The 144,179-nt window shown below is 39.2% G+C and overlaps 3 protein-coding genes, 1 non-coding gene and 1 pseudogene across 18 annotated transcripts in view; 4 read left to right on the forward strand and 1 right to left on the reverse strand.

Moving 5' to 3' along the window:
• MOSPD1 (motile sperm domain containing 1) overlaps window positions 1-24,381 on the forward strand; it is a 25,109-nt gene extending 728 nt beyond the window's left edge. Inside the window, exons 1-6 of one of the 2 annotated variants that reach the window (XM_055393329.2) lie at window positions 7,753-9,903; window positions 13,196-13,451; window positions 13,563-13,638; window positions 15,070-15,287; window positions 19,772-19,933; window positions 22,168-24,381. In XM_055393329.2, coding sequence (XP_055249304.1) covers window positions 13,298-13,451; window positions 13,563-13,638; window positions 15,070-15,287; window positions 19,772-19,933; window positions 22,168-22,199 — 642 coding nt within the window. In that variant the 5' untranslated portion in view covers window positions 7,753-9,903; window positions 13,196-13,297 and the 3' untranslated portion in view covers window positions 22,200-24,381. Of the gene's footprint in view, window positions 1-7,752; window positions 9,904-13,195; window positions 13,452-13,562; window positions 13,639-15,069; window positions 15,288-19,771; window positions 19,934-22,167 lie in introns of those variants that run through there. The other variant, XM_055393330.2, reaches the window with a different exon arrangement.
• Window positions 24,382-34,701: 10,320 nt separating this feature from the next.
• Window positions 34,702-105,965, reverse strand: LOC129535026 (PABIR family member 1-like). Of its 5 annotated transcripts, none has more exons than XM_055393586.2 (7): window positions 103,511-103,657; window positions 103,027-103,204; window positions 96,240-96,318; window positions 79,960-80,016; window positions 69,470-69,562; window positions 66,014-66,111; window positions 34,702-34,981 (listed from the first exon to the last, which is right to left on the reverse strand). In XM_055393586.2, the coding sequence occupies exons 1-7, from the start codon at window positions 103,599-103,601 to the stop codon at window positions 34,954-34,956; spliced, it is 624 nt and encodes a 207-aa protein (XP_055249561.1). In that variant the 5' UTR covers window positions 103,602-103,657; the 3' UTR covers window positions 34,702-34,953. The 5 variants fall into 5 exon arrangements, with proteins under 5 accessions (XP_055249561.1, XP_088689948.1, XP_088689946.1 ...); XM_088833822.1 differs by having other exon boundaries at window positions 103,507-103,569; XM_088833820.1 differs by lacking the exon at window positions 103,511-103,657 and adding an exon at window positions 105,826-105,965 and having other exon boundaries at window positions 34,703-34,981.
• On the forward strand, window positions 81,737-84,166 carry LOC148773449 (annexin A2 pseudogene; annotated as a pseudogene).
• A 579-nt stretch (window positions 105,966-106,544) lies between the features above and the next one.
• LOC129535301 (U6 spliceosomal RNA) lies at window positions 106,545-106,654 on the forward strand. Its single transcript, XR_008681577.1, has one exon. It is a non-coding gene; the product is annotated as a U6 spliceosomal RNA (small nuclear RNA).
• Window positions 106,655-114,332: 7,678 nt separating this feature from the next.
• Window positions 114,333-139,116, forward strand: PABIR2 (PABIR family member 2). 10 transcript variants are annotated; one of them, XM_055393256.2, is made up of 11 exons: window positions 114,333-115,395; window positions 117,785-117,863; window positions 122,515-122,571; window positions 122,875-122,918; window positions 123,003-123,057; window positions 123,310-123,411; window positions 123,714-123,799; window positions 124,340-124,401; window positions 127,041-127,137; window positions 136,398-136,538; window positions 137,341-139,111. In XM_055393256.2, the coding sequence occupies exons 1-11, from the start codon at window positions 115,283-115,285 to the stop codon at window positions 137,408-137,410; spliced, it is 906 nt and encodes a 301-aa protein (XP_055249231.1). In that variant the 5' UTR covers window positions 114,333-115,282; the 3' UTR covers window positions 137,411-139,111. The 10 variants fall into 10 exon arrangements, with proteins under 10 accessions (XP_055249231.1, XP_055249234.1, XP_088689783.1 ...); XM_055393259.2 differs by having other exon boundaries at window positions 114,334-115,395; window positions 123,738-123,799; window positions 137,341-139,110; XM_055393257.2 differs by having other exon boundaries at window positions 114,337-115,395; window positions 123,738-123,799; window positions 124,337-124,401; window positions 137,341-139,109.
• Window positions 139,117-144,179: the final 5,063 nt, after the last annotated feature.

Below are 144,179 nucleotides of genomic sequence, written 5' to 3' on the forward strand. Positions count from 1 at the left end.
GGTGGTAAGGGGTACGTAGCCTGTATCTTTTCCTTTCCTGGACCTCCGCAAGGATCCTGATGGTTGCACCAGCTGCTCGGCTGTAAACAGGCTCACATGACCGGTTTCACATGGAGCCGGCCGGTGTGGGGACGAGGGCTGGAAAGGCAGGGCCCCAACCTGGTGGAGCTGAAGTCCTAGGATGGACCGTTTGATCTCCCTGCTCAGCCTTCCAACCCTTCGTCAATGCTCTGTGGTGTCCCCCCTGGATAAAGTAGCTGACATCTCTCCTCTCTGGACTGAAGTAGCATTTCTGTCCCAGTAGAATCGAGGAGACCTAACTTGATGGTGGTGGTGGGGGGAGTCCGGACTTTTTTTTTTTTTTTTTATCTTTGAGGGCGTTAAAGAGGACAGAAACCTGAAAAATCGGGTCCTTTGGATCTTGCCTAAAAAACAGTAGTGCACTTTCAGAATGCATTGTGTTAATGTGAATTCCAGACAGAAGGGGAAAATCTACTTCTTCAGGCAGGGCACACGCGGGAATAATATATTCTTGATGATTAAATTCTTGTCCACTTGTTTCCTCTAAGAGCTGGGTAATCTCTGCGGAGAAAATATCGTATGCAGGATATTGAATAGGGGATGGACACCAGCTTTTAGATTACACATATATTTGCTTATAAAGCAGTGGGAAGTTTGGAAAGCAGGAAACTGGGCCAAATGTTCCTTTCAAGTTGTTCACGTCTTATCCAAACAGGATTCAAGATTAAGCTAGTTTCTGAAGCATTTCTAGAACTCTCAGAATAAGACGTTTACTCACATACCAGGATCTTTGAAATTTTTGAATTCCTTTTATTTATAAAATATATGTAAATGTAATGGACAGTATTCAGTACAAAATTACCATGTTATAGGCAAAGATAGAAAATAGAACAAATAGCATTATAACATAATGCATGTTTCTCCCCTTAAATTGTTCTTGCACATTTTCTTCCTAAATTTTTTACTTTCAATTTTTTTTTTTCTCATGGATCTTTTACATTTAACTCCAATTTCTGAAAAGCAGAAAACAAGAAACTGCAAGAAAAGATTCCCATGTCTCTAATAGCTCAATAAAGTAATTCTTTTTTCTGATTTTAAAAAGTTTAAAATGAAAGAGAAATTTAAAATCTTGTCTGAAACAGATTATTAGTGTTCTGAATCTTGTTTTGCCACTTTGTAGCATTCTGGAGAACCTTGCCCTACAATAAATAGATTAAGTGATTTACTCTTTGAGGCCCTCCATTTCTTCATCTGTAATGTGAAAGCTTTGTTTTAATCTCCAGAGCCCCTTATAGCTCTCAAATTCCACAATATAGTGCAGTTTTTGATTGGGCACTGTTCTTGGATAAAATAAGCTGGTTAAATAAGCCAAGATATTGGAACATAACGTAAGTAACAAGAAGTACCTAGAGTCCTAATAGAAATAGGAATCCATTCTGCAAAATTCTCATTAGGTAATTAGGTAAGTTAACCATGTAGGTTGACCTGTACCTTTCCTCCCCTCCTCTCTGTCAGGAAATTGAAGATTGCTTCAGCTAAATCCTGCCTCCAAAATTAGAAATAACAGTTCCACCTGACTTTCTTGACCTTCAGGGCATAGTACAAAGTCTGATTCTTTCACTCATTTCAGCTTCTACCTGAATTAAATGGGCTATGTGATCAGTGATGAAATTAGAATAAAAAGGCTATAGCAGGTTTTCACCTTGGCAGTACCTTGATTAGATCATCAGAACAAGTATCAGGTTTTCAAAACTGCATTTTGCCAGCACATTCAGAAACTATCAGTCAGTCTCAGGGATTGATTCATACTAACCAAACTCACAAAAGATTTCTATGTTAATATGAATGCCAGTTTATTAACTTCAAGGGAGATGTAGAAACACCAAGCAGATCAGAAGATTCATGTACATGCCAGGGCACCCTTCGCTCTTGACCCTGTGGGAACACATAGAAATTGCTCTTGACCTTCCCTTTTTTCTAGAGTCTGTGTGGCTCGAAGTGAGCCACACACTCACTTAAAACACTCAGTAATTGATACAGTCGACAAGATTATAGCTTGCTTTTTATATCAAAACCATTTTGGTCACACTTGTATGGATATATCCTAGTCACCTGATTCAATGAGCCACCTGAAAAACATCTCTAAAATCTGTTTCTTCTCCATTGCTTCTGCCTTAGTGTAGCCCCTCACCTCTCCATGTCACATTCATTTAATATTTATTTATTTTTTATGGTAGCTACTTTGGAGTCAGGCCCTGTGCTTGAGTGGTGAGTGGCAACCAGTCTCCTACTTCTGATCATATCCAGTCAGTTCCCTGCTCTAAATCCTTCCAAGGTTCCCTTGGCCTGCAGCAGTGGTTCTCAAAGCATTGTGTGCATCAGAATCATTTGGAGGGCTTATTAAAAACCAGGTAGCTGGGCCCCAACCCCAGAATTTCTGATTCAGTAGGTCTAAGGTGGGACCCAAGTATTTTCATTTCTAGCAAGTTCCCAGGTGAAGCTGCTGCTGCTGGTCTGGTACCACATTTTGAGAAATGCTGGCAACCAGAATCAAGTCTAAACCTCTCAAACTTGGCTTTGAAGATTTTCACCATCTGCCTCCAGCTTACCTTTCCAGCCTTCTCTTTTGCTGCTCCCCCACACATGCTATTTTTTAACCATAGGCAATGCTAAAGCTCATTTTAAGAGTCCCTTTCATGCCTCCACAAATACTCTTCCTTGGAATTCACCCCCATCTCCCTCCACTCCTACTGCAAACGCCTATTTAAGGCAGACTGTCACTTTCTTTATGATCCCAGAGCATTTTGTATCTATCAGCATTTTAACTCTTCTCACATCTTATCCTAATTACTATGTATATCCATTTTTCCTACTCGACTGAGTTTTTGGAGGGCTGAGACCATGATTTCATCTTTTCTCCATATTCCTTAGCACAGTGCCTGGTATATAATAAGTGCTCAGTAAATGCTTGTTGAAATAATTTGTGATCCTCAAACGTCTAAGAGTGCTCTACATAGCAACATATGTATTTCATATAGTTAATTAATATGGACTTTGAGAATTGTACATACATCTTGAAATAACTGAAGACATATTGGGATTTTGTAAAACAAAGGTTGCAAATAACTAGTTAGAAAGAAATGTTTTTAAAAAGACATTATTAGAGGGCATCCTTATTTCTTTTATTTGTTTATTTATTGGCCATGCCACATAGCATATAGGATCTTAGTTCCCTGACAAGGGATCAAACCCATGCCCCCTGCACAGAGGCCTAATCCCTGGACCACCAGGGAATTCCCCATCCTTATTTCTTTTAAACCTTAAAACATACACTACTCAACTTTTACATCTTAAATATGTAATAGCCTAGCAATACATATCATTTATAGCAGTCAATCTTGTAAGATATCAAATTATACAAAAAAAAACTAGAAAGTATATAAAAACAAAATTGCCTAATATTGAGCAGTGAACCATCTAATATAGCATGAACATTAGAACATTGCTTGTGAAAGAGTCCATTTTAGGAACAGAACAGCCATTAAAAAGCCTAATAGATAATACTAGAAGCTCAGAGATGAGGAAAGCTGACTTTATGAATGGGAAGGAAAGAGAGGTTTTAATACCAGTGAGAGTAAAGCAAAAGAACATATTGCTGCTGCTGCTGCTAAGTCACGTCAATCGTGTCCGACTCTGTGCGACCCCATAGACAGCAGCCCAACAGGCTCCTCTGTCCCTGGGATTCTCCAGGCAAGAATACTGGAGTGGGTTGCCATTTCCTTCTCCAATGTGTGAAAGTGAAAAGTGAAAGAGAAGTTGCTCAGTCGTGTCCGACTCTTAGCGACCCCATGGACTGTAGCCTACCAGGCTCCTCCATCCATGGGATTCTCCAGGCAAGAGTACTGGAGTGGGGTGCCATTGCCTTCTCCGAAAGAACATATTGCTCTTCACTATATACTATTCAGTTGGCCATTGGCAGAGACTGCACCATGTATGGAAGAAAGAGATAGCCCCTATGCCCAGATAAAAAGGAACTGGCCTGAAGGTGGAGCTGGGTGCCCTAATCAGTAAATACAAGAGCCAGTGACAGGTAGTAAGCAGCTGGTGCACTGTAGCCACGCAGATGGGTCACTAGTTTCTGGGGCAGGCTGTGCTTCCAATCATCCTTGACTGTTTCAAACTTTGAACCACTTTGATACAAGAATCCCCAAGAATTACTTTTTTCATTTTTCTTGCAGCCTCCTATCCCCCACAAAAAGGGCAGGGGGTGGGGGAGCAAATGTCCCTGTGTATCTCAGAGCCTTGTTCCCCTTCCTCTGGTCCATCCTAAGTGAGGAGGACAGAAAATGGTCACACTTTACAGTATTGGTCTCCTCCCAGAACTGAGGGTAGAAAGTACAGGTGCCGATTTCAGATTTCAGTGTGTTGAGGCTTTCTTTTTTTTTTTTTTTTTTGGAGGGAGAGTAGTTTGCAAACTGGTCACAAGGTGGTGTGCACACATAAGGTTTTCTTTCAAATTTCATTCATGTTTGCATTTCTGTGCTTTGGGTACAGAGGACAAGGATGAGGCAGTTTCAGGTACCAGGACCTCCCAGTGGTATTGTCTTTCTGTAAGGTCGGGGGTATATCAGAGCCTTGGATTTCTAAACCCTGCTGGCCTAGTTGGGCACTGAGGAAGGAGGAAGGGATGATGAGGAATAGGAAGTGGGAGGGAGGGAGGAGGGGAGAGGCAACTGGGAGTGCTGATGATCTCTGTCCTTCTCTAACCCCAGCCTATGGCAAGTAGCCACCATAGATTTACTGTTCCTCTAATTGGGATCGGTTGCCTGTCTTTTGCGGATAAAGGGTGTTCAGCTATGGGGAAAGGGAGCTGATGGAAGAGCCAGTTATTAGTGGACACCTGTAGGTTAACTGCTGAGTTCAGTATCTTCTAATGCTTAACACTGATCTCTAGTCTTCAGATGCAAAAAACAAAACAAACACAACCCCAGAGAAAAACAGTATAGCGTTATGCCTGAAACCTGGAGAGTCATAATTACTCCACATAAAACAAATGTCAAATTATTCACTCTATGCAATAAGTACATTAAAAAATAATGTAATAAAATTACTGAGATCCTTGTAGATTAGAGCAGTAGATGAAGTCAACAAAGAGGGGACATTTGAAGTAGGCTTTGAAGAATGTATAAAATGTTGGTGTCCAGAGAGGAAGAATAAAGTAAAGTTTGGCTGTGCTGTGCTCAGTCGTGTCCAACTCAGACCCTATGGACTGTCGCTCACCAGGCTTCTCTGTCCATGGGGATTCTCCAGGCAAGAATACTGGAGTGGGTTGGCATGCCCTCCTCCAGGGGATCTTCCCAACCCAGGGACTGAACCCAGGTCTCCCGCATTGCAAACAGATTATTCACCATCTGAGCCACAAAGGAAGCTCAGACTTTGGTTACTGACAGTCATAGCTCTGCTTTCACAATCAGGAAAAGAAAGTATGTGCAACTTAGTAAGTGAAATTGTCTCTCTGGTTTTTTTTTTTCCTTGATAAAACTGAAAATGAAACACATGCATCAAGACTTGAATTTTGGATCATCCTTTGAGAATTCTTTTATGGAAAAGCAGGGGAATTTTCTAGAGATGAGGGCAGGAATGGCCATCAGCATCAGGGAAGCAGGATTTTTGAACTGAGACAGAGGAGATGATTATTGTATAGGGAAGTGTGAGTCTGAAGACCAGAGTTCTGCCACCAATATCCTGTGCAACCATGGGTAAGACCCTTAACCACTTTGGGCCTGCTTTTCTTATTGGTAAAAGGAGAAGGGTTAGGAGCTGACATTCTTTGACTCTGTGTGTACTTGACTTTCGGAAAGCAACCTTATTAACTGATTTGCCATGAGGTTTTACCAGCTTAATGTATAATCTGTCCCCAGAATTTTTGCATTTTATCATTTTGCAATGTTGACTAGAGCAAAAAGAAAGTGTTAGTCTCTGGAAAACCATTAATTAAAGGCAGGTGTCACACTCCATCATGCTTGTTGGCAGAGTCTATAATATTGCACTGGTGACCTGGTGCTAATTCCTCCCTAATATGTTTGGAGTTTGGGAGGCGATTTATATCTTAGCCAAGATAAGTGAAAAATGGCAACAGAAACCTGAAAAGAAATAGTAAACTGCTGAAAATGGTGACCAGGGGACAGACAGCCTATTCACGATTCATGGGAAAATATTTAACTCATAAAGAGAAAGCTTCAAAATTCAAAAATAAGAATTTCTACTAAGCCATCATTTAAAGCTAATAATCTACTCTGACCTGTGCCAACTAACTTCTTGAGGTTAGAAACAAGAGTTTAGCACTTGTTCTGTGTGTTTAATTTTGACTTCTCAGTCAGATTTATAAACCGCCTCATACTCCTTTGTGACAAAGTTTTACATTTTCCTAGGTTTGCAAGTCATTTTAAATAAATCTTACTTTTTCTCATTGTATTGAGTTTCTGTTGCATATAAACTTATCTTAAATAATTAAAATCATTCTATTTAACACACAGGTTAAGGTTTTCAATGTTATTAAAAGATCATAAATTGGAAAGCAGTTAACAGATTTTTCACACATGGTTTCTAAATTCCTTATGTTTCAAAACTGGCACCTTTCTCAAATTAGCCTCTAGTAGAGTTGTTGTTTGATTCAACTTTTTTTTTTTTACTTTTAAATTAGGTCTTCATGTGGTTCAGAATTCAAAAGATATAAAACAGTATTCAGAGAAAACTCCCTCTCACCCCTGTCCGAAGCCATTCAGTTTGTCTTTCCAGGGGCAGCCCTGGCTGTCCTTCCAAAGGTATTTTGCCCATATCCAAGGAAATAGGTTTACATAGTCTTTTATCTCCCTTTTCCACACAAATAGTAGCACACCCTACAGTCTGTATTGCACCCTGCCAAAGAGCTTCCCCTTTCTTCTTGATAGATAGCTGGTATCCCAACAAATGACTGTATCATACTTAATTTAATGGATCTCTTATTAATGACCAGTTGGGCTGTTTCCAGTCTTTTGCTGTTGCAACAACTAGCCTTCTTGCATGCCAAGCTTAATTCTATGTGGCTCACATAAATTATTTTATTAATACTCAGTGCTGCAAGAAAAAAAAAACCAATCCCCTCCAAAAAAAAAAAAAAATCCCTCAAACCTTTCTCAAACAGGATTTCACACAAGGGGAATATTTGGGAATATTTATGCCCAATACATTCCTAGAAGTAGAATCTCTAGATCTGAGGGTTATGTGCATTTAGTTTTAGCAGGTATAGTGGATGTGCCAATTTATATTTATATCCTTGCAAGCAATGTAAGAACATGCCTGATTGCTCCCACCATGTACTGTCAAACCTTTTTATTTTTGCCAATTTGACAGGTTAAAAACATGTATTTCGGTATAGATTTAGTTTGTATTTCTCTTGTGAGTGAAGTTACACATACTTTTGTAACTTTAAAAACAATTTGCATGTCCTTTTCTATAAAATATTACAGTGTTTTCTCATTTTTATATTGCATTATCTTTTTTTAATGATTTGTGGGTCCTCTATATATAGTAGGGGAATTACACATTGCCTGTGATATGAATTGAAAATGTTCTTTTGGCTTTCCTTGTAGAATTTATTTGCCATGCAGAACTTTAAAATTTTTTACACAGTTGAATTTATTATTTTTTGGTTTCTGGTTGTTAGAGAGCCTGCTGCTGCTGCTAAGTGGCTTCAGTCGTGTCCGACTCTGTGCGACCCCATAGACGACAGCCCACCAGGCTCCCCCGTCCCTGGGATTCTCCAGGCAAGAACACTGGAGTGGGTTAACATATCCTTCTCCAATGTGTGAAAGTGAAAAGTGAAAGTGAAGTCGCTCAGTCGTGTCCAACTCTTCGTGACCCCATGGACTGCAGCCCACCAGGCTCCTCCGTCCATGGGATTTTCCTGGCGGTAGTACTGGAGTAGGGTGCCATTGCCTTCTCCGGTTAGAGAGCCTAAGATTATATAAAAAACAGATTTCCCATGGTTTCTAGTGCTTTTATGTTTTTAAAAATACATTTAAAGCTTTGTTCCATTTGGGATTTATCACAATAAAGAATTTTATAAGGAGTGAGGCATAAAATCAACTTTTTTTTCTAGGTGGATACCTGATTTTGTCAACATTTGACTGAACTATGTTCCACAAATTAGAGATGCTACCTTTTATCATAAGCTAAATTCTCACCTTGAATTTTACAGTAAGATGTTGAATATTATTTAGTGATGCCAAATTTGGTTGTTCTATTCCTGATAGTTAAGCTTATTAAGAAAGTAATTGTAGGGCTTATCATTTTCTATTCAAAAAATATCCCAAACTTCCGGGAGTACATTATCCAAATAGAAATGTGTATAGCTCTTAACAAAGGAATGAAATTCATGGCAAATAAAAACTCAGAAGTAAAATAATTTTATCAGATGCTTTTCAGAATAACTTTAGTTTTCTTTTATTGACATGGACAGTTATTTTGGTATAGTGGAAAGAATACTGGACAAAGAGAGGCCTTCTGGCATTTTTTATCTGTCTGGTCTTTCCCTAATTTAGTAATAGCAACGAATACTTAGAGTACACCTTGCCTGCGGCTTTCAGTTCAGTTCAGTTCAGTCGCTCAGTTGTGTCCGACTCTTTGCGACCCCATGAATCACAGCACGCCAGGCCTCCCTGTCCATCACCAACTCCTAGAGTTCACCCAAACTCATGTCCATCGAGTCAGTGATGCCATCCAGCCATCTCATTCTCTGTTGTCCCCATCTCCTCCTGCCCCCAACCCCTCCCAGCATCAGAGTCTTTTCCAGTGAGTCAACTCATCGCATGAGGTGGCCAAAGTATTGGAGTTTCAGCTTTAGCATCAGTCCTTCCAATGAACACCCGGGATTGACCTCCTTTAGAATGGACTGGTTGGATCTCCTTGCAGTCCAAGGGACTCTCAAGAGTCTTCTCCAGCACCACAGTTCAAAAGCATCAATTCTTCGGCGATCAGCTTTCTTCACAGTCCAAGTCTCACATCCATACATGACCACGGGAAAAACCATAGCCTTGACTAGACGGACCTTTGTTAGTAATAGCAACGAATACTTAGAGTACACCTTGCCTGTAGCAAGTGCTAAAGGCTTTACATATATCAATTCATTCAGTATATACAATTAATAAGAAGTTTGTAATCTGTTGTAAATTAAACAGGTGTAAAATATTATTAATAAAAGTGAAGAGTGCTTTGAGCTTATTCAAAACAGTAACAAGAACCTAACACATACGAGCTATAGGCATGCTGTAAGTCTACAAATACAAAGTGGGGTCTGGGGCACCTGTGGATGCTGACCTTACCAAGGTTCTTCCTTGCTTTCACATTCTTGTGTCTTTGCTTATGCTGATCCCCAGGAATGAATGCCCTCCCTGCTTACTCCCCCCAACACAGAAGCCTTTCTTTTCTTTAAGGGCCACCCCAAATATTATCTCCTGGCTTCTCTTCCAGGTAGAATTATCTGGGCAGTCTTCTAATTCCCTAGCACGTTATATACAGCAGCATGCATTATAATAAAGGTAGCATAAATATTTGTCTTGTCTCTTCAGTTAGACTAGAGTCTCCGGAGAGCAAGGCCAGTGTATTATTCATTTTTGTATCTCTGTGCAGCTCTTGACATAGTTCTTCACCTGAAAGATCGAGGGCAGAAAGAGACAGGGGCGACAGAGGATGAGATGGTTTCATGGGATCGCCAACTCAATGGACATGAGTTTGAGCAAGCTCCGGGAGATGTTGAAGGACAGCCTGTGGGGTCACAAAGAGTCAGACATGAGTTAGCGACTGAACAACAACAATGTTCAGCTGGGAAAAAAGAATAAAAATGTGCGTACATGATTATACAGTATCCTATTTGATAAAAGTGGACAAAGCCCCAGTCAGAATCACAGCCCTGATAGCTGATAGAAACCAAACAATGTAATCATTTGTTAATATTTCTCTTTGAGTGTATGAGAACCTGAGTGCAAAGTATTAAATTGTTTGTGGCCTATTCTAAAACTGTGATCTACAGGGTGAAACTCAGACATTTTCTGTGATTGTATATCTTTGCTTTCACATTTTATTTTACAAAGCCATATTTGGCGTGCTAACTAAATAAGAATGTTGTTGATCAAAATTAGATTAGGAAATAAATGCAGAAACATTACTTATCAGACAGGCAGACTTCTGCCAGCTACAACTTTCTGGAACATGTTCAAGAGCCCCAGAAGGAATCCAAAAAGGTCTCTGAAGTTGGAAGAAAATAGCTCTCATAAAGCTTGTGTACTGATGTAGTAGGGGAGGCATGGTGCCACTTGCATGCCAAGGCTTGCTTACTGACTTGAATTTTCATAGAAAACTCAGCAAGTTTGGATATTTGGCTTCTTTTCAAGACATTTTGTTTGTGGGTTTCAATAGAAAAAAGATTAAGAGAACTGTCTCACCCATGCTGCCAGAAGGCACTAACTAAAGCATTGTTGTAATGATGAATTTTGGTTTTTTTTGCCTTTTCATGCTGTTCTTGGGATTCTTGAGGCAAGAATACTGGAGTGGCTTGCCATTCTCTTCTCCAGTGGACCACATTTTGTCAGAACTCTACACCATGACCTGTCCTTCTTGGTTGGCCCTGCACAGCATGGCTCATAGCTTCATTGAGTTACACAAGGCTGTGATCCATGTGATCATTTTGGTTACCTTTCTGTTATTGTGGTTTTTGCTCTGGAGGCTGTGGCATTGTAGTTCTTGACTCCTTTGTCTGCCCTCTGATGGATGAGGATGAAAGGCTTGTGGAAGCTTCCTGATGGGAAGGACTGGCTATGGGGAAAACTGGGTCTTCCTTTGGTGGGCAGAGCCAATGCTCAATAAATCTTTAATCCAATTGTCTGCTGATAGGTGGGGCTGTGCTCCCTCCCTATTACTTGTTTGACCTAAGGAGGCCCAGTCCTGGAGTCTACAGGCTCTGTGGTAAGGCTAAAGGCGACCTCCAAAAGGACTTATGCCAACACGCACCTCCCAGGACTGCTGCTGCCAGTGCCCTTGCCACTGCCAACCCACTCCTCTGCAGGAGACCTTCAAACACTCACAGACATGTCTGGCTCAGTCTTTTGTGGGGTCAGTGCTCCTTTCCCCTGCATCCTGGTGCACACAAGGTTTGTTTGTGCCCTCCAAGAGTCTCTGTTTCCCCAAGTCCTGTGGAAGCCCTGTAATCAAATCCCGCTGACCTCCAAACTCAGATTCCCTGGGGATTTCCAGTCCTTTTGCTGATTCCTAGGTTGGGAAATTAATATGAGGCCTGGAACATCCACAATAATGCGAGAACTTCTTTGGTATTACTGTTCTCCAGTACGTGAACTGAGAACTTCCAGATGTACAAACTGGATTTAGAAAACTTCACTTTCACTTTTCACTTCCACACATTGGAGAAGGAAATGGCAACCCACTCCAGTGTTCTTGCCTGGAGAATCCCAGGGACGGGGGAGCCTGGTGGGCTTCCATCTATGGGGTCACACAGAGTCGGACACGACTGAAGTGACTTTGCAGCAGCAGCAGCAGAGGAACCAGAGATCAAATTGCCATCTGTTGGATCATAGAAAAAACAAGAGAATTCCAGAAATACATCTACTTCTGCTTTATTGACTATGCTAAAGCCTTTGTGTGGATCACAATAAACTGTGGAAAATTCTTAAAGAGATGGGAATACCAGACCACCTTACCTGTCTCCTGAGAAACCTGTATGTACAATAAGAAGCAACAGTTAGAACCAGACATGGAACAATGGACTGGTTCAAAACTGGGAAAGGGGTACAGCAAGGCTGTATATTGCCACCCTGCTTATTTAACATATATGCAGAGTACATTATGTGAAATGCTGGACTGGATGAAGCACAAGCCAGAATCAAGATTGCGAAGAGAAAGATCAGCAGCCTCAGATATGCAGATGACACCACCCTTATGGCAGAAAGGGAAGAGGAACTAAAGAGCCTCTTGATGAAGGTGAAAGAGGAGAGTGAAAAAGCTGGCTTAAAACTCAACATTCAAAAAATTAAGATCATGGCATCCGGTCCCATCACTTCATGGCAAATAGGTGGGGAAAAAGTGGAAGCAGTGGCAGGTTTTATATTCTTGGGCTCCAAAATCACTGCAGACAGTGACTCCAGTCACGAAATTAAAAGAGCTTGCTCATTGGAAGAAAAACTATGAAAAACCTAGACAATATATTAAAAGGCAGAGAAATCACTTTGCTGACAAAGGCTCATATAGTCAAAGCTGTGGTTTTTCCAGTAGTCATGTATGGATGTGAGAGTTGACCCATAAAGAAGGCTGAGCGTCGAAGAATTGATGTTTTCAAATTGTGGTGCTGGAGAAGACTTTTGAGAGTCCCTTGGACAGCACGGAGATCAAACCAGTCAATCCTAAAGGAAATCAACCCTGAATATTCATTGAAAGGACTGATGCTGAAGCTCCAATGCTTTGGCCACCTGATTCGAAGAGTCGACTCACTGGAAAAGACCCTGATTCTGGGAAAGATTGAGGGCAGGAGAAGTAGGTGACAGAGGATGAGATGGTTGGATGGCATCACTGACTCAATGGACATGAATTTGAGCAGACTCCAGGAGATAGTGACAGGGAAGCTTTGCGTGCTGTAGTTCATGGGGTCACCAAGAGTCGAACATGACTTAGCGAGTGAATAATGAGTGTTAAAAAAGTGACTCTTGTGTTTTTCCCCTGTAAATCATGGAAGCTTACTTTATTTTATCTTTTTTTCTTCTTTAGGAATTCTGATTGGCTCACATAAAATATGTTGTAACAAAATGTATTTTTTTTTAATCTGAGGTTTTAAAATACTGACAACCCTTTGGTCACATCTCTTTGAGGGTGATTAAATAGGAAGCCTTCTTTATTCCTGTATTCAAGTTTGTAAGTAACTTATCATAGGTTGATATCCTGAATGTGAAAGGAGCATGTGTAAGTTTCTTTGCAGAGTTTAGTAGAATCTGTATAAGTAAGCCAAGAGGAAAAGTCAAAAGGCATGTTTAAATGATTTGGGGACTGTTTTAATGTCTGCTAACCATGCTAGTCACAGCTAGCTCGTGAAAAAGAGTTATCACTCAGCTTGCTTTCTCTCTTCTCTTTCCAGATTGCCAAAATGCTTTGGAGTTTCTAACTGATTTTTAAGAAAAACCCCAAATAGATTTGAGACTGTAAAAACTGACGCCTCAGCGAGGGGGATTTAGTGCCAATGCATCAACAAAAAAGACAGCCAGAGTTAGTGGAAGGAAATCTTCCTGTCTTTGTGTTTCCCACAGAGCTAATATTTTATGCAGATGACCAGTCAACACATAAGCAAGTGTTGACACTCTATAATCCCTATGAGTTTGCCTTGAAGTTCAAAGGTGAGTCTCCTAGGTCTATTGTATGGATTTGAACTACTCCCTACTAATTTTTGACTTGTAGAAACTAATTTTTTAAAAATCACTAATGGCCATTGTGACTTTTTCTTTCAGTTTTGTGTACTACTCCAAATAAGTATGTTGTCGTTGACGCTGCAGGTGCAGTAAAGCCTCAGTGTTGTATGGATATGTAAGTCAAAAGCACTTCCTGGTAACATGTTTTCAGTGTGTTGATATTTATGTGTTTAACTTGCAAAAGATCTTTTCTCAAAGCCGCTCCACCTTGGCACTCATTACATTTTGAATTTTTGCTGAGAGTTTGTCTATCAACATTCTTTTTAAGAAGTTTCTAAGAAATTCTGAACAGGTTGGCCACATAATAATTCATTATGTTGGAGCCAAGGTGTGTGTTAATATTTCCATGAACATTTCCTCATGGTTGTGCTTTTAGTCATAGCAGAGAGCTTTATGGAATTAAAGTTCTAACTTAATCCTGTACCTTTCTCTAGCTATAATAGGTAATTTAGCCTTCTTGGGAACATCTTGCTATTATAGTGACATTTGGGGGACTAATAATGCTACACTCTGAGAACAACAGTAATAGAAATTCATCTGAAATGATTCAGTCATAAAACTGAAAGTTAGTCTATACAAACAGGAAACAAGTGTATAGCTACTCATCTGGAAAAGGTTAGCTGAGCTCTTCCAGATAATTTGGTCTTAAAGTGTCAGATAAATGATTGTTTGTTCAAACTGTTCATATTTAACTTTCACTTTAAAACTATTGGTGACCAGATGGATCTAATGACCAGCCCTTAATTTAAGCTACCAAGTAAACTGTATTGCTTTAAATCTTCCATGAGAAGCAGCAGCAGAAGTTCTTTTTCTGGCATATATTTTCGTCATCTCAGAACCATAAAATGATGTATCTTTGATGATATGTTTTTTGCCTATTTCTTTGATTTTCATTGTGTACATGATAAGCAAGGACTATTCCAAAGAAATATAATATCTTGCCCCATAAATGTGTTACCTTTGACCTAATTGTTTTGTGTTATCTATTAAGAATAAAGTAAAAATCAATTGCACTGAAGATAACTTTCATAAAAAAATTACACTGCTTTATACTCTTTTCAGAGAAATACATAAATGTATTGTTAGCCTCTGTTGCATTGGTCTTACTGGATTGCCTACTGATTTGATTGCTTATTTTTGCCTTTGTTCATGGACTTCAATTTTAATTGAAGTCTAGGGTGAGGTTTGTTATTTTGTTATTTGAACAATAAATAAGTAGCAATAGGAATATTTGAGACTTTTATGGGGAAGAAACAATTTCATAAATATCCTCTTTAGTGAATATTGCTACACAGAGATATTCAGGAAAAAATGTCATTGTGAAAAGGAATTTCCTTTACCTATCCTTTTATTTTAGACTCTTATTCATCAAATATTTAAGAACTACTCATTTATTTTGGGGTTATACTGTGATTTATTTTAGAAAAAACATCATTAACAAGTTTCTGTATTTGAGTATTTTGTTACACTCAGTTAATATGTATGAAATCTCTTGCTGAATTCTGTTTGAAACCTAAATTGCATTTGTTCTTTTTCAATGTTTCAGTGTAATTCGTCATAGAGATGTCCGATCCTGCCACTATGGTGTAATAGACAAATTCCGTCTCCAAGTTTCTGAGCAAAGCCAGAGGAAGGCTTTAGGAAGGAAAGAGGTTGTGGCTACTCTTCTCCCGTCCGCAAAAGAACAACAAAAGGAAGAGGAGGAAAAAAGAATAAAAGAACATTTAACTGAAAGTTTATTTTTTGAGCAGTCGTTTCAACCAGGTACTTTGCGTTGTGTTGGCTTTTTTTTTTTTTTTTAACTTTGGGTTGTTTTTAAAGTCCTTTTGAGGTCTTACATGTTTCTCACTTTAAATGAGTCAAGGAGCAAAGAATAATTACTAGAACAATAACCTGCCACTCTAAACCTAGTTGACTACTTCAAAAGTGAATGTAGAGATCAGGTACCTAGAATTGAACAAGAGGCCTCGCGCAGGCCTTTTAGGGGAGAAAATAACTCCACTAGACGGGGCTGTAAGGCAGGGGCAGTCATTGCTAGAGCTTTTCATTCTATAAAACCTGAGACTGCAGGCACTGTACTTTACAATGCTAGCACAATTTGGCAATTCTTTACTTTTGTTTCTGTGACTTTCCTATATCCTTTCTCAATGAATTAATTTGAAGGAGAGAAATTGTGCTTGGCAGTAGGCCAAGCTTGGTGCACTTTTCATATTATTTTGGAAAAAAAACTCATTAAAGTTGAAGTTAATTAAACTAAATAGATTATAATATCCCCTTCCCCTGTGGGCTGTTAATTGAATCCCTCTCCATTCCTCATTTCCTTCCAGCTTAGATATTCAGGAGTGTTATGATATATTCTTTCACCATCGACACTATCCTCATATTCAACTTTTTGGACATCATTCCCCCATCTTTTGATCTTCTCATTATCTCCCTTCAACCCTATTATAAAGGGAGGAAGAGAAAATTTTCCATAGAAAAGCGTGGTGACTTTTTGATCGTGATATATGAATGTGATAGCACCTGTTCTTGAAATCGCAACATTATATATGAGGGAATAAAAACCATCTACTTGTCATTACATTAATTCATAAATCCCTATCAGTTTGTTCATCTTAGAATGTTTATTCTGACAAGACAGGCATTTGCTGGAGGCAAGTGTCTTCTCATTCCATGCAGGGAGTGTCCAGGTTCGCTGGTGATACCAAGACTAGGAATTAGGTAGTAGTTAGTAGATTGTTTTCTTCTCAGCAACTGTTATTAACTGACAGGACTAGTTTTTCACGTTTTGAAGCTGAAAGAGAATCTCTGTCAAATGTCACTTTGATGTCCAATCAATACTGTGAAGTTGACTTATAAATAGATGCGAAATGCAACATTCCTCTTTTAAAATGCCTTCTATAGAAGAAGAAAGGCCATCTGAGTGTTTGGTTTTGGGTGTTAATTTTGTAATTTAAAGTGGTCATTGGAGATCACTTTTGTATTTAACAGACTGGTGTGATGCCCAAGAGGGTTTAGTGTTTTACATATATTTTTTCTTAAATCATCCTAAAATACAAATGTGTGTTTATAACGAACCTTTGTATCTCAGGTACATTAGAGAATTATTCTAAATGTAAAATTGGAGTAAGTAGATGAATAGAATAGGTGATATTGGCATAGTATATGGTAGTCTCTGTTTTTTTTGGGGAAAACACCTCTCTAAGCCATTCTTGTCAGGAAGCTCAAGAAGGCAGGCACCTAATTTGTCTGGTTCATCATTATGTCCTTGGCATCTAGCACAGTGCCTGGCACAGAGTAGTTATACAGGAAATACATGCATGGGCCTCAGTAGAAAGGCTGGACTTCTCACCTGGTAGTCTGTTAGATTGTTTTTCTTTATCTTACAAAGTTTCCAAGGCTCCTGCTACTTTGTAGAGCAAGGCAATACCACAGTAGAGCTCCTCACTCCCCACAGTCTCGGCCAGCAAGTCCCATTTGTGGGTAGTTACCCCAATGCTTCTAATAATATGGCAGGAAATTGAGTAAAGTAATAGAGTGTAACAGTAACTTATTGAATCTAGGCTCACAAAGTGATATTTTTAGCTTCTCTTGTTTATGAAATTAATAGTAAATTATGTGTGGTTTCCAGTATATGGAATTCTAGGTTTTTCATTATGTTTCTCTGAATCAAAATGGTGAAACAAATTGTGATTGTTCTATGGGAGTCATTATTTTTGCATGTCTTTAGCTGTAGAAAATGTTTATTAGGTATGTTATAGGCAAAACAATATTGTGAGGTTCTTTCTTTGAGTTTTGCTGGAAAAATGGTTAGGGGCTATATCTCAAGATATTTGGATCTTAAAATGTAGTGAAAGGCAGTAAAAATGAGAAATTCTTCTCAAGTTTATGTACTGTATAAAAGACATCTTAGTAACAAATTAAAGGAAGGAAACAATACCTATAATCCCACACACTTAAAAAATCTGCCTTTATGTGTTCTGTGTAATTTTCTAGACCTTGTCTATGAGCATAAATATAATTATACATGTGTATGTATATATATTTCATTTAACAGAAATTGAAGAGAAACCCACAAAGGATACTTTTACAAAATACCAAAGCCCAGGTCATTAAAAAGGTGTTTTAAAAGGGTTCATCTGAATCTTAGTGGGTTTATCTTAATTATATTTCTAAAAAACTGCTGTATCTGATGCCAGGTTTGAGCTAGTGCTCTTTGGCTTAAGAAAACTACTTTCTTTATTACTGATTTTAATAATAAAGAATTGAAAATGACCTAAAAGTCTATAAATTGGGGATTGATTAAATTACAAATATTCAAAAGATGGAATGCCATGCAGACATTTACAAGGATTTATTAGAATGGGCTTCCCTGGTGGCTCAGTGTGGGGAAGATCCTGTGGAAAAGGAAATGGCAACCCACTCCAGTATTCTTGCCTGGGAAATCCCATGGACAGAGAAGCCTGGGGTTGCAAAGAATTGGACACAACTTAGTGACTAAACAACAACACATTAGAATGGTAGATGGTCCTATATTGACATAAAAAGAGATTCAGATATTTTTCCAAGTGAGAGGAAAAAGTTAAGAACATATGTATAATATGGTCTCATTTAAGTAAATCATTTTACATGTTTATATGGGCATTTATAAAATTTGCAAGGATCTATATACCAAGCTATTAACAGTGTTATCTCTAAGAGGATGGGATTACAGAAGAACCCTTATTTTTTTCTGTATCTGTAAAATTTTTACAACCTTGTAGTATCAGAAAAACTTTCCACTTTGAAAAATGTCAAGCATTTATGTGAATGTTTTTGAAATTTTTCTAAACAGTAAAAATTCCCTGAAATTCTCTTTCCTGTGGGTTTGCATTGAGTAGTGTAGTTGTCAGAAATATTTGCCTTGAAAACTTACCTTTGCAACAAGTACAAAAAGTACTATATTCATTAGCAAAAGACAGACTTGTTTTTTAGGCAATTATGCTATTGTTTTATCTCAAGCAATAATCACTGTAAACTTTGAATTTGTTTTCAGCTATCTGGCTTTGGTGAGGCTCAGTTAAGCTTCACACAACAGCTAAGGTATTAATAATTTAGAAAAGCTTCATTTAATAATAAAATGAACAGTGTTTTTCATTAATAAAACACAAAGATTGTGTTGCTGTTGGCTATTTCTTTTAATGAAAAGAAGGGTGGTGGGAAAAGCTGTAAGACAGAAAATGCTGGTGGGTTTCTTAAAAATAGGGTATGAATACTGTATAGTTCTGTGCAGCCAGATCTGTAGAAGGGCAGACCTGATAATAAATGTTTTTAAATTTTATATTATTATAGTAAGAACACAACATGATATTTACTCTTTAAACTACTTTTCGTGTACAATATAGTATTGTGGACTGTAGGTACAATGCTGTACAGCAGATCTCTAGAGCTTACTCATCTTGCATAACTGAGATTTTTATGCTCGTTGATTAGCAACCTGGCCCCTGGCAGCCAACATTCTACTCTCTGATTCTATGAGTTTGTCTATTTTAGATTTCTCATACAAATGGAATCGTGTAGTATTTGTCCTTTTGTAACTGAGTTATTTCATTTAGCAGGATATTTGTCAGATATTGTCTCTGCTGTTTTCTTCTATACTATAAATGCAGGTAGAGTGGAGGGCAAGAATTTTCATGGGCAGTTTTAGTAACATTAAAGTTGATCCTTTTCTGCTGCCTTAACATTTTCCAAAATGGTAGCAGGATGCTGCACTTGTTAGGACCAAACCTGTCTCAAGGTCTACCAAAGATACTCCCAGAAGGTACTGTAGCTCTATTGCAGTGGGCTCCAAGGTGGAGGACACACAAGTAGTGCATGAGGGGTACGGGAAGACAAAGCTAGAACTTCCATTTCTACCTGTTTTTAGCCCATTCTATTAAAATTCGGTTTGTATATTTTATATTAAGTATAATAGTACAGTACTTATGCCTATAATTTGTAAACATACACAGATGATACATGCTCAAACACTTTCTACAAATTCCAGTGGGGTGGTGGAGAAAGGAAGATGGCCACTAGAACATTCCATCCTGTAATGGGCTTCCAGATAAGTCCAACAGATAAGGTCCCATGGGATGGGAATGATGGAGAAAGTATCAGAGAAGTTAGACAAAACCAGAATCCTGGTGAGTGGTGGCCAGTCTATATGAATGAACTTTTATCTTAAGTTGTTTTTAGAAGAAATCTCAGGGATTCTTGTCTTTTTACAGAAAACAGAACTGTCTCCTCAGGACCTAGTTTACTGACTGTCTTCCTGGCAGTGGTGTGTATTACAGCTCTGATGCTTCCCACGCTGGGGGATGTGGAATCGCTGGTGCCTCTCTACCTCCACTTAAGTGTGAATCAAAAATTAGTGGCTGCTTATATCTTAGGTAAGTGTTTTAAAGATGCATTGGGGCAGAGCATAGGCAGTTTTTTTTTTCTTTAAAAGAATAATACATTATTCCTTTATTTATCTCATTATTTCTGTAAAAAAATCTATTTTGGACTAAATTGTATCCTAAACACTTAAAGTATACATTGTAGAAACATGAAAGCTATAGAAACACTAATATTAAACCTAAACCAAGCATTCCTAACATGAATCAAGGCCCAGAATCTTTAAATGGCTTGCCTAAGGTCTATTGATTATAATTGAGTCTTTTTAATTTTTAAAAATTTTAATACAATTTTAAAGATTACTTTCCACTTACAGTTATTACAAATATTGACTACATCCCCTGTGTTATACAATACATCCTTGAGCCTCATACGCACCAGTTTGTACTTCCTGGTCCTCTGCCCCTGTGTTGCCCCTCCCTATGTAGGCAATTTTTATGGCCTGGAGGTGGTAGTGGTGGTTTGTGTGTATATGGGGTGATGGTGGTAGCTTGATTTTTTTTTTTAAAGAAAAACAAACAAAAAAATTGCTTCAGAAACATGTTGAGGTAAAGTGTATTTTAAGATTTAATTGCTGGCTTACATTTGGTTCTTTTGAACTTATTTATCTAGTACCAAATACTATATTTATTCCATTATTGTCCTTTTGCTGATTTACAACTGTATGGGATTCCCAGGTGGCACTAGTGGTAAAGAACCCACCTGCTGAGGCAGGAGACACAAGAGACACAGGTTTGTCCCTGGGTCTGGAAAATCCCCTGGAGAAGGAAATGGCCACCCACTCCAGTATTCTTGCCTGGGAAATCCCATGGACAGCGGAGCCTGGCGGGCTACAGTCCATGGGGTCACAAAAAATCAGATACAACTGAAGTGACTTAGCGTGCATGCAAAACATGTATAAAATGTAAACTGCATACATTCCATTATACAGCATTTCCACTTCTAGGAATTGACCTTCGGGAAACACACAAAGTACATACAGTGATAAAGATGAACAAGGCAGCCTTGTTTAATATTGTGATCCTTTCTCTTTAAACTAGTTCCCTTGTCTGCTATTGAATCATTTCTTTCAGTCATCCTGGCTTGAAATCTTATAGTTAATTAGTTCAACTGAACAAACGTTTATTCAGTAACTACCATGTGTTAAAGATTAGGGTTCTGGTGATGCATGACTCTTTCCTCATTGTCTCACCTCTTTTGACATGCCAACTCTTTTCAGTTCCTTGGTGTGCTCGCTTTTTTTAAACTTCAAAATTGTCTTCTGGGTTGTCTCCCTGACTTCTATCTGTGTTTCTTCTCTTCCTATTCCTCCCCCTTTTATCCCCGTTATTTCCCCCTCAACCAAAATCACCCATCACATTACTGTCAGGTTGATTTCAATTCTGTGTTGGTTTCACCACCACCACTCTCTACTCAACAACTTTCAATGATTCCCCATAATCCATAGAATTAAGTATAACTCCATAGTTTGACACTGAAGACTCTCCATGCTGTGAGTCCTCTCTGAGTTAATCTTGTCTAGCTGCTTCCCTATATAAATCCTTGGTTAGAGCCCATTAGGTTATTTATTGATCTCCCAAAGCTCATCTGGAGCCCCAGTCCTACCTCCATGGCCCTGTTCTTGCCATTCACTCACCTGAAATGCCTGCCCATCTTACTGTTTTCTGTCTTTCCTGTTCATCTTTTAGGCTTACTTCAGCTTAACCTTTGGGAGCATCTTTGCCCCAAGTCCTATGTATGTGATTATTTTCCTTCTCTGTACTTGATCACTCACTTTTTAAGAACCGTTTAGGATCGAGTATATTCTTCTTATTAAAGTTCTTATGTATGGAGTCTCTTCAAAAGAAACAAGCTAAGCAGAAATACTATGCTTTTGTCTCTTTGTGGCTCTACTGGAATACAAATAGGCTTACATTGTTTTTGTTGATAAAGTTGGATGCGTTTACTGACACTTTAAACTGCCATGTCTGCTATTATTATAGCTAATGTGACTGGAAAATGTGAGAGATATTTAATGGTTAAAAAATTAGCTATGACCAGACATTAGTGATTTAATTAAATCTATCCAATGACTGCCAATTACTATATACTGGATATCTTCTGTTATAGTATCTGTATAGTATCACAATTCAAATTTATTTTGAGTTCTTGATAGTGTGCCTGGCTTGGTGCTGTAAAGATTTTGTAAAATGCATGTCTTTAACTGTGCTTCAATTTTTTCTTTCAGGTCTTATCACAATGGCTATATTTAGAACATGAACAAGGAGTTCAGTTGACTTCTGAAGTACATTTATCTTGAAAATATGAATGTGGACTGCCTTTTATCTCTGTTTCACCCCATTAACATGCTACAAACTATTGAATGATTTACAATCATTTCAAATGTATAATATATATTTTAAATTACTCTATAATTTTATTTCAAGGACTCCAGCACATTATGTTACAGATAGCAAGGAGGCTTCTGAGTGCCACTTAGGAAATTATTTTAAGAAATTCTTTTTATATCTAAGCCACCCATGCAAAAGACTTTAATTAAGACATTTGTTATTTACTCATCCTTTTTCTAATTCACTTTGATTGTTGCAGTCATGTGTCCTTCAAAGTTAAAGGCCTAAAAGAGCAAACTGACCAGCCTAAAAGTAAAAGTACATGTACTTCCTAGGTACGAACATCAATGTTCCTATGTAAACTATGCCTTGTCCTCTATCATTATAAACAGTTGCCATGGTGTTTCTAAAATATGAGTTTTACAGTTAATATGTAGAGAGTAATAAAAAGCATAAAGTACTGAGGGATCATGCTTATCTTAGTCTCTCACAGAAGACATATTTAATTCATCTGATGAACTGCAGAATAGGTTGTGGTCCAGCCACCAAGAAGTAGGGTGACCATTCTATTTGGTCTAAGAATTCTAAAGGAAGGTAGACATTTGTTTAGTTACTTGGTACACCCTAGCTTTACCTCTGGATAATGCTTTATGTTAATAGGAGGGAAAATCACTTATCTTTTCTCCATAGCCCTCTGCCTGACTGTAAGGTACTAGCCCAGACTGGGGCTACCAATGCCAGGTGGTTTATGTGGAGATGATTTTTCACCTTTAAACTCTAAGCCAAGTATCAATATAAAAAATCCTTGATATCTGTCTATTTTATACCAGTCACTGAGACATTTTTTAAGTTGTATTTATAAGTTTGTATTTATTATTAAAACAACTTTACCAAAAAAGTCCCCTGAAGCACAACTATTTACATTTCTTTATAGCCTCTTCTGATCTCTAACATATATATGCAGTTTTAACTGTTAGTATTGTAGTAATTGATCTCTTGACTTAGGATTTTTATCTGAGAACACAATGCATTGAGTCTCTTGAAAATCATGTTCCAGATATTTTTACAGAATGAATTTATGCACTGCTACTGTAGCATTCTCAAGGATAAACACAAGATATATACCTGATGTTGGTTTTTGCAGGAAACAGTACTTTGCTTCTGAAGTCAAAGCTTTTATGTATACTCTTTCATAGAAAATCTTCATTGTTTAACCATTTGGGAGCATAAATCATTAAATGGATCATGTCTGTACATTGTGTAATGACTAAAAAGCACATAAATGTAATCTATTTTGAACTTTGTAAAAAAAATTACCCTTGTGTTTGAAGTGAAGTTGTTCAGTTGTGTCCAACTCTTTGCTTCCCCATGGACTGTAGCCTGCCAGGCTCCTCTGTCCATGGAATTCTCCAGGCAAGAATACTGGAGTGGGTAGCCATTCCCTTCTGCAGGAGATCTTCCCGACCCAGGGACTGAACCTGGGTCTCCCGCATTGTCGGCAGACGCTTTACCATCTGAGCCACCAGGGAAGTCTGTGTTTGAAGGTTATCCTTCTTGTTTCTCTGTCCATCTCAAATCGTGTGTATGTGTATGTGTGCGAGTGCAGGCGCACGTGCGCACCTGTGTGTGTGTGATCACACATTGTAAAGAACAGAAATTACTTTAAAAAATAAAAGAAAATGGAGACCTGAAGTTTCACATTGATTTACACATTTTGTTTGGGTATGTTTCTGAGGAACTCAAAGTTTTTGTCTCCATGTTCAGTTCTTTGCAACTCTATGGACTGTAGCCTGCCAGACTTGTCTGTCCATGGGATTTTTCCAGGCAAGAATACTGGAGTGGGTAGCCATTTCCTTCTCCAGGGGATTTTCCCAACCCAGGGATCGAACCCAGGTCTCCTGTGTCTCCTGCATTGGCAGGCAGATTTTTTACTGCTTGAGCTATCAGGGAAGCCCTGTATCCTAAAACTGTCTCCTGTTTCTGTGAGTTAAATAAGCAAAAATGAGAAGTGAAATACATGAGCTAAAATGTCTTAAGTTTTTTAATTTACCAAGGGAGTTAATTTGTTACTAAAATTTTTGAATATGTAAGAGTTACATGCTTCAAAAATAAAAAACTAAAAAGGTATACAATGAAAACTCTCTGCTTACCATCCCTGCACACCCCATTGCCTATCCACTCAGCCCTGTACAAGTGACCACTTGTATTAGTTTAAATATACTTTGTTTCTCCAAATACAGATTCTTATTTTAGTGCTTTATATATAAATGGTAACATGGTCTATATATTGGATTGACCAAAAAGGTCGTTCAGATTTTCCATAAACTGTTACAGAAAAACCCAAATAAACTTTTTGGCCAACCCAATAGTATACTGCACCCAGCTATTTTTCCACTTAACACTATATCCTGGAAGAACTTTCTCTATCAGTAGTTAAAGTATCCTCATTCTTATTAATTTTTATTAACTTAAAAGTGAGTTTGACCATCTTTTTATAGAGCTATTTATTTACATTTTTGGTTCCCCATCCCCTGCTTTCTGGTGAGTGGGTGGTTTTTTTCCTTATTGGCTTGTAGGAGCTCTTTGTGATATGAGTTGCAAATATTTCCTTTCACTTTATCATTTTTCTTTGCTTATGGTGTCTTTACCATGTAAAACTTATTCTGGGGTAGTTGCATTTATGAATCTGTTATGACTTCTGGATTTTGAATCAGAAAACACTACCACACTCCAAGGTAACAAATCATAGATACACATATGCATACAAGCACCAGTTAGAATATATAATGAAGAGTCCATTTACAATAGCAAAAAAATTTTTAACTCTAGGTTTTAGAGGGGTGGGAAGGAGGTTTAAGAGGGAAGGGGCATATGTATACCTGTGGCTGATTCATGTTGATATATGGCAGAAACCAACACAATATTGTAAAGCAATTATGCTTCAACTAAGAAAAAAAGTATATCAGGAAAAAAAAAACCCTAGGTTTAAACTTAAAGTCCCAAAACCTTTATAAGGGAAAATAAAACAATCCAGGGAAACACAAAACTAGACCTGAACAAATGGGAATTGTAGTATTAACATCATAAACATTTCCTATCTTTCTAAGTTGTATAAATTTAACATGACCCCAAAAAGAATACCACAAAGTGTTGGTGTTTTTTTTTCCACCTAGATGGGTTGATTCTAGAGTTCATATGAACAAATGCTCATAACTAGGAAATCTTGAAGAGTAAAGGGAGAAATTCTTTCAGAAATTAAAACTTTTATATAACTCCAATAATTGTAATAATGTGCCATTGGTCCTAGAACAGACCAAAGGAAAAGAACTGAAAGTACAGAAATACACCCAAATATACCCAGGAATTTAGGTAGAGGTGTCATCTCCAAACAGTGGAGAAAAAAATATACTGGCCAATGCTGCTGCTGCTGCTGCTGCTAAGTCACTTCAGTCGTGTCCGACTCTGTGTGACCCCGTAGACGGAAGCCCACCAGGCTCCCCCGTCCCTGGGATTCTCCAGGCAAGGACACTGGAGTGGGTTGCCATTTCCTTCTCCAATGTGTGAAAATGAAAAGTGAAAGTGAAGTCGCTCAGTCGTGTCTGACCCCCAGCGACCCCACGGACTGCAGCCTACCAGGCTCCTCCATCCATGGGACTCTCCAGGCAAGAGTACTGGAGTGGCTTGCCATTGCCTTCTCTTCTAAATGGCATGAAAACTGGATAGCCAGCTAGGAAAAAAAAAATGAAATTGGATTGATGCATTCCAATGGGATAAACAAATGAATAGAAATTTTAAATGTAAAAAGATGAAACCATCAAGGTGCTAGGCAACAGTATGGAGAATTAATTTCTTTATAATCTTGGGGTTAATTCTTTATTATCATTTTTTTAAACTTTTTATTTTATATTGGAGTATAGCTGATGAATTATGTGATAGTTTCAGGTGGACAGCAGAGGGACTCAGAGATACATATACACGTATCCATTCTCCCCAAACTCAGAATGGGTTAATTCTTGATGATTCAGTAACAATATTTCATATCAAAGACTAAATTGGTAATCAGTGTCACCCCTTGACAGTAGTTATCCTTCCTTCTTCAGTGTGTAATTTCCCAGTTTTGTACAAACATCCCCCCCCAAACTAGTTTTCAAAGTTAGATCCCCAGAATCATAAAAATACTTGGATTTTTCCCTTTTAGAGATTACTTGATTCAATTTACTTAAGTTCTCCCTTTTAATTCAAATCTGCTGCATTTTGACAGGCTGTAATTAACAAAAACTGGGTGACTGGCAAGTGATCATACACTGTGTGTCTGCACTGTCTGGATTTATAGTCCATATTTGAGTGTGTGGTGGCATAGGAGGAAGGGTAGAAAAGAAAATGCGCCTCAAATAGCCTTTGATCCAATTCGGTGCTGAAATGCATGGCATATCTGACAAATGCTGCCGGAGCTGGAGAGGCCTGAACTGACCTTAAATGATGGGCTTGATTCATACACAGAAAGGACTTGGGTTCACGAGAAAAGGTAAGGATGAGTGTGCCATGAGATGAGCCGAGTTGTTTTGAAATAATTTTCATGGAGATATTTGAGACTGTGATGTGTGTGTCATTGCTTCCTGTCTACTATGAAGAAAACCTCTCTGCTGTGATTAAAGAGGCCGAACACAGACTAGAGAGGAAAGACCCAAGCTTGCCAAGGGGCCACTGGTATTACAAATTATAATCAGGAACAAGGTAAAGAAGTTGTCATAGTGAAAATGAGTATGATTCATCGTGAAGGCAGTTAGCAAACAGGAAATGCACAGCAATAGTTGGCAATAGTTGTAATTATCTGTCACCGTAGGTGTTTTGCCACCTTGAAATGGTTAGGCCTTCACAATTCTGCCACCTGAATTCACTTCAGAAGGAGTTAAGTTAAAAAGACTACATAACAGCTGTCAAGGAGACACCTACAGGGTTTTGACAAGAACATGGAAACAACTCTGAGGTTTCAAAGTTTTGCTATTATGAAGGATATACAAAATTTCAAGTTGCACCTAAAACCCTGACATTTGAGAGAACAGGCCTAAAAGGAACAGTTTAAAATAGACCTAAAGGAAATTGGAGGTGAGGACAGGCTTGAGACCATGCACATAGATTCTCCAGGCAAGAATACGGGAGTGGGTTGCCATTTCCTTCTCCAGGGGATCTTCATGACCCCGGGATAGAACCAGCGTCACTTATGTCTCCTGCATTGGCAGGTGGGTTCTTTACTACTAGCGCCACCTGGGAAGCTAGTAGCTATACTTGTATGCACGCAGAAGATTCAAATGAAGGGAAACTCACCGTATTGTCCTAGCACCAGAATGTCAAATTAGTGATTATTTCATTAGGAAAATATTTGCTACACCTATAATCTTGAAGTGATAAACAACATACCAGAGCAGAACATTACTCTCCGGGATTAAATACCAAACAAAATAACAAAGAGCTGACCCAGCTTCGGGCCATTGGGATGACACCTTGTCCAGTTACCACATCAAAGACCCTTGAAGTAAGCCATAGGCAGAAAAAAGAAGATTCAACTAGGTCATTGGTTTGGAGAGGCTTCATGTGACCAAGAGGACAAAGAAATGCAAATAGACTAAACTCAAGCTGGCTGGTTCCTTTATTTTGTTCATTTAGTTTCTAATTTGCCCCTGTCACCTGGTTATCAAAATATGTCTAAAAATCTAAAGTGGCACCTGCCCTGAGCTAAGTCAGCTCAGTACCTAATAAAAATTGGGCCCAGGTCAAGGAAGATGATGATGGGGAATGTCCAGCTCACTAAATGCATCTTACAATTAGCTGGGAGGTTGCTTTGTGAATCATCGACTTAATGAACACAAAAGCTGGGCAGGTTCAATAAAGTGATTGAATAAAGTAAAAAGAATAAATAAAATTATTTCCTGAGGATATAGTCAGATTTGGGGGCTTCCTAGGTGGCTTAATGGTGAAGAACCTGCCTGTTAATGCAGGAAATGCAGGAGGCTCAGGGGTTGGAAAGATCCCCTGGAGGAGGAAATGGCAACCCACTCCAGTACTCTTGCCTGGAAAATCCCATGGACAGAGAGCCTGGTGGGCTACAGTCCATAGGGTTGCAAAGAGTAGGACACAACTTAGCTACTGACCATGCATGCATCAGTCAGTTCAGTTCAGTTCAGTCTCTTAGTCGTGTCCGACTTTTGCAACCCCATGGACTGCAGCTTGCCAGGCTTCCTGTCCATCACCAACTACCAGAGTTTACTCAAACTCATGTTCATTGAGTCAGTGCTGCCATGCATGCATAGACAGATTTTAGTCCACCAACTTAGAGGAAAACAATTCAAAACCCATCTTGACAAAATAAAGTGTGAACTGTGATAATATTAAGGGGAAAACACATGTTAAACCCTGAGGTGGATGGGTAAATTACTTTTGCAAAATCCTAAGTCATAGCAGGCCAGGTTAGGAATGGGTTTATTTGGGGGAATTGAAACAAAAGCTCCCTTTCTCCCCTAGTGAATGCTTTTTTGTTTTGTTTTGTTTTGTTTTGTTTTTTAGCTAATGACTGTACTTCTACACCTGTATCTTCTACTGTTCACAGGTTGTTAGAAAACAGGTGTTCTTGTTTGTGGGGTTTTCTTAATAGACTTTATTATTTAGAGCAATTTTGGGTTCACAGCAAAATGGAACAAAAAGTACAGACTTCTCGTATATCCTTGTCCTAACCCCCAGCACATACATAGCCTCCCCCACCATCCACATCCCACAGAGGTGCATTTGTTATAATGGATCAATCTACACTGATAAATCATTATCAACCAAAGTCACTAGTTTACAATAGGATTCACTCTTGTTGTCAATTCTGTGGACTTGGACAAATTCATGCCATGTACCCACCATTATAATATCATATATATTTAGTATCATATAGAATGATATCACTACTCCTTGGAAGGAAAGTTATGACCAACCTAGATAGTATATTGGGAGAAGGAAATGGCAACCCACTCCAGTACTCTTGCCTGGAAAATCCCATGGACGGAGGAGCCTGGTAGGCTGCAGTCCATGGGGTCGCTAGGAGTCGGACACGACTGAGCGACTTCACTTTCACTTTCATGCATTGGAGAAGGAAATGGCAACCCATGCCAGTGTTCTTGCCTGGAGAATCCCAGGGACGGGGAAGCCTGGTGGGCTGCTGTCTATGGGGTCGCACAGAGTCGGACACGACTGAAGTGACTTAGCAGCAGCAGATAGTATATTAAAAACCAGAGACATTACTTTGCCAACAAAGGTCCGTCTAGTCAAGGCTATGGTTTTTCCAGTGGTCATGTATGGATGTGAGAGTTGGACTGTGAAGAAAGCTCATCGCCAAAGAATTGATGCTTTTGAACTGTGGTGCTGGAGAAGACTCTTGAGAGTCCCTTGGACTGCAAGGAGATCCAACCAGTCCATTCTGAAGGAGATCAATCCTGGGTGCTCACTGGAAGGACTGATGCTGAAGCTGAAACTGCAATACTTTGGCCACCTCATGTGACGAGTTGACTCACTGGAAAAGACTCTGATGCTGGGAAAGGTTGGGGGCGGGAGGAGAAGAGGACGACAGAGAATGAGATGGCTGGATGGCATCACCGACTCGATGGACATGAGTTTGAGTGAACTCCGGGAGTTGGTGATGGACACGGAGGCCTGGCATGCTGTGATTCATGGGGTCACAAAGAGTCGGACACGACTGAGCAACTGAACTGAACTGGAAAATATTTTAATTTAAAAAGTCTTATTATTGAACATGTTAAACATGTACAGAAGCAGAGAGAATAGTATAATGAACCTCTCCCATTTACCCATTATCTGCTTTCAGAAATTACCAACCATGGCCAATCCCAATGACGCACTTTTGCAAAGGCTATGAGAATGGAGCTATAGGCAGACTGGTATTACCTTTGTGGGAAAACAGTTTCTTCTCAGTGATTTTTAAGCAATTGATTGAATTATTTTGGCGTGACCATGTATTAAGCATTATCTGTGCTAGGAACTTTGCAAATATTATCTAGACCCTTGCTACTCCAAGTGTGGTCCATGAACCAGCCTCATGGGCATCTCCTGAAGCTTATTGGCAATGAAGATTCTTTGGCCCCACCTCAGACCTTCTGAATCAGGGTCAGCAGTTTAGTAAGACCCCCCCAGGTGATCTGTAGGTAACCAAAAAGTTAAGAAACACTGACTCCTTGGTCCAGGGTAGACATTTACAATAGCATCCTAAGAATCCTGCAACAACTCCACAAGGTAGATGCTATCATGCCCAATTTACAGATGAGATAACTAAAGCTTAGAGATATTATTCAGCCTTTTAAAGGTCTCCACAGCTAAACTTAGATCTGCTTGGCTTCAGAGTTTATAATTTTACTGCTCAAAGCAATGCTGTCTCCCGGCTAGGGGGCTTACTTTGTGGTAAACTCAGTGAAAAAGGAAAAGGAGGTGATAGTATGTGTTTACACAACAGGAACAACCATTCATCTTGGCAGATAACAGTGACAACAACAACAGAAAACAAAACTGTTTGCTATCATACAATCACTTGTTCCCTTTAAAGACTTTTTCACTTTTAGGCCACTTATTATGGTATCGTATAGACAGGTAAATATTTCAGAGTGGTCAGAGGTCAGAAAAAAAAGTTGGACCATTTTTCAAAATTAGTCCCCCTTGACAGTACCTGTTGGCCGAAGTATGAACCAAACCACAAACTCTCCCAGAACAGATTGAAGATGTGCTATAGACTCATATAACTGGTATGTGTATTTAAATAATCTGTCAGGCCAGTTTGACATCACACAGGCAGGAAAGGCAGGTTTCACTTTCCAACCAGATGAGCAGTTTTAGCCTATAGTTCTGCTTACACCAAGGAGGGAACCTTAAATGGCTGAGCACCGCTGGGCAATGCAATAGGCCCCTTTGTTTTCTGGGTAGCTTTTTGAAAGGAATATTACAGGAAAAAGTAGAGAAAAAACACAATTGGGGAGCACACCCCAAATTTAGCAGAAATTCATTAGATCTCAGGAACTTCTCTCCTAATCCTGGAAGGAGGTTAAGGCCATTTTCTTCTCTTTCTGTTGCCCTAATGACTCAAAGGATCAGCATGACCACTTGCTTTTGCAATGAGTTGATCTGATGATTAATTAGCCTCTAGCAGAAACCTGATGAAGTGCTCAGTTCAAAGCCCCAGGGATCTTCAGGGCAATCTGTCCTCACAAAGTAAGACTAGATGAAGAGGCATGCAAGCTGGCCTGGTGAGAGGGGGCCACAGGGGTTTTGACTGACATTCTCCTTTACACCCAACTGACCAGGACGCATCCTGCTGTTGTGAAACAGTGTTCCTACTGAAAAATAGTAAATCTACTGGCTCAACAAAGCTCATTGTCTACGTGCATGAAATCAAATTCCTAATGTGTCTTCTCTGTCTTATAAACACCTATTTGAATCACTTTATCCCACATTCTTTTTTTAAAAAATCCCACATTCCAATAGACTTCATCACATTTTATGACCAACTTTGCCCTCATGCTAAAAAATATATATTGAACAGTACTAAGAATTGAGTCAAAATAGGCTCCCCAAAGCCATGTAAGGTAAAATAGATGACTTATAAAAGTTATTTTAAGATTTTTTTTAAACATTGAAGATTTTAAATCGTATTTTTTATACTATATTTGAAGAGTTTTTAAAAGATCTATTTATTTATTTTCTTTTTTGGCTCTGGTAGGTTGTTGTTGCTGCACGTGGGCTTTCTCTACTGGTGGCAAACAGAGGCTACTCTTCATCGCAGTGTGTGGGCTTCTCATTGTGGTGGCTTCTCTTGTTGTGGAGCTCTAGGTGTGCCTGGGGTGCCTGGGCTTCAATAGTAACAGTGGGCTTAGTAGTTGTGACTCATGGGATTAATTGCCCTGTGCATGTGGGATCTTCCCAGATCAGCGGTTGAACTGGTGTCCCTTGCATTGCAAGGCAGATTCTTAACAACTGGACCACCACGGAAGCCCTGTATTTGAAGATTTTGATCACTATATTTTCCCCTCTGAAAATTTCACAAAGATGTTTCTAAGATCTGTTTATCTAAATGACCACCTTTGTAAGGTTAGGAGGGCAGTTATTTATCCCACTTTTGTGGATGAGGAAACTGAGGCTCTGGCAGTTGAAGTTAATTGCCTTCCACAAGCGGAGAAGGCAATGGCAAGCCACTCCAGTACTCTTGCTTAGAAAATCCCATGGATGGAGGAGCCTGGTAGGCTGCAGTCCGTGGGGTCGCTAAGGGTCGAACACGACTGAGCAAACTTCACTTTCACTTGTCACTTTCACACACTGGAGAAGGAAATGGCAACCCACTCCAGTGTTCTTGCCTGGAGAATCCCAGGGATGGGGGACCCTGGTGGGCTTCTGTCTATGGGGTCACACAGAGTCGGACACAACTGAAGTGATGCAGCAGCAGCAGCCTTCCACAAGAAGGCCTCCCAGGAAGGAAGTGAAGTCCCTCAATCATGTCTGACTCTTTGTGACCCCATGGACTGTAGCCTACCAGGTTCCTCTGTCCATGGGATTATCCAGGTAAGAATAATGGAGTGGGTTGCCATTTCCTTCTCCAGGAGATCTTCCTGACCCAGGGATTGAACCCAGGTCTCCCGCATTGTAGGCAGACACTTTACCGTCTGAGCCACCAGGGAGGAAGGGGCACTGCCAAAGTCAGCATCCTGGCCATGACCTAGCCTTGTCTTCTCTTCTCTTAACACAGGTTGAAGAAAAAGATAGCAGAAGAGTAGCCACAAAATTACCCCCCAAAGAGACTAAGGCAGCAGAGAACATGCCAGGATTATTAAGTTAGTTGGAAACATCTTTTCACTTTGGAAATTACAAGTTACCCCCATGGGTTATTTGATGACGGGAAAACACTAAGACATGAGTATTGAAGGTCTTTGGGTTGTAAGTTATGATGTGGACCCAGAGGAATGGCACTTGAGGTGGAGCACATAGCTAGCTGCATTCTCTCCTTTCTTTTCTTACTGTTTGTACTCTCCCCACCCAAGGGGAAGTCAGGAATGTTGTGGGAGGCAGGGGCCCCTATTAAGAAAGTAGGGAACTGGGCCACTGTTGTTCTAACTTCAAGAAGAGGGCATTCACTAGACTGTGGTGTCTCCTGGGCCCAAGTCAGATGCCCTCCCACCCCTGCCTCTGGGGCTGCTGTGGAGGGAACCATTAGTTTGAAGTCATTTATTCCCAAGGGCACATCCTAATGGGGCTGAGTCTAGATCTATATATGTGCTACCGTCCAGTTAAGGAGAGCACAGTGTTCTTTATAAGAACTAAGTTAAACTTGTGAAAAGATTTCAAAACTGTCCAGGGGAGAGGAGGTGGGGGATCCAAATTAAGTCTAACTGTGGAACCCCCGTGGCTTCACTTCTGCCAGCCCCTTCCGGTTTTACCATTACTTTGACTCATTAGTTTCTAATGTTCTTAAAACAGGCTATATGGTGCCCGGTAAAACTCTGTTCCCCACAAGGGAGTCCTGGGGAGTTGGGCTACAAGATTATGTCATAGAATGACACTTGTAGATACCATGTAGATAACACACAATCAGCCCAAGAAATAAATTCCACACATGAACCACATACATTTGAAAGGCCCCAATTGCTGGAAGCCAGGCTAACCTGTAGTTAAAGGATTTCTGGAATTTTCTGTAAGCCTTTCAGGCTTCCAATGTTTCATTCCTGTCAGTGTGTGATGGGAAAATTGGCAGGTGAGGGCATTTTGTAATATTTAACCGAAAGGTAAGAGTTTTGCTAACTACTGAATAAATGTATGGAAAGAAACAATATCCTTGCTCTAAATATTTATATGAAATACCTCAACATTCTAAAATCCTGGAGAAGGTTCTGGTTTGCATGTCATAGGGGCTGGCTGGACACTTAGAAGAGAGGTAGTAGACAAAATTTGGGCATGGGAAGGGAGGCTGGCCTGGAGAAGTTATTCCTTCAAACCTGAGATTCTGTGAAAACTAGAGTGCAAATCCATTTCCTAAAGGAAACTGTACTTTTAGAAGTACACAATTATAGAGATGGAGAACAAACTAATGGTTACCAGACATGAGGGATGGTGGAGGGTAACAGGGTAGGTGTGACTATAAAGGGGTACACCAGGGAGATCTTTGTCGTGACAGAATAGTTTTGTGTATTGATTGTGGTGGTGGTTCCATGAATCTATACATGTAATAAAAGAGCATAGACTTTTACACAGACATTGTACCTATGTCAATTTTCTGGCCTTTATATGAAACTATAATTATGTGCGATGTAATCATTGGGGGAGACTGGGTGAAGGGCAACTTCCTATAATTATTTCAAAATAAAAAAGTTAACAAACATCAAGCACAATCCTGCATTTCTTTTAAGTACCCTATAAAACCCTTCATTTATCCAATTTTTCTTATAAGAGAACCCCACCCCCACACACCATAATTCCTTGGTTGTTGAGGATTAAAACTACAGACTTAGGAACAAACTTTTCCTTTTCCATCTTAGTTTCTTCATTGGGGAAAAAATGTCAGAATGCATGTGTCCTTTATCAAATTTTTAATCTACAGAACTGATGTTTTGGACTAAGCTATTCAGTTGGTAATGCCTTAAGCAGACTGGGCGGTTCTACATCTGTCTAAGCCAGATCTTCTCCCTGTCATGGAAGAGAAAGCACAAACATGTTAAATTCCTGTCATGCCTTCCGTGCAAAAAGAAGCATAAGGGTAGGTGGGTGGAAGAGGACAGGTCAGGAGGGTGTGGGGTCCTGCGGTGAAGCAAGAGGCTCCTCTCAGCTCAGAGGGAGCTGTGCTTCAGATGTTGAGAAGTATAGAAAATTGCCCCCAGGAGGTCAAGGCACTTGGAAGATAAACAGTTCAACTAGCCTTGGAGAGGGGGCCATTGGAGTTGAATGTAGAAATGTGAACCAGCTTCCCCTCCCCATCTCCCGAAGGCCACCAGAAGCAGAGGTGGACAGAGCCTGAGCCCTTCAGTGAGAACAGGTAGTCGTAACAGGCAGGTTTTAGAGGGGTTTGGGATGGGAGCACCTGCTGCTGGCTGTCAGCATCCCAACATGCTCTATCTCCCAGAGAGTCCCCAGAGTGGCCTTTGTAGGTTCCAAGCATCTCACTGAGACTTATTTAATTCATCTCACCTGGCCCAGAGCACATGACTATAAGCTGCCTCATATTCTCTTATTTTGAGTCATAGGGGCCTGGGTTCATATCCTAATTCTACTGTTTACTAGTTTTGTGATCTTGGGCAAATGGGGATAATACCTGCATTACAGGGTTTCTGAAGTGTCTGGCAGCTAATAGGTGCCTAGCAAATGCTAGCCTTCTCTTTGCTCTGTTCATTGTTCCCTGTATGACTGCCACATTACTTCCTAGACTGGAAGGTCCTTGGGAGAGCTCCTTTATGTTCTCTCTCCCCTGTATCTGGCATAGGGTTGAACACACTGTTAATGAGTCCCTATTGCTGAATGGTGCCTTCCTGACTGCCTCAGTGATACTACTGATGGAGACCCAGAAATGGGCACAAGGGAACATTAACATTCCACTGCTGCTTTGTTTTTTTTTTTCACTTAAAAATTATTTTTAATTGAGGTATAGTTGATTTACATTTTTATAATTTCCAGGTGTAGCAACATTCCATTTCAATATGAAAGTAACATGCTGGATTCTTTACTTCTCTGATACATCGTTCTAGTAAAACAGGCCGACATTTAGTGCAAATACAATTTTAGATAAATATTATGTAGCTCAAGTAAAATTAAAGTCAGTGACTAAGTATCTTGACAAAGTGGCTTTTTGATCAGTTTATCAGGTGTGAAACATGAAAAATATCAATCTCAGACTTACAGGCTTATTACCACAGAATTCAAAAGGTTATCAAATATAGCAAAAAGAGCATTCTTGGGACAATTATCTGTAATAGTATACTGTATCACGGAGAAGGCAATGGCAAGCCACTCCAGTACTATTGCCTAGAAAATCCCATGGATGGAGGAGCCTGGTTGGCTGTAGTCCGTGGGGTCGCTAAGGGTCGGACACAACTGAGCAACTTCACTTTCACTTTTCACTTTCACACATTGGAGAAGGAAATGGCAACCCACTCCAGTGTTCTTGCCTAGAGAATCCCAGGGATGGGGGAGCCTGGCGGGCTTCCGTCTATGGGGTCGCACAGAGTCGGACACGACTGAAGTGACTTAGCAGCAGTAGCAGTAGCATACTGTATCAATGTTATATTTCTTGAATTTGCTAACTTAACTGTGTTTATATAAGAGATTGTTCTTAGGAAATACATTGAAGTATTAGGGGGTGATGGGACATATTGTCTGCAACTTTGAAGTGTTTCAGAAAAAAGTGTGTGTGTGTATAAAGAGAGAGAATGATAAATGTAACAAGATGCTAACAATAGATAAATCTTCATCAAGAGTATGTGAAATTTCTTTTTACTCTCTTTGCAGGCAATTTTCTTTAAGTTGAAAATATTTCACATTAAAATTAAAAAAATATTATTTCGAGCATTTAACCATTGTGTCTGATGCTGTGATAGGTATGATATTCAAGGGAGAACAAGACATAGTCTCCATCTTTAACCCAGAAATCCACAGTCTGGGGCTGGCAGGACAGAAAAAGAGGCCAGGACAATTCAGTGTGGTAAAGGGTGGCACAGAGGAGGTATGCTAAAACCAGACTTCCTAGGATGAGGTGGTCAGAGGAGGCTCTTTACAGAGGAGGTAAAGGAGAAGCTTAATGTTGGGGGAATTAATTAGGTTTGGGGATGGCAATGGAACACATAAGCAGAGTTGACCAGCAGACTGCGGGTTATAAAGAAAAGGTGCCTGTAGACAGTAAGGGAAAGCCACCTGCCTTCTGAGGACAGACAAAAAGGCCTGGATTAGCAGGTGTCAGTGGCCAGGCCCAAATCACCATAGCCTCTGAGGTAACATAAGAAGTGCAGGCATAAGCAAAAACACTAGAAGCTGAAAGCTTGAACACAAGTGGGCTTACTGATGGCTTAGGATGAACTTTATGGCGTGGTGTACTGAATGTCCTAGAGCATCAGCACCTAGGTTGATTAATGCAATTAGCCTGGATACATTCAGGCATGGCCCCAAATTAGTTAAGATTGCTCATAATAGACTGAGAGGCAGGAAGAGGAGGTTAAGTGATCTTAAGAAACTAAAGAAGTGATTTTTGAAGAACAGGATGAACTTTACCAGCAATAAGGATAAGGTAGTACCCAATTAACACACAACAGGATGGGGAGAGATTGTTGTTAATAGGAAAAATCCCGAGAACAGTACCAGGTTCCATAATTAAGGGAAATCAACAAGGCAGTACTGCTGTTTCAGATGTCAATGGGGGAATGGGTATTTCCACTCAATAATTAGATACAGGAGTCAGGATGAGAAAGTACCTGAATGTTCCTACCAAAGGACTGGTGGGAGTTCTTTTTTTTTTTCCTTTCGCTGAAAACTTTTATATTACGGAAAATTTATAAAAATAATGAGAACAGCATTAGCTTAATAATGAGAACATTTTATGGCTTTAACAGCACACAAAACTGTCAAAATGTGACAATTTTTGACCTACAAAAATGACAAGTTCATGTTTCAAAAGAAAATGAACCCTCATATACCCAACACCCAGCTTTAGCGATTATCAACACACAATTTAATTTCATTCAAATTCCCATCCATGACCTTGGCAAAGTGACTATTAGAAGCAAATCTCTAGTGGGAATTTTTTGTGCTTTAAAAAAAATGATTTAGTATCTATAAAAGAGATTCAAATTATATATATATATATATAATAATGTTTTTAGTTGATCTCAGTAATATATCCTTGTGATTCAAAATTCAAAAGGTACATACTGTCATATAATTTTAATATACACAATTTTTATTTTGTAATTACACTTCCATAAAGCAAAAAAAAAAAAGAGTACAAAACAAAAGGATAAGTGAAAAGTCGCCTTCCAAACCCTGTCACCTAGCCAACAGCTCCCCCTCCTCAGAGGCAACCAACATTAACAGTTTTTTATGTATCCTTCCTGGGATGTTTTACTCATGTTAGCAAAGAGATTGCGGAGAAGGCAATGACACCCCACTCCAGTGTTCTTGCCTGGAGAATCCCAGGGACAGGGGAGCCTGGTGGGCTGCCGTCTATGGGGTCGCACAGAGTCGGACACGACTGAAGCAACTTAGCGGCAGCAAAGAGATTGAGAACTATTCCCACTGATTTGTACCTTGCTTCTTTCAGCTAACAAAATATTTGAGATCATTCTATATCAGCACACAAAGAGCTTCCTCCCTTTCCCAGCTACCTAGCCTTCCATTGAAGAACTACAGTTTATTTAAGGAATCAAATCACTCTTGGTGGACTTTGAGGCTGTTTCCAATCCATTGAGGTTACATATAGTGTTGGAATGACTCAATCTTATGCATTCATCTTGTGCCAATGTAAGTAAGTGTATCTATCTGTAAGATAAATGCCTCAAAGCTGAATTGCTGGATGAAAAGGAAGGCACACACAATTTTGATAGATATTGCCAAATTGTCCTTCATCAGGTTGTAGTTATTTTAATGCTGTCTTCACCGTTGTATCATGTGCAGTTTACTTTCTGCTCCTTTCCACTTACTCCAAGTGGCACTATAGGGGACCATTTCAACATACAGTATCAAACTCAGAAACACCTCCTCTGATCTCAACCTCGTATGGGTCCCCTCTACCACTCTGCTGCCAGGACCACCAGCCTGTCCTTCCTTCCCACGCCTTGCCTCCTTCCCACTTCCTTCCCACTCCTTGCTCAGTAGCTTGCTGGCTTCCTTTCCTCCTTCCAAGCTGGTGCTGTGATCAGCCATCTTAGCCACGCTAGCGTTGATCTCTGGACTCATTCTCCCCACGACCTTCTGTAGCACCTGCTCTGCCAATCCTCAGCCCTATGAAAACCCCACCATCCATTCTCTCCACCCCCCACTCCCAGCCTGCTAACTATTGCTGGAGAAGGTCATGAGATTGGCTCTGTTACAAAGCCAGACCAGCCAGCCTCAGCAGGGCCCCAAGGGCTACAAGGTAGTCCTTTTAAATATCTGTATCAAATTTCTCTCAGCGATTGTTTAAAATCCTCTCCCTCTCCTCAGATTCCTTACCCTACCCTCACCCCAACCCCAACCCCTCAGTTGAAGGCCAAGCTTTGAGTTTCAATGACAGGACATAGGTCATCAAGCAGGAACTCCCTTGATTCTCTCGATTCTCTTGGTACTTGACCTTGTGTGTCCTTGGGTCACTGCATTTTCATATCTGTCTGTTCATCCCCCACTCCTCAGCCTCCAGAGAACAAGGGACTCCCTCCTCAAGTTTCCTCTTCCACCTGTGTCCTTGACACTAGGTTCTCTTGCCTTCTCCTACACTTGGCCATCCTCTTTCACTTTGGGCAAGCTCTCCCTCCTGGCTAGTTTTTCTCTCTCAGCCTAAAAACACTTCCCTCATATTAGTGTCACTATTCCACACTACCAACAAACTTTAAAAATTTAACCATCTTTAAAATTACACAAGTAATTCATGCCTCCTGGCTTCACTTCTTCCAAGTCAGCCCCAAAATTTAACAGAAAACTCAGAAAATAATGATAAGCAAAAAGAAGAAAATTAAAGCCACCCATAATTCACCATGTAACTGTTAATATTTTGGTGTGTTTCTTTCCAATCATTTTATATGCACATATATAAGTTTAGATATCTATATGTATTTCTTCTTACAAAAGTGGATCATCGTACACAAAGTGGATCATCGTACACAAAGTACTGTCATACTGTATTTCAGACATCATGGACTTCCCAGATGGTGCTGCCGCTGCTGCTGCTAAGTCACTTATCGTACACAAAGTGGATCATCGTACACAAAGTACTGTCATACTGTATTTCAGACATCATGGACTTCCCAGATGGTGCTGCCGCTGCTGCTGCTAAGTCACTTCAGTCGTGTCCGACTCTGTGTGACCCCATAGACGGAAGCCCACCAGGCTCCCCCGTCCCTGGGATTCTCCAGGCAAGAACACTGAAGTGGGTTGCCATTTCCTTCTCCAATGCGTGAAAGTGAAAAGCGAAAGTGAAGTCGCTCAGTCGTGTCCGACCCTTAGCGATCCCATGGACTACAGCCTACCAGGCTCCTCCATCCATGGGATTTTCTAGGCAAGAGTACTGGAGTGGCTTGCCATTGCCTTCTCCGCCAGATGGTGCTAGTGGTAAAGAATCTGCCTGCCAATGCAGGAGACACAAGAGACGCAGGTTCAGTCCCTGGGTTGGGAAGATCCCCTAGAGAAGGGAATGGCAACCCACTCCAGTATTCTTGCCTGAGAAACCCCATGGACAGAGGAGCCTGGCGGACTACAGTCCGTGGGGTCTCAGAGTCGCACACGACTGAGAACACAGGCACAGACATCTTAGGTTTGCTATTTCTTAGTTCGTCTGATCCTGGTAAAGTAAATTAACATCTCTGAGTCCATTTCCTCCTGTGTAATATGAGGACTATTATAGTAACTACCTCACAGGGCTGTTGTGAGGATTCAATGAGACAAAAATATATAAAACCCCTTATCACAGTGCCTGACACATAGCAAGTTGAATTAATGTTAGCTATTATAATCTTCCCACATCAATAAATATAGCTCTACATAATAATGTAATGAGTCTGTCAGTGCTATGTCTAACAGGAGTGACTAAAGCACTGCAGTGACTCACCAACACATATTTATTTGACATACAAGCAAGTGTATCTGTGGGATAAACTGCCTAAAGCACACATGCTGGTTCAGGGGCTCTGCACATTTGTAATTTTGATAGATATTGCCAAATTGGCCTTCCTCAAGTGGGAGTTACCGTAATTTCAATAAGTTATCCCTTATTGATGAACATGGAGGCTGTTTTCAAATTTTTCATTGATAGATGGTGAAGAACATTCTCATAACTAAATATCTGCTTGAATTCATGATTATTTATTCAGGCCAAAGGAGAGAGTATAAGTAAATGCATAGAGATGTGGGAGCAAACGGTGTGACTGGAGACTCCTAACATCAGTGACACTCAGAGGGCCGAAGGACAAGAGGTGAGCCTGTGAATAGATTGCGACCAGATTGGAGAAGACTGTGAATTTCACATTTACTCATCTAATCAGTCACAAAATATTTAGTGACTATCTGTTACAGGCAGTTTATTCAGTTAGTGAACAAAAACAGAACAAGATTCCTGCCCTGGGGGAGTTTACATTCTAGCGAAGAGATACAAACAATAAAAGTAATAAACAAACTACAGAGAATGTTAGAAAGCAATAAGAAAAAAGGAAAGATAGAGTAGGCTAAAGGGGATGAAGAGTGCTGGGAGTGAAATTATGATATTATAGTAATATAATAATATGTTGTTCTTAAATATCAATAATTAATATTGCACAGTGCAATGTTAAATAGAGTGACTGCAGCACTATAGAGCTTACATTTATTCTAGGAATGAGGAGTCGCTGAGGTAGGCATTCATATATTTGTCATCATCTGTGCCATATCCACATACTACCTGATACCTAGTCGCTTCTTTAAATAGACTTACCTTTCCCTACCTAAATTTATTTTAAATGAAGCTCTATAACACCAACATAAATGGAAACTCAGTATTACACACCACAAAAGTCTAGAAGGGGATACTGGATGATATCTCCGGCTGGCCTCTTCCCTTCATTACAGAGACTAGTTAGTATATAAGAAGAATAACAACCAGCACTTTTCAAACTGTGTGCTTATTATTTGACAGGTAACTTGGTATTTTTACATGCTGCAGATAATTAATTTTATCTTCACAGTAATTGTATGCCACAGGTACCATTATGGTACCTATTTCTTTAGGAGGAAATTTGGGTAAGTGATTAACTCTCCCAAGCCTCAGCTTCATCCTAAATAAATGGAGACAATAATGAGGTTATATACACAGAACTCAAACAATTCAACATCAAAAAAACAAACAACCTAATTTTAAAATGAGCAGAGGATCTGAATAGACATTTTTCAGAAGAAGACATACAGAAGGCCAACAAGTACATGAAAATTTGCTCAGCAGCACTAACTACCAGGGAAAATGCAAATCAAAACCACAATGGGATATCACCTCACACCTGTCAGAATGCTATTATCAAAAGAGACAACAAATAATAAGCATTGATGAGGATGTGGAGAAAATGGAACCTTCATGCACTGTTGTGGGAATCTAAATTGGTGCAGCCACTGTGGGAAACAGTATGGAGTTTCCTCAAAAAATTAAAAATAGAACTACCCTATAATTCAGCAATTCCACTTCTGGGTATTTTCCCCAAAGAAAACAAAAACACTAATTCAAAAATATGTGCATCTCCATGTTCAATGCAATGTTATTCACACAGCCAAGATACGGAGGCAACCTAAGTGTTCATCGATAGATGAGTTGATAAAGATGATGTGATATATGTACACAATGCAGTATTACTCAGCTATAAAAAAAAAGAATGAAATCTTGCCATTTACGAAAACATGCATGGACCAAGAGAGTATTGTACTAAGTGAAATAAGTCAGATAAGGACTACTGTATGATTTCACTTAGATGTGGAATCTCAAAAACAAATGAACAATCATAACAAAACAGGAAAGAGTCATAGATACAGAGCACAAACATGTGGTTGCCAGAGGGGAAGGTGGGTTGGGAGGATGAGTGAAATAGGTAAAGGAGACTAAGAGGCACAGACTGCCAGTTACAAATAACTGAGTCACAGAGAACTAACATAGTGTTCTAGGTCAATAACACTTCATTTTTTTAAAGGGAAAATAACCTAAATGCCCCCAAATAAGGATCTAATTGAAGAATCATAGTCAGGGTAAGACAGTAAGCAAACATACACATGTACTGGTCAGAATTTATATTGATATAAAAAACTGTTAAATTTTTAAATAAGTAAAACAAAAAATATGAAATTATATATATTGCATGATCACAAAAATATTTCAAAAATAGAAAAGGCTGGAAGTACATCAAAATATTATTGATCATCTTTGAGAGTTAAGACTATTAGTAAATGTTTAATCTTATAGTTCTTTGGATTTCCCAAGTTTTCTATGAGTATTTACCATTAAAAGGAAATTTTTAAAAATAAAAAAGGCAATATAGGACAGAAGGGCCCATGGCTTTTGCTTACTCCATGTCATGCTTGGGAGAGATGGGGAGAGGGGACAGGAATAGAAGGGAATAGAAGCTCCCAGCTACATCATCCCCTGACCACTAACCCCCAAAATCCAATGACTGAGGTTAGAGCTAAATTACTGCTTTAAAATACAAACACCTTCCCTCAGAGTTAAATTTATTGGTCGCTTTAATTTTCCTGTGAAGAACTTTAATCACAATTTCCAAATTGACTATAGACTTGCTAGGATGGGAGTTTTGATTAGAAGATGGTAAAAAAAATGAACCTCTGGGAGCACCGGGAGGGAAGGCTGGCACTTGGGCCGCTGGAGGGAAAGAGGCAACAGAAAGCAAGATAGGAGAAAACTAAAGACAAACTCTCAACTTCAGTTGTCTTTAATTCAAGTCCTTTGGGGGAAGAAACAGAATATAAATACGATAAATAATACATCAGCAGAGAGACAGTGCCTAGTCTCCGTTAACATGATTAGTCGCTGAAAGCATAGTACTGCCATTCAACTTCCTGAGAAATGAGTTTGTTTCTTAAAAAAGGCCATTTTCGGGACTTCTCTGGTAGTCCAGTGGCTAAGGCTCCACACTCCCAATGCAGGGGGCCCGGGGTTTGATCCCTGATCAGGGAAATAGATCCCATATGCTACAAGTAAGACCCAGTGCAACCAAAAAAAATAAAGAAAGGCCATTTTCACTCATGAAAAATAACATGTGACTTTGAACCACTCAGCCTAAGAATCTGAACCTGAGAGCTCTTTCCCTAGTTTCAGTTATCTTTTAATAGTGAGATTCTCATAAAATCACACAGATGAACCCAGGTTCTCTGAAAGGCTTACAAGCAAGAAAAGTTCAAGATAATGTACTAACATAGTCCTTCAGTATTGATTTATAAAGAGAAAGTAAGGCTTTGAATGGAATAAACAATATTTTTAAATAGTTTAGAGAAAATTAGAGACTGAAGAAAAGCTTGTCATGGAAAGGAAAAAAAAAAAAAAACAACCTAGGAGCAGAATGGTTTTATCTCTGACATCGAGCAAGCATTGCTTAATGACCCCCAAATGTGATATTAGCCCTCAAATGTGGTATTGTGTGAGTCCTGAGTCACAAAGAAAAACAATGTTGCATCTGCTTGCTGCAGAACACTACATCTACAATGGGATAGACATCCCTAAAGGTAAGTAAGTGCACTACCTCTGCTTTCACAATGTAGTAAAAGAGAGAACAAAATCCTTTAGTTTATGGCCAAATGTGGTACTACGTTTCTAGTACACAAATAGTTTCCTTCTCCTGCTCAACATTTGAGGAGTCCCAGACAAGACTCAGACAATCCTGGCACTTCTGCTGGAGTTCCTATTTGGTAAAGCGAAATTAGCAAAGCATGTTGCTTGGTAACATGTGCTCTATTAAACCCTTGGATCTTAGGTATGATGAAATAGACTAAGTACATCTCTTTGGTTTGCTTTTTTTTCTTTCTTTCTTTCACCAAGATCCAAAGGCTGATACCATGCTTCATAGCTTTCCCGGTACCCACAGCTCCCTGACCAACAGGACACTGGCAAATACCTATGAAAGTCAGACTCTTCTCCTGTCAGTAAGTGAGTGAGTTTGGGAGGCTACATACACATTAATATGTCACTGGGACTTTAGCAAGCCATAGCTTCTCTTTAACTGACTATGATTTATCTATGAATTTATATTTAAGTTAACTAAAAGGGAGAAGTCATATGAAGCTATTCCTAAAGAAACTTAGAAGCCTCTGGAGAAAGTTAAGTCAGTTTATTTTCTAAGTCAAATAGGATTATCTTTTGAAGGAAGTATTCCCTTCAGGTGATCATCTTAAACAGTAGTGAATAATTGTATTTGGCTAAATACCCAAGCCCAAGATAAACAAGGTAAATTCTTTGAAAGCAAATATAATCTGATGAGCATTTTTGATAAAATAAACATAGTTAAACCTATTTCCTCACTCTCATTGATGGCTTTCCTATCTCAAGCAACATTTAACACAACAAATCCTTTTGAAAATTAGGATTTCAAAATCAAACTATCATTTAAACAAACTACATACATGGGCCACATAAATGAACATGCATTGCTGGTGGGAATATAAAATGGTAACATTACTTTGGAAAACAGATCAGCAATTTCTTACAAAGTTTAACAGGTACTCACATAACATAGCAGTCCTACTAGGTATTTACTCAAGAGAAATTAAAATACACATCTACACAAAAGCTTAAACACAAATATTCATAGCAGCTTTATTTGTAATAACCCATAACTGGAAACAACCCAGATATCCATCAAAATGTGAATGGATAAGCAAATTGTGCCATATACATACAACGAAACACAACTCAGCAATAAAAGAGATGAAGTACTGATCCAGGAAACAACATGAATGGATTTTAAGGACATTCTAAGCAAAAGCAACTAGACACAAAAGAGTATATACTGTATGATTTTATACATATATATGAAATTCTATAAAAGAGAACTCTAATCTGTAGTAATGAAAAAAAGGAGATCAGTGGTAACCTGGAGCCAGTGGGAGGAATAGAGGAAGATTAATGACGAAAGGTCAGTGGATATTTCCATGGAAGTGGTCTATATCTTGACTGAAAGCTTAAAATAGGTGAAATTTATAGTAAGTGTGTAAATTATATCTCAACTGAGTTGATTTTTTTCTTTTTCAAATTCTTTTCCCATTTAGGTTATTACAGAATATTGACTAGAGTTCACTGTACCATACACTAGTTTAAATAAAAACTCTTCAAAAGTTGAAAACTTAAAGATACATCTGCTTAGCAAGTGTAAGTAATAAGTATCCTGTGTAAACTATGGACCAAGATTCAGTCTCTACAATTAGGAAACCACTCTCTTGAAAAAACTAAGCACACAGGAACATATGCATGGTAGAAGGCATTGAGCCAATGCTATTTAGAGCTGGTATATACAGTTTAACAGGTTCTTTTAAATAGTGCCTACCATATGGGAGAATGGCAAAAGGAATAGAAGGCAAAGGATTCACTAGGCTGGAAAGGAGACCAATATACACTAGGTTGGTTGGGAGGGCTCATGCACTCAGTGCTCAGTCCCTCAGTCATGTCAGACTCTTTGTGACCCTATAGACTATAGCCACTAGGCTCCTCTGTCCATTGGATTCTACAGGCAAGAATACTGGAGTGGGTTGTCATGGTTGGGAGATCTGGGATCAGATTAAGGACAAGATATGATGTTCTACATCACTGTGAACCCTGGCTTGTTACTGTCATTTTATGAAATGCATATCAATAGAGAGGCCAATTAATCTGGATGAAGCTTGACTAATCTAAAAGCTGATATCAAATGACTGAGACAAAGAGTAGAAAACGGTATAGGACAAGAGGTTCTTCAGATTCCTGGGCCAGACTACAGGGCACCTCTTGCCCTCACCATCAGTGTGAAAGCTCTCTTATTATCCTTTTGGTGTTTGGCAAACATTCTATTAAGGTTATAATAAATGCAAGAGATCTGATGAGGAACTGACCTGGAATATTTTATTCATTTATATAGCTTTAGAAATTAAAATATGGGGAAAATAGATAATCGAGTTTCTCTCATATACAGTCTTAGGATTCAGAGTACAGTCATATCACACGGTAAATAATCTGACATTTTTTTTTTTAATCAGAGGGATCTAATAATATCACAAGTTTTTAGGAACTGATAATGAAATGTGAAAAACAAGAGTGGACTGTTGTGGTCATTTCTGGATGCCACACTTGAAGGATATTGACAAATTGGAGGCTAATGGCCAGGATGGTAACAAGGCGTGGAAACCATCTCAGAGAAAAAAGACTAGAATGGAAACCTAGAGTAGAAAAGATCTGTCTGGACATGGTAGCTGTTGCCAGATATCTGAAAGTCTTCACCGATGCTTTTGAACTGTGGTGCTGGAGAAGACTCTTGAGAGTCCCTTGGACTGCAAGGAGATCCAACCAGTCCATTCTAAAGGAGATCAGTCCTGGGTGTTCATTGGAAGGACTGACGCTAAAGCTGAAACTCCAATACTTTGGCCACCTCACGCGATGAGTTGACTCACTGGAAAAGACTCTGATGCTGGGAGTGATTGGGGACGGGAGAAGGGGATGACAGAGAATGAGATGGCTAGATGACATCACCGACTCGATGGACATGAGTTTGAGTGAACTCTGGGAATTGGTGATGGACACGGAGGCCTGACGTACTGTGATTCATGGGGTCGCAAAGAGTCGGACACCACTGAGCAACTGAACTGAACTGAACTGAAGGGAGAGGTGATGCTGCTGCTAAGTCGCTCAGTCATGTCTGACTCTGTGCGATCCTATGGAACTGTAGCCCACCAGGCTCCTCTGTCCATGGGATTCTTCAGGCAAGAATACTGGAGTGGGTTGCCATGCCCTTCTTCAGGGGATCTTCCCAACCCAGGGGTTAAACCCAAGTCTCCTGCATTGCAGGCTGATTCTTTACCATCTGAGCCACTAGGGTAGAGGTAATAGATAGACTTTGCCTATTTTTGTGGCATTCCCTATGACAAATTAAGACCGAAGAATTGAAGATAGATTTCAGTTCAATATCTGGGGGAATTTTTTAATGAGCAGAACATTGAAACAGTTGAAAGACTCTTTGACTCTCCTTCAATGAAAATTAAAATAGAAGTAAGTGAAGAGTCCCAGGTAGTGCCAGTGGTAAAGAACCCTCCTGCCAATGCATGGGGGCTTCCCAGGTGGTGCTAGTGGTAAAGAACCTGCTTGCCAATGCAGGAGATGTAAGAGATGTGTGTTTGATCCCAGGGTTGGGAAGATCCCCTGGAGGAGGGCACAGCAACCCACTCCAGTATTCTTGCCTGGAGAATCCCATGGACAGAGGAGCCTGGCAGGTTATAGTCCATAGGGTCGCAAAGAGTTGACTGGACATGACTGAAGTGACTTAACACGCACACACGCAAGTGAAGAATCCAATAGTGGTAAGGGAGCACTGATGCTCTTATCCTTTCCCTCACATTAGTCAGAACTGCATATGAATTTCTAAAACATATTTATCTTCTATTATTTTTTCTTTTTTTTATTTTTTAATTTATTTTATTGGCGGCAAATTACCTTACATTAATATATTGCTTGGTTTTGCCATACATTGACACGAATCCGCCCCGGGTGTACATGTGTTCCCCCTCTTGAACCCCCCTCCCACCTCCCTCTTCCCCATATCCTCCCTCCGGGTCATCCCCGTGTACCAGCCCCAAGCATCCTGTATCATGCGTCGAACCTGGACTGGTCACATATGATAATATATGTGCTACAATGCCGTTCTCCCCAATCATCCCACCTTCACCCTCTCCCACAGAGTCCCAAAGACTGTTCTATACACCTATGTCTCTTTTGCAGTCTCGTATACAGGGTTAAGGTTACCATCTTTCTAAATTCCATATATATGCGTTAGTATACTGTATTGATGTTTTTCTTTCTGGCTTCACTCTGTATAATAGGCTCCAATTTCATCCACCTCATTAAAACTGATTCAAATGCATTCTTTTTGATGGCTGAAAAATACTCCATTGTGTATATGTACCAAAGCTTTCTTATCCATTCATCTGCAGATGGACATCTAGGTTGCTTCCATGTCCTGGCTATTATAAACAGTGCTGCAAAACATTGGAGTACATGTGTCTCTTTCAATTCTGGTTTCCTTGGTGTGTATGCCCAGGAGTGCGATTGCTGGATCATATGGCAGTTCTATTTCCAGTTTTTTGAGGAATCTCCACACTGTTCTCCATAGTGGCTGTACTAGTTTGCATTCCCACCAACAGTGTAAGAGGATTCCCTTCTCTCCACACCCTCTCCAGCATTTATTGCATGTGGACTTTTGGATAGCAGCCATTCTGACTGGTGTGAAATGGTATCTCATTGTGGTTTTGATTTGCATTTCTCTGATTATGAGGGATGTTGAGCATTTTTACATGTGTTTGTTAGCCATCTTTATGTCTTCTTTGGAGAAATGTCTGTTTAGTTCTTTGGCCCATTTTTTGATTGGGTCACTTAATTTTCTGGAATTGAGCTGCAGGAGCTGCTTGTATATTTTGGAGATTAATCCTTTATCAGTTGCTTCATTTGCTATTATTTTCTCCCATTCTGAAGGCTGTCTTTTCACCTTGCTTATAGTTTCCTTTGCTGTGCAGAAGCTTTTGATTTTAATTAGGTCCCATTTGTTTATTTTTGCTTTTATTTCCAATATTCTGGGAGGTGGGTCTTGGAGGAACCTGCTGTGATTTATGTGGGAGAGTGTTTTGCCTACGTTCTCCTCTAGGAGTTTTATAGAATCTGGTCTTACATTTAGCTCTCTAATCCATTTTGAGTTTATTTTGGTGTATGGTGTTAGGAAGTGTTCTACTTTCATTCTTTTACAAGTGGCTGACCAGTTTTCCCAGTACCACTTGTTAAAGAGACTATCTTTTGTCCATTTTATGTTCTTGCCTCCTTTGTCGAAGATAAGGGGTCCATAGGTGCATGGATTTATCTCTGGGCTTTCTATTTTGTTCCATTGATCTATATTTCTGTCTTTATGCCAGTACCATACTGTCTTGATGACTGTGGCTTTGTAGTAGAGCCTGAAGTCTGGCAGGTTAATTCCTCCAGTTCCATTCTTCTTCTTCAAGATTGCTTTGGCTATTCGAGGTTTTTTGTATTTCCATACAAATTGTGAGATTATTTGTTCTAGTTCTGTGAAAACGGAGAAGGCAATGGCAAGCCACTCCAGTACTATTGCCTAGAAAATCCCATGGATGGAGGAGCCTGGTAGGCTGCAGTCCATGGGGTCGCTAAGGGGCGGACACAACTGGGCAACTTCACATTCACTTTTCACTTTCACACATTGGAGAAGGAAATGGCAACCCACTCCAGTGTTCTTGCCTGGAGAATCCCAGGGACAGGGGAACCTGGTGGGCTTCCGTCTATGGGGTCACACAGAATCGGACACGACTGAAGTGTCTCAGCAGCAACAGTTCTGTGAAAAATATCGTTGGTAGCTTGATAGGGATTGCATTGAATGTATAAATTACTTTGGGTAGTATACTCATTTTCACAATATTTATTCTTCCAATCCACGAACATGGTATATTTCTCCATCTATTAGTGTCCTCTTTGATTACTTTCACTAGTGTTTTATAGTTTTCTATGTACAAGTCTTTTGTTTCCTTAGGTAGATATATTCCTAAGTATTTAATTCTTTTCATTGCAACAGTGATTGGAATAGTTTCCTTAATTTCTCTATTTTCTCATTATTAGTGTATAGGAATGCAAGTGATTTCTGTGTGTTGATTTTATATCCTGCAACTTTACTGTATTCATTGATTAGCTCTAGTAGCTTTAGGGTTTTCTGTGTAGAGGATCATGTCATCAGCGAACAGTGAAAGCTTTACTTCTTCTTTTCCAATTTGTATTCCTTTTATGTCTTTTTCTGCTCTGATTGCTGTAGCCAAAACTTCCAGAACTATGTTGACTAGTAGTGGTGAGAGTGGGCACCCTTGTCTTGTTCCTGACTTTAGGGGAAATGCTTTCAGTTTTTCACCATTGAGGATAATGTTTGCTGTGGGTTTGTCATATATAGCTTTTATTATGTTGAGATATGTCCCTTCTATTCCCACTTTCTGGAGAGTTTTTATCATAAATGGATGTTGTATTTTGTCAAAGGCTTTCTCTGCATCTATTGAGATAATCATATGATTTTTATTTTTCAGTTTGTTAATGTGGTATATTACGTTAATTGATTTGCGGATATTGAAGAATCCTTGCATTCCTGGGATAAAGCCCACTTGGTCATGATGTATGATCTTCTTAATGTGTTGTTGGATTCTGATTGCTAGAATTTTGTTAAGGATTTTTGCATCTATGTTCATCAGTGATATTGGCCTGTAGTTTTCTTTTTTTGTGGGATCTTTACCAGGTTTTGGGATTAGGGTGATAGTGGCCTCATAGAATGAGTTTGGAAGTTTTCCTTCCTCAGCAATTTTCTGGAAGAGTTTGAGTAGAATAGATGTTAGCTCTTCTCTAAATTTTTGGTAGAATTCGGCTGTGAAGCCGTCTGGACCTGGGCTTTTGTTTGCTGGAAGATTTCCGATTACTTCCTCTAGTTCCGTGCTTGTGATGGGTCTATTCAGATTTTCTATTTCTTCCTGGTTCAGTTTTGGCAAGGTGTACTTTTCTAGGAATTTGTCCATTTCTTCCAAGTTATTCATTTTATTGCCATATAATTGCTGATAGTATTCTCTAATAATCCTTTGTATTTCTGTGTTGTCAGTTGTGATCTCTCCATATTCGTTTCTAATTTTATTGATTTGGTTCTTCTCCCTTTGTTTCTTGATGAGTCTGGCTAGTGGTTTGTCAATTTTATTTACCTTCTCAAAGAACCAGCTTTTGGCTTTGTTGATTTTTGCTATGGTCTCTTTTGTTTCTTTTGCATTTATCTCTGCCCTAATTTTTACGATTTCTTTCCTTCTACTAACCCTGGGGTTCTTCATTTCTTCCTTTTCTAGTTTCTTTAGATGTAGAGTTAGGTTATTTAGTTGACTTTTTTCTTGTTTCTTGAGGTGTACCTGTATTGCTATGAACTTCCCCCTTAGCTATTATTTCTTGATTATACAAGTAACAGATTTGCTATGCGAAAAAAATGAAAATACAGACAAGCAAAGAGAAACACAAATGAAAACAAAATCATGCATCTTCCACCTCCTAGAAATGTAAACATTTTGGCATATAGCCTTATAGACTTTTTTGTTATAGATCCCTATAAAATATATACATATATTTTTAAAAAACATAAATGAAATACCATTAATAACATTACTTTTTTACTTTACAATACAGTATAAACATTCTTAACAGGTACATCATTCTTAACAGGTACAGAGATTTCCACGGAATAACTATACTGTAATTTGTTTACCTAAAGTTTCCCAGACGACATTCTATATAACATCAGTTCTGCAAGATAACCCTCAAAAAAATAGGACTTAGGTTAAATAGTTTAAAATGCCCCATACCATATTCCCTTTCTTGGGAATATTTTTCACATGTTAAAGAAATGAATTAACTGAGTTCCCCAAACTTACTTGACCAGAGATTGTCCATGGCCTCCCCCTTCTTTAATTCTTTAGGACACTTACTGATATTTTATAAAACACTCTGATAAGTGCTGGTTTAACTGATACTTTAGTGTTAGACATTAGGTTTCTAGTTTTTTACGTAAGACTTGCCATTTTAAGCATATTGAAGTACACAATTCAGCACATGCGTGCATGGGTGCTCAGTCATGTCCAATTCTTTGTGACCCCATGGACTGTAGCCTACCAGGCTCCTCTGTCCATGGAATTTTTCAGCAAGAATACTGAAGTGGGTTACCATTTCCTACTCCAGGGGATGTTCCCAGCCCAGGGATCGAACCCACATCTCTTGTGTTTCCTGCACTGGCAGGCAAGCAGATTCTTTACCAACAGTGCTACTTGGGAAGCTTATATTCACAATTACATTCCCACTCTATATTTCCAAAGATTTTTCCATCATCTCAAACAGATATTCTGTACCCATTAAGAATCCCCATTCCCCCTCCCACCAGCCCCTGGTAACCTGTAAACTACTTTCTGTTTCTACGAATTTGTGTAAGTAAGTGGTGACATGCAATATTTATCCTTTTGTGTCTGGCTTATTTCACTTATAATGTTTCCAAGGTTCACCCATGTTGTAGCATGTGTCAGAACTTCATTCCTTTTTGTGGCTGAATAATAGTTCATGGTATGGATATGCCACATTTTATCCATTCATCTGGTGATGGACGCAAGTTGTTTCAACCTTTTGGCTATTATGAATGAATAATGCTGCAAGGAACACTGGCATACAAGTACCTGTTCAAGGCTTTGTTTTCAAGGAGTGGAATTATTGGATCATTTAACTATGTGTTTAATATTTTGAGGAACCGATAAACTGTTTTCCACAGTTGCTGTGTCATTTTACATTCCAGTGAGAAAGGTACAAGGGTCCCATTTCTCTGCATCTCCACCAATACTTTCTACTTTCTTTTTTTATTAGAACAATCCTCATGTATGAAATGGAATCTCTTTGTGGTTTTGATTTGCATTTCCCTAATGACTAATAATGTTGAACATCTTTCATGTGCTTATTGACCATCTGTATATCTTCTTTGGAGAAATGTCTATTCATAAAGTCCTTTGCCCATATTTTAATTTGGCTTTTTGTTGTTGAGCTATCAGAATTGCTTACATATTCAGGATTAAACCCTTATCAGATATGATTTATAATATTTTTACACTACAGGTTGCCTTTTCACTGCCTTGATAATGTTCTTTGATTCACAAAAGTTCTCAATTTTTATAAAGTTCAATTTATTTATCCTTTTGGTACTATATCTAAGAATCCATTGCTAAATCCAGGGTCATAAATATTTACCCTCTTCTTTTTCTAAGAATTAAATGGTTTTGTTTTTGTTCAGTCACTAAGTTGTGTTTGACTGTTTATGACCCCATGGACTGCAGTCCTTCATCATCTCCTGGAGTTAGCTCAAACTCATGTCCATTGAGTCAGTGATGCCATCCAGCCATCTCATTCTCTGTTGCCCGCTTCTCCTCCTGCCCTCAATCTTTCCCAGCACCAAGGCCTTTTCCAACGAGTTAGCTCTTGGAATCAAGTGGCCAAAGTGTTGGAGCTTCAGCTTCAGCATCAGTCCTTCCAATGAATACTCAGGGTTGATTTCCTTTAGGATTTACTGGTTTGATCTCCTTGCTGTCTAAGGGACTTTCAAGAGTCTTCTCCAACACCACAGTTCAAAAGCAGCAATTCTTCAGTGCTCAGCCTTCTTTATGGTCCACCTCTCACATATGTACCTGACTACAAGAAAAACCATAGCTTTGACTATATGGATCTTTGTTGGTAAAGTGATGTCTCTGCTTTCTAATATGTTGTCTAGTTTTGTCATAGCTTTTCTTCCAAGGAACAAGCATCTTTTAATTTCATGGCTTGCAGTTGCCATCCACAGTGATTTTGGAGCCCAAGAAAATAAAATTTGCCACTGTTTCAATTTTTTCCTCTTCTATTTGCCATGAAGTGAGTGATGGGACCAGATGCTATGGTCTTCATTTTTTGAATATTGAGTTTTAAGCCAGCTTTTTCACTCTACTCTTTCACCCTCATTAAGAGGCTCTTGGATTCTCTTCACTTTCTGTCATTAGAGTGGTATCATCTGTGTATCTGAAGTTGTTGATATTTCTCCCGGCAATCTTGATTCCAGCTTATGTTTCATCCAGCCTGGCATTTCAAATGGTGTACTCTACATGTAAGTTAAATAAGCAGGGTGACAATATACAGCCTTGCTGTACGCCTTTCCCAATTTTGGAACCAGTCTGTTGTTCTGTGTCCTTTTCTTACTGTTGCTTCTAGACATGCATACAGGTTTCTCAGGAGGCAGGTAAGGTGGTCTGGTATTCCCATCTCTTTAATACTTTTGCAGTTTGTTGTCATCCACAGTCAAAGGCTTTAGCATAGTCAATAAAGCAGAAGCAGATGTTTTTCTGGAATTTCCTTGCTTTCTCCATGATACAATAGATGTTGGCAATTTGATCTCTGGTTCCTCTGCCTTTTCTAAATCCATGTGGAAGTTCTCAGTTTATGTACTGTTGAAGCCTAACTTGAAGGATTTTGAACAATATCTTGCTAGCATATGAAATTGTACAGTAGTTTAAACATTCTTTGACATTGCCCTAATTTGGGATTGGAATGAAAACTGATTTCCAATCCTGTGGCCACTGCTGAGTTTTCCAAATTTGCTGACATATTGAGTGCAACACTTTAACAGTATCATCTTTTAGGATTTTCAATTTCTCAGCTGGAATTCCATCACCTCCACTAGCTTTGTTCATAATATTGTTTCCTAAGGCCCTCCTGATTTCACACTCCAGGATGTCTTGCTCTAGGTCAGTGATCACATCTTCGTGGTTATCCAGGTCATGAAGACCTTTTTTGTACAGTTCTTCTGTGTATTCTTGCCACCTCTTCTTAACATCTTCTGCTTCTGTTAGGCCCATACCATTTCTGTCCTTTATTGTGCCCATCTTTGCATGAAATGTTCCCTTGGTATCTCCAATTTTCTTGAAAAGATCTTTAGGTCTTAATATTTAGGTCATTGATCCATTTTGAGTTAATTATTTTTGTATACAGTATAAGGTAGGAGTTGAATTTCCTTGTTTTGCACATGGATATTTAGTTGTCCCAGCCCAATTTGTTAAAAATGTTAGGTTTTCCAAAGTGACAAATAATGTTACAGTAAACATCTATTTCAACTTGTCCTATATTTTCTCCTAAGAAGAATTCCTAGAAGAGTTGCTATATCAAAAGATGTACACATTTTGGGGCTTCCCTGGTGGCTCAGTGGTAAACAATCTGCTTGCCAACGCAAGAGATACAGGTTCAATTTCTGGTCCGGGAATATCCCACATGCCACAGGACAACTCAGTCTGTGCACCACAAATACTGAGCCTGTACTATAGAGCCCAGGAGCTGCAACTACTGAGCCCACATACCACAACTACTGAAACCTGAATGCCCTAGAGCCTGTGCTCAGCAACAAGAGAAGTCACCACAACGAGAAGCCTGTGCACTGCAACTGGAGAACAGTCACCACTCACCACAACTAGAGAAAAGCCTGTGCAGCAACAAAGACCCAGCACAGGCAAATAAATACAAAATTTTTTAAGATGTACACATTTTGAAGGTTTTTGATACATACTAAACTTCCTCCAATACTTTGGCCACCTCATGCAACAAGTTGACTCACTGGAAAAGACTCTGATGCTGGGAAGGATTGGGGGCAGGAGGAGAAGGGGACGTCAAAGAATGAGATGGCTGGATGGCATCACCGACTTGATGGACATGAGTTTGAGTGAACTCCAGGAGTTGGTGATGGACAGGGAGGCCTGGCATGCTGTGATTCATGGGGTCGCAAAGAATTGGACACGACTGAGCGACTGAACTGAACTGAAGTGACTGAAACTTCCTCCAGAAAGAACATTAGGAATCCACCACAGTGAATTCATATACCACTTTCCTCATGCTCTCAACAGCTTTGTTTATTACACAAGTTTTTAAAACCTTGGATAATCAATGTGGCATGAGGATGTATTCTAAATCAAGTTTAAGGGAATTTTAGCTGAACGTCCCTTGACAGCGCTAACATGCTAGCCTTAGCAGTTTTCTCTCCAAAGACCTCACACTTATAAAAATACTATAGAAGAATATGACAATGTAAACCACTGCAGAGTTTAATATGTCTAGTTAAGAAAGCAAACTATTGATGGACACCTAGGGTAAATCAATTTTCCTCCACTAAATTAAAAAAAATAAAGAAAGCAAACTAAACCTTTCCTCAGAAAAGCGGGACTAGAAATGAAAAGTACAGTGAGGTTCCTCTGCTGGATAATGTGATTTCAAAATATTTCTTTCCTCAGCACAAAGTCATGGACCAGCTATTTGCGACTTTCAAGTATGTCCTGTTTCATTTGTGTTCAGTGGAGAGTTACCAGACATGAATCATGCTAAGAAATCAACTAAACTGCAAGAGGAAGAAATTTTTCTTATAGCCATACAATAATTATCAAGGAAAAATAAAAGGCTATTTTGCTGGTTATCTGCTTTTTAGTACTTGTTGAGCACTTCCAAATGTGTACTGGGATAGAATTTTTATAGTTGATGTTGCTTTTGGCCCTGTTTCCTTTGCTACTCTGAAACAAATATACAAACTATATCTCTTTTTTGTCTCAAGCTGTAGTTATAGTAGAAAGAAAACTTTATGGTGAGTGTTTTGTCAGTGGAACTTGTTATTAATATGGAACTCCTGAGAGGATCATTTTTCCACACAAAACAAGAAACCAGAGGGGAATTAGCTTTCCACATTTCATCATAAAGCATGCATAATTCATAGAAGGGAAGAAACTATTGATGAGGCTAAACAGAATGAATTTCTTATTGCCAGAAAGAATCAAAATATTAGGTAAAAAGCTGTCTAATTTCCTAACTATTTTCTTAAAGCCTTTTGGAGTTTAATGTCATCATGACTTTTGCTGTCATGCTGGCAAAGATGAAGGCAAATGTTTTTACAGAATCAGTAAAATTTTAAGAGGCAGAAGGGATCTTAGAAATATCTAGTCCAACTCTGTTTTACAGATTGGAAATATGAAACACAGAGAGGTGACGTGACCTGCCAAAAGTCATACAGTGCCAGTGACAGAGCTGGAGCTACAAGTCAGACTTTCTGACTCCTGTACTCACTAATAAGGTAGACTGGTCAGTCAACTAAAAGGTTGATGTGAACCAGTGTTATCAATTTACTTTTTTGTCAGTAATGCCACAGAGATCTCCAATTTCATACTATAGCTTATTGGTCAATTTATAGGATTCAGTTAATAACTGTATCAATTTAACACATTTCTTCTGAGAGACCATGTCTCCCACTATTAAGAAAGTTGAGCAAGTTTCCAACATTCTATATGATGTGTGACTCTTTTCACCTATACTTTATGGACATTTGTAAAAATTAATCTTATTTACTCTCAGGTTAAGAAGCACATTTTAAGAAATCTGTGAGATACCATGGAACTTAAGGGAAAGAAAGCTACCTTTTCACCAGAATAACTTACTATTCTCTTGCCTTTTTTAAATGCAGAATTTCAACTATCTGAGAGTGAAGTCTATGTATATGATAGATTTTTCAAGCTCAACTTTCTAAGATTTAAAATATTTAAAAACACTTCGGGCAAATTGTAATTAGTTTTCTCCATAGATATCCAAAGTACCATACATGCATTTTCATCATGGATATTTATATATAGTTGCTTCCAGGTGAATTTTAAAAATTCATTTAGACGATGAGATTAAATATGCTGTAGTGGGAGTACTAATAATTCAGGGAGCAGGAACAAAGATTAATGCAGAATTAGAATCTTAACTCATGTGCTTTTAATAGCTCATTTGATTTGCCTCAATTCTAAAGAGCCAGTGAAACAGGCCACCGAGATACAAATTCTAACCCCACACCCCTTTTTAATGTAAGAACTTTCTAATACTGAGAACTGTCCATCAATAGAATGAACTGGCTGGCCTGTGAGGGATTCAGTCAATCACTTTGAAATCACAAGATTTTAAACTAAAGCTAAAAGACAACCTGTCTGGAATCCTTAAAAGGATTCCTGCATTAAGAGGTAGATTAAAAGACTTCTAAACTCCTTGAAACCACTAGACCATTCAGGTATGACCTAAATCAAATCCCTTACAATTTTACAGTGGAAGTGACAAATAGATTCAAGGGATTAGTTCTGATAGGCAGAGTGCCTGAAGAACTATGGACAAAGTTCATAACACTGTACAGGAGGCTGTGATCAAAACCATCCCCAAGAAAAAGAAATTCAAAAAGGCAAAATGTTTGTCTGAGGAGGCCTTACAAATAGCTGAGAAGAGAACAGAAATTAAAGGCAAAAAAGAAAAGGAAAGATATATCCATCTGAATGCAGAGTTCCAAATAATAGCAAGGAGAGATAAGAAAGCCTTCCTCAGTGATCAGTGCAAAGAAATAGAGGAAAAGAATAGCTTGGGAAAGACTAGAGATCTCAAGAAAATTAGAGATAGCAAGGGAACATTTCATGCAAAGATGGGTTCAATAAAGGACAGAAACAGTATGGACCTAAAAGAAGCAGAAGATATTAAGAAGAGGTGGCAAGAATACATAGAAGAACTATACAAAAAAGATCTTAGTGACCCAGACAACCACGAGGGTGTGATCACTCACCTAGAGCCAGACATCCTGTAGTGCAAGGTCAAGTGGGCCTTAGGAAGCATCACTATGAGCAAAGTTAGTGGAGGTGATAGAATTCCAGTTAAGCTATTTCAAACCCTAAAAGATGATTTTGTGAAAGTGCTGCACTCAATATGCCAGCAAATTTGGAAAACTGGAAAACTCAGCAGTGGCCACAGGACTGGAAAAGGTCAGTTTTCATTCCAATCCCAAAGAAAGACAATGCCAAAGAACATTCAAACTACTGCACAGTTGCACTCATCTCACATGCTAGCAAAGTGATGCTCAAAATTCTTCAAGCTAGGCTTCAACAGTATGTGAACTGCGAAATTCCAGATGTTCAAGCTGGATTTAGAAAAGGCAGAGGAACCAGAGATCGAATTGCCAACATTCGTTGGATAATAGAGAAAAACAAAAGAATTCCAGAAAAACATCTACTTCTGCTTTATTGACTATGCCAAAGCCTTTGACTGTGTGGATCACAACAAACTATGGAAAATTCTTCAAGAGATAGGAAAAACAGACCACCTTACCTGCCTCCTGAGAAATCTGTATGCAGGTCAAGAAGCAATAGTTAGAACCAGACATGGAACAACAGACTGGTTCCAAATTGGGAAAGGAGTACAGCAAGGCTGTATATTGTCACCCTGCTTATTTAACTTATATGCAGCGAACATCATGTGAAATGCCGGGCTGGATGAAGCACAAGCTGGAATCAAGATTGCTGGGAGAAATATCAATAATCTCAGATATGCAGATGACACCACCCTTATGGTAGAAAGTGAAGAAGAACTAAAGTAAGAGCCTCTTGATGAAAGTGAAAGAGGAGAGTGAAAAAGTTGGCTTAACTCAACATTCAAAAAATGAAGATCCTGGCATCTGGTCCCATCATTTCATGGCAAATAAATGGGGAAACAATGGAAACAGTGACAGACGTTATTTTCTTAGGCTCCAAAATCACTGCAGATGATGACTGCAACCGTGAAATTAAAAGATGCTTGCTCCTTGGAAGAAAAGCTATGACCAACCTAGGTAGCATATTAAAAAGGAGAGACATTACTTTGCTGACAAAGGTCCATCTAGTCAAAGCTATGGTTTTTCCTGTAGTCACATATGGATGTGAGAGTTGGACTATAAAGAAAGCTGAGTGACAAAGAATTGATGATTTTGAATTGTGGTGTTGGAGAAGACTCTTGAGAGTCCCTTGGACTGCAAGGAGATCCAACCAGTCCATCCTAAAGGAAATCAGTCCTGAATATGCATTGGAAGGACTGATGCTGAAACTGAGACTCCAATTCTTTGGCCACCTGATGCTAAGTGCTGACTCATTGGAAAAGACCCTGATGCTGGGAAGGATGGAAGGCAGGAGAAGGGGATGACAGAGGATGAGATGGTTGGATGGCATTACCGACTCGATGGACATGAGTTTGAGCAAGCTCTGGGAGTTGGTGATGGACAGGAAAACTTTGCATGCTGCAGTTCGTGGGGTCACAAAGAGTTGGACATGACTGAGTGACTGAACTGAAACTGCTTTAAGTTCTAAGATTCTGTCATTTCACTATTGTCTTTCTCTCCTACTTTTATAGTACAGAGATCTTTTCATATGTGTATTTATGGTCATACTATCTTAGACTACCTTGTATCATTATTTTCACACTTATCCTGTTTTACAATAGGAAAGGTATCTCACTCATTTTCATATACAGTTTTAAGTATAGTTTGTGTACACAGAAAATATTCAATACTTATTGAATATACTTGATATTGCAAAATTAATTAGTTGATTTAGTCATTATAAATTTGAAGAACCATATCTTTTTCCTGATCTGAGAATCTAACTTATTACTGCAGTGATTTTTCATGTTAGGATAAATTTGAGTGCTGCTCTTTTAGAAGGTTATAAGTAAAATAGCAATATGTGATTGAACATGAAAACATATTTAAGGATTAAAAATGATGCTTTTAAAATATTTGAAAAACATATTTCCACTTTCATTTATTCTCTTACTGACAATGTGAAAACTAGCATATTTACATTTATAATATATATTTAAATAATATATATTATACGTAATATATTTTTAAATAATATATATTACGTATAATATATATAAACATTTTTATATATTTATAATTTATATATTATATAAATTATTTATAATTCATATATTATTTAAAAATTAAAATTAAAGCATTATTTATAAATTATATTAAATATTAAAATATCTATAAATTATAAATATATATGTAAATAATATTTATTTATTTACATATATATTTATAATTATATATGCTGCTAAGTCACTTCAGTCATGTCTGACTCTGTGTGACCCCATAGATGGAAGCCCACCAGGCTCCCCCATCCCTGGGATTCTCCAGGCAAAAACACTGGAGTGGGTTGCCATTTCCTTCTCCAATGTGTGAAAGTGAAAAGTGAAAGGGAAATCGCTCAGTCATGTCCGACCCTTAGCGACACCATGGACTACAGCCTACCAGGCTCCTCCATCCATGGGAGTTTCTAGGCAAGATTACTGGAGTGGGTTGCCATTGCCTTCTCCAATAATTATATATATTTATATATAAATATATATTTAAATGTATAGGAAGACATAAAAACACATGTACAATATGATCACCTCTTGTTCTCACATTTTTAAAGATGAGTTATAAGATAGGTGATTTTAAAAACTAATTTAAAAAATTGGAACAATCAAGCATTCCAAAACCATACTGTTGTGGGTTGAATTATGTCCACAGAAAGATAATGGTGAAGTTCTAACTCCCTGAACCTCTTAATGTGACCTTATTTGAAAATAGGGTCTCTACAGATATAATCCATTTCTATTATTTTGGGCTACCCAGTTTGTGGTACTGTGTTATTGTAGCCCTAAGAAACTAGTACATGTCCTTCACTGTGGAAAATTGGTATGGCAGTTCCTTGGCATGTTTAGAATTACAAAACACAGACTTATTATAATTTTTAAAACTTAACCACAAAATATCTCATGTAAAACTTAGAATTGCTTTGATCTGAAAATTAATAAATGGAAAATCATTTAAGAAATGGAGCCTCCCAATATACAAGTTCAAAAGATAATAGAATGGAAAACCAACCACAAGGTCCTCAATTCTGAGCATATTATAGTGAGTTGTGGCACCCTAGGATTCAACTAAAACAATAAAAACTAAGAAAATAGAGTGAAAGAAATTGTCTGAGTTAAAAAAAAAAAGTGTATTAGGATGAGATAGTCAAGATTACTAAGATTTCTGGATGAAAGTTCCTCACACACTGAGTTACAGTCTCACCCTCATTGCTTACTTTCTCCATCCCTAGTCTTGATCATTCTGAAAAACTTTTTTTTTTTTTTTGCTGAAGTGTCAAGTAATGCATGGGGACCTTTTTTTGTCAATAATATATAATTTTGGCAAGTAACATCACTGCAATCATACCTCATTCTGTGAGAGCCCCCTTATATATTCACAACTCATCAACTAAAGTCTGGCAAGAAGCTAAATAAGAAAGGCAATATTCATAGTTCATGTGTCCTAAATCTATTTGTAGAATCCTGTCCCAGTTTCAGGATGATCCCAGTTATCTCAGAAATATTCAGTTTCATTTATCCATAGGTGAATAGAATCTGCCCTCCCTCCCCCGACACACAATATATATATATATCCATTACCAGACCACCTGACCTGCCTCTTGAGAAATCTGTATGCAGGTCAGGAAGCAACAGTTAGAACTGGACATGGAACAACAGACTGGTTCCAAATAGGAAAAGGAGTACATTAAGGTTGTATATTGTCACCCTGCTTATTTAACTTATATGCAGAGTACATCATGAGGACCGCTGGGCTGGAAGAAGCACAGGCTGGAATCAAGATTGCTGGGAGAAATATCAATAACCTCAGATATGCAGATGACACCACCCTTATGGCAGAAAGTGAAGAGGAACTCAAAAGCCTCTTGATGAAAGTGAAAGAGGAGAGTGAAAAGGTTGGCTTGAAGCTCAACATTCAGAAAACAAAGATCATGGCATCTGGTCCCATCACTTCATGGGAAATAGATGGGGAAACAGTGGAAACAGTGTCAGACTTTATTGTTTTGGGCTCCAAAATCACTGCTGATTGCAGCCATGAAATTAAAAGACGCTTACTCCTTGGAAGGAAAGTTATGACCAACCTTGATAGTATATTAAAAAGCAGAGACATTACTTTGCCAACAAAGGTCCGTCTAGTCAAGGCTATGGTTTTTCCCGTGGTCATGTATGGATGTGAGAGTTGGACTGTGACGAAAGCTCATTGCCAGAGAATCGATGCTTTTGAACTGTGGTGCTGGAGAAGACTCTTGAGAGTCCCTTGGACTGCAAGGAGATCCAACCAGTCCATTCTGAAGGAGATCAATCCTGAGTGTTCATTGGAACGACCGATGCTAAAGCTGAAACTCCAATACTTTGGCCACCTCATGCGATGAGTTGACTCACTGGAAAAGACTCTGATGCTGGGAGGGATTGGGGGCAGAAGGAGAAGGGGACGACAGAGAATGAGATGGCTGGATGGCATCACCGACTCGATGGACATGAGTTTGAGTGAACTCCGGGTGTTGGTGATGGACAGGGAGGCCTGGCGTGCTGTGATTCATGGGGTCGCAAGGAGTCAGACACGACTGAGCGACTGAACTGAATCAATTCTATCAGGGCCATTGACAAAAGATTCTTGATTCCTATCTTTTTCCCAGGTGGGATACATGTACATCAGATTTCAATCATTCTGATTATTTCCAACGACAAAGAAAAACATTTAACAAATATTTCAGATAGCCATTTCTACCTTCATTAACTGAGGAAATTTAAACCAATTCTCCACTTCATTTCATGAAGATATAACACATTTCTATTTTTCAAAATGATAATAGTAGCCTCAATTACTTAGATCACTTACTTATATTTAAAATTTTTAACAGATGATTTTTCTTATTTAAAACAGCCTTAAGACTTTTGAAGAGAAAATTGGGTTTTAGACAAATCTTTATAACCCTTTGGGAACAAGTGGAAGCACATGATTCTTGCAGAAAAGCCCTAACATAATAAGCCTGTATTTAGTCAAATCAGTAGTCATGATGATGAATACAAGGTAATTCACAGAATTTAAAAGACCACAATTTATCCACATTGTCTTTTTTCACACTTAATTAGAATACAAAATTGATCAGGAGTAACCAGGTTAAGTACAAATTGAGTGAAGCCCTAATTACATGTTATTTTCTTGCTGTTCAATTAGCTTCCATTCATCTTGCCTCCCCTACATATTTCTTCCCAACAAATTAAACATCCAAGGATTCATTTGAAAAATTGACAGTCTTTGGATCAGTACAGTATAACTAGCTTAGTTTTTAAAACTGCTTTTGATAGATGATTTTTCTTTACAGAATGGAAACTAGCAATTACTGAAAATATTAAAAATCTAGCATAAATATTCAGCACATAATTTTCAAAATCATTTTACCTGTTGATTAATGGAACAATTATATTTCATTAGAATGTGAATTTTATTTATTTTTTATTCACATAAATAAATAGAGCTCTCAATTTTTTTTTTAAAGTCAAGGCACAGCATGTTTCTATATATTAGCAACCTGAAGATGTATGATTGTATCTTCAAGATACATCTTGTTTGGAAAATATCTTTGAAAGTATTACTACATTGCTTTTAAGAGCATACACAGTAATTAGACATGCAAGTTCTGTAGATAAACAGAATTTTAGGAAATTGAGAAAAAAGATAAATAAGAAATAGTCAATTATATCACAGACAATTCTGTTACTGATCCAACATGTGTGTGAGAGAGAGAGAGAGATCAAGCAAGTGAGTGCAGGTGTTTTTCTCCATTGGGGAGAAAGTCTTGGGATGAGTGAATCATTTAGTTGAAAGTTCATCAATTACAATAAATGGAGAACTAGAATCAAAAGGCAACACAGGAGAGTTTGTGATGGTACTGATTTTAGCTGGTGAATTGTGAGATGATCCTGCACTGCTGCTGTTTCTATCAAGAACATCTGAGGATAGATTAGGAAAAGAAAATGCCACTCACTGATAATAGAATTCAAGAGATCTCTGCGCTTTGTGTACAAATGAATGCAAAATGAACAAGGGACTGACACTGGTTACAGGAGCAGTTTCATAAGAGGAGTAAAACAAAACCAACAGTAATGATAATAAAAATCCATTCACTGTATTTTCCATTTTGATTATTAAAAGTTGCTTTCTTGGCACACTTTTAAATCATATGCTCAGCCTAACAAAGTACATTAAAAATCCAAGGTAGAAAAGATGGGCAGATGACTCTTTCCCAAGCTTGCATTTTTATGTATTAATATTTCTCTAATACTTCTTAATCTAATGCCAAAAGCCCACTTCTAGTAATGTGTCTACCATATACTAAGTGTTGGGTAGAAGAACTAAAGTTAATAATATCCATTTGGGATAGTCATTTTATAAAACTTACTAAAAATATTTCATAATATACCATACTTTTGAATATGTACAATAGCCAAAGTAGACTGAAAAACCAAAAGTGGTCAATGAATACTCAAAGTCTCATGTTAATACTTACCACACATTCCTATCAAATACTGGGATTAGTATCAGAAGAAAGCATGTTGGTTGTGTCTTGGAAAATTCTCTTTGGATGGTGTTCAGATGTCCTTTCACCTATGACAAAGAATGCATATCAAGGTAGATATATTTTATATAATGTGTTTATTATGCTTTCAACTGCAAAAATAAAACTTGTTCATTGCAATTAATTTATAAAAGAAAAACAAAAGGAAAAATTTTTACACTGCAATTATCCAGAGATCACTGTTTTCAGTAGTTCCTGAATATGTGTGTATACGTGATTTTTTTTAAACAAAATTGGATTTGTATTATAAATAATGTGATATGTAATCTACTTTTTTAATGATTATAATTTTTCTCATATTATTAACTAAATTCTACATGTGTTTATAAAGCTATGTATTAAGGATATAACGTAATTTAACCTCATTCCTTATTTTAAAACTTCAAGTTATTGCTATTCTTATTTTGCTAAACATACACAATGAACTAAGTAGATGGATTTTTTTGTAAAATACAATAAACAAATATATTTTTTCAATACTATGGAAAACAGTTAATCACAGAAAACTGCATTGTTAAAACCTTGACTTTGAAGGAAATGTTACACGTTAACATGATAACCAGATCTGAATGTGAGTAAAACTGATGATCAAGTTTATAACATTGCGTGTGTTTAGTTGCTAAGATGTGTCTGACCTTTTCGTGACCCCATGGACTGTAGCCTGCCAGGCTCCTCTGTCCATGGGATTTCCCAGGCAAGAATATTGGAGTGGGTTGCCACCTCCTTCTCCAGGGGAAATTCCTGACCCAGAGATCGAACACATGTCTCCTGTATTGGCCAGTGGATTCTTTACCACTGAGCCACCAGGGAAGCCATTCTCTTCTAAGTCTTAGAACATAATGAGAACACACTGAGTTTGTTATATTGTTAGGAAGACTGCCACTAATTTATGCCAAATGCATGGAACACTGCAGTCCATTTCAGTTTCCTTCTCTCTAGTTTTACATTCTTCCTTCTCCTTCCTTTACCTCTCCCCTTCCATTTCTTCTTTCTCCTTCTTCTTTCCCATCTTAACGGATTTTTCACAAATACACATTTTTAAGTTTACTGTCCTTTCCCATTTATCCATTTTCCCCTCCCTATTATAGTTACACTTTGTACTAAGCCTATAATTCAGTAGTTATATCAAGGGAAAAAAAGGAAATAAATAGCTTAGTGGGGCAGGGATGAGAAATGGGATCCAGGACTGTAGGAGTTTAAAAAAAAAAAACTGTTGTTCTTTCCCTATCCTTTTATTACTGAGCAGGTGGGTCATTTTCCATATATTTAACCAAAAATAGCCCACATAAACAAGTTAACCATCAAAGGACATATATGGATATATAGTATATATATTTTTAGTGTTGTAAGTGGATCTAATTTGTGTCATCTTATTCATATGATGGATGTGAGAGTTGGACTGTGAAGAAAGCTCATCGCCAAAGAATTGATGCTTTTGAACTGGTGCTGGAGAAGACTCTTGAGAGTCCCTGGGACTGCAAGGAGATCCAACCAGTCCATTCTAAAGGAGGTCAGTCCTGGGTGTTCATTGGAAGGACTGATGCTAAAACTGAAACTCCAATACTTTGGCCACCTCATGCGATGAGTTGACTCACCGGAAAAGACTCTGATGCTGGGAGGGATTGGGGGCAGGAGGAGAAGGGGACGACAGAGAATGAGATGGCTGGATGGCATCACCGACTCGATGGACAGGAGTTTGAGTGAACTCCTGGAGTTGGTGATGGACAGGGAGGCCTGGCGTGCTGTGGTTCATGGGGTTGCAAAGAGTCGGACACGACTGAGTGACTGAACTGAACTGAACTGATTCATATGATATTAATGTGTACGTGTGGTGGCAGGGCAGTGCAGGGGTTGAGATTCAGCAGAGTACTTGATGACTGACTCACTCTGTTTATTCATTCCCCACCTTGTTTCAGAAGGTATTTAAGGCAACTAGTTGGCTAAACTGGAATTGAATTTTTCAATTCACATTTATATGGCACTTGATAGCTCTCAAAATGTCTTTACATATAGTTTCATTTAAGTAAGACAAATGGCCTCTATTAATTTATCAAATATATTTCAAATAAATAAATGCTTTTAAATGAATTTATGTATAATACTTGATTTTATATGATATCTTACAAAAATAATAAGTTATACTTATTTCTGTTGGTAGATAAAAGTACCTTTTCTTTTTAATGGGCCAAGGACACTTGATCTAATAGTATTGGCGGCACTTTGACTTCTTCTAAAATAAAATTATCATAATCATTATGAGAAAACATTTAAATAAGATCAGCTATGGCTATTTCATTATAACAGATCTAAAGATATACACTAAAAGATAACTCTATGTAATATCCCACAATACATGATTTCATTGCTTGTCTCTAAATGTAGGTAAAAACGGGAAAGCCTCAGGACAGCAAACTGACTTGTAATTTATAAGGATTCAGGATTTTCCCAAGTTGTGGGGGGAAAAGCTAGAAGGACCCACAATCCTGACTCTGACCTGCCTTGAGTCCAGGTGAAAATCATGGACGAATGGGAGGGTATGGTTGTTAAAAGTTCATCTAAGAGTTAACTCTGATCCTTATGAACAAGCTGAGTCAGAGGAAAACTATGTCAGACAGTGTTAATTAATTACTGATTCTTCATATGTTCACATGTTCTCACACGTTCTTAGTCACTTGATTCTTTTCAATAATACAAAATGATAAACCAAAACAATGGCATTTTAATTTAGCTAAGAAGACATTCTTTTTCAGTTGTCATGGAACCTGGATCTATATATATATTTTTTGGCTGTACCTTGTGGCTTGCAGGATCTTAGTTTCCCAGCCAGGGATTGAACTCAGTGTAATTTCTTTTAAGTTTTCTCAAATTCTTGTTTTATAAGCAATTTGGTATTTTCATACAATAGAAACTTACATTGTAAATCACTGCATAGGACTAGGAATAGGACTTGGAGGCATGCCGGTGCATCTCACACAAGTTTGTAGTAATAGAGAAAAACAGTGCTAACACCGAATTGGAACAGAGGTTTTAAAATCACCAATTTTCTCAGAAAGCAGATCAGTGGTTTCCCAGAGTGGGTGGAGGTGGTGGGGAAGGAGATCAAGTGCAAAAGATCACGAGGAAACTGTTTAGAGTGTGAAAATTATTCTATATCTTGATTATGATTACAGTTACAGGGTTGTACAGAATTACCAAAATTAATCAAATCATGTACCTAAAATTTGGTGACTTTTGTAATATGTAGATAATAGTTTAAGAAACGAAAAGGAAGGGAAAACTGTCATTTAGAATCAGACATACTATAGCAAAATATATCCCTCAAAAGTGAAACATTTAAGTCTTACAAATATTTTAAGAGACACAGACTTTTAGACACTCCTTTCTTACCTTACCAGTCAGCTCGGTGAGAGAAGCTGCTGCAGATGCTGGAATTAAATCAGTGCAGTTTGCAGAAGATGGTTTCTCTACCTCATTGTTTTTCTGTATAAGCAGAAAGCAGTGAACAACTGTAGCACCTATTGCTTATTTACCAAATACTGAGGGTGACAGATATGGCATGGGGAAGGGAATCCTTACTGCATTAGTGGTTGTACCATGGAGCTCTCATCATCTTAAAGCAAGCAGGGAACCCAAGATTCACTTCAATAAGCAAAGGAAACTTTTGCCTTTTGGGAAACCTGATGAGGGGTTTCCTTCACACCTCCAAAAAGACCTAGAATGTGGGTACTCAACATTGAACAATACTTAATATATTCACAAATCCTAAATTTCAATCTTTCTCTTTGGATTTGACCTGTGCTTTATTATTGAAAACTACAGTACTTATCCAGGAAAGGATCAAAAAAGATTTGGTTAAAACTAAGATACAAATGGGACAGCAAAAATAAACAGCTATAAAAATGTTTATAGATTTATTTTTACATGGACAAAATCAGGACTGCACAATTCAGGACTTTAAAACATGCCCTTTTATTCTCCAAGACACAAGTAAAGTTATATTACATGTTTCTTTCTTCCTTCTAACACACTTGGAGATTTACTCACTCACTCATACCAATACCTAAAGTAATTAGAATTGAGTTAGTTAAAGGATTCTAACAGCCTCTAAAATTTGTTTTAGTACCAAAACATGAAAAATGGCAGCCTCCAGGGGTTATCTATTCATTCTTCAGGTGCTATGCTATGATAAGTTGCTTCAGTAGTGTCTCTGTGACCCTATGGAGCCCACCAGGCTCTTTTGTCCATAGGATTCTCCAGGCAAGAATGCTGGAGTGGGTTGCCATGGCCTCCTGCAGGGGGATATTACTGACCCAGGGACCAAACCCGCATCTCTTACATCTCCTGCATTGGCAGGTGGGTTCTTTACCACTAGCGCCACCTGGGAAGCACTCTTTCTTCAGGACTTATTCCTAAATCCGAGACAGATGCCCATCTAAGGCAGTCTGTGCTCAAAAGAAAATAAGATGTCACTGCTTCTGCTGATAATTCATTTCCCTACCTAATAATCCCCAAATCTAGAAACTGACATCTAAGCAGAATCTCTTCTACTCAAATTTCAGCTCAATTCTTACTCTGTCATTATCTGGGATACCCATGGAAAAGAACACTAAAGATGTTCATGGAAAAGAACTCACTCAACTATCACAACTGAGTAATTATAATATGTACAGGGACATTTAAAAATGTTAGCAAGGATTGTAACTACATTTAAAACATGCAACATGTTTAAATGAAAGGCTGTACATTAAAATGTTAGTAGGAGTATATGTGTTCAGTTCAGTTCAGTCGCTCAGTTGTGTCCGACTCTTTGCGACCCCATGAATCACAGCACGCCAGGCCTCCCTGTCCATCACCAACTCCCGGAGTTCACTCAAACTCATGTCCACAGAGTCGGTGATGCCATCCAGCCATCTCATTCTCGGTCATCCCCTTCTCCTCCTGCCCCCAACCTTTCCCAGCATCAGAGTCTTTTCCAGTGAGTCAACTCGTCACATGAGGTGGCCAAAGTATTGGAGTTTCAGCTTTAGCATCAGTCCTTCCAATGAACACCCAGGATTGATCTCCTTTAGAATGGACTGGTTGGATCTCCTTGCAGTACAAGGGACTCTCAAGAGTCTTCTCCAACACCACAGTTCAAAAGCATCAATTCTTCGGTGATCAGCTTTCTTCACAGTCCAACTCTCACATCCATACATGACCACGGGAAAAACCATAGCCTTGACTAGACGGACCTTTGTTGGCAAAGTAATAGCTCTGCTTTTTAATATGCTATCTAGGTTGGTCATAACTTTCCTTCCAAGGAGTAAGTGTCTTTTAATTTCATGGCTGCAGTCAGCATCCGCAGTGATTTTGGAGCCCCAAAAAATAAAGTCTGACACTGTTTCCACTGTTTTTCCATCTATTTCCCATGAAGTGATGGGACCAGATACCATGATCTTTGTTTTCTGAATGTTGAGCTTCAAGCCAACCTTTTCACTCTCCTCTTTCACTTTCATCAAGAGGCTTTTGAGTTCCTCTTCACTTTCTGCCATAAGGGTGGTGTCATCTGCATATCTGAGGTTATTGATATTGTGTTACAGGCATAAAAATGCAGTATTTTCCCAGTAAATCCATTGACTGTGGTTTAAAACTCAAACATATTGTTAATAAGTTACATAGAAGGGCAAAATCATTTATAACTTTTTCATCTAAGCATTCAATCAGCACAACTGAACTTTTTTTAGACTCACTAGGACAGAGAGGAAATTGGTCCACAGGAAGAATGGTTTTGTATAAGACAACCACTGATTTTGAACCCCACTCTCAAACAATTAGTTACTTTATGGGCAAATCATAAACTGTTTCTTAAGAGGAATAAAAATTATGCAGCACATATAATCTTAGTTTCAAATGAGAGTTTAAATTTCTAGAAATTACAGCAAAACCAGGTAGCACCAACATTAAAAATCAGTAAAAATTTCAAATTTTCTACGAAATTGAAGGGGTAATACCAGGCTCAAATTTTCTTTCCAAGATTGACCTAGCTGTATTGCACTTTGTACCTCCCTGCAAAAAAAAGACATTAGAACTGAAGCTTGCCTATCTAAAAAAAGATATAACTGAATATGAGCACAACAGTAATTCAATGTACACTAGTCACCGTTCATGCATTGCCCTATTCATTAAACTCATGCTTTCTTCCTGAAAGGGGAAAGGAGAATAAACTGAATACCCAGTTCCTATGGTTTTACAAAGTTTTATTTCGTTTGGTTATACATTTATTATTATTCATTGAGCTATATAGTAGAGCTAGAGCATAGTAGAGTTAAACAAATCTCTCAACAAGCATCTGGTTCTCTACTTTTCATTGTTGCACCTACTGCACCAGAGATCTATTACTTATGCTTTATATAGTACATTGGATATGCATGAGTTGATTAGATGAAAAACTAGTATCTCTCTTCATTCAAAAGAGAAAACATCAACCATCAAACTATTCTTCCAACCATTAATACTATGATATTAATTAATATTACTCAGAGCCCAACAAACTAAATATCTTTCAGCATGGGTTTGCTTAAGCAAATGATGGTACAAGCATGATTTAAATCTAGTCATTGACACTGAAAGACATGTATTACATATTAAGTGGGAAAAGGCCACAAATTATTTTTATGTAAAATTTTAAATGAGAGGTGCTCAGAAGGATGTTCCCTCAGAAGTTAGCAGTCCTTATCTATGTGTAGTGAGGTTTGTGGCAATTTGTTTTCTCTTTCTCTGTTGTTGTTGTTGTTCAGTCACTCAGTCATGTCCGACTCTTTGTGACCCCATGGACTGCAGCATGCCAGGCTTCCCTGTCCTTCACCATATCCCGGAGCTTGCTCAAAACCATGTCCATTGAGTCAGTGATGCCATCCAACCATCTCATCCTCTGTCGTCCCCTTCTCCTGCCTTCAATCTTCACCAACATCAGGGTCTTTTCTAGTGAGTCAGCTCTTTGCATCAGGTGGCCAAAGTACTGGAGCTTCAGCTTCAGCATCAGTCCTTCTAATGAATATTCAGGACTAATTTCCTTTAGGATTGACTGGTTTGATCTCCTTGCAGTCCAAAGGACTCTCAAGAGTTCTCCAACACCACAGCTCAAAAGCATCACTTCTTTGGCGATCAGCTTACTTCACAGTCCAACTCTCACATCCATACATGACTACTGGAAAAACCATAGCTTTGACTATATGGACCTTTGTTGGTAAAGTAACATCTCTACTTTTTAATATGCTGTCTAGGTTGGTCATAGCTTTTCTTCCAAGGAGCAAGTGTCTTTTAATTTCTTTCTCTGTACTTTACCGTTTGACCTTTTTATAGTGTGGGTTTTTCACATGAATAGTTACTTAAAAAATAACCCACATATGGAACGACATCCTATGTTTGTGGATTGAAAGACAATATTGTTAAAAAGGCAATACTACCCAAAGTGATCTACAGATGCAAGGTAATGCCTATCAAAACCTCAATAGCATTTTTTGCAGAAATATAAAAATGATCTTCAGAAAGAAGAATAAACTTTGGAGGACTCACATTACCTGATTTCAAAATCCACTACACAAAGCTACAGTAATCAAAACAGTGTGGTTCTGGCATAAGGAGAGGCATACAGACCAATGGAATAGAACAGAGAGAGCCTAAAAATAATCCCTTGGATATATGGTCAATTGATTTCCAACAAGGATGCCAACACCATTCAAAGGGGGAAAGAATGATCTTTTCAGCAAATAGTGCTTGGAAAACTGAACATTCACATACAAAAGAATGAAGTTGAACTCTTTCTTACACTATATACAAAAATTAACTCAAAATGGACCAAAGACCTAAATGTAAAACTATAAAATTCTGAAGAAAACATAGGGCAAAAGCTTCATGTCATTGGACTTGGCAATGATTTTTTGGATACAACATCAAAAGCATAGGTAACAAATGAGAAAAAATAGGGCAAAATCTCTGTGCCATTTGGCAATGTTTTTTTGGATATGATACCAAAAAGCAGAAGGAATCATATGAACAAAAGTTTAGAGGAGAGAAGGAATATGCAGGTTGGAGAATATTGAGACTAGCTTGGCTGGAAAAGAATTTGCACTATAAACAAGAAAGAAACCTGGAGTGGTAAGAGAGCATCAGATTTATAGAATCATAAATAATCGAAGATTTTGAATTTAAAGAGTTTGGGCAGAATAGCATAGTTGTTAGGACCACAGATTCTGGAGCCAAACAGAATTGAGTCAAATCCCAGCTCTATAACTTACTACCTGTGTGACCTTAGGCAAAGAGCTTAACCTGAGCCTCAGTTTCTTGATCCTATGAAGATGATAATAATAAGGATATGAGGTGGTTGTACAGTTCCTGTTAAAAGGTCTGGCACATAGTAAGTGCTCAATACAGCCTATCTCTTCTTATTAGTACTCAAAAGGTAATGGGAAGCCATTCTAACTTTTTACACAGGAGAGAAAAAGGTGAAAGTAATGTTGTTTTTCTAAAAACGCTACTTTGGTGTTGATTGTGGAAGTCAGATTAAACTAGCAGAGGCAGGAAATCTATTAGAATATAATTAGAATATTATTACTGTAATCTAGGCCCAAGGGACAGAAGAAAGTAGTAATGGGAACAGAAAAGATATTGTCAAGGAAGAATTAATAGGATTAGATGCTTAATAGGATTTTACAGTAGAAAAATAAGGAAGAACTAAAGATGAACCAATGTCAGACTTTATTCTTTTTGGGCTCCAAAATCACTGCAGATGGTGATTGCAGCCATGAAATTAAAAGACACTTACTCCTTGAAAGGAGAGTTATGACCAACCTAGATAGCATATTCGGAGAAGGCAATGGCAACCCACTCCAGTATTCTTGCCTGGGAAATCCCATGGACGGAGGAGCCTGGTAGGCTGCAGTCCATGGGGTCGCTATGAGTCGGACATGACTGAGCAACTTCACCTTCACTTTTCACTTTCATCCATTGGAGAAGGAAATGGCAACCCACTCCAGTGTTCTTGCCTAGAGAATCCCAGGGACGGGGAAGCCTGGTGGGCTGCCATCTATGGGGTCGCACAGAGTCAGACACGACTGAAGTGACTTAGCAGCAGCAGATAACATATTAAAAAGCAGAGACATTACTTTGCCAACAAAGGTCCGTCTAGTCAAGGCTATGGTTTTTCCAGTGGTCATGTATGGATGTGAGAGTTGGACTGTGAAGAAAGCTGATCGCCAAAGAATTGATGCTTTTGAACTGTGGTGTTGGAGAAGACTCTTGAGAGTCCCTTGTACTGCAAGGAGATCCAACCAGTCCATTCTAAAGGAGATCAATCCTGGGTGTTCATTGGAAGGACTGATGCTAAAGCTGAAACTCCAATACTTTGGCCACCTCATGCAAAGAATTGACTCACTGGAAAAGACTCTGATGCTGGGAGGGATTGGGGGCAGGAGGAGAAGGGCATGACAGATGATGAGATGGCTGGAGGCATCACTGACTCGATGGACATGAGTTTGAGTGAACTCCAGGAGTTGGTGATGGACAAGGAGGCCTGGCGTGCTGCGATTCATGGGGTCGAAAAGAGTCGGACACGACTGAGCAACTGAACTGAACTGAAGATGAACCTATAGCTCTGAGTCTTAAAACTGGGAGACTATTTTGATGCCATTATGGAAAATGAGGAAAATTGGGAAAGGAAGTTTAAGAAGTTAATCTTAAAACAATGGAATCACATTTTCAACAAAAATGTAATTGTTAGTATAGTTCTTCCACTTAACATTTATTTAGATGCTTTTGTATAGTGAGAAGCTCGAAGTATTTTGTAATTCACTCAATTCACAAGTAAAGAGCAAGTTTTCCCAGAAGTAGGACAGAATTTTGCTTATTGTTTCTCCCATTGAAAGTTGGAGCATTCCCCAACATCAACTATTTTAGGATCGTTAGTAAAAGTGGGTTGACACTTCTATTATTCATATCTTGCCTATTTCTGAAATGGATATGAGATAGTTTATAATAAAATAAGATTGTTAAAATAAGGATAAAAGGTCAAAAGCTATGTAACTGTCAAGGGCAAAGAGTACTGTATAGTAGAAACCTAGGTTAAGGAGAATTGCTGCACTTGAGCACTGAAGTTGGTTTTCAGTCCCTTAGTGTCTAAAATGGCAACCCACTCCAGTGTTCTTGCCTGGAGAATCCCAGGGACGGGGGAGCCTGGTGGGCTGCCCTCTATGGGGTCGCACAGAGTCGGACACGACTGAAGTGACTTAGCAGCAGCAGCAGCAGTGTCTAAAAAGAAAATAGTAAGTCACCCACTTTTGCTCTCTGAGAGTATGCCTGAGAGATTTTAGTTGCCCAAAGGCACATTGCTCAATGAATTCTTGTTGAAAGAATAAAACAATGTGCAAACTAAGACCAAATTAAGTTTCTTTAAAATAAGTTAAGCTATTCCCTTAGAGAAGTAAGAGACAGTAGGTACTTTGCAGGTTCCAAGGAAAACTCAAAACCAAATCACAGAAATCTAATGTTGATGCTTTGTTGTTGTTCAATCTCTAAGTCACGTCCAACTCTTTGTAACCCCATGGACTATACAGCATACCAGGCTTGTCTGTCCTCCGCTATCTCCTGGAATTTGCTCAAATTCATGTCCATTGAGTCAGTGGTGCTATCTAACCATCTCATCCCTCTGCCACCCACTTCTCCTTTTGCTTTCCATCTTTCCCAGTGTCAGGGTCTTTTCCAATGAGTCAGCTCTTCACATCAGGTGGCCAAAGTACCGGAGCTTCAGCTTCAGCATCGTCCTTCCAATGAATATTCAGGGTTGATTTCCTTTAAGACTGATAGGTTTGCAATATATATATATATATATATATAATTATTATATATTATTACATTATAGACCTTATGCTTACACAATATTATATGTCAATTATATCTCAGAGCTGAAAAAAAAATTAACTTCTCACTTGATGTTCTCAAGTTCTCTAATGCCTAAAAAACAACTAACAACTAGAGTCAAGGAGAAATTGTCCATTAACTGTCTAGTAGGAAAAGGGTAACGTAAACCATGCCCTTACTTAAATGTTGACCCAGAACCTAATATTACCTTAGGGCTGTGTGCCTATTTTAAAACAAATGCAAGTATAATCAAATCAGTTTGTAGGAAATACAAGGAATAAAAGAGTATATGAAACACTGTCACATGGAAGCAGAATCAAAATGTGGGGTTTTTCACAAGACAAATGGCCTGGTTTCTTCAGTAAGTAAGTGGCATGGAACAAAATCAGGAGAGGAAGGCTGTTTTAAATAAAAGTGACCTAAAAGATCATGGCTGGAACATGTTTGAATCAGTGAAAAAGGCATTTTTTTGAGAATCAGGAAAATTTAACATGGGCTTGTTATTCGATAAAATTAAAGAATAACTGTTAGATGTGATGATGGCATTGTGCTTATGTGAAATAAAACATCCTCAGATTCATAGAGAGTATTTAAGGTTAAAAAGATATCAGAGATATACTTTAAAGCACCCTCCTACCCCAAAAATAAAAGGGGATAGTTGAAAAATGATGTACAAAATAGTTAAAGCTGGATACTGAATACATGGAGGTTCTTTTTTGTGTGTTTTAAAATTTCCATTAAACAACTTTTAATGTAGTGTGCCAGGCACCACACATATATTAAATCTTTTCATCCTCACAATAATCCTATAACGTAGCTACTATTAGTTCCCCCATTTTACTAAAAAACTAAATGAAATTAAATAATTGCCTTTGTTAATGTCAGAGTGAAAGTTCAAAGTGTAATGAGGCAAGAAACACACATTTCTGTTTTGTACCTAAAAAGTTAAGTTTAATAGCTAAAAAGAAGTCATGGTTAAAGAATACATGTAAAGAAATATGCAACTTAAGATATTTATCAGACCAGTAAACTGCTGAAAATAAGCCTCAATTTTCCAAACTCAGTCAGCACCCAGACTGAAAGTTAATGTTGTGTCTATTTTCCCATTTCATTCATTTTCTACTTGTGCTTCATTTTATTTTAGTTTTAATTTTTGTTTTATAATTTTATTTAAATTTTAAAAGTTTTAATTTATTTTTTACTGAAGTATAGTTGACCTACAATGCTACGTTAGTTCCAGGTGTACAACACAGCAATTCAATACTTCCGTATATTACAAAAATGATCACCACTTGTGTTTCATTTTAAATGTTTATAATATATATTCTGCCACTATAGAAGTAAGTTGCTTTACAGTTTATATTTCTAACCAGTTAAATTAGTCCTGATTTTCAAGCTTCATAATCAGATAGAAACATATAATCAATTTTTAAACATTTGGTCTAATTTAGGGGAAGAAAAAAAAATTGCACAAATAAACCAGAGGTCACTTTAACTACTAGCTTTAGGTTCTTTCATTAGGAATGTCTTAAATGGCTACATACTCACAAACAGCAAAAGAATATTTTATTCATTAAAAACTAAAAGAATCCTTTAAACCATACTTTCTTGCTAGTGGATGATAAGTGGGGCCTAGGGAAGCCATCAGAGATGGCAATGGCAAGCCACTCCAGTACTATTGCCTAGAAAATCCCATGGATGGAGGAGCCTGGTAGGCTGCAGTCCATGGGGTCGCTAAGAGTTGGACACGACTGAGCGACTTCACTTTCCCTTTTCACTTTCACACATTGGAGAAGGAAATGGCAACCCACTCCAGTGTTCTTGCCTGGAGAATCCCAGGGATGGGGGAGCCTGGTGGGCTTCCATCTATGGGGTCACACAGAGTCGGACACTACTGAAGTGACTTAGCAGCAGCAGCAGGGAAGCCATGGTGCGGGAGAGAGAGGGAGAGGAAGCAGGAGCTGGAGGAATAAAACCTAGAGTTACAGGACAGTCTGGGTTTTGTGCCACTGGAACTTGGTGAGAGTAGCTGTAAAAGAATTCAGTAATTTGGGGCTAAGTCTTGGCTTGATAATTGTTAACGCTGAACATCTTTGGTTTCTGACCTTGTAAGTTTCTTGTAGGATGAAATGAGCCCACAGATGGGACCTATTATAGTGCTAAGTGAATAATAAGTGCTTAATAACAGTTAAGCTCCCCTACTTGAACAAAAGTTTGCTTGTAGTTGGGTGAAAAAAAAACCCAACCGCTCCTGGAGGAATGGTGATTTAATCTTTTGAATTCTGTGGCTAAGCCTTGGAAAAATCAAAGATTTAGTTCTATATTAGGCTTTTACTATTAAACACACACACATACAACATAAGACAGAATGTGTCCCTGAACTCAGATCACTGAGAAGTGAACACAAAATGATAGCATAAAGATCATTAAATGTGTCAAAAAATTTCTGCATCTGGGATTAAGAAAACCATGATAAACTATGATATTATGAACTTGAAAATTAATTTCCATATATAGCATTCATCATCTTTGAGATCCCTTGAAGAAGCTAGATTCAAGGTAAAAGGGTATGCAGTATTTCAGGAAACTATCAATTTATTACAATAGTTAATAACCCAAATAAATAGAGGTCTCCTTAGTTGTTTTGGATTTTGGTGTTTTTGCTTTTTTTAAAGAAACCATTCCTGGAATTAAAAATTTAATCACTTGTGACCTCACTTAGAATTATTTGACCATAGGTATTTTTAAAAGAAAAACAAAATTTACTTTTTTTAATGAATGGCTGCCAGAGGGAGGATAAAGGGAGGAGGGAGGTGGGAGGGGGGTTCAGGAGGGGGAACTTATGTAAACCCGGGGCGAATTCATGTCAATGTATGGCAAAACCAACCAATATAATATTGTAAAATAATTTGCCTCCAATAAAAAATAAATTAATTACAAAAAAACAAAAGAAAAAGTTCACAAAAAAAAAAAAAACTTCCTACCTGTTTGATTTGATGTAGGTGACTGACAGAAGCATGACTGGAAGAAGATGGCACAAGCTGAAATTTAAAAGATAAAAGTCAAGTTTTCTTTAATGTTTCTGATTATTTCTAAACATTAAGTCAATATTGAATGGCCTAAAGTATTTCTTGAGTGCCTGATGCATGCTATCAATAGCACTAATTAAATTTAAAGTTTTTAAAAATAAAAAGTCCAATTGAATCTTGTCTGAAAATTATACTAATTGAAAATCTCTATATATCATAACAGAACAAAATAACCATTAACATAAACTCAGGGCAGAGGAACATCAATAGAACATTTTATCTCTAGCTTTCCCTTCTCGAGGCTCGAAGATCTTAAAATCACTTCATTTTTCCTTGCCAGTTTTAGCTCATTATCAAAACTTAGTGATAGGCATTACCCAGAAAAAATTGAAATGGTCATTAAATCAGTAGCTAATTTAATAAGCATGAGCTTCCTTGGTGGCTCAGTGGTGAAGAATCCGCCTGCAATGCAGGAGACACGGGTTTGATTCCTGAGTCGGGAAGATCCCCTGGAGAAGGAAATGGCAACCCACTCCAGTATTCTTAAAGCCTGCCAGGCTCCTCTGTCCATGGGATTCTCCAGGCAAGAATACTGGAATGGGTTTCCACGCCCTCCTCCAGGGGATCTTCCCAACCCAGGGAATGAACCCACATCTGCTGCGTCTCCTGCTTTGCAGGCGATTCTTTACCTGCTGAGCCACCAGGGAAGCCCAAGAGTCAGACATGACTTGGCAACTAAACAACAACAACATTAATTTAATAAGCATACTAAAGAAACAAACAAAATAACTCCAAACATCTTGGAATCTAGCTGGGGAACCTGAACTTTCATAATAAAGAATGACTAAGGGCAATCACGTTCAAGGAATTCAGCACATTTTACTCTTGCTTGGTCTGATACTTGTCTAGGCCAGGGGTCCCCAACTGATAGTGGTCTGTAGCCTTTTAGGAAGTGGGCAGCACAGCAGGAGGTGTGTGAGTGAAGCTTCATCTTCTATTCCCCATCTCTTGCATTACAGCCTGAACCATTCACACCCCACTCCATCAGCCCCACCCATGTCCATGGAAAAATTGTTCTCTGAGAAATCTGTCCTTGGTGCCAAAAAGTTTGGAGACTGCTGGCCTTGGCCCCTTGTCTTTTGCAGGACTATTTTCTCCTTTTAGGTCTTTTCTCAAAGCTTATGAAGAACCATACAAGAGGGAGATGAAAGAATAGAGCGATGTAAAGCTGTGTGAAAATAAGGCTTGAGAATTATGTTTAGAATTCATTTATCCATTCCATCTATAGCCTGATTGGCTCTTGAAATGCTAGATGATGCTAGATAATGAATATAACATATCTTACATTCACATTATATCTTAAGATCACATTGAATTGTGCATTTAAACATGTTTAATGAGCACCTACCATATGCGAAAGCCCTGTGCTAGGCCCTGAGGATCCAAAGATAAATAAGACATTTTCCTGTCTTTGAGAAATTCAAAGTCCAGCTTGGAAGAACTAGGCCACAGGTAAGTGCCAGGACAAGTTAGGATTCGTAGGAGTTCAAAGGACAAAGAAAATAATTCTGCCTAGGGTGTTGGAGCTGGCTTCACAGAAGAGCGCAGGAGTTCATTAGATAGAGAAGAGAAAGGAGGCTATTTCTGGGAGTGGAAAGAGATGCTCAGGCAGAGAGACATGTTTGGGAAACAGAGAGGCTCAGGGTGGCTGAAACTTGGCATATGGTAGGGCATGATAGGACGCAAACTTGAGGGAGAAATTTGGTTGAAACCAGGTTGTTGTTTTTGGACTTTAGCCTTTGAGCCCAACAGGAAACCTAAAGAATAGGTTTCTCTGAGTTCTTAAACCTCAAGGGTATTTTAGACAAGAAGATTATATCTGTTTTAGAAAGGCAACCCTAGCAGTGAATGCAGAACAAATTGATGGTGGAGGGAAGTGGGACTAGAAGCAGGGTCATGGACCAGGTAAAAGATGACAAGGGTTTGACTGAAACAGGGAGGGATAAAGATAAGGAGGCAGATTGGAGAAATGATAAGAAAGTAAAAGGAACTAAAGACTGACCTGAGGGTTCCAGATGAAACTATAGATAGATAGTGGCCAAGAAAGGCAGTAAGAGGAGCAAGTTGCTGGTGGGGTGGGGAAAAGAATGAGTGCTCAGAAAATGTGTTTTGGATAAACAAGTGTTCTTATGAAGCAGATAGTCTGAATTTTTATTAGGTTTTAAAATTTATCATATGACTTTAAAGGAGATAATGTTCAGTTGCTCAGTTGTATCTGACTCTTTGCGACCCCATGGACTGCAGCATGCCAGGCTTCCCTGTCCATCGCCAACTCCCAGAGCTTGCTCAAATTCATATCCATTGACTCGAGGATGCCATCCACCCATCTCATCTTCTGTCACCCCCTTCTCCTCCTGCCCTACCTCACCAATTATATTTTGTTTAAGATAGTTCTGAAATCAGTTTTGTTTTCTTATTATTTTCTAGAAGGTGGAGGAAACAGCCGAGGTTCAATGACATTGACACATCATCAACCAAAGTTCATAACTTATATCAGAGTTCACACTCGGTGTTATACATCATGGGTTCAGATAAATGTATAGTAACACAAATCCATCATTACAACATCATACTAAGCAGATCCACAACCTATTAATCCTGATCTTTAATTTTTTTCAACAGAAATTAACTCACTTTTTTCTCATTATGAAACAATCAATACATGCTCAGTATGAAACAAAATTAATGAGGAAAAAAGCATCACCCACCATCTAGAAATGACCATAGTAAATATTTCAGTGTTTATTTTTCCAGATACTATTTTGCAATTTGAGTTTTTTATTTTTTCTAATAAGACATGCCAGCTCTGCATCTGGAGCACCTGAGCTCTTAGCTCCTGGTCCAAGTTCTATCAAAATGTCTGCTGCTGCTGCTAAGTCGCTTCAGTCGTGTCCGACTCTGTGCGACCCCATAGACGGCAGCCCACCAGGCTCCCCCGTCCCTGGGATTCTCCAGGCAAGAACACTGGAGTGGGTTGCCATTTCCTTCTCCAATGCATGAAAGTGAAAAGTGAAAGTGAAGTCGCTTAGTCATGTCCGACTCTTAGTGACCCCATGGACTACAGCCCACCAGGCTCTTCCGTCCATGGGATTTTCCAGGCAAGAGTACTGTTCATTAAATTCTGTGCAAGTGCAGTTTAGAAGGTGACCACTATACACCCTCAAATGCATACATGTTAGTCAAAGCATATACCAACTTTGATGCTGAGTGGGATGTTTTGAACACTGAAATGGCCATCAGGACTAAAGATGCGGTTGAAGTCATCATCAACAATTTGACCATCTACAGCAAAGAACAGAGGCATAATATTACTTTTGCCTGTCAGAGAAGGACCGAAAAGGGACTTGCATCAGCAGTGAAGTCAGACTTGTCCAGCCACCTGGAGAAGGTGATTTGGGGCCTTCTGAAAACACCTGCTCAGTACAAGGATTCCAAGCTCAATGGCTCCTCTGTGAAGGGGCTTGTGACTGAAGAAAACTCTCATTGAAATCACCTCCTCAAGGACCAACCAGGAGCTGCAGCAAATAAACAGCCTACAAGGAAATGTATAAAACTGATCTGGAGAATGACATTATTTCTGATACATCTGGCAACTTCTAAAGCTGACTGTTGCCCTTGAAAAGGGTAGAAGAGCAGAGAATGGCTCTGTCATTGACTGTGAACTGACTGGCCCAAGATAACTGAGATGTCTATAATGCTGGAATGAGGAGGAAAGGAACTGATGTCCCCAAGTAGATCAGCATAAGTGCTGATGGGATACTTTCACCTCCAGAAAGTATTTGAAAGGTACAAGAGCTACAGCCCTTACGATCAAGAAGGAGGTCAAAGGAAAATGCTTTCCTGAATCTGGTCCAGTGTATTTAAAACAAGAAGCCTCTGTATTTTGCTGACTGACTGTACAACTCCATGAAGGGCAAGGGAACTCATGTTAAGGTCCTAATTAGAATCATGGTATCCTGCAGTGAAGGAAGGGGACACATTATAAATTGGGTCTGAATTTAAGGGAAAGTGCGGTGGGACCCTGTACTATAATGTTCAGGAGGACAGCAAGAGTGACTACCAGGAAGTGTCACTTTGCCTATGTTGTAGGGGTGACACCTGACATGGCACAAGTGTCCAGAAGTGGGCCATCTGTGCTTCCAGCTGACAGTTCTACAAAATCAGTTTGCTATTAACAATCCCCTTGTGCCCATCCCTGTGAGGATGACGTTAGCGCTGCCTTTTCCCCCACCCTGCCTAAGCACTCCTGGTTTTCCAAGCAAGTCTCTCCTTTTAGTCAAAGAAATGAACATTCAAAGGAGTCAGAAGTAAAATCTATGATATAAAACAATTTGTTTGCCTCTTTTGTACTGCATGGTAAACAGAAGCAAAACCCAAATATATTCCAAGTACCTTGACATGTTAAAATTTATCTGCAACACCATTTTTAAAAGCTTTCCATGTTAAAATTCACCTGCAACACCATTATTAAGAGTCGGACACGACTGAGCAACTTCACTCACACTCACTCACCATAATAAGAAGCACCTATTTATGTGCCAGACATATCTTAGACCACTCAATTCTCACAACTCCATGATATAGATATTATTATTGTTCCACTGTCCCCATTTTTTTATTGGCTGCACTCTGTGGCTTGTAGGATCTTAGTTCCCTGACCAGGGATTGAACCTAGGCCCCCTGCAGAGGAAGCACAGATATCTATTCACTGGACTGTCAGGGAATTCCCTATTGTCACCATTTTAAATTTAGAAAACTGAAGGCCAGAGAAATTAAGCAACTTGCCTAGTAATACAGCTAATAATTGCTAGAACTGGGACTCAGACACAGATGAGGAAGGTCATTTACTTAATCTGTTCGCTGTTGCAGGACATTCATACTGTTGCCACATATAAATAATGCTATTTTATTTATAAGGATCTTCCCAACCTTTAAGCTAATCTTTACATGTATCCTTAATGAATTCTTTAGGATAAATTCATAGGGTTGGAATTTCCGGATCACAAGGCTGTTGATACCCACTGTTAAACTACCCTCCAGGAAGCTCATACAAATTCATTTTCCAGCAGTGTTATGAAAATCTTGATTTCCTTGTACTTCTCCAACATTAGATATTAATACTAATTTATAAAAAATTGTATGCCCAGGATTTCCTTGGTGGTCCAGTGGTTGAGAATCTTCCTTGCAATGCAGGGGGACATGGTTTCAATCTCTGGTTGGAGAACTAAGATTCCCACATGCCACTTTGGAGCCTGCATGCCACAATTAGAGAGTCTGCATTTTTCCACGGACTGTGATGAGAGATCCCATGTGTCACAACTTGATGCAACCAAATAAACATTTTTTTAAACTGTATGCCAACCTTTAAGGGATATTATAAAAAATAATCTATTTTCCAAAGCAAGTAGAAAACACTGTGATTTATCCAATAAAGAGTTTTGGATATTCTCTCCCAATGTGCCCCACTGTTAGCATTAATCATTGAGAAGTTGTGCAGTAACATGCACCAAATCTTAAAAAAATTTAGTTTTACCTTTAAAAAGTTCTCATATTTATTTCCACACACAAACATATCTTTAAACAAGCAGAATTTTAACAAGCTTAATTCATGCTACTGATGCTCATATCATCATCAACCAAATGTCCAGAAAGTTCACAACACAGAAGGTGCAACACTAGATTTATAAGATTTACAATCTAATTGAAAAGACATGATTATGAAAACTTAAATAGATAATCTGTTCTATGTACAAGATGGTGCTTTATCTAAATGACAGATGATTGCTATTGAAAACAAAACAAAAGAAGAGAATTGCATGGTGTGGCAAACTCTTCTAATTATGAAAGACTTTCTGAAAGTGATTATTTTTAACTGACATCTAAAGGAGAACACATCAAAGCTACGTATTGTCACCCTGCTTTTTTAACTTACATGCAGGGTACATCACGTGAAATGCCAGACTGGATGAAGCACAAGCTAGAATCAAAATTTCTGGGAGAAATAATAACCTCAGATATGCAGATGACACCACCTTTATGGCAGAAAGCAAAGAAGAACTAAAGAGCCTTTTGATGAAAGTGAAGGAGGAAAGTGAAAAGGCTGGCTTAAAACTCAACATTCAAAAAACTAAGATCATGGCATCCAGTCCCATCACTTCATGACAAATAGATGAGGAAGCAAAGGAAACAGTGATACACTACTTTCTTGGGCTCCAAAATCACTGCAGATGGTGACTGCAGCCATGAAACTAAAAGATACTTGCTCCTTGGAAGAAAAGTTATGACAAAGCTGTGAAGTGAAAGTCACTCAGTTGTGTCCGACTCTTTGTGACCCCATGAGCTATATAGTCCATGGAATTCTCTAGGCAAAATACTGAAGTGGGTAGCCTTTCCCTTCTCCAGGGGATCTTCCCAACCCAAGGACTGAACCCAGGTTTCCCACATTGCAGGCAAATTCTTTACCAGCTGAGCCACCAGGGAAGCCCCAGAATACTGGAGTGGGTAACCTATCCCTCCTCCAGGGGATCTTCCCGACCCAGGAATCGAATTGGGGTCTCCTGCATTGCAGGCAGATTCTTTACCAACTGAGCTATGAGGGAAGCCCATGACAAACCTAGACAGCGTATTAAAAAGCAGAGACATTAGTTTGCTAACAAAGGTCCATCTAGTTAAAGCTATGGTTTTTCCAGTAGTCATATATGGATGTGAGAGTTGGACCATAAAGAAAGCTGAGTGCTGAAGAATTGAAACTGTGGTGTTGGAGAATATTCTTGAGAGTCCCTTGGACTGCAAGGAGATCAAACCAGGCAGTCCTAAAGAAAATCAGTCCTGAATATTCATTGGAAGGACTGATGCTGAAGCTGAAGTTCCAATACTTTGGTCACCTGATGTGAAGAACCGACTCATTTGAAAAGACCGTGATGCTGGGAAAGATTGAAGGCAGGAGGAGAAGGGGATGACAGAGGATGAGATGGTTGGGTGGCATCACCAACTCGATGGCCATGAGTTTGAGCAAGCTCCAGGTGTTGGTGATGGACAGGAAAGCCTGGCGTGCTGCCGTCCATGGGAGTGCAAAGAGTTGGACACGACTGAGTGACTGAAATGAACTGAAAAGACAGGAAGGAATTGGTTTAGCTTCAGACAAAGGCTCAGAATTTCCTAAAGGGAAAAAGTTTATCCAGGAAATCCTGAGAAGACTGCCTGACTGAAATTGATGACATTAATGAGGATACAGTGTGAAATGTCTATGGAAGGTAGGGTTTGAAACTGAGCTGAGCTAGATAATTATAAGCCACAATAAAACTTTTAAATTGAACAAAATATGGATAAAATATTGGACTTGGTTGGTCTTTTAGTAATAACTTGGAAAATTAATTGTAGAAAAGGCATTTAGAAGTGAATTCTCCCAAAGGTTAAGTACTATAGGTGATATATGCAAGGGAGTTGCTTCAGGTAATTTTGCTATATGAAACTAAGTTTTAAAATAGAAATAGTTTCCTGAGATGTCAATAAATGTCCCTGGTATCTTTCATGTATTAATAAATTTCCAGTTGTGTCATTCTCTCACACTTTAGGGGGAAAAAGTCCTTGGGAGGAAGCAAGAGTACCGGCACCAGGGCAGGGAGGGCAGGAGTGGGATCGGGGGCCTGGGAGGGCGCTGGGTGAAGCTGATTCCCAAGTGTTATCTCTAGTGAAGGATTTAAGATAGGAGACATAGATGTATAGAACAGTCTTTTAGACTCTGTGGGAGAGGGCGAGGGTGGGATGATTTGGGAGAATGGCATTGAAACATGTATATTATCATATGTGAAACGAATCACCAGTCCAGGTTTGATGCATGAGACAGGATGCTGGGGGCTGGTGCACTGGGATGAACCAGAGGGATGGGATGGGGAGGGAGGTGGGAGGGGGGTTCAAGATGGGGAACACATGTACACCCGGGGCGGAGTCATGTTAATGTACGGCAAAACCAATACAATAATGTACAGTAATTAGCCTCCAATTAATATTAAAAAAAAAGATAGGAGGAAACATCATGCTCAGTTCCATTTAAGCGAAACCACAGAAAACTAATATTGTAAAGACATTAGATTTTAAAAATGCTTAAGTTTCCTAGGTTTGCTAATTTTAACCTATTTCTTACTGTATTTACTAGAGATAAAGCACTTAGAAAATTCTGAACAAGTGTTATATGCTATGTTTATGAATGCCTCTGCCTGGTTTCCCAAACAATTTAAAATGGGTTATGAAGATACTGAACATGAACTGAATGTAGGCTAGAAGGACAGAGCATAAAGCAGGATAAGGAATGTATTACACACTCACTACCACGTGGACCATAAATTAGATTTAGAGTTCATAGTTGCCAATGTGTAACCAAATCAGGTAAACAAACCAGGTAAACAAAAACCAAATCAGGTAAACAAACGTTGGAAGCCATAAAATTAAAACGGACAAATTGCTCAAGTAAAGTCCAACTGTTCCCGACAGGAAGATGAAAAACTTATCCTGCTTCTGCTGGAATAGGGGGAGGTGGAGATGGAGAAGACAGAGCTGCACCAAGTTTAACAGAATTTCCAGGAAGAGAATTCCTAGTGGAAGAGTTGGAAACAGGCATGCCAGCCTCAGAGGTTTTAGGGGATACAGCAAAGAGGTGATTTGGGGGAAGACATAGTCTCCATGAGCAGAAGAGGACCTCCATTACTGCTCATCAGAAGTGGAGTGGAATGGGACTTCCCTGGTGGTCCTGTGTTTAAGACTCCATGCTCCCAGTGCAGGGGGCACAGGTTGATCCCTGATCAGGGAACTAAGATCCTGCATGCTGTGTAGTGTGGCCAAGAAAAGAAAAAGTGGGATGGGGTGGAGTGATTTCCTGACAGTGGTGAAGAAAAATTTGAGCTTAATTAAGAAAATAATTGTGAGATAGCAGATTTTTACAAGATTTGTACATATACAACTCTATTTGTGTGTTAAATGGCATCCATAATTCTTTATAGCTCAGGGCTTCTCTTATAGCTCAGTCAGTAAAGAATCTGCCTGTAATGCAGAAGACCTGGGTTTGATTTCTGGGTTGGGACTATTCCCTGGAGAAGGAAATGGCAACCCAGTCCAGTATTCTTGCCTGGAGAATCCCATGGACAGAGGAGCCTGGCAGGCTACAGTACATAGGGTCACAAGAGTCAGACACGACTGAAGTGACTTATATACTAGAGAGAGAGAGAGAGAGAGATGATTATAAATGCCCTCAGAAACCAGACTTTTTCCTAAAACACTGTTCTGCCTACATTTTAATACATTAAAATCAGTGTCAGTTAATTTTTTTTAATTGTGGTAAAATATACATAAAATTTACCATCTTAAATTTACCATTTTTTAATTGTACAGTTCAGTTCAGTTCAGTTCAGTCGTTCAGTCGTGTCCGACTCTCCGCGACCCCATGAATCACAGCACGCCAGGCCTCCCTGTCCATCATCAACTCCTGGAGTTCACTCAAACTCATGTCCACAGAGTCGGTGATGCCATCCAGCCATCTCATTCTCGGTCGTCCCCTTCTCCTCCCGCCCCCAACCTTTCGCAGCATCAGAGTCTTTTCCAGTGAGTCAACTCGTCACATGAGGTGGCCAAAGTATTGGAGTTTCAGCTTTAGCATCAGTCCTTCCAATGAACACCCAGGATCGATCTCACTTAGAATGGACTGGTTGGATCTCCTTGCAGTACAAGGGACTCTCAAGAGTCTTCTCCAACACCACAGTTCAAAAGCATCAATTCTTCGGCGATCAGCTTTCTTCACAGTCCAACTCTCACATCTATACATGACCACGGGAAAAACCATTGCCTTGACTAGACGGACCTTTGTTGGCAAAGTAATGTCTCTGCTTTTTAATATACTATCAAGGTTGGTCATAACTTTCCTTCCAAGGAGTAAGCGTCTTTTAATTTCATGGCTGCAATCAGCATCTGCAGTGATTTTGGAGCCCAAAAAAATTAAGTCTGACACTGTTTCCACTGTTTCCCCATCTATTTCCCATGAAGTGATGGGACCAGATGCCATGATCTTTGTTTTCTGAATGTTGAGCTTCAAGCCAACCTTTTCACTCTCCTCTTTCACTTTCATCAAGAGGCTTTTGAGTTCCTCTTCACTTTCTGCCATAAGGGTAGTGTCATCTGCATATCTGAGATTATTGATATTTCTCCCAGCAATCTTGATTCCAGCTTGTGCTTCTTCCAGCCCAGCATTCCTCATGATGTACTCTGCATATAAGTTAAATAAGCAAGGTGACAATATACAGCCTTGATGCACTCCTTTTCCTATTTGGAACCAGTCTGCTGTTCCATGTCCAGTTCTGACTGTTGCTTCCTGACCTGCATACAGGTTTGTCAAGAGGCAGGTCAGGTGGTCTGGGATTCCCATCTCTTTCAGAATTTTCCACAGTTTATTGTGATCCACACAGTCAAAGGCTTTGGCAGTCAATGAAGCAGAAATAGATGCTCTTCTGGAACTCTCTTGCTTTCTCCATGATCAAGCGGATGTTGGCAATTTGATCTCTGGTGCCTCTGCCTTTTCTAAAACCTGCTTGAAGATCTGGGAGTTCACGGTTGACATATTGCTGAAGCCTGGCTTGGAGAATTTTGAGCATGACTTTACTAGCGTGTGAGATGAGTTTTAATTGTACAGTTCAGTACAATTAGTACTGTTAAATAAGTACATTTGTGTTGTTATGTAACCAATCTCTAGAATCCTTTTCATCTTGCAAACATGAAACTCTATAGACCCATGAAAGAATACCGCCCTCAAGCCCCTGGCAAACACTATTCCAATCTCTGTCTCTGGGAATTTGAATACTCTAGATTCCTGTAGCACCAAATTTAGGGACAGTCTAGTATGAGACATGATCCTTAAACTTAAGGTTCATGCATTCAGTAATACTTTTTAAGTACAGTCGACCCTTGAACAACATGGGTTTGAACTGCACACGTCGATTTATACATGGATTTATTTTTCAATAAATATACAGCTGGCCCTGAGGGTTCCCACTCATGGGTTCAAACAACCACAGATTGCAAACAATGCACAACCTGTGGCTAGTTGAATCTGAGGATTCAAACCCTTGGATATGGAGGGCAGGCTATGGGACTGGAACATACTCAGATTTTGGTATCATCTGCATCATAGAATCAATTCCCCATGGTATATACCAAGGTACCAAGGGACAATTATATTTTCAAAACAATATTTGCATCAAGAATTATTTTTTTATTTTGCAATGTGATATATTAGCTAGAAATGAAAACATCTCTATTGTTGATGCTCTGCAAAAAACATTCAAATAATATAGAAATACATAAGGCAGAAGTAAAAATTTCCCCATAATTCCATGCTGCAGAGATAACTACTAATAATAGATTGATATATATCCTTCTTGACATCTGTAAATATATAGAAGATCATGTTATACATGGGATTCTGAACCCTGGGTTTAATTACTCGGTACAAAAGTGAGTGAGGCTGCTCAGGATGGTAGAGTGGAAAGATAGAAGAAACCTGGACCTCTGATGACATCACTGAGCACTGAAGTAACCAACCTTGGAACCTCCTTTCACAAAACTTCTTGTTATTTGATATAATAAAGGTCCCTTATTGTTTAAGTCACTTTTAGTTGAATTTTGTTGCTTTTGCCCAAAACATTCTAATTATCATTTCATTCTCCTAGATAATTCAGCCTATCTATAGTGAGTGCAATTATATATCTCCATAAATCTTATAATGAGGTAATGCTTGGAACAAAATTAAAGTATATGCATAATGCTGTTACAGCAAGCTAAACCAATAAGCCTTGAAATTCTCATCATCAAATAAGTTAAAATGACTTCAGTTCTGCAAAACTCAATCCATTGTACAAGATGGTTTATTTTAAATATGCATGATATTAAGCTGAACCTTATGGGAATTAAGAGCCTAGAAATCCTAAGGGAAATTATGCATTTAAAAAATGCCAGGTACCTAGTTTCTCTACATAGGTACTATTACTAATAAAAAAATAGTTAATGAGCATTTAGCAGTATTCTTGCCTTTAGAATTCCATGGATAGAGGAGCCTCGTGGGCTACAGTCCATGGGGTGGCAAAGAGTTGGACAACTTTCACTTTTAGTAGGTATCATTGCTGTGCCAAGTGTTTTACATGGATTGATATAATCACAACAAACTTATGAGGCAGATGCTATTACATTCCCATTTTACAGATGAGGAAATTAAGGTGCAGAAAGAATAATCTGTCCCTGGATAATCAAGTTCATATGTATATTGCCATTTATAAGTCCTTGCCTCTCAGTCATATTTTAACCCAATCCATTCTGGCTTCTTCTACCCTTTTCTCCACTGAACTTTCTTCCAAATGAAAGATGATGATAACTCCATTTTGGTGACTCAAAGGACACATTTCAGTCTTTATCATGTTTAACCACTTTTGTTTTCTGTGGTTTTTCATGGTACTACTCTCTCCTGAGTCTCCTCCCATCTCTCTGACCATTCCATCATAGTCTTATTTGGTGGAGCCTTTTCTGAGATTGTCAAAAAAGCAAGAGAGTTCCAGAAAAACACCTATTTCTGCTTTATTGACTGTGCCAAAACCTTTGACTGTGGATGACAACAAACTGTGGAAAATTCTTGAAGAGATGGGAATCCCAGACCACCTGACCTGCCTCTTGAGAAACCTGTATGCAGGTCAGGAAGCAACAGTCAGAACTGGACATGGAACAACAGACTGGTTCCAAATAGGAAAAAGAGTACGTCAAGGCTGTATATTGTCACCCTGCTTATTTAACTTATATGCAGAGTACATCATGAGGAATGCTGGACTGGAAGAAGCACAAGCTGGAATCAAGATTGCCGGGAGAAATATCAATAACCTCAGATATGCAGATGACACCATCCTTATGGCAGAAAGTGAAGAGGAACTAAAAAGCCTCTTGATGAAAGTGAAAGAGGAGAGTGAAAAAGTTGGCTTAAAGCTCAGCATTCAGAAAACAAAGATCATGGCATCCGGACCCATCACTTCATGGAAAATAGATGGGGAAACAATGGAAACAGGGACAGACTTTATTTTTGGGGGGCTCCAAAATCACTGCAGATGGTGATTGCAGCCATGAAATTTAAAGACGCTTACTCCTTGGAAGGAAAGTTATGACCAACCTAGACAGCATATTAAAAAGCGGAGACATTCATTTGCCAACAAAGGTCCGTCTAGTCAAGGCTATGGTTTTTCCAGTAGTCATGTATGGATGTGAGAGTTGGACTATAAAGAAAGCTGAGCACCGAAGAGTTGATACTTTTGAACTGTGGTGTTGGAGAAGACTCTTGAGAGTCCCTTGGACTGCAAAGAGATCCAACCAGTCCATCCTAAAGGAAATCAGTCCTGAATATTCACTGGGAGGACTGATGCTGAAGCTGAAACTCCAATACTTTGGCCCTCTGATGCAAAGAACTGACTCATTTGAAAAGACCCTGATGCTGGGAAAGATTGAAGGTGGGAGGAGAAGGGGACGACAGAGGATGAGATGTTTGGATGGCATCACCGACTCAATGGACATGAGTTTGAGTAAACTCCAGGAGTTGGTGATGGATAGGAAGGCCTGGCGTGCTGCAGTCCATGGGGTCACAAAGAGTCAGACTGAGTGACTGAACTGAACTGAAGTGAACTTTCTGAGATTGATTTTTAAAGCTTTTTCCTATTCCTCTTCTTCTCTTATACTCCCTCCGTAGGTCATTTCATTCATTCCCATAGCTTCAAATAATGATCTATTAGTGATCCTAAATGTATCTCTAGCCCAGATCTCTATCCCAAGCTTCAAACTTGTATATATAACGTCTCCACTTGAAGATATCAGAGAACCTCAAACTTAACAAGTCTAAAACTAAACTCATCTTCCCTTCTAAATCTACTCTTCTGCCAGTGTTCCCTTTCTCTGTGTTACCACTATCCCATGAGTTGCCCAAGTCAGAGAGCTAGTAATCATCTTTGCCTCCATTGTGTCCCACTCTCCATCAAATCTATCACCAACTGATCCTACTTTTCAAATATCTCATGGATCTTCCCACTGCCACATTTGTCCAAGTTACTATCAGCTGTTTGCCAGAGTTATTACAGTTGTCCATCTCATCTTCTCGCATCTACTTTTGTCCTCTTCCAATCTACTTGCTTCTCTGAAGCCAGGGTAATCTTTTAAGAGTGAAAATTCGATCACAGACTTAGATTGGTCTGTGATTTGGTCAGTCACAGACTTAGAATTCTTCAATGAGTTTCCATTGAAAATAGGATAAAGTGGAAAATCTTTCCTGTTTTTGGCTGTACTGCATCGCTTATGGGACCTTAGTTTCCCTAACCAGGGTTTGATTTCAGGCCCTGGCAGTGAAATCCTAACCACTGGACTGCTAGGCAACTCCCAAAGTGCAAAATCTTTAAAATGACTTTTAAGGCCCTACAAGATTTTTCACAAGTTTACATCTCCAACGTCATTTCTTACCGTTTCATCTCTACTTCCACTCTAGCTAGAATGGATAGAGGAATAAAGATTTATTTAATGAACATTTCTAATTTTCCCCCAATATACATTTGCATTTGTGGTAATAATGTTGAATGTCATTTTATAAAGAGGAAAGTGCTCAGTTTTAAGATTAGAAAGCAATATTTTAAAATAGAATCCAAGTTATGACATTTCATTGAAATGTTCTATAGCTTCCATCATATTGAATCATATAAGAGAAATATATGAATAACTGTATATCAACAAAGCAGATAATCCAAACGAATTGGACAAATTTCTAAAAACACACAAATTACCGAACTAACTCAAGAGGAAATATAAAATCTCAACAGACCCGTTAACAAGTAAAGAGAGAGACTGTTTCCAAAACCTCCCAACAAAAAAAAGTCTACAGCCAGATGGCTTCACTGGTGAATTCTATCAAACATTTAAAGAATCAACACCAATCTTAATAAAACTCTGCCAAAAATAAAAGAGAAGGAACATTCCCTAACACATTCTATAATATCAACATTATCCCATACCAAAGTCAGCAAAGATACTACAGGAAAACTAGGGACCAATATCCCTTATGACTGTTTAAGTGGAAAAATTCTCAACAAAATAATAGCAAACCAAATCCCAGTACATTAAAAGGATTATACACCAAGACTAAGTGGGATCTATCCTAGTAATTCAAAGGTGGTTCAACAAAAGAAAACCAAAGTAGTAAATCACATTAACAGAATGGAGAGGAAAAAACAACAATCATCTGAATAGATGCAGAAAAAGCCTCAAACAATTCAACATCCTTTGATGATAAAAAAAAAAAAAAGACTCAGCAAGCAAGAGTAGAAAGGAATTTCCCTAACGTGAAAAAGGGCATTTACCCAAACCTTCAACTAATATCATACTCAATGATGAAAGACTGAAAACTTTCTACTTATGATCAGGAATAAGACAAGGATGTGTGCTTTTTGAGACAAGAGAGAGGTGGTGGTTAAATAACATTGTGAATTCACCAAATGCCCCTGAATTGTAACTTTAAAATAACTATGTGCTATATGAATTTCACCTTAACAAAATGATTCCTAGAGTGAAACATTTATTCACTTTGACTTACTGACGTACAAGCATATTTCTTACATTTACAGGATAATTAGTAGATGAATTATCATTTAGAGATGGCATTATAACACCATGAAAAACAAACTATATTTTCAATTCAATATAAATATGAGATAAAGTCAAACTATAAGCCTGAAAATTACCCTTAGGAGAACTTGCAAATTTCCCCCTCAAAATCAGATTGTTCTTTTAAAAACTGGAAGCCAGATGGTTTTATATATAAAAATAATTTCAATGTTAAATCCACGTGGGATATAAAAGTTCATTCTCCTGCAGCTGCAGCAGCTGCACCAATCATAACTGCAGTCAATGTGATTATTTTTCCTTCACTAATGTTTAGAACAATGTTTCTCAAAGTGGAAACTTGTTTAGAAATACAAATTCTCAGGCCCCACCCCAAAACTCCTGAATCGTAAACTCTGGGGTTGAGGGCCAGGAATCTGTTCTAACAAGCCTTCCAGATTCACACTCAAGTTTGAGAACCACTGGTTAACAACAATAGCACACATCTATAAGCATTTTCTTACCAGACTGTGTTGTATCATACATGTTGCACTGTTTCTTCGAGTTCTTATTGAATCAGATTTTAACACTGGTGAATTATCACTAAGAAGAAAAGGAAAACATTTGTCATTTAAAATTCATTACAAAATTTTTTTTAAAGAAATAAGATTTCAAATCCTTAAACAACATTGCCATTGATGTAAATATCTTCTTCGTGGAGACAGCTGTGCAGATGTAGAAAATAAAACATGCACACACACACACACACAAATCCTTAGTTGACTGAACCTAAACAAGTGTCCATGTAAGGTAAGGAATTCTCAAGCATGCCATTTTACCTCTAATCATGCCAAGAATAAGTGTAAATTATTATGGCTTTAGAGATACATCATTCTCTGTGTAAACCTGTAACCAATTTAAATTTGTGATTGAAGCTATTATGTGCTAGCAGCAATTTCCTCTGGAGAAGGACATGGCAACCCACTCCAGTGTTCTTGCCTGGAGAATCCCAGGGACAGAGGAGCCCGGTGGGCTGCCATCTATGGGGTCGCACCGAGTCGGACACGACTGAAGCGACTTAGCAGCAGCAGCAGCAGCAGCAATTTCCTCTGGACTCCCAAACTTTCACATGAATGAGAGGGATAGCCACTAGCAGGGTCAGTAGAACTGAGCTTTTCAGATACGTTTCATTTGGCCTATCCAGTGTTAAAAATGTTTTTTAATTAGCTGTGCACACTTGGAACAACTATGGAGATTTCACATGAAGAATTCAGATTCCAGGTTTCTGGCTTCTATTGAAATTCTGAAGGCTTTTCCACACTGGGTCACATTTCCCCATGACAACAATGTACTGAGCTGAGCAACCACTGCCTGCTGAAGATGTTCCTAGTTCCCTCAGCTTTGAAAGTGCCTACTTAGCCAGCCTTGACCTGATTTGAGCTTGGGACCCTGAAGAAATCTTTTCCTATTTATGTTTTCGTTTTGATATAACTTTAGAAACATTTTTATTTTATATTGGACTCTAGTTGATTTACAATGTGTTAGCTTCAGATACACAGCAAAGTGATTCAGTCATACATACATATATATCTTTGTTTCAAATTCTTTTCTCATTTAGGTTATTACAGAATATTGATGAGAGTTCCCTGTGCTATACAGTAAGTCCTTGTTGGTTGCCTAGTTTAAATCTAGTAGTATGTTGTTATTACTTTTTATTTTGAAGCTAAGACTCACAACAAGTTGCAAAAAGAATATAGAGGGTTCTTGTGTACTTTTCATCCAGGTTTCCCTAATGATTAAAAAAAAAAAACTATCTCTAACATGTTCTTTTCCACCCCCTATATCCAATTAAGTGTCAGTTCTTTCAGATTTTACCCATGATTTTTCATGCCCATCATGCTTTCCAGGTTCCTTGCTGAAAAACCAATTCAAAGCATTCTTACTTTTCCACCAACTCTGTAACAGTCATCTCACCTCTGTTCTTTTCCTACTGCAATCAGTTTGCTCTCCTGCTCACAACTTTCAGTGATTGTCTTCATTGTCTGCTGAATTCAGTTACATTCTTTACTATAACTCTTGGGCTTCCCTGGTGGCTCAGACGGTTAAGAATCCGCCTGCAATGTGGGAGACCTGGGTTCAATCCCCGGGTTGGGAAGATCCCCTGGAGGAGGACATGGCAACCCACTCCAGTATTCTTGCCTGGAGAATCCCCATTAATAGATGGAGGCTGGTGGGTTATAGCCTACAAGGTCGCAAAGAGTCGGACATGACTGAGGAACTAGGCACAAACACTATAAGCCCTCCACAGTTTAGCTCCACAGACTTTTGGATTTCATAGACTAGGAAAATTTCAAAACAAAATCTTGGCAGAAACATGCAGTTGCATTTTCTCTTGCCAAGTAAGATCATTAAAAAAAATCTCATCATCTACCATCATTTCATTTATAAAAGGGCATTTTGTTATTTTTTTTAAAAAAAAGCAGGACTGACAATCTGAGTAAAATAGAGTAATGTCCAGGAAAGTATGCTGTATTTAACTTTTTAAAACCATGGATTAGGTAGAATGTCACCTGGGATCAGCACTGGTCAGTAGGTAAACATTTGGGAGCCAGTGATCCGGGCAGAGTTGACCAGCATTCTGGAATACACCTATACTTCCCTACTTCCACACCTATTCCACGATTTTGAAACGCTGTTCAGTTACCTACCCCTTCTTTCAGTCTGCTTCCTATCAATCTATTTGTTAGGACCCATCTCAAGTGCCATCTATCCAAGAAACTTTCCTGTATTCCTCACCAATCCTGCTGTCATTTCGAACTCCCTTCTTTTAATTATCCTACGACTTTCTTTCCCTTCTAAGCACAGATCTTATTCGACCATACATTTAAGTCTTCTCAGTATTTATTTTCCCTATTAAAAGCTTATTGAGCCTTGAGATACATCTTTGCAGTGCAGTAATTTGCATATAATATTCAGTAACAATATTTATGAGAGGATATGTGTATATGTGTATTTTTACTTCCTTTCCCAGTCATTTTCCCCTATGAGAACAGGAATATATTTTAGCAGTTACTACTAGGAAGTTGGAGGGTCACTAATGGGTTGCATATTTCCACTGTCTTTTGCATGTGAGAGGTTATTCTTTTTTAAAAAATTTTATTGGAATATAGTTGATTTATAATGTATTAGTTTCAGGTGTACAGCTGCATATACATGTATACACTCTATTTTCGATTATTTTCCCATACAAGCATTACCGAGTATTTATTGAGTAGAGTTCTCTGTGCTATACATTAAGTCCTTATTAGTTATCTATTTTATATATAGTAGTGTGTATATGTCAACCCCAAACTTCCAACTTATCCCTTCCATCTGCTGGGATAATTCTTAAGACTAACAATTACACTCTCCCCTAAATTTTTGTCTGCCAATTTTATTTAATAACACTATAACTGAAAAGTAAAAAAGCTGGCTTAAAACTCAAAATTCAAAAAAATAAGATCATGGCATCTGGTCCCATTACTTCATGGCAAAGAGATGGGGGAAAAGTGGAAGCACTGACAGATTTTCTCTTCTTGGGCTCCAAAATCACTGTGGATGGTGAGCACAGCCATGAAATTAGAAGATGCTTGCTTCTTGGGAGGAAGGCTATCACAAACCTAGACAGTACAATTAAAAGCAAAGACATCACTTTCCCAAGAAAGGTCCATCTAGTCAAAGCTATGGTCTTTCCAATAGTCACGTATGGATATGAGACCTGAACCATAAAGAAGGCCGAGTGTCAAAGAATTGATGCTTTCTAACTGTGGTGTTGGGCTTCCATGGTGGCTCAGAGATTAAAGCATCTGCCTGCAATGCAGGTTCAATCCCTGGGTCAGGAAGATCCCCTGGAGAAGGAAATGGCAACCCACTACAGTACTCTTGCCTGGAGAATCCCATGGATGGAGGAGCCTGGTGGGCTACAGTCCATGGGGTCGCAAAGAGTCAGACACGACTGAGTGACTTCACTTACTTAACTGTGGTGATGGAGAAGACTCTTGAAAGTTCCTTGGACAGCAAGGTGATCAAACCAGTCAATCCTAAGAGAAATCAACCCTGAATACTCATTGGAAGGACTGATGCTGAAGCTGCAGCTCCAATACTTTGGCCACCTGATGCAAAGAGACGACTCATTTGAAAAGACCCCGATGTTGGGAAGGATTGAAGGTGAAAGGAGAAGACAGCAACAGAGGATGAGATGGTTGGATAGCATCACCAATTCAATGGACACTAACTTGAGCAAACTCCAGGAGATAGTGAGGGTCAGGGAGGCCTGGCTTGCAATATAATGAGATAATGTTTAAATTATCAGTAAGCAGCTCTGTCTAAACTGCACTATGCCAGTTACATCCCTAAAGCAATAACTCTTCATAACCATTATTCTTCTTCAGGTTTGTATTAATGCAAGCTTATTAAACCAGTGTTCTTGTGCTCAGTTGCTTTAGCCATGTCCATCTCTTTGTGACCCCATGGACTGTAACCCACATGCTCCTCTGTCCATGGGATTCTCCAGGCAAGAGTACTGGAGTGGATTGCCATGCCCTCCTCCAGAGGATCTAGATGGTTTATAAAGTCTGTAAAGGGCCAGACAGTAAATATTTTGGGCTTTGTGATCCATACAATCTTTGCTGCAATTACTCAACTCTGCCACTGTAATAGGAAAGTGGCCTAAAGACAGAAAGTAAACAAGGGGGTGTGGCTATGTTACAATAAAACTTTATTTGCAAAACCAATCAGTTTGGCCCCCAGGCAACAGCTTGTCTTTCAAACAGAATTGAGGCACTAACAGTTTACATGCAGGGTCAGACTAGCGGTATTTAAAGAGGGAAGGCACTGGTAGAAATCCAAGAATTTAATCTCTAATTCTAATAAGGGCCTAATAAGGACCAGAGAAGTAGAAGAAAAAAATACCTTTAAATAAAATCCCTGACACCAGTAGTGAAGTCAGCCACCTCGAGGGGCTAAAGATAGAATCAAGAGGTTCAAAACTTTTGACATTGATATTTTTATTAATACAAGATGAATGCAAAACAGTACAGGAACTTAAGAAATAGTGATGTTTGTATTAAAGAGTTGACATTTACACAACAAATTCTGCAAATGCTGGTTCAAGGGAGACTGAGAGTCTTTATACATAGGAAACATCAAGCAAAATTGGAAAATTGCTCGAAAGAAGTGCAACAATATTTAGCGAGCTGTGAAAGAGGCAAGGCAATGAGTATGAGAGGCCAACTAAAACAAAGTGCAATGAGCAGTGGACATACTCCACTGAAAAGAATCTGCAAGAAAATGAATGCAACTAAGGTTCTGTGTAATTCTGCTCTAAATTTTTCTTGTTGATTACAAGCTAGGCTTGTCACAACAGCACAAAATATGCCCTCAGATCACTTGGACAAGTTCCTTGACCTCAGGCATGTCACCTATCATTCCTATGCTACTTCTTGATAGACAAGAGTCCCTGGACTTGGTCTATCTTTTGGGTTAATTCCTACTAGACAAATATGCAACTGCCCTTCACCTTTCTGTACAAAAATTCATGTACAGTATCAGAATCTTAAGCTATGGAGTTCTGCACTGTAACCATGTTCTAATATAATAAAAATTTCCAATCTTTTGCAGAACAAAGCAAAGTATGAAGGTATAGCTGTGATCACTCTCTGTTTCCAGGATTTTGAGGATTGGGAAAAGGGACCTGGTCAGCAGCCCCCCACCACCCCAGCACTTAATATATTAAATAGGATCCACATGTTCCTGCAAATATATATCCTCCATCATCTACATATTTGTGACTTGTTTCTTCATTTCATAGAGCTTTTCAATAAAAGGAACATTCTCAAGTATTTTCTTCTACTAGAAGAGTGTACCCATAACAATTCATTTATTCACACAACAGGATTTAGAATAGAATCCTGAATTTATAGCATGTTCTTGTTCTCAGTACAACATGCAGAACTGTCCCCACCCATTCTTCTATCTGCCTATTTTAAAAGGTAATGTATTATTTTCGGGTCACTCTTAGTTTGTTTTTCATTTTGTTAGAACATATTCTCCCTTAACTCAAAAGACCAGAAAGCTGCATTTATTTAATTAATCAGCTTAGATACTGATTAGTAGTGGACAAAGCACTAGCTTAGGAGTCTGGAGCCACTGTTTCCTAGTACTGATCCATTACTGACTATGACATCTTGGAGATCGATGGGCCTGTTAGCCCATACATTAAACAAGGAGGGTAGATCTAGTCTCTTGAGTTCTCATCTAACAGTTGTGAATTACAGCTATCAAGTAGGATGATGCCAGCAAAACGTGAGGTGCAAACTTAATAAAATGTATGCAGTGAATGCATTTTTCAGACATTTTTACAATATTGAGAAAAACTTATGATACTGGGATGTGAAATCCAAGATCTCACTTTAAAATTCTATTTTAAGAAATAAAGTTGAGTCAGGCCAGATCTTTGGATATATGCAGGAAATAGTTAACCATCAGTTAATCTTTTAAACCTTTTTTCATCATCAGATCGCTAAAGAGTCTTTTTAGACATTTCCTCCCTCCTTGTTAGCTCCTCTTCGAGAATTCCCACACAATTTTAATAGGACAAATATACTGCATATCTATGTGCCATATATACATATATCTGTGTTTTATGTATATGAGAAAAAAACTTTCACCCACCAAGAACTAAGTAGAGCCAATATAGGTAATTGAGAATACAAAACTAGGAGATCAATTTTCTGTGATAGCTAAACTTTTTGTTCAAATAAAAACTAGCTGTAAAAAAGGCCCAAGCTTATTTACTTGACAACCATTCCCACTCAGAGTGTGCTAAGGTGAAGGTCAGAGGTGACAAACGAGAGAATGACAAATATTACAGTCATTACAGATCTGAAGGCGAGAATGACTAACATTACAGTCATTACAGATCGGGAGGCGAGGGTGGGGAGTACACAATGTCTTCAATGGTGTGGGTAAGAGATGGGGTGAAGAAAGTCGTGCTCCACACCAAATAGTTGCTGCTTTCAGGTCCTGGATCTTGATGAACTGTCAGAAGAGGACGTCCCGTTTCATTTGTGCCCTTGCCCTCCAGCCAGCCCGTCCCCCTTCCCCCCGCCCCCAGGCTGAGAGTGGGATCTTCCGGTCACCAGGAGCAAGGGAGATACCTGCAGAACCTCGATGAGTCAAGAAGTGGGAATGCTATTGTATGTCACTTTCTTGCAACTCTTGCCACCCTTTCCCGCCCCCGCAGGCCTCCTCCAGTATCTCAATCCTGCTCACCCAAGGCCACTGATCAAAGGGGCGCTGCTGGATCGTCTCAAAGTGTTATCTTCTGTAGTGGTTGAACTCGGCAGCACCTCCAAATGTAGTTCCATTTTCTCCCGTGCTCTGTCCGTGCAGAAGCTTAGTTTGGAGCTCTCTGGTTTTTCTGGCTCCCGTTCACATAAGAACAAGTCAGCTAAGTGAGGAGATGATGTAGGGAGAGAGGAAAAAGAGGAAAAAGAAAAGAGAGGAGGAAGTTGTTAGACAAGTGCGTGCTCACTTTTGCGGCCCTACCATCCCTAACACCAGTGGGCACAAAGTGGAACAGGACTGGCTCCGACTCTCCTAACTCCAAGCTTGGGGCACCTAACACTGAGATCTTCCACCTCCAAGCCTGTAATGAACATGAAGAATTCATCGTAATCCGTGAATTCTCCTTTATTTCCCTCAGCCAAGGAAACCCGGGTAAACCTTTCCGGTCAAATCAAAAACCACAACCCACTGCCTTGCAGAATCATTTGGGCACTGCGTCTCTGCGCATGCGTCCTGCGTCCGGCCCGCTGACGCACGTTTACTACGTAAGCAATAAACATTACTACAGGCGCTTGTGTCCGCCGTGGTGGGGGCGCACGCGCAGTGAAGGGGCCTTTTTTCTCAAGCCAGGTACTCTCTTCTCTCTCCCTAATGCGGATGCAACTTGGTTGTTCCTCCTCTCCTCCCGTGTTAACCCTAGCATGGTTTCCTTAAGCATCATTTAGGAAATAAAGGATGGAAGTAAGGTGTATGGGAGCGCCATCCTTTCTGCCCTAAATCTAACACTCAGTTTTGATTAGCTCATTGTCTCATGACTGAGGCTGACAAGCTTGTTACCTCCCATGAAGAATTTTTCCATCCTGTTACAAAAGACATCCTACACCTTTGCAATGTCAAAACACTAAAGCCTGGGGGTGGCGGTGGGGGAGAGGACCACCCGCTCTCAAAGGGTCATGTTAAAGTCCTAACACAATTGAACCAATTGCGCTAATAAATCATCCCGTTTGTGTGTGTGTGTTTTTACCATAATCATGCAGTGTATATTTTTTACATTGAATAAAATATAGCTAAGAAAAAGTTAGGGTTAAGCAAGGAGGCTTATTTAGAATCTCAGAATTCAGTATCCGTTCAAATCAGTGTTGACATTTAACAATGTTGTCATGGATTGAAACATTCTAAGAACTGCTCTTTTAGAATTTTTTTTTTACCACCAGTTAATGAGCCACGTTGAGTACTGAAATCTTAACTCCATGCTGATAATTTTGAAAAACCACCCATCTTAGGAACCATTAGAGAAATGGCAAAGAAGGCAAGTGAAACGATTGAAATGGGAGTTATTAACTAAAAGAGTCATAACACTTTACAGTTTAAAAAAATGTTTTCACGTATGTATCTCAAATGGTTCAATCGTTAACTCTGCTCAGCTAATCAGTGGTGAATTTAAAATAAATGGGGTTATCTTGAAACAGTGCATGACAAGTTTATGTCATAAACATGAAAGAGCATAATCATTCTTCATTCTGAGAATAGAATAAGAAAAGTGTAATTATATGAGGCAGAATTAGGTTACTTAAATCCCTGACATGAGGACGATTTGGAGTCTCCATTCCTGATATAAGGCAGGTTAACAATAGCTACCGTTTGGGGGCCATTCATTATGTGCCAGGTACTGTCCTAAGCACTTGAAATATGTGATCACATTTAATGCTTACAGTAACTCTGTGAGGTAGGCAGCATCACAATGCCCATTTTTCAAAGGAGGAAACTGAAGCTCAGAGGGATTACTCAAATTACAACTACCAATTGGCAAAGCCAAGATTCCTCTGCCATTTTATTTAAGTGAAAAGACAGAGCAGGCGCCTCTGGATACTTCTCTGGACACTATTTCTGAACAAGTAAGCACTCAATAAATAGTTATTAAATTATTTTATAAATAAATACAGGTTTAAGTAACTAGCCCTTCATAGCTATCTTGTAAATTAGGTAAATATTTTCTATTTTACAGTTGATAAAATTCCAGAGACATTAATGGCACATAACTAGGTAGCAATAGAATCTGGGTGGTACCAAAATTCCTGAAAGCCACTGTGGAACTTCCCAGGGTAAGTTGGAGAGTTTACGAAAGATGGCAGCTAAAATTGAGTCTTTACTCAGTCAGGGTGACTGTAGAGGCAGTGGTTAAATACAGAAGAGAGGGTCAAAACGAAACCATCTGAATAAGATAAAAATATGGAGTACATCAGAGAACAAAGAGCTCTTACTTCCAATCTACTGCTTATTTTACTTTCAAAGAGTTTGTTAATGTTCTTGGCCAGCAATAAGGTTTAATGGATATACTGTGAATGAATAGAGAAATCAAGTCTCATCATGTCTAAACATTACTGATATCTAGTTTTTTTAAATGGTCGAAAAAGAGTTGGACACAACTTAGTGACCAAGCAACAAAGTACATAATACTAAGAAAATAGGTATGATAAAACAACAAGGAAAGAGCAACTAAGAGAGAGTTTGAGAAAAGGGGTTAAGAATATGAAATGATTAAATACATGAGATAGCAATAAGCTTCCAGCTACTACCTAAAAGAAGGGATTCTCTTTAACTTAAGTTCAGCTATATGACAGGAACCTAAAACCTGTAAAAATAGAAACAGGACATACTCAAGCTGGAAAGTCAAAAGGAACAAGTACTACAAAAACAAAGATTTCTATATACTAGAGTGGCAAATACAATATTTAAAGAAATTGTTTTTACTTCCCATTTTTACCCACACATTATTATACCAACCTGGCTGTGTTCCCTGATCAACATTTGCTGTTCGGTAGTCATGTGCCATGATCTTGGGTTGTTGTTTTGCTTAGATGTGTACCTTGACCCTGGTGGTATTCTTCTTTTTGTGTCCCAGTCTGCTGCCATCTGCCCCTTGCCTCTTTCCTGTAAAATTCGTCCCACAAACATGTCATAATCAGCTCTTTATTTTGCCCGTTGTCACGGCAACTTTAAAGCAACATGTTAGCCTTTAGTTATCACAAGAGCAATACAAATACAAGTTGATCCCAAACCCTCAAGCCCACAAACCACAAACACCCCAAACCTTTCAAAAGATTTACATAAAGAGTAAAAGAAACTAGGTAGGCAAGAATGATATGAATAATGAATAAAACCTGAAAATGATGGTCAAGATAGCATCTGTCTTCTCACATATCCTTGAATTTCTCCTAATTGTTCAGCCCCAGTAATTTAAGGATTCTTTTAAATTGTTTGGCTCTTCAGAGTTAGGGCCTGTGCACTTGGTCAACAAGTAATTATTTTGTAGCTATTGTGAACAACAGTAGAACTGTACTGTAATTTTTTTTGAGCAGATTGGTGGGAGGTGGGGGTATGGCTGAAACCTTGAGACAAAAAGAGAAACATAATTTGATTAAAAAGAAAAACAAAAAAACCCAGAGCTTGCATTTCTAATCCAGCTGGCAGGAAAATATAGGCAATTTAAAGAAAACTATCTTGTGCTTGCTTCAGCAGCACAAATATTGCAAATTGGGATGATAAAGAGAAGATCAGCATGGCCTCTGTGCAAGGATGACATGCAAAACTTTGTGAAGTGTCTGATATTTTTTCACCTCACACTGGTCAGAATCAGTTCAGTTCAGTTCAGTTGCTCAGTCGTGTCCGATTCTTTGTGACCCCATGAATCGCAGTCCACCAGGCCTCCCTGGCCATCACCAACTCCTGGAGTTCACTCAAACTCATGTCCATCGAGTCGGTGATGCCATCCAGTCATCTCATCCTCTGTCGTCCCCTTCTCCTCCTGCCCCTAATCCCTCCCAGCATCAGGGAGTCAACTCTTCGCATGAGGTGGCCAAAGTATTGGAGTTTCAGCTTCAGCATCAGTCCTTCCAATGAACACCCAAGACTGATCTATAGGATGGACTGGTTGGATCTCCTTGCAGTCCAAGGGACTCTCAAGAGTCTTCTCCAACACCACAGTTCAAAAGCATCAGTTCTTCGGCGATCAGCTTTCTTCACAGTCCAACTCTCACATCCATACATGACCACGGGAAAAACCATAGCCTTGACTAAATGGACCTTGGTTGGCAAAGTAATGTCTCTGCTTTTTAATATGCTATCTAAGTTGGTCATAACTTTCCTTCCAAGGAGTAAGCGTCTTTTAATTTCATGGCTGCAAGCAGCATCCACAGTGATTTTGGAGCCCAAAAAAATAAAGTCTGACACTGTTTCCACTGTTTTTCCATCTATTTCCCATGAAGTGATGGGACCAGATGCCATGATCTTTGTTTTCTGAATGTTGAGCTTCAAGCCAACCTTTTCACTCTCCTCTTTCACTTTCATTAAGAGGCTTTTGAGTTCCTCTTCACTTTCTGCCATAAGGGTGGTGTCATCTGCATATCTGAGGTTACTGATATTTCTCCTGGCAATTTTGATTCCAGCTTGTGCTTCATCCAGTCCAGCATTTCTCATGATGTACATATAAGTTAAATAAGCAGGGTGACAATATACAGCCTTGACGTACTCTTTTTCCTATTTGGAACCAGTCTGTTGTTCCATGTCCAGTTCTAACTGTTGCTTCTTGACCTGCATATAGGTTTCTCAAGAGTCAGGTCAGGTGGTCTGGTATTCCCATCTCTTTCAGAATTTTCCACAGTTTATTGTGATCCACACAGTCAAATGGCCATCATCAAAAAACAATCTACAAACAATAAATGCTTAAGAGGGTGTGGAGAAAAGGGAACCTTCCTACTCTGTTGGTGGGAATGTAAATTGATACAGCCACTATGGGGAACAGTGTGGAGCTTCCTTAAAAAACTAAAAATAGAACTACCCTATGTTCCAACAATCCCACTACTGGGCATATACCCTGAGAAAACCATAATTCAAAAGATGCATGCATCCCAATGTTCACTGCAGCACTATTTACAATAGCCAGGACATTGAAGCAACCTAAATGTCCATCAACAGATGAATGGATAAAGATGTGGTACATATGTACAATGGAATATTACTCAGCCATAAAAAGGAATGAAATTAGGTCATTTGTAGTGATGTGGATGGACCTAGAGTCTGTCATACAGGTGAAGTCAGAAAGAGAAAAACAAATATCATATATGAATGCATATATATGGAATCTAGGGGGCTTCCCAGGTGGTGCTAGTGGTAAAGAAGGTACCTGCCAATGCAGGAGACATAAGAGACCCGGTTCTATCCCTGGGATAGGAAGATCCCCTGGAGGAGGGCATAACAACCCACTTTAGTATTCTTGCCTGGAAAATCCCATGGATGGAGGAGCCTGGCAGGCTACAATCCATAGGGTCACAAAGAGTTGGACATGACTGAAGTGACTTAACACACACATGGAATCTAGAAAAATAATACAGATTAACCTATTTGCGGGGCAGTAATAGAGATGCTAGGAGGGATTGGGAGCAGGAGGAGATGGGGACGACAGAGAATGAGATGGCTGGATGGCATCACTGACTTGATGGACATGAGTTAGAGTGAACTCTGGGAGTTGGTGATGGACAGGGAGGCCTGGTGTGCTGTGATTCATGGGGTCACAGAGAGTCGGACACGACTGAGCGACTGAACTGAACTGAATAGAGATGCAGATGTACCGGACATGTGGACATGGTGGACTGGGGAAGGGGAGGGTAGAATGAACTGGAAGAGTAGCATTGACATATGTACACTGTTGTTGTTCAGTCGCCCAGTCCTGTCTGACTCTTTGTGACCCCATGGACTGCAAAACATGAGGTCTCCCAGTCCCTCACTATCTCCTAAAGTTTGACCAAGTTCATGTCCATTGCATTGGTGATACATCCAGCCATCGCACCCTCTGATGCCCTTTTCTCCTTCTGCCCTCAAATTTTCCCAGCATCTGGGAAATGAGCTAGCTGTTTGCATCAGATGACCAAAACACTGGAGCTTCGGCTTCAGTATCAGTCCTTCAGACGAGTATTCAGGTTTGATTTCCCTTAAGATTGACTGGTTTGATCTCCTTGCTGTCCAAGGGACTTTCAGAAGTCTTCTCCAGCACTAAAGTTTGAAAGCATCAATTCTTTGGCATTCTGTCTTCTTTACTGTCCAGCTCTCACAACTGTACATGACCACTGGGTCATGTTCAGTTGCTCAGTGGTGTCCAACTATTTGCGACCCCATGGACTACAGAATGCCAGGCTTCTCTGTACTTCACCATCTCCTGGAGTTTGCTCAAACTCATGTCCATTGCATCAGTGATACCATTCAACCATCTCATCCTTTGTCGTCCCCTTCTCCTCCTGCCTTCAATCTTTCCCAGCATCAGAGTGTTTTCCAATGAGTCAGTTCTTCGCATCAGGTGGCCAAAGTTTTGGAGCTTCAACTTGAGCATCAGTCCTTCCAATGAATATTCGCCTTGACCTTTGTCAACTGAGTAATGTCTCTGCTTTTAAAAACACTGTCCAGGTTTGTCATAGCTTTCCTGCCATGAAGCAATTGTCTTCTGATTTCATGGCTGCAGTAGTCACCGTCCGCAGTGATTTTGGAGTCCAAGAAGAGGAAATCTGTCACTACTTCCACCTTTCCCCCTTCTATTTGACATGAACCTCATGCGGCGAGTTGACTCACTGGAAAAGACTCTGATGCTGGGAAAGGTTGGGGGCGGGAGGAGAAGGGGACGACCGAGAATGAGATGGCTGGATGGCATCACCGACTCTGTGGACATGAGTTTGAGTGTACTCCGGGAGTTGGTGATAGACAGGGAGGCCTGGCGTGCTGTGATTCATGGGGTCGCGGAGAGTCGGACACGACTGAGCGACTGAACTGAACTGAATGGGGGTGGATACCATGATCTTAGTTTTTTTAGTATCTAGTTTTAAGCCAGTTCTTTCACTCTCCTCCTTCACCCTCATCAAGAGGCTCTTTAGTTCCTCTCTGCTTTCTGCCATTAGAGTGGTATCATCTGCATCAGTTCAGTTCAGTTCAGTTCAGTAGCTCAGTCATATCCGACTCTTTGCGACCCCATGAATTACAGCACGCCAGGCCTCCCTGTCCCTCACCAACTCCCGGAGTTCACTCAAACTCATGTCCATCGAGTTGGTGATGCCATCCAGTCATCTCATCCTCTGTTGTCCCCTTCTCCTCCTGCCCCAAATCCCTCCCAGCATCAGAGTCTTTTCCAGTGAGTTAACTCTTTGCATGAGGTGGCCAAAGTATTGGAGTTTCAGCTTTAGCATCAGTCCTTCCAATACCTGCCTGCAATTTAGGAAATCAGGATTCTATTCCTGGGTCGAGAGGATCCCCTGGAGAGGGAATGACAACCCAACCCAATATTCTTGCCTGGAGAATTCCATGGACAGAGGAGCCTGGCAGGCTACAGTCTTTCGGGTTGCAAATAATTGGACATGACTGAGAGACTAACACATGCGCGCACGCGCACACACACACACACACACACACACACACATATCTGAGGTTGTTGATGTTTGTCCCACCCATCTTGATTCCAGCTTGTAACTCATCCAGCCCAGCATTTCTCATGATGTGCTCAGTGTATAGGTTAAACCAACAGGGTGACAGTAGACAGTCCTGTCATCCTCCTTTTTCAATCTTGAACCAATCAGTTGTTCCATATGGGGTTCTAACTGTTGCTTCTTGACCCACATACAGGTTTCTCAGGAGACAGGTAAGATAGCCTGGTATTCCCATCTCTTTAAGAGTCCACAGTTTGTTATGATCCACACAGTCAAAGGCTTTAGCGTAGTCAATGAAACAAAGGTATATGTTTTTCTGCAATTCCTGGCTTTCTCTATGATCCAGAGAATGTTGGCAATCTGATCTCTGGTTCCTCTGCCTTTCCTAAACCCAGCTTCGACATCTGGAAGTTCTTGGTTCATACAATGCTGAAGTTCAGCATGCAAGATTTAAGCATGACCTTACTAGCATTAGAGATGAGTGCAATTGTTCAATGGTTAGCACATTCTTTAGTACGACGCTTCTTGGGAACTGGGATGAGGATTGACCTTTTCCTGTCCTGTGGCCACTGCTGGGTCTTCCAGATTTGCTGACATATTGAATGCAACACCTTGATGGCATCATCCTTTAGGGTTTTGAATAGCTCTGCAGGAATTCCATCGCATGCACTAGCTTGATTTCCTAAGGCCCACTTGACTCCAGAATGTCTGGCTCTGGGTGACTGACTACACCATCGTAGTAATCCAGTACATTAAAATCTTTTTGTACAGCTCTTCTGTGTATTCTTTCCATCTCTTCTTGATCTTTTCGGCATCTATTACGTCTCTACCATTTCTGTCCTTTATTGTGTCCATCTTTGGGTGAAATGTTCCCTTGATATTTCCAGTTTTCCTGCAGAGATCTCTAGTCTTTCCCCTTCTGTTGTTTTATTCTAGTTTTATGCACTGTTCATGGAAGAAAGGCTTCTCTGTGCTGTTCTTTGGAACTCTGCGTTTAGTTGGATGTACCTTTCCCTTTCTCCCTTGCTTTTCACTTCTCTTCTTTCTTCACGTATTTGTAAAGCCTCCTCAGATGACCACTTTGCCCTCTTGCTTTTCTTTTTCTTTGGGATGGTTTTCTTCTCTGTCTCCTGTACAATATTATGGATTTCCGTTCATAGTTTTTCAGGCACACTGTTAACTAGATTTAATCCCTTGAATCTATTCATTACCTCCACTGCATATTCATAGGGGATATGATTTAAGTTGTACCTGACTGGCCTCATGGTTTTCCCTGCTTTAGTTTAAGCCTGAATTTTGCTATGAGAAGCTGATTATCTGAGCCAGAGTCAGTTTTTGCTGACTGTATGCAGCTTTTCCATCTTCGGCTACAAAGAATGTAATTAATTTGATTTTGGTACTGACCATTTGGTGATGTCTATGTGTAAAGTCACCTCTTGTGTCGTTGAAAAAGGATATTTGCTATGACCAGTGCATTCTCTTGGCAGAACTCAGTTAGCCTTTGCCCTGACTCATTTTGTTCTTCAAGGTCAAACTTGCCTGTTACTACAGGTATCTCTTGACTTCCTACTCTTGCATTCCAATCCTCAATGATGAGTAGAACGTTTTTTTTTTTTTTTTGGTGTTAGTTCTAGGCAGTCTTCTGGGTCTTCATAGAACTGATTAATTTCAGTTTCTGGTGGCAGGGGCATAGACTTGAATTACTGTGATGTTGAATGGCTTGCCTTGGAAACAAATCGAAATCATTCTGTCATTTTTGAGGTTGCACCCAAGTACTGCATTTTGAACTCTTCTGTTGACTATGAGGGCTACTCCATTTCTTCTATGGGATTCTTGCCCACAGTACTAGATATAATGGCCATCTGAATTAAATTTTCCCATTCCCATCCATTTTAGCTCACTAATTCCTACTAAAAACTCAATGTTTATTCTTACCATCTCCTGCTTGACCACATCCAATTTACCTTAATTCATGGACCTAACATTCCAGGTTCCTATGAAATACTGTTCTTTGCAGCATAGGATTTTACTTTTATCACCAGACACATCCACAACTGAGTGTCATTTCCTCTTTGGCTCAGCCGCTTCATACTTTCTGGAGCTATTGGTAGTTCTCCTCTACTCTTCCCCAGTAGAATATTGGATACTACCATGTGTAAAATAGCTAGTGGGAAGCTGCTGTATCACAGGGAGCTCAGGTTGTTGCTCTAGGATGACCTAGAGGGGGACACAAGAGTGAGGGAATCTTTTTCTTATTACTTATGTTTACTTATTTATTTTTGGTTGTGCTGGGACTTTGTTGCTTCACGATGGCTTTCTGTGGTTGTGGTGAGCAGGGGCTGCTCTCTAGCTGTGGTGCAGGGAATTCTCATTGCAGTGGCTTCTCTTGTGGTGCAGCATGGGCTCAGTAGTTGTGGTGCATGGATTTACTTGCCCTGTGGCATGTGGGATCTTCCCGGACCAAGGATCAAACCTGTGTCCCTTGCATTGGCAGGCAGATTCCTATCCACTGTGCCACCAGGGAAGCCCTAAGAGGGAGGGAATAGATGTATAACTATAGCTGATTCACTTTGTTGTACAGCAGAAACTAACACATTGTAAAGCAATTGTACTAATAACAAAATTTTAGAAATAAAGGAAACTATCTAAAAGTGGTTTAAAAACTCCCATTTTATAAACAGAACATATAAACATTGAACAATAAAATGACAATTGGGCTTGGCATGTTTAATATGGTACAACTAAGTTGAAGAAGTTGGTAAAATTATTTCTGCAAAAGATAATTTTTCTTTTTTTAAATTTCCTTTTTAAGTTTCCTGTACTTTCTAGGTATGTATGATTAACACAGTACAGTGGCCATCTCTCTCCCAGGGTCCTTCAAGTGGTGAGGATTAAACGAGTTAATATTTCTAAAGCTCTTAGAATATTACCTGCTGCTGCCGCTGCTAGGCCACTTCAGTCGTGTCCGACTCTGTGCGACCCCAAAGACGGCAGCCCACCAGGCTCCCCCATCCCTGAGATTCTCCAGGCAAGAACACTGGAGTGGGCTGCCATTTCCCTCTCCAAAGCATGAAAGTGAAAAGTGAAAGTGAAGTCGCTCAGTCGTGTCCGACTCTTAGCGACCCCATGGACTGTAACCCACCAGGCTCCTCCTTCCATGGGATTTTCCAGGCAAGAGTGCTGGAGTGGGGTGCCATTGCCTTCTCCTGCCTAGTACGCAGTAACTGCTATGTAGGTGTTTAATAAAATAAGTTTAATTCCAAGTCTCACATAAGCTGAATCATGACTGTTAAGTCTCTATAAAGCCTGGAAAGAAAAAAAGAAATTCTGGTTCTGTTACGGTTCTTCAGGACTTTCCCTGATATCACTGAATCTAACGGTGCTTGCATAACGGAGGCAAGTGCTTCTCATTAACTATAGGAACTCTCATTGGATCCTCTTTATTTTTACCCCATTGCTTTTGTCCACTCATTCCTTTGATCTAGTGCACCCAAATGTATGATCTAACAAATCTGCTCCAGACAAACACCAACAAGGTCGAGGGATTTAAGAAATGAGTGGGGATCACAGAAGTCTGGGCATACAAATTGGGAACGAAAAAACGTGGAAATCACGTTTCTTTTTCTCTTGAATACTGGCCCAAACTCCTGCAGAAAGATGATGCTCCAGTGTCTCCTAAGGATTGGTTCTTTTCAAAATCCGGCGCCAGGTTCCCAGGACCAATGCAGAGGAGAAAAACGCCCTGCTCCCTGGAAACGCTCCTCCCCTTTGAAGGAAGTTTGCGGGGCGGGGCTCTCACGCATGCTCCGTGCCCGCAGGCCCATTGGCGCCGCTTGTGGGCGCGTGCGCAGGACCCAATGGGTGCCCGGACGCGGAAGACCTGGCTTTGCTGAGGTTCCCGCTTCGGAAGCGTGGGAGGAGTGAAAGGCTGCAGGTTGTAGATATTGGTCTTGGCCTCGAGGGTTTCCCCCGGGCCATTCGAACCCAAGAAAGGAAAAGCAGGCACAGCGGCGGCGGCTGGCCAAACCCCCGACCTGTCTTCCAGGCAGGGAGGGGGGGGGGCGAGCAGCTCCGATAGCAGGGCTGGGGAGCCTCCGGAACCGGGTCACGGACCATGAAGGGCTGGACCGGCTCCCCAAGCATGGGGCGCCGGAGCCGCCGAGGCCGCCCGGCCGGGCCCTGCCCGACTGTCAGCTCCTCGGTGCTAGCGCTGCCCGGGCAGCTCGGGTATCTGTAGCACGGCCCCGCTTGAGGTCGTTGGCCGAAAGAGCAGCATGAGTTCCGCCGCTGCCTAGTTTCCACACCCCTCCCTTGTCTTCTCCCTCCGTCCTGTCTCCTCTTTCCCAGACCCCGTCCTTCTTTCCCTCGCTCCCGTGCTCCTCTTTTCCCTTCACCCTGCCCTCCTCCTCTCCATCTTCTTCCTCTCCCCTTTCTGTCTCCCTCCTTTTTAGCCTCTTTGTCTTCCTGCTTTTCCGTCTATCCTTTCCCCCTTCCTCTTGCTCTTTTCCCTCTTCCTTCCATCCCTCTTTCCTCCTCTCTCTTCCTTTATTCTGTCACCCACCGCCACAGCCTCTCCATCCCCCCCAGCCTCCCTTCATCATCCTCATCCTCTTTCCCTCCTCCTTCTTTCCAGCTTTTCTCCGCCCCTGCCCCCGCCCCCAAGCCTCCGCCCCTTAGCCCCCGCCCCCAGCTGCCAGTCCCCAGCAGCTCAGTCCTGCAGTGAGAGTCTTGGGAGTCCATAGCTAAGCACCAGGAGCAGAGCACTGTCCGCGTGCTGCATGCAAGTCTCCGACATGGCTCAAGAGAAAATGGAGCTGGACTTTGAGCCTGACACATCTGATGGAGGCACCCTCAGGAGATCCAACAGCGCTCCCCTGATCCATGGGCTCAGGTGAGGAGGGTTGGGGAGGATGGAGTGCAGGGTTCAGGAGCTCCTCGACCCGCTGCAAGCGGTCTTCCTGTACTCCAGTGAGAGTTGGAGCTCATATGAGTTCTCCACGCTGAGGGGGTGAGGACTTGTCTGCTTGACAGTGACTTGGGTCCCAAGGTGGAGTGAAAGTTTGACCCTAAACTCTGGGCAGTGTGGGGAAAATGGGGCTCTCTCTACCTGGGACTCTGTTGGCCCCTCTCAAAGGAACTACAACAGGCTTCTGGCTCTTCTAACAGGTTGCTTGCCCTGCCTAATTTACACCACTGAATGTCAGACTGAAGCCCCTGGAACTAGGATTGCAACTTGACACCTGTCTCTAAGAGCTGCTATTTCTAAGCTTAGTTTAGGAACCCTGGCCTTAACAGAGGTTCACTTCAATAAATCACAGTTTATCTAATAACTTGTAATTAAATGCCACATTCATGTCCTATTAAGTGATTCAGATTTGTCATAATGTTTTCAGATCCTAAAAATGCCTGAAACACATTCCAGTCAATAGAAAAAAGAAGGGTGGCATGTAGCTTAGGTCAGTGAAAGTGCAGGTTTTCAAAAACAATAGAAATAATTGACCCTTGAATTTTAGTGGTAGGGTCTTGTGTTTTCCTGCCAGTAAGTCACCAGAGGGTTTATTTTAAGGCAGACTCTTGTGATAGTGAAGGTTAGGTTGGCAGACCTCTTGAGCCTATTACATTTCACTTTTGTAATTAGACAATTCATTTTAAGGCCAATTTGTGAGACCCTGTAGAAATGGAATGACTCAAAAAACGGGGGATGGGAGTAGAATTAGCCAAAACACTAATCAAGCACAATGAAGGCAAAGAGAAAGGTAATCCTTGTCTATCAAACTGATTATGATATCCTTATTTTGGGGAAAAAACAGACTTACGTTTTTTTCTTTTATTATGTTTCAACATTTAGGGAATGGTAAAGTGACTCTTTGCTTTCCTAATTGTGTCCTCAGCTCTACATTTATTTTTGATACTATAGAAATGGTATTTTTTTGAATCTTGTAAGCCAGCAGTTGCTGGGGACTGGGGTGATCCTGTTGACCTGCATTTAGACTGTTGTAGAAGTAACAGAAGCCACTCCAGTACTATTGCCTAGAAAATCCCATGGATGGAGGAGCCTGGTAGGCTGCAGTCCATGGGGTCGCTAAGGGTCAGACACGACTGAGCGACTTCACTTTCACTTTTCACTTTCACACATTGGAGAAGGAAATGACAACCCACTCCAGTGTTCTTGCCTGGAGAATCCCAGGGACGGAGGAGCCTGGTGGGCTTCCATCTATGGGGTCACGCAGAGTCGGACACGAGCAGCAGCAGCAGAAGTAACAGGCTGCTTTTTTGCTTCATGATTTAAGTAATTATTTGAAAGGTATCATGATGTGACAAGAGAAAGAGTGAGGTGACCAGGCCTAGTCCCAGTTTTCTCCCTAACTGGTTATGATCAGGAATGAGTCACTTAGTCTTTCTGAGTCCCTGTTTTCTAATTTAAAATTTCAGAGAGCTGTATTAGGTGATCTCCACCATCCCTGGAAGCCCAATCCAGTTCGGCCTTGAAAATCCTTCTTCACCTCTTGTCCTGGGCATGGCACTCTGCTCAGGACTGCAAGGGTGACCAAAACACCTCTCCCAAGGGGTTTAAAACACATGCACACTTGCCTTTCATAAAAGGTGAAGTTGGTGTCTCAAGAAGCATCTGGTTTCCCATTGTACTCTTTGGGTGCAAAGAAGGGAATGATAGCATTAGGTTTGTGGAATGAAGAGAGGCTTTTGGAGGGTCTGGCATCTGAGATGGCTATTGAAGGATAGGAAGGGTTTTGACAGAGAGTGGTGGGAGAGAGGGCATTTGAGGCAGAAGGGGCAATGTGAGCAAATCTCCAGGCCTGTTGATGTAGTTGAACAGCAGGGCTCCGGAGTAGCACAGGTGTGTAGGGCAGTAGGGGAGATGTGCTGATAGGGTTCCTACTGGGCATGAGGGCGCCTCAGCCCTACTCACATGACAGCACATGGAGGCAGTAACGTTGACAGGTAGGTCCTCTGGGGTAAACAGATGAGGCTACTGATGTCTGGTGGTAACTGGTTTGGGGGCATGAATTCTGACCGGAAGGAACTGGAGGCAACCAGTCTGGAGCTCTGCCCCATACCCCCTCTAGCTGTCCCCCAACCCAGAGGAGACCAGTGTCTCAGCCAGCCTCCTCCACAGCACACCCCTGGGGACGTTCTTCAGAGGACAGTGAGGGCTTGAGGGGCCATCGAAGGGTTCAGTGTTAACCAGAGAACTGGCATTCATACAGCCGAAGGATATCTTATATAAGAAGACAGAAATCATTTTATTTTTTACTTTTCAGTGACCTTTCACAGGCTTTTCAACCTTACACGTTTAGAGCTCGGAGGAATAGTACAACTGTCATGAGCCGTCACAACTTGGTAAGTATAGGAGTAAGTATCCTTAGTAGTTGGGATTGGAGGAGACACTTTCAAATGTTGTTCTTTCTTGAGATGATGTGCTAGGCACCACTGCTTATGAAAGAAACAAATGATTTTACCTGTCTTGTTTACTGCTTATGCTGTGACCATTTTCAATTTTTGGTGAAAAAAGGAAATCTGGTTAAAAATATTTCTTTACTATGGGACTTGGTATTTTTAAACACTGTTCATTGTTTTTTTGTCACTAATTGCATCATGGTTGTGAGGTAAGAAAGTGTTAGTCGCTCAGTCGTGTCCGACTCTTTGTGACTCCATGGACTGTAGCCCACCAGGCTCCTCTGTCCATGGAATTTTCCAGGCAAGAATACTGGAGGGGGTTGCCATTTCTTTCTCTAGGCAGTCTTCCCAACCCAGGGACCAAACCCTGGTCCCCTGCATTGCAGGCGGATTCTTTACCATCTGAGCCACCAGGGAAACTCAGAGGTAAGTCAGGATTAACTTCTAATTATTTCTGAGAACAAGTCTTTATTTGTCCTAGGATGCAAAAATCATGTATATGGTAGCAGAGTATTTATTTTTGTTGGACAGAGCTATCTATCTAAAGTAAAGTCTACTTGAAAATGCTTGTATTTGCATTCTCAGTAGAGGTGCTGATGGTGACTGGTCTATATAGCCAGAGCCATCACTGATCACCTTTTTAGTTGGTCGTGGTGGGAGAAATTATGAAGAGGTTTTTATATAGTAGCCCTTCACGTATGGAGTCCACTTATCCAGTAATTGCAGTGCCCCGGAAGGTATGAGGTGTAAGCAAATAGGCCTCTAAATGGCTGAACCAGATTTCCATAGTCTGCACAAAGGTTCATCATTTTATTTATAGGAGAGGCTCTCTGACCTCTGAATCATCTAAAATTTATGCACAATTAGAATAAGCTTCAAACTCAGTAGTTTGTGAAAAACAGCAAATCAGAAGAAGTACATTTGGGTTAAAGGTGTATTAGCAGCTGCTAGCAAGGGAGGAGAGGGGAAGACTGAAAAGCAGATAGAGGTTTTTACAAAATTAGCCTGTGGCTTAGTATTAGAGCTGAGAGCCTGTTAATAGACCCTGAGGGTGTCACTGGCATGAAACTGTAAAATAATTGATGTTCCTACAATACCTGGGTCATTAACCTTTTCTTAAATTGTAGTAATACTTACACTTATATGGTATTTTACATGTTACAGAGTACTTTCACACATTTAATTCTCATAGCAACCCCTATGGAGAAGGCAACGGCAAGCCACTCCAGTACTCTTGCCTAGAAAATCCCATGGACAGAGGAGCCTGGTTGGCTGCAGTCCGTGGGGTCGCTACTAGTCAGACACGACTGAGCGACTTCACTTTCACTTTTCACTTTCACACATTGGAGAAGGAAATGGCAGCCCACTCCAGTGTTCTTGCCTGGAGAATCCCAGGGACGGGGGAGCCTGGTGGGCTGCCGTCTATGGGGTCACACAGAGTCGGACACGACTGAAGCGACTTAGCAGCAGCAGCAGGAACCCCTATGAAGTAGGCAGGGCAAAAGATGTTTTTCCCAATTAAAAGAGGCGACAGCTAAGACTCAGCTGATCAAACAAAGTGAAGTGCTCCGAATCACACAGTTTAGTCAGTGGCAGAGCTGGGGTTAGACTAGATATCTTCCAGTGCTATTCTTTTTGGTAAAAATCTGTTTAAGAAAGGGAGGTGGGATAGAACACTTTTAAGATTTCCAGCCAAAGTGGCTACAGATACTTCAAGGGGGAAATGATAACTCTCTGGAGGTTTGGTTTCCTGCACCTTCTTCCCTGAGGATACTAGAAAATAGAACTACTCATTTTTGCTGTATATGTGAAAAATCTTTCTCCATGTTCTACAGCTGTGTTGCTGATATCAATAGCATAGCAGAGAAGGGAAAATGATTTTGCCCCTCTGCACTGCACTTGGCTGTTTTCTAAGATGTGAAGATTCTTAGCATCTAAGATTCTTAGATGATTCGGGGCTCATCTCACTAATGGCCTTCCTTCTGGCTGCACTGAAATGCATGAGTTTGCTGAAGGGATGTGTGGATGCACTCTTCTTTATTGATCCCCGTGCTCTCTTCACTCTTTCCCCTTCTCTCTGGTTTTCTGGTTTAGGACACCTTCCCCAGCACCCTTTGGCTACTTTGTTCATAATATTGATCACACCATGTGTATTATGTCACCACAAGCTCTACAGATCTTAATATACTTACCTGTGTCCCATCTTAACCTGCACAAAGTGAGGTATTGCAGACTGAAATGGAAAGAGGTGCAGCTGGGGGTGATGAAAGAGACATGCAGAAGTAGGATCTTCATGATTTGCTGATTAGATAGAAAGGCAGAGGGAAGGTGTACTCAGAGTGACTGATATTTTATTTCTTGGTGACCAGGGGAAAAGTGTTGCCTTTATTCCAGATAGGAATTAAGAGAAATTAGACATTTGAAGGGCAAGCAGTACATTCCTTCCTGGAGTGTTGGGTTCAAGGAGCCAGTGGCCCCATGTTGCTCTCCAAAGCAGTACTCAAAATCTTCTCAAAAATGGCAGTCCTACTGTCTCACCCCCTTGCACTTTCAGCAGACGACCTGAGCCTTCTCACTTCACACAGATGGCAGACACTTCTCTTAGATAACCAGTGACTTTCTTCTCCTGGAAGTCTTTCCCTTCACACGGGCAACTTTCTGCTAATGGTTGGGAAGTTGTTGGACTCCCCTGGACCTTTGCTCAGTCTGTTGTCTCTGCTTTGTCTTGTGTCCTCTGTCCCTTCCTTGCTGGCTCTTTCCCTCCTGCCTTCTCCCAACTCACACATCCCATATCTGGAAAACAAGCCTCTTTCTTCATAGGTCTGTCTTTGTCTTTTTCCCTTCCTCTCTCCGAGTTTTTTCAAAACTTAATCCACACTCAAATACCTCTAATTCCTTGCCAACAATTCATCCAGTTTATAATCTCACGACACCTACCATAACTCCATTCAAAATCCATCCTGTAAAACTCCCCAGCACCCACTTGACCACCAGTGTTAGGGGCCTCTCTTCTGGTCCCACTTGAGCTCTTTGCTCTATTTCACACCATTAACTGGCACTTCCTTGAGGTTCTTGGCTTTTTCCTCAGCTCATTCATTGCTCTCATTGCTGGTACCAGACACAGCTCTGCTGTTCTCTGTCCCTCTTCTGGGTCGACTTTCCAGTCCTGTCTCAAATTGACGAGTTGTGTACGATGAAGACCTGCCATCTAAACTGGTGACTTTCTCTGCAGTCAGCTTCTGGCAGTCCTTTGGCTTTCCTGATTATTTTGCTGCCTTTGGGGTTTCTTTTGTTCCCCAACGGACCTGTTCATGCTCTCTGCCCTGCTGTCCTGATAGAGTCTTGCCTGCCTTATTTACTGGCCCAGTAGCTTAGCATTTTTTTCAAATGACCTTATCAAGAGTTCAACAACAAACATGTATTACTTTCATAATGGAAAAGAAATACTTTTGAAAAGAATTTTACTGGTAAAGTTTTTCTCTTTTCAAAGCCTAGGAGAGGAAGAAGTAAAAGAAAGGGGTGGGAAATGAAGGGATCTCTTTTGAGGTAAAATCTTATTTCAGTGGATAACTAAAAAATTTTACCTGAATTAGCTTCTGCCTAAAACACTTAGTTTTTTAGTTTATCACTCCTTTATACTACTTGCCACAGGAGTACTGTTTAAAGTTTGTATGGGCTAGGGCCTCTTGTAGCAGGATAATTGTCGTATTTGGCTTTATAGTATTACAGATTTATTTGCTTTTCATCATCCCCCTGCCGTAAGATGTTAGTATGAATTTTACCTTACATTTCATGATCAGATTGTGATGATTTGTGAAGGAACATATCTTGGTACCCAAATCATTTCATCTTTGTGTTATTAGAACATGATCTAAAGGAAAGCAACAGTTATCTTTAAAATGCACCTTGCCACTACATTGATTTTTTTTTCTGAACTAGTAAGCTTTGTGGTGATAGCATTAATGATCAAATTTTAAAATTGACTTAGATCATGGAAGTAAAATCTCCTTATTGCAGTTTTTTAAAATGTTTCAGTAAACATTAACTGTAAATAAAATATTATTGTTGTTGTTCAGCTGCTGTGTCCAACTCTTTGCAACCCCATGGACAGTAGCACACCAGGCTCCTCTGTCCTCCACTGTCTTTCAGAGTTTGTTCAAATTAGACAATATATTTTATTGGGCTTATTTGTTCATCTTCCTCCGTTGGTGCATTGGTAATAAAAATGAATAGAATCAGGGTTTTTGTTTTCCCCTCATACAGAGTTCCTTATTTTAGTTAAGTGGGGTAATGGCTATTTCTAAGACCTGGAGTCTTTTTTTACATAAATGTACACAGCTCTGCATTCATTTGGGAAAAATGTTAAAGTCAGTGCCTGTCTAGCGACAGATGGTGCTTTGAGGTTGGACACCTGGTGTACTTTCTAAAGACTGAATGTACTGCCTCTCTAGTGCATTAATGTTCAGTGATTTAAAGAGCTCAATTTCTCAGAAGAATATGAAAAATTATCTAGGAAGAGGTTGTACATTGGCACTGACGGCAGACCACAGCTTTGTGATTCAAAAAATAGTAAATGTTGACTTTTTCTTTCCAGTTGCTGTCAACCTCACCTAATCGGATTCCTAGCAACAGACTGCATCAAATCAAAAGGGTAAATTTTACTTACTGGCTCAGATCTGTAATTTTCTGCATTTTGCATTTTGATTTTATTTTCATCTTGCAGAAGTAGGTATTAAAAGTGAGTCAGGCTGCCACTCTGGTTAGTTACAGACAGGTTAAAATTCTTCTGAGTGGGCAGATAAAATACAGATGTGGCATGGGTGACAATCTTAGAATGTCAGTCCTGCTGTACTCTAATGATGTCAAATGAAGTAGAAAGGTCCTTTTCGTTTCCTTGGAAATAGAGAACTGTGTGGATAAATATTCTGTTTTCAGCACATGTTTGTCTTTGTAGGAGGAAGGCATGGACATAATGAACAGAGAAACTGCACACGAAAGGTTAGTGCTTCACAAGAACAGGGTGTGGCCTAAGGTATGTCTTGTTTACAAGATCTGATGGCTGTTCATTTTTGTCTGTTTTAGAGAAGTGCAAACTGCAATGCAGATAAGCCAGTCATGGGATGAGAGCTTGAGCCTGGTAAAGTTTTCACATATCTGCTTGTTTTTTTTTTATTTTCTAGAGCCCACTGTATTATTTATTGGCTTCATTCACTTTGGGCCCTCCTGTTTCCAAATTTGAATTCAGCATTTGATCTCTGCTTTCCCACCAGAATATGAAATTACAACTTTTAGCAGTGTATATCTGTAAAAGTATAGGTGTGTTTGTGTAGTAAAGAACAGTGATGTGTTGACTTGTGAATTATGAGGAAATAACACTTTCTTTTTACAGAGTGATAGTGATTTTGACAAGCAGGAGAAATTATATTCTCCTAAAAGGATTGACTTCATTCCAGTTTCTCCGGCACCATCACCCACCAGAGGATTTGGAAAGGTAGGTTCATTGATAAGATATTAACTCTCTTTCACACACTGAGCTGATTACTTTCTAAAATGCACAATACACAAACACAAATCACCTAATTTTTGGTGAATTCAATGACTAGAAGGAAAATTAATTGAAGTCTATGGTAGTAATTTGAGAAAAAATCTGTCACTCTATCTATTCATCCATCTGTTCTCTCATAAACATATATGAGAGACAGGTAAGTAGTTCTAAAATATTGTTTTTGTCATTTTGAGAAGAATCTTTTGAAAACTGGAATACTAGAACTATTGTAATATATGTTTTTCCAGCAATGTTTTTCACCATCCTTGCAGATGTTTGTGAGCAGCAGCGGGCTACCACCAAGTCCCGTTCCTAGCCCAAGACGCTTTTCCACGTAAGTAAACCTGCTTTTGCAATGTGGATGAAAGGATGTTCATTAAATTTGTCTCTCTGGTGAACTTTTCCTTCAGCATTTTATTATGGAAATTTCAAACAGCAAAGCTGAAAGAATTTCACAATGAACATCTATATACCTGCCACCTATATATTCAACTGTTACCTTTTTACCATATTTAATTTTTGAGACATAGTGCCAGTTTATGTTCAGTTTACATTTCACACATATGGAAATGTATTCTTTATAAAAGTAAGGAAAAAAATGTTAGACCAGTCAAAATCCCAAATAACTTATTTATAAGATTTATCTTTAAAAAAAAAACAACTGTTATGGATACTTTGACTTAGGAAATGAGTTTTTTTAAATGGCTTAAAATGCCTTGTTATTCCAGATTGTCATATGCCAGGTCAGATCATGTATTGGCATTTCAGTTACTCAACCTACAATGCAGATATTGTCCATTTCTCCCTATATGGCTATAAATTGTATTGATTTGCCGAAAGTACTTACTGTTATCCTGTTTATTCTTTAAAGCAGGAGAAGCCAGAGTCCAATCAAGTGCATTAGGCCCAGTGTTCTTACTCCTCTTAAAAGAAAAGGTACGTGTCGCCCTTCTGCTGTTAAACATAGTCCAGCTTGAATTACAAATTAACAATTTCTGTCTGAAATTAGTTCAAAGCTTAACTCCTTTTTTCTAAAGAAATAGTGCAATATTCTTTCCCAATGTATGCTTTACTGATTCTAAATTCTGGGAATTAGTTGTTTGATACTGTCTGTATTTTTTTTTACACTTCATAACTGAGTCTTACTCTTGTATTCATATAATCAATATATATTTGAGAAATTTTGCCTCTCAGCAATCTGAATATAAAAGAGATATAAGTTGATATGTTTCAGAAGTATGTGTTAATGTCATAGCAAATAAGTCCGTACACATGCTGTATGCTCAAATATAAGCCACCACCAAATGATGGCTTGCTAAGCAGAACAGCCTCCCATTCAAGTCTCTAGGGTTTTTGATATAATAGAGTGCTCTGTGTGTGTGTGTGGTTTATAAGAAATACACTTTCTTTTTTTCTTCTTTTAATTTCTGCTTTAATTGATTTACAATGTGTTAATTTCTGCTGTACAGCAAAGTGATTCAGTTATACACATATATATATTCTATTTTATATTCTTTTCCATTATGGTTTATTCCAGAATATTGAATGTAGTTCTCTGTGCTATACAGCTTGTTGTTTATCCATTCTATATGTAATAGTTTGCATCTACCAACCCCAAACTCCCAAGGGGTGCTCTTTTAATTACATTATTTTAAACCACAAAGCACTAAATGAAAATGATCTCACTCAGTGCTAGTTTTAGATGCTTATAGAGGGCACCCAATGGAGTCTATTTAAAGAAAGGCAAAGAAATTTAACACGAGTTTAGTCATTATTCCTGGGGATATAATCACATGATTGCAAGTGTTGGATGTCATTTTAAATGAGAGTTTTAATGATAATTCTAAAAAAGCAATTTAGTAATTTTGTGTGTGTGTGTGCAGATCACCTCCAGGGCTAGTAAACAAATCAACTCTTCTAATGTTAGGTAAACTGATACTTGCAGCTTTGGTGAAAACTTTCCATTAGTCGTATCATACGGGAAGGATTGGGGGTGGGAGGAGAAGGGGACGACAGAGAATGAGATGGCTGGATGGCATCACCGACTCGATGGACATGAGTTTGAGTGAACTCCGGGAGTTGGTGATGGACAGGGAGGCCTGGCGTGCTGTGATTCATGGGGTCGCAAAGAGTCGGACATGACTGAGCGACTGAACTGAACTGAACTGACACAGATTCAAAAGTGCTATATTTCAGACAACTTAAAATTAAAGATGGTGTGCTCTGGGGAACAGATGCTGATACAGTGACAGGATTTGTATTTAGTGAATAGATTTTGCTTTATAAATAAATAGTCTTTTTCCTTAATGCTGCAAGGAATTATTTACAATCCTAAGAATCTTCTCAGGAGCTATGATGTGAAAGTAAAGCTCAGAAATTAAAGCTAGTATTGTTATTAGTATTAATTTTAAATATATTATAGGAAGTTGGTGGACCTTAATACGGTAGTTCCGTTTCAAAGCTATTCCAAAATATACCAGCAGATGGAGGGATTCTTTGCTCAAAAGAGCTAAAGTGTTTTGCTAATGAAGTGTTAAAAGCCTGGCAGCAGCTTTGAAAAGCTGCATATTAAAGCATGGAAAAAAGCAAATGAAAATATAACCTTTCTTGAATTTCAGTAATTTTCAGGATAGCTCCAGAGGAAAGATAATATGAATTAATTAATAATATGGGGGAAAAATGAATGTTGTGTTTTTTCTTCCTTGATCTTTTTCCATCATAAGTCTCTTGTAGAGGTTTAAGTTCATGGTTGCTAATTTCCTAATGGAGTATAGATAAGCCCATGAATTAAATTGTCTTTAATGTTTGATTTTAAAGCTCAGATAAAGAGCTTTGAAACCAAGGTGTGTATGTGTTTTAAATCATAGCTTATTTGGAAAGGAGCTTTTTCTGTCTAATTTAGAGTCGTTAGTCTTTGGTCTCCTGCAGCAAAATGTTAAGTGTTATTTCTTCCAATGTAAAGTGTTTCCTTATGCAGTTCTGAGAAAATCTACAGGATTGAAGTAGCCAGTACAGCATTAATTTTGTGAACTAATTAATAATTGCTTTTTATTAAAGATGTGCTTTTAAACTTGTATATTTTCTAATCTTCATTTTCACTAAGTAGCCTAAAGCTATCTTTGATTTGTATGTTCTTTACATGAGAGTCCATTTGACTTCATCTCAGGAAATGTTTTGATATTAAAATATATAAAATCAAGAGTCTTTATTAATCATCTAGCATAAATTGTTATTCACTGGGAGCTTCAGCTATTAGGGGATACTTTTTTTCTGTTGTGGTTAGTCTTGATTCATTTTGCCTAATGAAATCAGTGTTTTACTCCTCTATTAAAGAAATTGACTATGTGGACAGCATGCTATGTACAATAAATGAGAAGGTAATTTTAGAGCTGCTGACTTATTAGTTGAGGTTATGTGGCAGTGTATTTCTTCTCCATTAAAGCACATAGAAAAATAGCTTTCAAGTAACAGACTGAGGTATTCTGATCTTTGGTCACACAAAGATCACCCCACTTTAGCAGCAAGCCTGTATCTTTAAAATCACATTATGGTAGCATCACCTCTTTCTGTTTTAGGTGAAATGGAGACCGAAAGCCAGCCCAAGAGGCTCTTCCAAGGCACCACCAGTATGCTGTCACCGGAGGCTGCACAATTGTCTGATCTCAGTTCATGGTAAAAAATGAAATAAAACCCCAAAGATGTTAAGGGATGATGTATTTGAAAAGAATCACAGCAAAAGTATATTGGAGTGATGTAAAATATATTCAACTTTTTATCCATGCTCCCTAGAGCATGCTCCATGGAGGTGTAGGCAGTGTAAGAAACTAGATTGTTTGAAAGTCAGTACTACCTTTGGAAGTGTGTGTACCTTTTTGACAGCTTCACTTTCCTGCCTAGCTCCTGTTAGGTCAGCCCCTCAATAGTTGCTGTTGATATGGGAGTGTGTTGGTAGCTGGATGGCATGAGAAAGAGTTTCTGGGCTGCCCTGGGTAGTGTGCCTTGATTATAATTGCTCTGCCTGCATTTTGTATTGGATTGGCCAAAAAGTTCATTTGGGTTTTTCCACAAATTGAAACAAAGTTTTTGGCCAAGCCAATATTCTATCCTTTTAACTTAGCAGAGAACACCAGCATTTCTTAATCAGGTCATTTTCTAAATAGTACTATCTGTTGATATAAAATCTTTTTTGAATATTTTGGGGTATTCTTTCACAATTCTAAGGTTTCACTTAAATAGTAACATTTCCAGATTCCTAGGGTCTGTTCACATAACTTCTTTTTTAGTTTGACTCATCTGAGTTTAGAAGTTTAACTTAAGGCTCTTTAGTGTTTTTGTGCAAAGTTAACTTCTTTTCCTATACCCAAAGTTGAGTACTTGGATTCCAACATGTATTGGGAGGAAGGGGAAGGGATTATAGCAGTAGCCAGGTGGTATTTGGAAATCTTTTAGTACGTTTCCATCAACTTGTGTATATGTGTGTGTGTGTGTGCACACGCATGTGTATGAGTGTTAGTTGCTCAGTCATGTCTGACTCTTTGTGACCCCACGGACTACTGTAGCCCGCCAGGCTCCTCTGTCCATGGAAGTCTCTAGGCAAGAATACTGGAGTGGATTGTCATGCACTCCTCCAAGGGATCTTCCCAACCCAGGGATCGAACTCAGGTCTCCTGCATTGCAGGCAGATTCTTTACTGTCTGAGCCACCAGAGAAGCTCCCTTCCATCAACTTGCTGAATACCTATGTTGTAGATGCAATTGTGTAGAGCCTTTCAGAACTTTTTGATCTGAGTTTTATGGCTAAGGATATTTTAAAAAGAGCCCCAGAGGGCATTCACTTTAAAAAGAATGATGTCCTCTAAATGGAAGATGTATGTAAGCCTCTTATAAGTTATACAGACTGACAATTATTGCTTTCCAGTCACTTATTCATTGTTTTGTCTAAGATAACCCCTGCTTCTTGTTCACCAAGAAGTCACAGATTATTCTGGCTCATTCAACTCGTTGATCAGTACTGTTCTAACCTTGGAACACATGCCTTTTAGATTGTTCTAGCTATTTTCAGCCCCACACTCTCTCTTCTCTCTCATCCCTGTCTGTCCTTGGTAGCTTAGTGTGCTAATTTTGGTATAGAGTGCCTTTCCAGGTATGTAGATGATTGCAAAGAGAAAACTTCTAAAGCTTGTTGAGAGGACTAGCAGGTGAAACTCTATATTGAGTGGAAACTGCATATCACTTTTGTGGTAAAGTAGGTTTTAATATAGGCACATGACATTATAAATAGATTTGCTTACCCAGTTACTAACCAAGTAACCAAGTTCATGTTAAAAGATAAGAAAGCATTCATCAAGTTAAAAACATACAGGGTGAGGTGATTTTTTTTTTAATATTGTCATAGGGTGACTGTGCTCAATGCCATGAAACAGGTTCACACAAGTAAGGAAGGAAAAGAGAATGTGTTTTATTTACCAAGGGTCCTCTCCTTTTGTTCATATGTTTATTCCTCTGAGCAGTACAATCTAAGCTGTCTATGATGGTAACTGTTGTGAGGCTTCTGTGTTTGTTTGGCTGTACCACATGCCTTGTATGATCTTAGTTCCCTGACCCGGGGTTAAACCCAGGCTGCAGCAGTGAACGCCAGAATTCTAACCACTAGGCTACCATGGAAATCCTGTGAGGCTTCTGTTTCTATTGCTACCACCTCTCTCCTCCGTGGACGTGTGACTGGCTGTGGGAGTCTTCGGAACATCAGCACTCTTGCTCTGTAAACACAAAAAGTATTGCCTTTGGATGCCTCTTTTCCATTATTAACTGACTTTGTTAGAATGTCAAAGAATAATGTACAGGCAAAAGGGAGAAGATGAAAAAGAGATAACATAGCAGATCATTCACAACTAAAGAGCAAGGAGTGGAACAGCCAAGAATTGACTCTTGCTAGAATATCCATCTCCTATAGAACTAAGATTTTTTTTATTGGAGGCTAATTATTTGACAATATTATATTGGTTGGTTTTGCCATACATTGACATGAATCCGCCTAGAACTAAGATTTTTAAAGAACACTGCACAATGCTGTATTTTATTAATGCCTAGCTTTATAGCACAAACATAAAGAAGTGATAATGATAGTAAAAACATTTAACTACAAAGTAAATGGACATATTTGGGACTAACAAGAATATTGATGAAAACAGACCCAATACAATTTTGCTACAGGGAATAGTAGTAGAAAATTTCTGGTTAATAGACTGTCATAAATTTGGAGTAATCAAATTATCTAAAACCATTAAAAAAAGTGTCACCTCACATTGGAGAGGTTTATTTTATTCATGGCTACTCATGGATGCTAATAAGCCAACATACAGCTCACGTAATTTTTAGAAAGAAATTTAATACTCAAAATTCACAAAACTCAACGTCAAAGATATTTAGGTGATTAAACTTTTCAAATGGTGTTTTTAGTAAGTTTGTAGCACCTGAACTTCTGAGGATATTAGAGCTGACAATTGCACTAAGACTTCTGGAACACCTTGTGTGCTGAGATTGCTGACATTTATGTCTATAGTTAAGAGAATTTAAAAATGAGTTATTCATGATATATAAAAATCAGATTCTGCTTTTGCAGAAAATTTTTTTTCCTGTCTCTTAAAAGCAGTTTCATTGATCAGACATATTCTTAGAAATGAGGACAGAGACAGGAACTAACTGTGTTCCTGCTTCTGCTGCCAAGGATAACAATCTACTCGATAACTAAAGGAAACCATTCTTAAACATTTTAGGGAAGAAATGGTATCAGATTGTTAGCAGGTATTATCTCAACATTTCAGTCATTATAGTTTGTTCCCTGCTCCATTCCACAAAAGATAGGTTTTAAAACTTTAAAGTTTATATACTAGTAATGATCTGTAAAATTTTACATTTTTGAAGTATAAATTAAATGAGAAGTTTGAGTATGGACCCATATGGAGTTGGTGTCCAGTGCTCCAACTGCTGTGCAAAGGAATGGTAGATCTCCTTTTTTTTTCTTTTTTTTATTTCTAAAATTTTTATTTAATAAATGGTACAAAGCACAATGCCAAAAACATTAACAGTTAAAATTTCACCAAAAGAAAAAATACTATAGAATACACAGTTGTAAAAAGCTACATTAAGTTATTTTACAATTGCCTCAGGCTGCAAAAAGAAAAAAAAACCCAATTCCATACCTAAGTTATCCCTCTCTCAAAATAATGCCATTTATGTTATAAACCATGAGCACCCCATCAAAAGATGGGAACTGCTTTTGTTAATTCATATATATATATATATATATATATATATATAACTGTATCACTTTGCTATACACCTGAAACAAACACAACACTGTAAATGAAATATACTACAATATAAAATAAAAATAAGTAACAGACCTTTGGGGCTTTACATAGAGTTCCTATCAGAGGGACAACAGCACCACAGCCGTACTGAATCCTCATGAAGGAGGCACACGAATGACTGAATTGCAAGAGTTACAGGAATGAGAGCTTCTCACTTCCCAGAAACTACAGCTCACAGAAAGCCAACAAAGGCACGAGATACAGACCATTTACTTATGATTGTGTAAAACTCAAGAAAGTCCACATTATTCCTACAACATGTTGAAAGTGCTTCAGAATTCACACAATACTAATTTTCTTTTGGTTCTGGTTAAATTATATATATATATATAAATGAGAAACCAGAACTATAAAGGTGGCATAGAAATACAAGAAACTATTCTTAAGTAATCTTTGAACAGAGTTACAGATTTTACCATTTGTTATAAACTGGTATATATAATAGATCTCCTTTTTATAAATGTACTTTTTACTGAAGATTCTGCAGTCTTTGCTGACCAAATCTGGGGAACTTTGCCCACCATAAGGCAAGGATTATGTCCTTCTGCATTTAGACCTTATGAACATCAGAGTTTGACTGTACCTTGGAAGTATACCTTTGCATGGTGCTTTGATTCTTTTTGCATGCTGGGGACTCTTGTTCTTTTGAGAATAAAACTGTCTGTGACATTCTGTGTAAAATAAAGGCATTTTCAGAGCTGCTAACCATGTAGTGAAGATTATGTGATACTCTGTTTCTCCTACCAAAAAGGAAAAAGTCTCTCATGAAATTTCTTGCCCAGTGCTTTAGTGTTAACATGACTGCTGACTTACCTCTATGGTTTTTTTTTAATATTTTCCATTAGATTTATCTTAGTAATTTTTGACAGTATTTTTAATGTTCTGTGTGTCTTGGCAAGAAAATTTTATCGTGAAAATATGACATGTGCAAAGAATAAGTTTTAATTGTGATTTGATGATAGAAATGTTTACATTTATTTGAAGACTGTTTATGTGAGCAGCTTAGACTTCTGTGCCTATACTTTTTGTTTGGGGTGTTTAAAGAGTATTTTTAAATACAAATTTTTTCTTCCCATTTTATTGAGTATTATTGATATACAGCACTGTGTCCGTTTAAGTATAATGATGTGGCTTACATACATCATGAAATCATGAGCACAGTAGGTTTAGTGAACATCCATCATCTCCTATAGATACAAAATTAAAGAAATAGAAAAAGAAATTTTTCCTTTTTATGGGAGCTCTTAGGATTTGACTCTCAACAACTTTTATTTGTAACGCACAGCAGTGTTAATCATCTTTATCACGTTGTACATTACATCCCTATGTGCTGATACTTTTAAACTCCTGTCTTCAAAGTGACCGTGGAAATGATCATATTTAAATGATCTTAAAAATATAGAGGTTATATAGCAAGATAATGCTGGGTCTTCATAAGGTAAGCTAGTAGAGACCAGAGCACATACACTATGGACCAGGTTAACCCCCACCAAGGGGTCAGGGGATGCCCTGTAGTCTTACCTTATGCTAAAATCTGTGCTGGGGTTGCTGGGATATGGCTGATTTCTAACACATTTACCTACCTGCCATTGGTCTCATAGAACCCAGTTTACTGACTGGTCAAGGTTCAGAGTGGTTCAGCCAGATGGATAGTAGCATGAGTCACACTGGACAACCCAGTTTTGTTGTTACTTTGTCATTGAATGCTTTAATGATTCCCTTAGCTTTTTCCCTTTCTCCCTTAGCTTTTTTAGGCAGAGAGCACTACTTTAACAGTCATAAATATTTTTGGTGGTGTGGTTCAAATAGTGCCTCAATTTGTATAGTCAGTGGCTGGAATGAATTAGTTTACTTTTGTTTCATGTATTCTTGTGTCCAATTTGAATTATTTAGGTCCTTTGCCTAGAAAATCCCATGGATGGAGGAGCCTGGTAGGCTGCAGTCCGTGGGGTCGCTAAGGGTCGGACACGACTGAGCGACTTCACTTTCACTTTTCACTTTCCACTTCCACACATTGGAGAAGGAAATGGCAACCCACTCCAGTGTTCTTGCCTGGAGAATCCCAGGGACGGGGGAGCCTGGTGGGCTTCCGTCTATGGGGTCACACAGAGTCGGACACGACTGAAGTGACTTAGCAGCAGCAGCAGCAGCAGCTTTCCTGCCATTGTTTGGCTTTGGGCCATTAGTCTAAGGCTCATTAGCACCTCCAACAGAGCTTACACTGGGGAATAAAAAGAGAAACTTAAATTGGACCATACATTTTGCTTTTGAAGCCCTAGTAGAAGGTTTAACATCAGACACTGAAAATCACTTTTTTATTTTATTTTATTTTTTTTGCTTTTTTAAAAATTAATTAATTTATTTATTTTTATTGGAGGCTAATTATTTTACAATATTATATTGGTTGGTTTTGCCATACATTGACATGAATCCACCCCAGGTGTACATGAGTTCCCCTTCCTGAACCCCCCGCCCACCTCAAGTCCAAGAAACCCAGAGAGTCCCCAACAGGATAAACCCAGGGCGAAATACTCCAAGACTCATATTAATCAAATTAACAAAGATCAAACACAAAGAACAAATATTAAAAGCAGCAAGGGAAAAACAGCAAATAACACACAAGGGGATTCCCATAAGGATAACCGCTGGTCTTTCAACAGAAACTCTTCAGGCCAGGAGGGAATGGCAAGACATGCTTAAAGTGATGAAAGAAAATAACCTACAGCCCAGATTACTATGAAAATCACTTTTGTACAGTGATCTCTCTACAGATTGCAAAATCACATAAACTTTGCTTGTGAATATATTAATAATGTGTAATCTGTGACCTGTAGTCACTGCTTCTAGGACCATGTATAGTACTGCCAGGTTAATTAGAAGAGAAACTAGATTTTAGTTTAGTGAAAATATCTGGTTAAAGGTTTACCAGGCTCTGAATCTGAGTTGCACTGTACACAAAATGCAAGTATGCTATTATTTGTCAATGAAACAAAATTATATATGTTGATACTTAATACCAGAGAAGAAATTCCTAAAAAAATATATGAAGTGAAATGTACAGACTCTTTTTTTTTTTTAAACGTCCCCGTTACCTTATTTCTTTAAGGTAATCAACAGTGTCAGAAGACCAGATTTCACAGCATGAGTCATGTTCTGTGTTTTTGAATGAATACAGATTCACCTAAACAAGCAGATTTTATTGCAAATGGAATCTTTTAACCCAGGGCACACCATCAGTCTGGTTAGAATAAGAAAGCATTTATATTCAGATTATCTGCTTGGTGGCCAAATGTTAATCCAAGCCTGTTTCTTCCTGCCAACTAGCAGAGAGCGTGTCCTTCGGCTTCCCAGCCAATATGTGCTTTAGGAAAGTAAATTCATTTTAATATTAGTCTAGGCAAAATGCTGCAGGAGGAAAAATCACATATGTTCCAAAGGCAAGTATAAAGGTCTTTTGATTTTCCAATGTCTTAGATTATCTGTGCAACTTTTCTCAGTACTTTGAATAATTTCATATTTTAGACCCATTTTGCCGTTTTGTTGAAAAAAATACTAGAGCCAGCTAAATTTTCCAAACTTCTTACTTAAAAGTGGTATTATTAATGATGCATTTGACAGCAGTAAGCATAGAGTAGGAGGACTGTGGAATATACTGTTTCCATTTTTATTTTTACTTTTCCAAAGGATATTTGTATTCTGTTTCCACCTGAAAACAATCCACAAGCAATAGAAAAAAGTGACATTTTGAAGGAAACTAGAAGTAGAGAAACTGGGTTAGGGAAAGTTACATTTTATTAAGGGTGGTACAGAGCCCAGAAACTTCCAAATGAACCATAGGTTATTTAACAATGGAAATATATTAACTTGGAAATTTATAAAAACGTTACGATTAAAGTCATAATGCTTAGTCTCAGAGCAATTAGATCAGGATGGGCTTTTGCAAAGGATCTAGTGATCAAACTTAAACTAGAACCCATACTTGCTGATTCACAATTCCTTCTCTAATCCTTTGCTTTGTTTCCTTTTCAAAAATAAAAAAGTATGGGAATTCCCTGGTGGTCAAGCGGTTAGGACTGTGCTCTCACTGCCAAGGGCCTGGGTTCAATACCTGGCCAGGGAACTAAGATCCCACAAGCCTCGTGGCAGGGGCAAAAATTAACAAAATAAAAAGTATGTCTGTGTAGATCCTAAACCTGCCTGGCTCCCTCACCAGCTTTCTGTCATCATTTTCTTGCTAAGTGTGCTGTAGCGACAGTATCTTGCTTTTGGCTCCTAGGCATACCCATGCTTCTTCCCCAACTTTACCCAGTTAATGCCTACTTATCTTTCAGACAACTGCTCAAATACCACTTTGAGGGAGCCTCATTTCTCCGTATTCCTCCAAATTAGATCTGGTCACCCATGTTATATACTCTAAGAACCCCTTGGATCTTTTCCTGCTTTGATGACAAATTCTAATTTTATATTTATTAGTATGGTTATTTAAGTGTGTGTCTCCTGTACTATACTGTAAGTTAGATGCAGGCAGGGATCATGTGTGTCTTATATCCCTTTGTATTTCTGATACATTCTGCACTTGACAGGTACTCAGTAAATATTAGAAGAAGTGAAATGAGTGAATTCAGGCCAAATCTAGAGCACAGAGATTACATGTTGGATTGACAGGAATCACACTAGGAGGGCAGCCTGAGGTCAGATTGTGAGGGCTGTGAATTGTGGCTGCTAAAGTCTGAAGCCAGATTCGTGATGCAGGTGAGCTTGATTGTTGGGAGACATGGTCGCCTGGACTGGATGGGTCAGGTATCCCCAGACTGGGTTCTAGAGGCTCTTGATGCCCAGATCAGGAGTTTTAGTGGAAGGATAGGAGCAGAAGCCAGTTATCAGGATTAAAGAGGCAAATAGTCTGTGAGGGTATTGAGACCATGGATCTAGAGCATTCCATTTAAATGCTTGAGTGGATGGTAACTGAAGGAATTAAAGGAAGGAGCCTTTTAGGAATAGGAGGGAGACGTTTGCGTTTTGAAAGCGAGAGGAAAGGAAATAGTCTAAGAAATTCATAAAATCAGCAGAACATAAAAGGCAAATGATGGAGGAGAGTAGAAAAGAATGTGCCTTTGAATCTAGGACCTCTTGGGAGTGGGGAAATGATAAAATCCAGAGCAGCTGAAAGATGGTTCGGGAATGGAGGGACAGTGAAGCAGTATACTTGCTAGAATACTTCCAACAGTCCAGGGTACCTCCAAGAGTAACCATTCCTCTTACTCGAAGACTGACAGGAAGGTAAGAACATTAATATAAAGATTAAAATAATTTTAAAAAGAAATATAAGGGTAGAAATCTCTAAGAGCCTTGAATGTCTGACTTGGGATTTCTGTGACATTGTCCTCTCTCAGGTATTTGAACATAGGGCATTCTGTAGTTTTGCTGTTGCTTTTATGCTTTTTATGATTTACCAGTGCTGTACTGATCCATGAGTTCTTGAAACCATGTCGTTGCATGTTATGTTTGCCTTTACCCTGATAGATGCATCTGCTTATAATTCTTTTTGCTTTGTCCTCAGTTCAGATATTTTGGATGGCAGTAATAGCGGCAGTGGCTTGTCCTCAGAATCGCTGGCTAAAGGCAGCACAACTGCAGACGCTCCAGTAGCATGCTCCAATTCATGCTCTCCGTTCATCTTGATGGATGATCTCTCACCCAAGTGACTTACCTATTTCTGATTCAGTGTTCTAACTGCTGTTTCCTGCATAAAACATTCAGGGAGGAACGCAGAAAACTTTGATCCATAATGAGGATTAAAGTGTTACTGATCTAAACCATTTTGATGCCATTATTTTTTGGCACCACTCTTCTCTAAAGTTGATTTTAAAAGTGTAGTAACCTTACTTATGTTTCTTTACTCTGATCTCATTTTGAGCTAGTAACAAAATCTCAAATACTCATTTTTGATTGCTTAGAGTATATACATATATATATATTAAATTTCTCCGTGCTTCAAAGAGCACCTATTTTAGAGTCTATAGTTTAAGGAAAGCACTAATATGTATTTTTGATAATGGTTCTTTTCCCCAGCAGTGACATGACAGCTGGAGTTGATCAGAAATTCTCTTGCTTGAGAGATTTTTTTTGTTGTTCTGTTTGACTACATAATTCTCAAATCTCTTTACCTCACAATATTAATTGCTTTTGATCATATTATATTTTTATTTTTCTACATCAGCTTAAAGTACATTATTTTGTTTCCCTTTCCTGTTTGACCCGCTTCCTTGCCATTTCTCACAGAGGGGAAAAAACATGTCATTGCTCTCATTACTGTCCATATCACTTCTTTGCTATTGGAGTATAGGATGTGAGGATTGATTATAGTGCTGAGAATGTAAACAGACTTACAGGATGCTGGATTTAGTCACCACAGCTTCTTATGACTTACCTACCCCAGTTGATATTGTTCTCCTCAAACCTGTTGCCCTAAGGAATATATAAAATATTGTTAATGTTTCTAGGTGGTGTATTCAAGGAGAAGAAATTCCTGCCTTGACCAGATGTGTGGAGCACCTACAAATGAATGAATAATGTTATTTACATACAAGCCACTGTGTAGAAAAGCATACATGGAGCTTGACAGCTTGTCTCTGGTGGTGTGATGAGGCCTGAAGGGCCTTGGGGCTCAATGTTGTGCTGTTATAAGCTATTTATCATAAGGTAGGGTAGAAAAGGGGCTTTATGTGTCTGATTGCTACATATTGTTTCTATTGCTGCTTCTTTCTGACTACGTTTTTGTCATTAGAGTCGTTTGTCTTTATCGTGTGGTGAGTGGTCCTGTTGACTATTTTGATTGTGTGTTGCCACCAGAGTCAGAATCCAGTTTAATAAAAGGTCACGGAAGCTTTTAGGAGCTACCAAAGTCAGTGTCATTGTGTGTTCTGCTTTTAAGAAGCTGTTTGCACTGTCAACAGTGTACATGATAGTAAATGTGCAGTACCGTAAGTTATTTAACATTTAAAAGAGGAAAATCGCGATAGAGCTGTTTTAAAAACCTGAGTGTAATCTATTGCTGTGTTATTTATTATTTAAAACTGTGCAAAATGTCTGTTGTGATAGATTTCTTAGTGTTCAGACATTGTGGTTGGGTTGTCTGTACTTGACACGCAAATTTGCCTGCTAGGACCATAATATTCCATTTTTAAATGAATGTAAGAAATGAAAACTACTGCATTTGTGTCTTTTGAAGGCAAAGATCCTTGAATTTTAAAGGAAGATGATGTGCTTTGAGGGTGCTCACAGACTAGTAATACTGTAGGGCTTGAAGGGAAGCCTGTTCTCTCTGAATTATAAGAAAGCATCACTTAGCTTGCAGTAAGTAATTCTGCATCAGCTGTGTTGTTTATTATAAATTGTGATAACCACCGTCATGGCCATTAATGGCTTTATCTCTCATATTGGCTTTCACCTGTGCAAAATCCATAATCCTTCAAACTTAACATGAATGTATATATTATGAAGATTGTTCTCTAGGATGCCATTTTAAAGAAAAATTACTTCAATGGTATGCAGTATGTTTATTCTGTTTATGAAAGAACCATGTTAAGAGTGTCGGCCTATATAATACTGAGAGATGGTTTTCTCCTATAGGATATTTATCCACCTTCTCTCTACTGTCTTCTTTGCCTTAAGGGACACTTTTAGCCATCATTTTTTTGGCTCTAATTTAGGACTCTTAAGACATAACCTTTAGAATGTAATGATATTTAAATTTGTTTCTGAAATTCTGTGGTGGGGTAGAATTGGGATAGGAAAATGAAACTGTCCCACTGGTTTGAGAACTAGGAGGCAAGATGATTCACTTTACTATTTAAGCCAAGGTACATTTTTATCATTTAAAGTGACTAGAAAGTTAAGTTTCTGCAGGGGTTGTTTTGGAATAAATAAAAGCCTTCAGATGAGCTTTAGTGACAGTATTTTTATATAAAGTCTAATATTTGGAAAGTGATCATTGTTATAAAGTAAAATTCTCTCTTCCTATTCTAATACTATATCATGTTTCAAGCTTCTGTTTGAAAACAAGTATAAGAGATGACATGATACAATTTAATAGATGCTCTTTTGGCTTGATTGACTTATATAGTCACTGTGTTTCATGATAACTGCTTTTGGAATAATAATGAATTTTGTGAAATGCTTACCTTGTGTATATCTTAGAATGCAAAATTAATAAAGTGTGTACACATGCATAAAATTCTGTAAAATTTTTAGCCTATTTCTTTTATTCTTACTATTCTCTGCTTCCATATCCCAATATTGCGTTCTCTGTGTGTGATTGCAGAGAAATTTTCAATAAAAGGATATCAAGAATACAAAAGAACTAATAGCTGTTTTGAAATTTGAGCTGTTTCCCAAAACAAAGAGAAACCTCTCCACATAATCTGTCAAATTTTCAAGAGCATTTTGTAGAATTTGACAATTTAGAAGGTTCTTGCCAAGGCCACACATATTTCTTACTTGTTTTGGATTTATTTTATCTTATTTTTTTTTACATATTCATAAGACTCTGCATTGTTTTTGGAACAAGATGGGGAGTGGGAAGACAGGCAAAAAAATAAAAGCCTTTCATGCACAACTCTGGTTTTAAACACTCAATTTTCTTTTCAGTATTTAAAAAATATTAATATATAAAATATTTTATTTCACACTTAGAGAAAAGCTGCAAGAGTATCCCAAAGAACTCTCATATATTTTTCATCCAGATTCCTTGGTTGTTGATATTTAACCACATTAGTTCTTATTTCTCACACTTTATTTTATGTATGTATGTGTGTCACACATTTTTTCTGAAACATTTGAGAATGTTATAGACATGATACCCCATTACACTTAAGTGCTTCAGTGTAAATTTCCTGAAGACGAGGACATTCTATGTAATCACATTGCACTTTCAAAATCATAACATTAACCTTGATACAAAACTATTCCACTTAGTGTATAGACACTGTTCATATTTTGCCTTTGGGCCCAATAAGGCTCTTTTAGCGAGGAAAAAAGTTTTCTTCTGATCTAGGATTCAACCGAGGGTTATGTGTTACACTTAGTCGTTTTGTGTCTTTAGTCTCCCTCAATCTGTAAGTCCCCCAGTCTTTCCTTGTCTTTTGTGATCCTCATAGTTTTGAGACATACTGGCCAGTTATTTTGAAAAATGTCCTCCAATTTAGGTTTGATATTCCCTCATTATTAAATTCAGGTTTATGCATTTTGGGCAGAAATAACCACAGAAGTGGTGGTGTGTTCTCAATAGATCATTATGATGCAGGAGGCCCATGGTGCCACTTTGTCCTGTTACTGGTGACTGTCAATCCTTTGGTGAAGGAGATATCTGCTGTATTTCTCCAATGTACAGTTAGCATTTTCCCTTTGAAATTTGTAAAATATTTTGTGTGGAGGTACTTTGAGACTATATACATATCCAATTTTTTCATCAGACTTTGCCCCACTAGTTTAGTATCCATTGATCTTTCTTGCATGCTAGTGTTATGATCACTACCCAATGGTGACTCTAATTCCATTATTCCTTCTACACTTAGTTGGCATTTCTAGTGTAAAGGAGAACTTTCCCTTCTCCACCATGTATTTGATCTTTGTGGACTTATATTTTAGTCAGTGGGTTTTTATTCATAACCATGATTATTTTGATATTCACATATCAGATTTGGACAGTGAGAGTCCCTCCAAGCTAGCTACTTTGTCCTTTTGGCAAATCCCTGTCATTTGAGGGGCAGTGTTTCACTTTCCAGCGTAAGATGTCCCAGCTTTATACTTTCCTTGTCCCTGCCTTGAGATTAGCCATTTCTCTAAGGAGCCTTGATTCCTTTTAATAGAGGATGGTATTTGGTACAATTACCAAAGTATAGGCACTAGGTATAATCACTACTTCTTGGATGTTATGGTTTAAAGACCCTCTCTGGAGTTCCCTGTGGCTTAGTGGTTAGGATTCCATGCTTTCACTGCCATGCCCTGGGTTCAGTTCCTGATGGGGGAACTGAAATCTGCAAGCTGTGCAACATGGCCAAAAAAATAATATAAGTAAATAAAGGTCCTCTTAATACAGACGGAATCCCAGGTGGTCCTAGTGGTAAAGAATATTTCTGCCAATGCAAGAGATGCAGGAGACACAGGTTCAATCCCTGGGTCAGGAAGATCCCCTGGAGGAGGAAATAGCAACCCACTCCAGTATTTTTCCCTTGAGAATCCCATGGACAGAGGAGCTCAGCAAGCTAAAGTCCATGGGGTCTGAGAGCACTGAGCACTCACACATGCAATACAGAGAAAATAATACATGTGTATTTATATATACACACATAGGTATATTCGATCATCTATTAAAGGTCATGAGTTCAAACTGGCATCTCGGATTCCAGTTCAGCACTACCAGGTTCATTCCAGTGTCCGCCCTATCCATATTTGTAACTGTTCTCAAATAGTGACAAGCCTGTTTCCTCTTATCCTCAATTTAATTGGTCATTTCTTTGTATGTAACCAATTTCTGATCCTGCTACCCTAATACTCCCTCAGCCCTGCCAGCCCTGACTGCCTCTATGGGAGAAAGGGAAGAGAATTCTAAATACTCAAGTTTTAAATATCCCTTTCTCACATCCACGCCAAGCATTGTTCCCAAGCTCCCCTTCCTCTGTGTTTACCTGTTCACAGCTCATGGATTTTTTTTTATATTCATCAATTTAATAAGTATATATTGAACCCTGTGGTGGGAACTGTAAATGCAGATGAAGTCAGTATTTAAGATGACCAGGCTAGTGGAATTAAACAGAAGTACATTAATGTACACAGTCTGGATGGGAGGGGAGTTTGGGGGAGGATGGATGAATATATGTGTATGTGTGGCTGAATCTGAATCCCTTCGCTGTTCACCTGAAACTATGACAACATTGTTAATTGGCTATACCCCAACACAAAATAAAAAGTTTAAAGAAAAAAAAGAAGAAAACCTAACAGCAATAAAAAAAAGTACTGACCACTGAAAACACTGATTCAAGTGTGTTAGGGAATACAAAGGAAGCACAAAGTGTGTTGGGAGCATAACCTGGTCTGGGCTTTTTGGTTGCTTCCCAGGAGAGGTAACACTGAAGCTGAATCGAAGAACAAACTTAAGGTGGAGGGAGAAGTGAGAGGGAGATAGGCAAGAAGAGACCAAGGCACACTCACAGTCATATGGGTCATTTGCTAACATGAGAAATGTGGGTGGAGAGAAAAACAGAGGCACCTCTTGTCTTTTAGGATTTGGGAGTCTTTAGCTTATGTAGGGGGAAGGTATGAAAGCAAAAGTGTTAGTCACACAGTCGTGTCTGAGTCTTTGCGAACCCATGGACTGTAGCCCGCAAAGCTCCTCTGTCCATGGAATTCTCCAGGCAAGAGTACTGGACTGGGTAGCCATTCGTTTCTTCAAGGGTTCTTCCTGACCCAAGGATCAAATCTGGGTCTCCGGCATTGCAGGCAGATTCTTTACCATCTGAGCCATCAGGAAAGCCCTAGTGTAGACATAAGAAGGGAGATTTATGGAGAAGAGGGTTGGTTAAGGACAAAACCCTAACAAGCATTTAAGGGGCAGGTTGAAGGAAGGCTGGGGTGGCAAGAGGGGTAGGAGGAAACACTGGAGAAACTAGCTAATGCTCTCAGCAAAGCTAAGGAGGGGGTCGTCTCCAGGGTCACTGAAGATGAGGATGGAAAACTTCCCATTGGATCTGATAATTAGGAGGTCCCCTAGAGACTTTCATCAGTGTACTTTTCATGAGGTGAATGGGACAAAACTCGGATTGCAGTGGCTTGAATATATGGGGGTTTAGAAAATGGACTCAAACAATATAGTCTGTGCCCAAACCTTCTGACTTCCTCTTTCTTTTCTTTCCCCTTTCGTGCTCAATTGCAATACAAAATTGTTCCCATTTGCTCCCTTGTATACTCAGTGCTGTATCTAAAACATAATAGTCACTCAATAAAATTTTGTTGCATGATAACCACCCCCCCACCTCTAACCCACAGAGGGAGCTGTAAGAAAATCACTTCAACCTGTAGAGGGAGATGAAAGTCATAGGACTGGGGGTAAGGGGAAGGGTTAACCTATAGAAAGAGCCAGAAGAAACTCCTAAGGCAGTGTTAACAACACACTCTCACCTCTAGGAGGAGCATCAAGCTTCTTGTCTTCCAGGCATTCCCGAGGAAAACTTGTATGAGGAATCTTCATCAAGGAGTACTCCGCTTAGGTAATAATTATTCATATATACCTAATATAAACCTTCTGTTTGTGGCATGTGATACCAACTTTCCATTTATGAAAGCAATGTGAAGATTTCAGTTAACATAAATTTAACAAATAATATTTTTAAAGACATGTATTTTAAAGATAAATACAACAAAGAAAAAGTGAGTTCACTTAAAGAAACATCAAAGTAAAGTCATAAATAAGAACTTAGATCCAGGAATGGATTGGGTCTTAGTGATGTGTGGAATTGTTGGTATGAAGAGGTTAAACTCTATTGAATCTGTGGGAGATGCTCTTTGGTGTGCCCCTTTGGAGCCTCTTCTGGGATTCTGATTCTGCTCACTCTTCTATGAAGTGTGGTAAGAGAAGTTGCGCAATTCTGTAGCTTCTGAGAAGATAACCTCCTTCTCACCTTGGTCTCTTCTTGCCTGTCTATTTCCCTCCCACTTCTCTCTCCACCCTAAGGGGAACTTAGTTGGGGTTCTGGGAGAAGAAACCTAAAGAGTGCTTGAGGCCTGATTTCCTAGGTCCTGGTTTGCTTGGAACTGAGGGTTTTTCTGGGGACTTCAAGTGCTAAGGCAAGGAAAATCCTGGGCAAACTGGGACCAATTGGTTGCCCTAAATGGTTTCTTGCCTGGCCTAGATGTGGTTTTCATTCAGTTTGTTTCCTTAATGATCTCTTCTGACTGAAGTAGAGGTGAGTGCTCCAAAGGTAAAATCAGAATGTTGCCCTCAGAGAAAGAAGCTTCTAGACTGGGTCACTGAGGTCTACTTGCTTTGGGCAAAAGGAAGTTTTGGTGTAATCATTTTGGTGACTGAAGTTTGAGGTGAAAGACGGAGCTGGTAAAGTGTTTATTTGTCTGAGTCTATTCTTCGGGCATTTATCTCCCTCTGGAGCCTATGGGGTTGGATTGGGAGGAGGGGGAACTGTGGCTGTTGTAAGAAGTGGGTCAAGAATTCTACGATTTATAATTCTAATGTTGTATATTTCCTCCTCTAAGACAAAATTAACATTTCATAGCAGTGTTTTAAATTATTTTCTTTTTTTAAGAAGTGTTTTTCTTCATTCACTTAAAA

This window comes from Moschus berezovskii, chromosome X (assembly GCF_049115385.1).
Source record: "Moschus berezovskii isolate FMDL1 chromosome X, NW_MosBer_1.0, whole genome shotgun sequence".
In the NCBI taxonomy this organism is placed as follows: Eukaryota; Metazoa; Chordata; class Mammalia; order Artiodactyla; family Moschidae; genus Moschus; species Moschus berezovskii.

Bases quoted from the DNA above. Each gene is read 5' to 3' on its own strand.
- PABIR2 (XM_055393255.2), top strand. From the start codon at position 115,283: ATGCAAGTCTCCGACATGGCTCAAGAGAAAATGGAGCTGGACTTTGAG. The intron at 117,864-122,514 runs GTAAGTATAGGA...TTTTCTTTCCAG, and splicing joins TCATGAGCCGTCACAACTTG to TTGCTGTCAACCTCACCTAA. The intron at 127,138-136,397 runs GTAAAAAATGAA...CTTTGTCCTCAG, and splicing joins TTGTCTGATCTCAGTTCATG to TTCAGATATTTTGGATGGCA.
- LOC129535026 (XM_055393586.2), bottom strand. From the start codon at position 103,601: ATGTTTATTGCTTACGTAGTAAACGTGCGTCAGCGGGCCGGACGCAGG. The intron at 103,205-103,510 runs GTGGGTTGTGGT...CTCCTCACTTAG, and splicing joins CCAAATGATTCTGCAAGGCA to CTGACTTGTTCTTATGTGAA. The intron at 96,319-103,026 runs GTGAGCAGGATT...TTTTCTTCTTAG, and splicing joins CCTTTGATCAGTGGCCTTGG to TGATAATTCACCAGTGTTAA.